General features: G+C 37.5%; 7 protein-coding genes and 1 pseudogene across 10 annotated transcripts; 2 read left to right on the plus strand and 6 right to left on the minus strand.

The window, feature by feature from the left end:
• The first annotated feature begins 6,870 nt into the window (after nt 1-6,870).
• LOC126584181 (probable pectate lyase 8) lies at nt 6,871-12,008 on the plus strand. The gene is made up of 7 exons (XM_050248646.1): nt 6,871-7,106; nt 7,198-7,251; nt 7,842-7,907; nt 10,047-10,689; nt 10,804-10,907; nt 11,078-11,216; nt 11,442-12,008. The coding sequence occupies exons 1-7, from the start codon at nt 6,973-6,975 to the stop codon at nt 11,655-11,657; spliced, it is 1,356 nt and encodes a 451-aa protein (XP_050104603.1). The 5' UTR covers nt 6,871-6,972; the 3' UTR covers nt 11,658-12,008.
• A 1,061-nt stretch (nt 12,009-13,069) lies between these two features.
• On the minus strand, nt 13,070-16,246 carry LOC126587748 (putative kinase-like protein TMKL1). Its single transcript, XM_050252824.1, has 2 exons — nt 14,731-16,246; nt 13,070-14,054 (listed from the first exon to the last, which is right to left on the minus strand). Exons 1-2 carry the CDS (start codon nt 16,115-16,117, stop codon nt 13,414-13,416), a joined length of 2,028 nt encoding a protein of 675 aa, XP_050108781.1. The 5' UTR covers nt 16,118-16,246; the 3' UTR covers nt 13,070-13,413.
• Nucleotides 16,247-23,224: 6,978 nt separating this feature from the next.
• Nucleotides 23,225-36,530, minus strand: LOC126584415 (pentatricopeptide repeat-containing protein At5g48910-like; annotated as a pseudogene).
• Nucleotides 36,531-38,943: 2,413 nt separating this feature from the next.
• LOC126588073 (uncharacterized) lies at nt 38,944-41,324 on the minus strand. 2 transcript variants are annotated; one of them, XM_050253213.1, is made up of 4 exons: nt 40,976-41,318; nt 39,973-40,034; nt 39,743-39,847; nt 38,944-39,542 (listed from the first exon to the last, which is right to left on the minus strand). In XM_050253213.1, exons 1-4 carry the CDS (start codon nt 41,205-41,207, stop codon nt 39,393-39,395), a joined length of 549 nt encoding a protein of 182 aa, XP_050109170.1. In that variant the 5' UTR covers nt 41,208-41,318; the 3' UTR covers nt 38,944-39,392. The 2 variants fall into 2 exon arrangements, with proteins under 2 accessions (XP_050109170.1, XP_050109171.1); XM_050253214.1 differs by lacking the exon at nt 39,743-39,847 and having other exon boundaries at nt 40,976-41,324.
• A 12,889-nt stretch (nt 41,325-54,213) lies between these two features.
• Nucleotides 54,214-68,863, minus strand: LOC126586559 (uncharacterized). 2 transcript variants are annotated; one of them, XR_007610842.1, is made up of 2 exons: nt 67,634-68,863; nt 54,214-54,313 (listed from the first exon to the last, which is right to left on the minus strand). XR_007610842.1 is itself a non-coding variant. In XM_050251411.1 (2 exons), exons 1-2 carry the CDS (start codon nt 68,497-68,499, stop codon nt 54,505-54,507), a joined length of 675 nt encoding a protein of 224 aa, XP_050107368.1. In that variant the 5' UTR covers nt 68,500-68,863; the 3' UTR covers nt 54,412-54,504. The 2 variants fall into 2 exon arrangements, 1 of the variants encoding a protein (XP_050107368.1); XM_050251411.1 differs by lacking the exon at nt 54,214-54,313 and adding an exon at nt 54,412-54,726 and having other exon boundaries at nt 68,047-68,863.
• A 7,157-nt stretch (nt 68,864-76,020) lies between these two features.
• Nucleotides 76,021-79,583, minus strand: LOC126584416 (probable disease resistance protein At1g58602). Its single transcript, XM_050248807.1, has 4 exons — nt 79,338-79,583; nt 78,962-79,249; nt 78,460-78,685; nt 76,021-76,412 (listed from the first exon to the last, which is right to left on the minus strand). Exons 1-4 carry the CDS (start codon nt 79,581-79,583, stop codon nt 76,021-76,023), a joined length of 1,152 nt encoding a protein of 383 aa, XP_050104764.1.
• Nucleotides 79,584-99,696: 20,113 nt separating this feature from the next.
• Nucleotides 99,697-103,859, plus strand: LOC126586557 (LRR receptor-like serine/threonine-protein kinase RGI2). Its single transcript, XM_050251408.1, has 2 exons — nt 99,697-102,832; nt 103,202-103,859. The coding sequence occupies exons 1-2, from the start codon at nt 99,856-99,858 to the stop codon at nt 103,717-103,719; spliced, it is 3,495 nt and encodes a 1,164-aa protein (XP_050107365.1). The 5' UTR covers nt 99,697-99,855; the 3' UTR covers nt 103,720-103,859.
• A 5,017-nt stretch (nt 103,860-108,876) lies between these two features.
• Nucleotides 108,877-112,819, minus strand: LOC126586558 (B3 domain-containing transcription factor ABI3-like). 2 transcript variants are annotated; one of them, XM_050251410.1, is made up of 6 exons: nt 110,704-112,819; nt 110,514-110,606; nt 110,271-110,371; nt 110,068-110,114; nt 109,773-109,849; nt 108,877-109,554 (listed from the first exon to the last, which is right to left on the minus strand). In XM_050251410.1, exons 1-6 carry the CDS (start codon nt 112,567-112,569, stop codon nt 109,393-109,395), a joined length of 2,346 nt encoding a protein of 781 aa, XP_050107367.1. In that variant the 5' UTR covers nt 112,570-112,819; the 3' UTR covers nt 108,877-109,392. The 2 variants fall into 2 exon arrangements, with proteins under 2 accessions (XP_050107367.1, XP_050107366.1); XM_050251409.1 differs by having other exon boundaries at nt 110,068-110,120.
• Between the last annotated feature and the right edge of the window lie 31,360 nt (nt 112,820-144,179).

The raw sequence follows: 144,179 nt of genomic DNA on the forward strand, positions 1-144,179 counted from the left end.
TTCGAAATGGTGGAGGTAGAGATGGATGCGAAGGCGGAGGTGGAATGGTAGCTGCTTATGATTTTAAAGAGAAAGGAGTGTATCAATGTGGGTTGATTGGGAACCAATTATGGCTTTTTAACACCCTCGCTGATGATGCTAATGTATTGACTCGCAATTGAATATTAATAAATTTCATCTATCGTTTGAAAAAAAGGGCTATGTAACCATATTCGAAATTGCACCGAAAAGTTTCAATTTTTCCATTTTCGTTCCCATAATACCCAAATGTCCATATCAAAATCTCTAGCATCTATCGAGCTAAACTATACCAACAAACCCAAATTTAACTTTTACTTAAACGGTTATAGACTATTATTTGTTGAACCTAAATACATAAGAATTCAAGTATTGCATTGAAGATGGCTTCCTGCACACAATATTGTCAAAACCTTTAGTTTTAGAGTGGTGTAAACACTACTACTCGAAGAAGAAATTGGATTTGCCAGCGGAAAAATAAACACAGGTCAGCAGAACAAATACAATCAAGTAACATGGCATGTGTTGTAAGCTGGGTGCAAGGAAAGCTATGAATATGAGATCTATCACAAATGGATAACACAACCCATGTGGGCCAATAATGACATTGAACAACAACGACTCATGCAAACTCAAAAGGACAAACTTAGTACGCGCACACATTTGATCCTGCCTCCAAATTAGGGACTAGTTGTGGTCATTTTATATGGATTTTTCAATGCCAAATATATATTTGTGTATGTACATGCATATATATATGTCATTCGGTCAAAGCATATGCTTATGCTTGAGAAATTGAAAGGGCCTGTGTAGAAAAGTTTAGATGTAAAATTTGAGTCTATTGTTTCTCTATCTTATTATGTGACTTAAAATGATTTAAGATTGAGCCTATTTTACTAGAGAAAATTTATGCACTCATGTAAATCGCAAATGTGACGAGTTTATCTTTCTCTCCTAGTATAGCAATCTTGTTCTCTTAGATTGCGTTGTTTAAGAAAATTGTTGTCACTCACTATTTGATCTTAATTCAATGGTAGATGGTCATTTTTTATTGTATTGTAATTTTTCTTCTCTTGTTAGATTAAAATCAAATGATGACCATAATTTTCTTAGACTACAAAATCTGGAGAAACGGAACTCAAGAATATAGAACGTCAACTACTATTAGATGTGCAATGCAAGATATGCGATAACATCTTGTAATAAAAGCTCTAAGAAGGTTGAGACTTTGAGGGTTAAAAGTTAGGCTTGAACGAGGGACAAAGATGGGACTTGGATCTGGTGGCAGTTTTGGCTTCTCAAGTATTAGTTATTTCCATTTTCCAGGTGTCTAGAGCAATAATGCAGGACAATATATAATGTTGATACAGAAAGACGAGGAGGGAAAGTTAAAAAAAAAATTTCGAGGGAGAGAGAGAGAGAAGAAAAAACAACAGATGGAGGAAAAGAATAGTATGATGATGAGTTTATGACATTAATGCCGCTCTCCAATCGTCCAATATATGAATCATTTAGTGGTATGAATGAATGAATGTAGGCACAAATAGGCAATTGTAAATTACATACCTCTTGGCTATAACATGTCCACAATAATTTATACGTATCAATGATTGAAGTTATCTCATGGTAAAGGCCGGACTTAAGTAAAACTGATGCGTATATAACTATACAGAGTCTCGTTTTCTAAGCCATTAGGTGATTAAATATTTATGATCACTTACTTTTGAACATTATATTAAGGATAGAGATTAAAATGCTAAAAACACAAAAAAATTATAGTATGAGTGATCATGTCACTTAGTACTATCGTCTAGTGATATTCCTATTCATTTGTAAGTTAGAGTTCTTAAGAACCAAGTCAAATTTGAACCATACACATTATTGCTAGCCTATTGTGAGGTTTAGTCTATTCCCCCACCCTTTTAGTGTAGATAATATCGTTTGTTAAAAAAAAAAAAATTTACGTATGAGTGATCATGCATTCATGACCAAGAGAACATACTTATTCTTATTATTTAGCTAAAATTAAGCAGTAAAAAGGAAAAAAGATAATATCATTAATTGATGCTAGAAAGACTATAATTTTATAGTATATGTGTGTATGTTCTTATTTGTACCTCGGGTAAACCGAAGATCTAACTCTAGTCTCCATTCATAGACGAAAATCATGGAGCAAAATGTGTACAGACGAAAATCCTGGAGCAAAATGTGTATGCTCCCAAGTACGTACCGACACGGAGATCTCGGAGAATTAGTATATCTTAAATTCTCTTAATAAATATCAAAATTACCTAGCTACTATTACTCGAATAAATTTACATATTACTCGATTAATTTCTTTAATATGTATTTAGCTTTTGGCAGATACAAAGAAGAATATTCTCGTGATTTCTTGATATAAAAAGACTTAGATTATAATCCGAAAGTAAACCATTAATCCAAGGTTCTCACTTATCAAATTTGAATTAGTTAAGCGGATATGTTTGTATATGTATTATAATAATGTAGCTGCCCATGTGAAAATAGTTAGGGTTTTGAACCAACCAATGACAAAGGCAGATTCCTTCCAAGCACATGCATGCATACCTTTAACCTGCAAGCCTACGTGCCGAGGAGGCATTTGACTTATCACACCCGAAATACGAAAAACCGGAAAAACATCAAAAGTTCATGATGTCAGCAGGCTATTGCACCTCTCGTACCACATTATCTTCCCTGAATAATAGAAAATATTGCACCGTATTATCATTGACATTTTTCAACAATCATATACGTATACATATCAATTAGAAGGCTTAGTTAGTGGGTATCAACTCATTATATGGAATCACAGATGACGGTTTGGTTGTTGTATTTGATTTTATTATATGCATTATTATTACGTACACAAAAATGTTTACATGCACTAAAACGATTAAAATCAATATCGAATACGATTGCCATGATATGGTCAAGTTAACGTGCAATTACAAGGTTGAGGATTACCCAATTCGTGAAGTGTGTAACATTTTCATCAAGAATGTAGTTCTTTTGACTTCAGATGGCCATCTTAGTTTTCTGAATTTGAGTGTAGATGATTTCAAGACTTAGAAGCGTTTCTTTGTTTATTATGGGGTCTGTCTTGCTCTCAAATCTACTAATACAATGACAACTAGTTTAACGAAATTGGATTTTTATATATATTTTTTTAAAGTCTCTTTAAATCAAGGACCTCTTGAATATTATCTAGAATCTCATCTTTAATATTTGTGTCAATTATTAAAATATATATATAATAAAACCGGCACCCTTTTTTAAAAACAAATTAGGGTGAAAGATTCTAAAACAACGTGGGATACATGTAGGCTTGCATATCATATGATAAATTTTTTGTTCCTAAGGTACAATAAATTAAGGAAGTTGAGTTAGGTACCTATGATACATGTTTATTGACAAATTAATCAGATTAGATCAATCACCATCCTCAAATTCAGCGATCTTCAATAATTAATTAGGTTATCATCTGTTTACGCATAGGTTATTCATCGTCTAATTCACCTTGGATGTTTCTATGCTTTACAGCCAAATGAAGTTATTTTTCATAATATTCCCCTTGTTTGAATGAAAATGGAAGGAGCTTCGTCTTTGTTGAATTCTTGAAATCCATAGTCATACTCTCATGCACAGACACAAAAAAAACGTCACATATGATTAATCAATCATGAGTTTTTTAGGCCGCCCAAGATGGATCCTATGTTTTGGCCTTTTGGTTGAGTGGTCAAGAATGCTTAATGAGTAATAACAGCCAAGTTTTCGGGTTGTTTAAGAAAAAACGAACACAAATTTAGAACCCAAAGCAATCTATCCTAATTTTTATTTTTTTTTCTTTCAGTTAATTTAATCCAATATTTATTAGGAACTTTGAAAAATTATCAAGAATTGGTTTTCTTTTTGAGAGGAACAGGTAAATAAAAAGTCCCTGCACTCGGAGGAACAACATCAAACCAAATACAAAGAGGGTATACGGGTAAATTTGGTAATGTTGTAGCTTTAATAAAAGTTACTTCTGCTTGTTTTGAGAATAATCTATCGTAAAGTAAAGCAGTTTAGCGTTTAGTAAAATATATTTTAAAGTATTTTGCGTGTGAAAAGCAGTGTCACAATATATACTTTTAGTAAAATTTTATGTAAAGCTGTTGTGGTGATGGTGGCGACAGTGGGGTGAAGTGGACGGGGTGATGACGACAGTGGTGGCAGATCAAGGCGGTGGTAAGGGGCGGTGATGGTGGTGGGCCAAGGGTGGTGGTGGTAGAGTTGGTGCGGCATTGATGGTGGACGCCTAACTGTTATGGATATGTGGGTAGTGCAATGGATTGGACGTCCAATCAAATGAGATTTTCTCTAAACCTGCTAACTTGACATTCTAGCTCAACAATTTTTTCCCCAAACAACATCATTTGATTCATCGCCATTAAACAGACAACATCTATCTTTCTTTATATCGGATAGAAAACACCGGAGAAGATTTTAACGAGGCCACATTTACAACATATTCTTTTATGTGCACCGTTTACATTTACAATAACGTAACATTTCTCAACACAAAACAACAAAGAACAAATATAAAAATTTAAATTTAAAATTTAAAAATTAAAAAAAAAAAAAAAAAGGCCTACGGTGTTGAAATTCACCAAATTTATAACACCATATAAAAATTATTTGAGACTATACAAATATATGGCATGCATTGATGTGTTCATCCAAATTAGAGTAATGTTGCACTTATCACATTTTTCATACGACATTTGTACCACCTCTCTAATAGAAGTAGAGCTCATCAACACATGTGAGTTCCATCTATATTAGAGATGTGATACAAATGTGATCTCTGAAAATTGTGATAGGAATAGCATTTTTGTTCAAATTAATCAACACTATATCAAATTATACAAAAGCTACCTATTTTAGGAAAAGGAATAATTTTAAGGAGTGCATATATGATGAACTTTTTGAAGCGTCAACTATTTTTTCTAACTAAGAAATAAACAAATATTAATGGTCTGTTTAGTATTTGTTTTGGGTTTCAAAACAAAAAAGAAAATATTCTTGTGCGTTTTCATCTTTATGAAAACTAAAAAATGAAAACTTGTTTAGTTCATTTTTTTTTTAAATTTGAAAGCAAAAATCAAACTAAACAAAAAAAATAGTAATCCAACGACTTTAATTTGTGTCACTTAGTGCTAAAGTCTAGTAATATTTCTCTAATTTTGAAACTCAAAAATTACGAGTTCACAATCAATTTATTCCCGCAACTATTTAGGATAATTATATCGTTATATAAAATCATTTATATTAGTATGGTGGCTGCATGGGAAGAAACGATCCTTCCTTGAAAATGCAGAGTTCAGATCCTCTTTGTGAGAATTTCGTAGATTCGTGAATCGTGTTTATTCATTGTACATCGTGGAGTCAGATATCATTTTAAATATTTTTATTTAAAAATAAACATAAACAATATTTGACAAAAATTGATCGCAGGATGTACGATGAACATATACAACTCAAGAATTCTCAGGATTCTCACCAAAAAAATCCGTAGAGGATCCTGTTGGTGAAAATGCCAACTAAAAAAGAAACTATAAATTTCCAAAATTTTTAATAACAAAAATTGATCTGAAGCGACAATGCCAACATTGCCAAGGTGAAAAACCCCTAATCGGATCTGAGTACGGACGATTACTCAAAGAACCGGTGACCTAGCAGATCTTGAAACTTTAATTGACCGCAAGTACCGTACTCTTTGGAAATTTCGAGGACACCTGTCAGTCGTCAACTCTTTTTATATTCCAGCCAGTTCATACGCCACCGGAAAATCAGGTACTCCCACGAGGCTGCGTGGCTCCAAAAGCCAGTGAGTAGACTAGATTGAAAACCACCGCGAGTACGTAGTATGAACAAATATGCTTCAGTTAAAAAAAAAAAGAATTTTAACGAAAAACACCCGGTACTGTTCATTTTAAAGAAAAATCACATTTTTACACTAAAAAGTCAATCATGTTACTATTCACTTTACCCTTTATTTTGTCCTTATCATTAAAACTCAAAGTTTTCAAGTTTTTTTCATTAGTTTTCCTAAAAAAAGGGTGCTATACTGCTATACACTCAATTTACATTACACACTTCTCTCGTTAATTTCTTTGTTATTATTTTTTTTCAATTTATTGGATTTGATAGTTGAAAATTAAGAAATTAAAAAAGGAAAGTAGGATTCTTCACCCTCCTAGTCTCTTTCTCTTTCTATTCCTTCTTATTTAAACGGTTACGATTAAGTCACGTCTTCTCTCTCCTGATAGTTTCCCTCCTATTTGAACGGTTATAGTTAAATTACGTTAACGTTGTGTGTTAGTTTTTTAATAGTCAAAAGAAAACAAAAAACAAAAAACAATATATGAGAGAATATAAGGAAAAAAAAGATGAAAATAGAGGAGAAATAATCATACTTCAATAAAAAATGCGTTGGGTGAAAAAAAAATAAAAATAAAAGATGTGTTGGTAGACCACCCTAAAAAAATTAGAAAACTATAAAAAATAAATGAAAATAAATGAGGTAACGTGGGCTTTGGGGGGTTGGAGGAAGTGTGAAGAGAGAGAGACCAGAAAGGGTGCGGCACGTGACTGACCGACACACACCTTTGACAAGTGGCGGACTTTAAAGAGAGAGTGAGAGAATCAGTTAGTGGCAGTTAAGGGTGGTGATAAAGGATGTTAAATATTGTTTACTTTTGTGATTAACTTAACCAGGGTTTAATTTAAGTGAGATTAGAAAAGTAATTAGGCCCGGCCCTTTCACTATATAAACACTGCGCCATGACATATTTTCTTCGACTCCATTTGCCTTCCATTTTTCCTCCTCTTCTTCTTCAATTTTTGACACCGGTCGAGCGCCATTATTAATATAAATACAGAAATTAGAGCATGAGAGCTTGCTCTAAACCAACAATGGCGGTCTCTTTGAACTTGTTTTTGTTACTTTTGACAATGGCGGTTCTTCTAGCTCTGGTTGCAAGCACAAATGCCTCTTCAAAGAGTGACAAGAATGTAAATTCTAGGTATGCATTTTATTTTTAATTTGAGCTGCATTTCACTGTGGAGTCTTTAAGTTTTGGGTGCCCATTGGATTAGGGTTTTTTTGTGTGGTAGGTTTGTGGGACCAAAGGAGTCATTGAGCTCCAAGAACTCATCAATGGCAGAAAGGTCAGTTTTTCAGTAGTACTTGCTATTTTTTCAACTTCTCAGCTTTAAGGTGGTTCTAGCGTTCAATTGGGGATACATCCTCCTTACTAAGCTTCTTAGTTTTTGGATAATACAATTTTTAACAAAATAGTAACGTAATGTGAGAGATAGAAAGACAAAGATATATTTTCGGGGACAACCAATGATTTCCCTGGCTGGTTTTAGATCTTTTGATCTGGATCGTCGAATTGGCTAAGAGTGCAAAATTAAGGCATTAATTGATATTGGATCTGAAAAATCTAGACTGTTTATTTGGTGATCATAGTTTTCCCCTTCTTTTAGAAATGTTAAATTTTAACGTACCAAAATTACCCTTTTCATATCATGTACAGTTATCCAATAGCAATCTTGAGTACTTGTAGTAATTAAATTAAGTCATAATTAATCATGTCATTTTTGCCATAATCCAATTCTCTCTCCACGCTTATCGGGCGGTGTGTATCTTTTGTGCTTATTTAATTAGGTGATTCACGTTAATAATAACTTTTAGTAACTCTTTCTCAATTACAAAAAGAATTCTAATTTGGTAAAAAATAATTCTGTGTTTGCAGGTCTGATGAAGCTTTGGATGAGCACGCAGTAGATAATCCAGATGAAATAGCCTCCATGGTTGACATGTAAGTTTCTCTTTTAAGATTTGCATGTTACCCTAATTAATATGTTTTAAGATATCATGGGGTCGTATAAAAGAAGTGTTACATGGCATCATGCATGATTTCATCAATTACAAGCTTGTTTTATTACATGTCATTTCCACATGACTCTTTTCTGACTAAAACTTACACGAAACGTTAACTTTTGATGTATTTACCTCTCTCTTCATGTATCATGCTATGCGAAAGAAGAGACAGATATACGAAAGAAGAGAGACGATCCAATGAAATGCATCCGGTCTCATATAAATCTCTCTTCTATTGTTTTCCGATATGTAGGTTAAATCCAGTCAAATGCCATTTCCTATTTTACCGCCAAAAACTACAGTAAAAAAGGGTCAACAGTTCTAACCCTGGTGGGCAAGAATTGGTACACTTCTATTGTTCGAAAAAGAAAATCCCAAGGACCACTTTCTTGTAAATTTAACCTAACACACAAGTCACGGTAAAAAAGTAATTGATTGAGAATCAAAACTACATCGTTTTATTATAAGCTTTTGTTCTTTCTGATGGTACAAATTCTCTACCATCTTATATTCTACAAAGACCCCTTTTTATGCGTCTTTAATGATTAAATAATATATCCTTTATATTATATTAAGTTATTAATATTATTATCTTAATCATATACTTAAATAGGAATTTGTGTTTAAACTTTATAGATTTCTGGGGAATCAACCACCCATGTTGTTGGCATGTTCTTGCGGCAGCAACCTCTCTTTCTTTTCCTCACATGCCCATGTCGCCAGATCCGCTCCTCACGCTTTCGCATTATTATTTTCTTGTCTGTTTTTCTTTCTCCTTCCCCTTATCCAAATCTCATTCTATCTCACATTAGCTTTATGTGCCAATGCATTTGTTTGTGCACCTTTTGGTTGTTTTTCTATCTCACTAAAGTCTAAAGCCCCTCCTCTTCATGTGGAAAGATTGTTAGCGTGATGGTGGAACACTATTACGTGGTGTAACCAACTCACGTATTATACGGATGAACATTGGTGCATAGTTTATCGTTTGATATCAATAGTCAACCAGACTTATACACTATCATATGTGAACTGATAATACACATTACGTGACAGTGTTAAAGTACCACACAATAATTTGTCTAACAAATATGGTGTTCATACTTTACTCAGAGCAACGAATTGAGCACTCGTAGTTTAACTTTTGATACTTTCCTTTAGAGTTTATAAAACTATGAAGTACTCAATTTGGAATACGAGAAGCTAAATTCAGAGTGATAAAATCACTACCCTTTAAATATCAATCACATACCACACTTTAGTTATATACCATACAAAACCATCTCCTAGTTTTCACTCAAACTGATCTCTTGCCTTTCCATAAGCCAATCATGGGAACCAAATTAGCATAATCAACACCTTAGAATCCAATGCCTTATATGTGATGAATATAATGCACCCAAGAGTCAAAAGCTCTCATCATTCAATCCATCTCATATGAACAATTTGTCTCATCCATATATAAAAAGTCAGAAGTTACATTATTTTCCCCTAAATTTATGTTTTAACACTCAATTAACTGTTCCTTTCACTTAAAAAGGATCATAACTCCCCAATTTAGTGGGGTCTATTCTTCTTCAATTTTGCTCCCCATCACCAGCCTGGTGAAAATCTGGTTTATGTACCAGAAGACTTTCTCTCAACAGAATTCTGCTTCATTTTTTAGCTGATACAACAGCTAACCCTACTGACAGAAACTACATCGTTCAATGGGTCCGCCGCGACCTCATTAAATACTTCCATCTAATTTTTATAAAACCCTAATTGTCCACCGACACTGCAATATGAACAAACAAATTGTGCACCTCCCCATTTATTACTTTGTATCACTAAATTTAGGAAAAACATTAAAATAATTATATAAAAAAAAAAGCCGTAATTCCGTATGGACCGTATCCTTCTTATCCCTGATGTTTATTATTGCCAAATATAGTATGTCCATACCATTTATTCACAAGGCCCTTAGGCCCCTTAAGATTATTTATGCATGTGACATTACATTATTTGCTTCACATGCCTATTTATTTATTTATATTATATAAATTTGATGATTTATTTGTTTATTTGTAATTATTTTCAGGACCATTCGTAATAGCACAGAGAGAAGAAATTTGGGATTCTTTTCATGTGCGACGGGGAATCCAATTGATGATTGTTGGAGATGTGACCCTCAGTGGCAGCTCCACCGCAAGCGCCTCGCAAACTGCGGCATAGGGTTCGGGCGCAATGCCGTGGGTGGCCGCGACGGGAGATACTACGTCGTGAACGACCCCGGCAATGATGATCCCGTCAACCCTAGACCCGGAACCCTCCGCCACGCCGTTATCCAGGACAGGCCGTTGTGGATTGTGTTCAAGCGTGACATGGTGATCACACTAAAGCAAGAGCTAATTATGAACAGCTTCAAGACAATTGATGCACGTGGAGTCAATGTGCACATTGCATATGGGGCATGCATTACGATTCAATATATTACTAATGTCATCATCCATGGGCTACATATCCATGACTGCAAATCTACCGGAAATGCCCTGGTCCGGAGCTCGCCGAGCCATTACGGGTGGAGGACGATGGCGGACGGGGATGGCATTTCCATTTTTGGATCTAGCCACATTTGGATTGACCACAATTCCCTTTCTAATTGTGCCGATGGGCTCATTGATGCTATTATGGGCTCTACTGCAATTACCATTTCCAACAACTACTTCACCCATCATAATGAGGTACATAACTAGGCTCGTCTGGGTTGCTTTCGTAAGAAGCATTTATACTCCTAAACACTTCTATTAAAAACACAATAAGAAATTAAAGAACATTTATGTTGGTGATTGGAACAGGTTATGTTACTGGGTCACAGTGACTCCTATGTAAGGGACAAGCTTATGCAAGTGACAATTGCCTACAATCATTTTGGAGAGGGACTTATTCAAAGGATGCCAAGGTAACATTTCTGAAGTGATTAGCTCTTAGTTTCTTTTATAAACTTTGCAGTTTGTGAGTCGCAGGTCGACCGGCTGTATTCTGTTGGTCTACCAGCTGATCACATTCCGCAACCATAAAGAGTCACATTCTGAATTTATTAATTGGTCCCCAACTGAATTAATTTTGCAGGTGTAGGCACGGGTATTTCCATGTGGTGAACAATGACTACACACATTGGGAAATGTATGCCATTGGTGGAAGTGCTGAACCCACAATTAACAGCCAGGGCAACAGATATCTGGCCCCTAACAATGCTTTTGCAAAGGAGGTATAAATTCGGAATACAAAACGAAGCTAATTTTGATAAAGCGATTGAAATAGGCGCAAATAAAACCTGTTACAAACTGTTACTAAAAAATGAATTGAAAGACGGAAAATAGACAATAAGCTATATATAGACCTCAATTTACTACCTTGTCTATTTAGTCTCCCTGGTAAGATGTTGAGGTTGGAATTTGACATATTTGCAATTTGTTTAATTGATAATTTGTAGGTCACACATAGAGTTGATCCAAATGACTGGACGCACTGGAACTGGAGATCAGAAGGAGACCTGATGCTCAATGGAGCCTATTTCATTGCATCAGGAACTGGTTCCGGAGCAAGCTATGCCAGGGCCTCTAGCTTGGGAGCCAAGTCATCTTCCCTGGTTGGCTCCATCACGGCCAGCGCCGGTGTCCTCAGTTGCCGGAGGGGTTACCAATGTTAATTATATTTCAATCCCAAAAAAAAAAAAAAAAAAAGAAAAAAAAAGAAAAGAAACAAGAACAGAAGGAAGAAAGAAATTATTACTCATTCTTTCTTTCCTTTGATTATTGGTGTGGAGCCATTATGTTTACGTCCCTTCCTTCCACCCTATTTGCCCCAATCAAGTATTTGAAGAAGTGTACATTTTTTTCTAGTCACATTTCTACTTGTCACATTTTCTTTTTTGTTTGTAATTTTCTATTTTCTTTGGTCCATATAATATTGTAATTGCAATTTAGGCAATGAAATATTTGATGACAAGGCCACATTGTTTTGCATGTGACCTAAAAAAACATGGGCACATTTTATCCAACTAAGCTTGTTTGAGATTTTGCATGTATAAGCTATATGCAGTTATGACCCTCTTTGTTCTTGCCATGTGGTTAGGCAAGGAGAAACCTAGGCTAGGCTAATGTTCCCAAATAGAACTATTACTGTAACGAATAGTCTCATTGAATCCATATGAAATGACTTTTTCATTCTCGTTTTCTCTTTCCACTTTCTCCTTTTGTTTCGGCTCTTTAAAGGCTGGTTTGGTATTGCTGTGCTTTGAAAAAAAACTGTTGTGAGAATAAGCGGCTGTGCTGTGAGAATAAGCGGCTGTTAAATAAATCAGTAGAGTGTTTGGTAAACTTTTTTGTAAAAGTGCTTTTGGAAAAAAAAGCAGTCTAATAGTGGGTCTTTTCATTAAAGAAGCACTGTAGCTCCATGTGCTTTGAAAAAAAGCCAGTTTTCCGAAGCTGCAAATAGCTGCTTCAGCTTTTTCCTTTGATTTCAGCTTATTCTCACAGCAGCTTCCAAAATAAGCCCTTTTTTTTCAGTTTACCAAACACCTAAAACCCTCATAGCTTTTTTTCATGGGTGCTTTTTTTTTAAGCACCTCACTCCCAAACTAGGTCTAATTCTAATCATTTCCATTTTCTCCTTGCACTGTTCTCCTTTTGTTCCAGCTCCTTAATTTTTCTTTGATTAACTTATTTGAACATCATAAACTAAAGAGTGGTGCAAAAACCATTTCCCTATATTGATATGTTGTTGATATTATCACAACATATCAATCGCAAAAGGTTGGCTAGAGATTTCTTGTAAAAACACCAACCCGCTTAGTTTATAATGAGAATATTTCAATTTTTTTATTATAGATAAATAAAGTATCATATGTTGCAGACACAACAGTAAGTTCTCCTTTAGAAGATTGCTGCAATAATAATAGTGGTATTTGAGTTTTCCAAGAAATAAAACCCATTATTCTCATGAGCTAAATTGATAATAAACAAAAATAAATAATAAATAAAAAAGAATTTAGGCATTCTTGATTAGTACAAATATGTGTGTTTATGTCTTAATGGATTGTTTTATAGTGAAACATTTGGGTTCTTCTGCATTGAAATTTGCAGCATAAACATAAATATATTTGAGATTTTGGTACACATTCCAGCACACTTGCTTGAAAAGAAAGACTAAAGGAGAAGCAATGTCATCATAAAATACACAGAGACCATGAATTGATTTTTCATCCTAAAAATATAACCACCATATGAAGAAATCCCATCACCATGAACTCCTACAATTCTCTACTGAATCAGAGATGCACAACATTTTCAATTGCGAAGACGCCGAGGCTAATCGATAAGAGAGCATGCGTTAGAGCGAGCGAGCGAAGCCTTCAATTTAGTTTAAGTCATAATTTTAGACATTTTTTTTAAGAAATGGAAGCTTCAAAATGGGGTACCAATCTCACTCCTTGTCTCTGTTGGGCTGTACAAAGTAGACCTATTCCTTGGCCTGTTCTCCTCCAACTGCCTCACAACTTCATCCATGGAGGGTCTAACCGAAGCAACCGGCGCACAGCAACCCATTGCGAGTTTCAATGCCTGAACCAGACCTTCTTCCATTGCACTCCTCACCCCCTTCAGTACCTCCACGTCGAAAACCTCCAGTGTCGTCTCCTCCAAGACTGCAACTTTCACCATCAAAGGCAAATCCACAAAATCACCACTCCTCCCGGTTTTACCAGGCTTCTTGCCTATCAAAATTTCCAACAGAAGAATTCCAAATGCATAAACATCTGTCCTTGAACTACATTTCTTCATCTTTTGAAGCTCTGGTGCCTTAATACCGTCAATTTTTGCAACCGCCACCATTTCATCAGCCACGGTAGGGATCATTAGCTTGTCAAGCCCAAATTCTGTGAGCCTAGCTACAGAAAACTCATCCACTAGCACATTCTTAGATTTTACATTCCCATGAGTGATAGGTGTTTCAAGACCAGTATGAAGATATGCTAGTCCTCGAGCTATTCCCAGTGCAATCTTGTGTCGTCGAGCCCAGTTCAACACAAGTTTCCCTGCTCTGGCTTCTGCATCCAAAAAAACAGATGAAAAAATAGTTAAATAATTCTGCAGTGAGTGTCGATAAGTAAAGAAATAGGCAGCAAATAATATGTGAACCCTTTGAGGATGTGTCCATTTTCTTCAAGATGCTTTCAGAACTCTAGGTCATTGGTTGTGGAAGATATGTTGATTCCAATTTGAGAAACAAAGGGTTAGGAAGGCACAAGAGACTTTGAAGTTGCTTAACGTGAGCCAGCCTAAATATAATCTGTTGTTTCCAAATCTTCCAAAGGGCTTTTATGAATTCTTGAAACGACTCCTACATAACAGTTGACTGCAAGATCCCTGTAACTAAGTTTCCACTCTTTCATATCCATGTAAATTGTACAAAGTAAACCTGTAATCATATGCTGGACAGTGAAACCAATCCATCTCCTGTGACATTTAATGCCAGTGAATCCTTTCAGGTATCAGAGGCCTACTAAGCCAAGGGCAGTGAACCGTTCAAACTCTCGTTCGATCGTATTTTCCGGTATTACAATTAGCTATTAATAGAAACTGATAAATATCTAGGGCGATCATCGAACATTGATGGTTTGAAATGTTTCAACAATCACAAGAGGCCAAAGACATACGATGTATCCAAAACAAAACAATGTATTTCAAAGCTAATTTTTTAATAAGCACGAAATATATACATACCATGCAAAAGATCATGAAGGCTTCTGTGAGGAAGATGGTCATATATCAGAAGCTTCTCCCCTCTCTTCCCCTGATAGAAAGCTCTCAACGGAATCAAATTCTCATGGCGAATCCTCCCCAGTTGCTTCACCACAGGAAGACAAGAGCTCCCATCCTTGCAACTACCTTCCTTCAACAGCCTCAAAGTGATGGTCCCTCCATCTGAGAGCTTTGCCTTGTACACAGTCCCATAGCTGGTCTTCTCCAAAACTTGTCCTGTTGCATTCAACACATCCTCCAACGTCAAATGCTCGCCGCCCTGAAACAAAATAAGCCTTCCTTGATCACCACCGCCACCGCCTCCGCTCCCACTTTCCTCATCTTCTTCTTCTTCCTCTATTTCATCTTCACTCTCTTCCGTGCTGTTTTTCTTTTTGTTTTGCACATACCCAATACATAATGAAGCCAAAACCACAGTTGCAGTCATCAAACCAATAACAATGCCGGCAATTGCCCCTGGACTCAACCCAGAGTTTCCACTGCAACTTTTCAAAGGTGCCCCACAAAGTCCAGGGCTGTTACCCTCAAAAGCCTCCACACCAAACTTTGATCCACCAAAAACAGGCAACACCCCACTAAAATTATTATGCGAAAGGTTCAATTTTTCAAGGTTTAACTGCCCTAAACCCCCAGGAATCGGACCCGAAAACATGTTACTTCCAAGATCAAGCTCTTTAAGCCCACCAAACTGGGTTACAAATTCTGGGAAATTCCCAGAAAACTTGTTCCCACCAAAATCAAGAAACTGCAAATTCTTGCAGCTAGAGTTTCGCACTGCAGGTTCAGGAACCGAACCGAATAGTGAATTTGCATTAACCCTAAGGGAAACCAGATTGTCACACAAGTTCCAGATCGACGGCGGTAAAACCCCATTCAACAAATTGCTTCCCAAATCGATGTCAGAGAGGGAAGAGCTGTACCCAAGCTCCAATGGGACGGACCCAGTGAGGAAATTGATGTTAAGGTACAAGCTTTGGAGCATAGAGAACTCCCCCAGCTCTCTGGGAAGAGAACCAGAGAGATTGGCAGATGGGAGCTGAAGGGAAAAAAGGTGGAGAGATGGGTCTCTGGAGAGGGACAAGTTGGTCCACTGAGGGGAGGATAGGTCGGTGCAGAGCAAAATAGAGCCGTTGGAGAAAACCCATTTGAGTCCCCTCCATTGGCAGAGAGGCACAGAGGAGTTCCAGGAAGATAAGAGCAAGTTCTGAGAGTTACCTTGCAGTGAAGCTTTGATTTTTCCCAGGAGGAGCTCGACATCTGCAGAAACAGAGTCAGTGGGTTTGCTGTTCAAGGGTAGGAGGAAGCAGAGGAGGAAAATGTAGAGAGAGAAACGTTTCGAAACCTCCATGGAAGGAGCTGAGGGTTTAGTGAGAGAGAGGGAGGGGAAAGGGGAAAGGGGAAAGGGGAAAGGGGAAAGGTGGTGGGCAGTCCAAAGAAGCTCTATTTTTTTCTTGGAAAAGCTGACAAGAGTGTTGACTACAAGTGATCTCCTAGTCTAATATGTAGAGGGGCCTTTTATTTGATTTCACATCCGTACTATGTTAATTATCTACCGTTGGATTGGAGCATAAAGTTTTAATTTTGAGCGGGTTAATCTTGTAATTGCCCCTAAATTTTTGAGGTTTTATCACTTCCCTCCTTCACATTTATTTTGGTCTCATATTGATCCTGGACTACTACGACCTAGTTTGGGAGTGAGGTGCTTAAAAAAAAAGCACCCATGAAAAAAAGCTGTGAGGGTTTTAGGTGTTTGGTAAACTGAAAAAAAAAGGCTTATTTTGGAAGCTGATGTGAGAATAAGCTGAAATCAAAGGAAAAAACTAAAGCTGCTATTTGCAGCTTTGGAAAACTGGTTTTTTTTCAAAGCACACGGAGCTACAGTGCTTCTTTAATGAAAAGACCCACTATTATACTGCTTTTTTTTCCAAAAGCACTTTTACAAAAAAGTTTACCAAACACTCTGCTGATTTATTTCACAGCCGCTTATTCTCACAGCACAGTCGCTTATTCTCACAGCAGCTTTTTTTCAAAGCACAGCAATACCAAACCAGCCCTACATCCTTTTTTCTTTGCCTTTTTTTTTTCTTTTTTTTTTATGGAAAAGAGGTCCTAGACTTTTGAATGTGTTAATAACATTTGTAACTGTATCTTAACCATTTTATTTCTTACAACGATAAATGCTAAGAAGACTCTCCTTAAGTTGTCTATTGTGTGGTTTAGCCGAACTCCTCCACCTCTTAGTGTAAAATATATTATTTTACTGAAGAAAAAAAATGCTAAGGAGACTCTCAAAATGAGACTCTTTAATAACTCTTTATCATCTTACAGTTTAACGTCAATTTCATTGCCAACATTATAAAATCTTGTGTCAAAAACATGAAGTGGCAGATAGTCTATAAAGAATCCCACTTTTGAAAAAGATTTCTTAGCATCCTCTTCTTACACCATCATAGAATCCTCTTACATTATTTTTCATAACGAATACTTCACTTTCATTGAGATTCACCTCTTTATTATAACATAAGTAATAAAGACAGAAATGACTTTTGTTATGAAAGTTTAGATAACAACATCTGATTTCTTGAATTGCATCTAGAAAATTCATTTACTTTGACAAAAATGTCCTCCATTTACTTACATTTGACCAATTATGCCCATGGGTAGTAACACAAACAAACCAAACCAAACTGATTGATGTGGTTCTTAGTTGTTTTATTAATGAGTGCTAAAACAATAATCTACACAATTGATTTTAAACGTGTCTCAATTTAATTGGGCGTTTCGATGCTACATTGATTTGATGCTGATCTAAACAGAGTTTCTTGCAAACAAATTCAATAATAATGTTTAATTTATTTAATTCAATTGTCAGAAACAAAGATATGTGTGTAGAAGGAGAAATAATATGTAGTATCATTTTATAACCAACTTGAGAAGAAAGAAAAATTGAGGGCCAAAATGAAACGAACACTCAAGTTGAGGGACCAAAAATAAGTAAAATTTTAGCAGAACACTCCTCACTTGGTTCAATAATTTATTGGGGGTTTGCTTTTGATATTATAATTTTTGCCTGCGCGGTGCACGCCCTCCTTTCGAATTGGTTTTATTTATTTGGGTACCCTATTTGTTTATTTAAAATCTCATAGGGTTGCAGCAAGGCAACGGTTGCTTTTCTTGAGAAGAAAGCTTTGTCTGAGCAGCAAGCCACCGAGTCTTGTCTTTTCCAGGGACAGTGTAGGCGCGGCTGTACTGTAGTTGTGGTGGTCCTTGATACAACCGTACACGTGTCGATTATCTTTGACTTGGAGCCGGAGATGGAGAGTGAGTGTCGGTTTTGATGGTGTTCCACACGCCGCGTCCGGTGGGTCCGCATGCTTTGTGGCTGACAGGTTGTGGGTCAGATTATACAAAAGCAAAAGAGTAGAGTGAGGGTGTTAAAGGTGGTGTTCACATGTGGTGAGTTCCACCATTCCATCATGTGGGTCACAAATTAATATCGATTAATTTAATGAAATAATGTTCAAATTGATGATTAGGGAAATAAAGATTTGATGGAGTTGGTTTCTGTTCATGCTCACGCCAGTCAATTTCAAATTAATCATTCCCTTAATTGCATGATTTTCATCATCGATCCATCTACTATTTGGAAGAATCTCCTTTTTTGTTTTGTTTAAGATAATTAATCAAGATTATCAGAAGCTGTTTTTGTTTAGTGGTCAGCAGCTAATGAAACTTAAAAGCACTTCCTTGTTCAGCATGATGGCGACACACTGATTGCTTCTTTTGGTTTTGCACCTCATACTGCAATCAAGAAAAAAAAGTTGGTTTCCAAAACTGATCACTAGGTTTTAATATTTTCATACCACACTCTGAAGTCTTGAAATTGTATTAACTTGCACCTTTTATTTCTTTGAATATTTAATCATTCATTAAATACTTAAATATTAAAATGGTCTCTGTGTTAGAGTCATTTGACCAATTTAATTTATACGTTTTCAATTTTTGGCCAATTAGTCATCTTGTTTTTCTCCGTAAGCCAATTAAAAACATTTCACCTAATCTCTGTTAAAAAATTCATAAAAATACCCCAATCCCAGCAACACACGCTTGCAACTCGACGAACGCGTCTGTAGATCCACTTCGATCCCACCTATCATCTAGTCCTAAGAAAATTAATCCCGATCACCTCGCCTCCAACTATGTAATTGAGTAGCAGACCACAATTGAGAGAGCCATTTATTTAAATTCAAATTTTCAAAAAAATGCAAATCAATGAGAAATAACACATATAAGAAATATAACTTTCAATTTGATAAAAATTGTTAAGGTTGTGACATAGAAAAGGGGAGAGTACTTTTCTTTTAATTTTTAATTTTATTTTATTTTTCAATATTTAAATTAAATAGAGAATCTTATATATATGTTTATAATAATTTATGAGTTTGTTTTTATTTAACAAAGACAGGATAAAATGGTCCTAATTGTCTAACATAGATAAAACATGATAACCATTGGCCAAATTGAAAACACAAATACTAAATTGGCTAAATGGCTATAACACAAGAACCATTTTGACATTTATGCTCACGATGTCATTAATTTAATGAAGGATCAAACAATCAATCTAGCCAAAGGCATAATAGATGCAATTTCAATACCTTATAATGTAAATGAGAAAATTAGACTTTCGTAACACTTTTAAAAATCACCCCAGATCTCAATGATGTAAAATATAATTAGCCCTGAAAAAAATTACATAAATCATGCATTCCTCCAATTTAAATTTTAAATGTTGACTATTCATAAGTAAATCCAGATTACCACCATACTATTTCTTGTTTTCCCCCAAATTGAATTGCTTAATCATCATGTTTAATAATTATGGCTTTTGTCTGGAAGCCAAAGTGCTTATGAAAAAAAGCCTTTTTGGTCTATGGCTGCATGCGACTTGCATGAAGATATTGGGATTGTGACTTTCGTGTTCTGCTAATCAAGTGTGTCTATGTCACAGCCCGTCCCGGATTTGTGTATTATTTATTTATCGCCGACGTAAAATTACCTAAATACCCTTGGACATTGAGAATTATTATGGATGTTGTGGTTTAGACTTAAGAGTGTGGACCAATTAGCTATATTCCTCTATTATTGGACCCAATTAGAACAAAGTGTTCTCTTAGTTATGATTGGTGGCTTTTGGACCACACATACCCACCTACCTTCTCTCTCTTTCCCGTGCCCTCTCTCTCATCTCTCGGACTCTCTTTTCCCTCTTTCGTACGGACAAGCTTCGAACTCCCCCTTTCAGGCACGGATCGAAGCTTTAAAGGGAATTCTAAGGACATAGGAAGCTTAAGGAGGTCCTCACGAGTCTCGGGGTACTTCGTTGGAAGGATTTGGACGTCGGAGGACTGAGATTGACGTGTTTCTAGGTAAGCCGAGCTATCGACCTTCCTTGGGGAAAATCTAGTAGAATTTGATAGGAGCATATTTATGCAACTTAGTTAGCTTGTTTCTTGCATTTACTTAGTTTAATTCTAGTTATTTTAGTACTTTAAGCTATTTTCGTGTGTTTGTAGGTTCAAATAACAAAGTTAGCAACAAATTGCTATTTGGAGCATTTTGGAGCATTTTTGGGCCAAGATTGGATAATGCAAGCATGGAGACATGAGGATGGACGTTTTTGAAGATTTGAAGGCTAGAAATCAGCATGTGTGTGTGCAAGTGCGTTGACCTATAACTACAAACATCCATCCACTACACCCATTACATCCACTCATTACCAAACATCCATCCACTACACCCATTACATCCACTCATTACCAAACACTCACCCACTACACCTATTACATCCACTCATTACCAAACATTCACCCACTACACCCATTACATCCACTCATTACCACAACATACACCACTACCACCTTAATTAGATGGTGGTCCTCTCCCTAGCCTATAAATACATCCACCTTTCACCATAACAAAGCAGAGGAAAGATCCATCCAAAGACACATTCACACGGACAATTTAGGGAGAAGGGAGGAAGATACATTCTACCGCAAGGTAGAGTATTTTCTTCTTAACAAATTCAGATATTCCCTTCCATATATCCATACGCATCCATCAAAACACACATTGTGCCGTAACAAAGAGAAGAAGGAGGACCCTTGGACGTGATTGCCAGTCAAGTTGGATTGTTGGAGCGTTTTTAGGTGTTTTCATTCTTTTGTTTTCAATGTCTAAATTTGTTTATCTTTGCTTTGTGAGTATGAGGAACTAAACCCCCCTTAGCTAGGGGGGAATTCGAAACCATGTTCATGCTTGCAATATGTTTTGATTACCTTCAGTTGTGATTTCATAAGTTGTGAATTCAATTTATTTAACTGCTTGATTAATAACTTATTCGTGTATGTTTATTAAGAGTGCACACTTAGTTTGCATGCATGAATATGATGCTAGAGTATAAGGGAGTTTCACCTAATAGTTACAAACTTATATTCACAAGTAGTGGAGGTCGCTTATAAACGATCGTGTTAAATGAATTCTTGGCAGGAGTTTCGTGCTCATCATAGTAACGAATCCCTCGTCAATACTTATAGTTTTCATAATGCTTAATGATCTTTGATTGTATCTTTATTGTGCTGTTGACGTAAAGGACTTTTGAAGAATGCTTGAATTGTTGTATGCGCTTTCCCATCCAATTCAATAACTTAAGGAGAACTTGAAGGTTAATTTAAGCAGACTTAATTAACCTGGGATGTTGAGTTTCATGATTGATTGAAAGAACAACTGAAAATTGGTTTATGTGCAAGTATGTCATGTGTGGAGAAGAACCCTCTAGCTAGCCCATCATCCATAGTTTACCCAAATTCGTCCAAAATCTGTTTTAGTTTACAATCTGTTTGTTTTGTTTTCAAATTCATCAAAATCAAATCCCCCTTTACTTTAAAGTGTTTTATTAGTCAAAATCTATTTTGATTTGTGTTTTTAAGTGTCTTGAGTCAAGTTAGAACCTAATTTCGTCCAAAACCATCCCTAGAGTCAGTTTAGAGTCTAATTCATTGTTTTAAGCAATTTTGAGTCTTTTAAACTAGTTTTGAGTCTTTTTAGTTTGTATTGCATCTTTTGAGTCTAGTTTGGTGTTTTAAGCTTAATTTTACGTTTTTAAGTCAGTTTCAAGTGTTTTAGCAATCCCTCCTAATCCCCGGCCTAGAACGATCCCTACTTACATTCTTTACTACAATTGACAACAAGAGGGTTTAATTTGTGTGTTAAGATAATTTTCGCATCAAAATACCCCAATCCTAGCAACACACGCTTGCAACTCGACGAACGCATATGTTGATCCACTTCGATCCCACCTATCATCTAGTCCTTAGAAAATTAATCCCGACCACCTCGCCTCCAACTATGTAATTGAGTAACAGACCACAATTGAGTGAGCCATTTATTTAAATTCAAATTTTCAAAAAAATGCAAATCAATGAGAAATAACACATATAAGAGATACAACTTTCAATTTGATAAAAATTGTTAAGGTTGTGACATAGAAAAGGGGAGAATATTTTCTTTTAATTTTTAATTTTATTTTATTTTTCAATATTTTAAATTAAATAGAGAATCTTATATATAAGTTTATAATAATTTATGAGTTTGTTTTTATTTAACAAAGACTTGATAAAATGGCCCTAATTGTCTAACATAGATAAAACATGATAACCATTGGCCAAATTGAAAACACAAATACTAAATTGGCTAAATGGCTATAACACAAAAACTATTTTGACATTTATGCTCACGATGTCATTAATTTAATGAAGGATCAAACAATCAATCTAGCCAAAGGCATAATAGATGCAATTTCAATACCTTATAATGTAAATGAGAAAATTAGACCTTCGTAACACTTTTAAAAATCACCCCAGATCTCAATGATGTCAAATATAATTAGCCCTGAAAAAAAATTACATAAATCATGCATTCCTCCAATTTAAATTTTAAATGTTGACTATTCATACGTAAATCCAGATTACCACCATACTATTTCTTGTTTTCCCCCAAATTGAATTGCTTAATCATCATGTTTAATAATTATGGCTTTTGTCTGGAAGCCAAAGTGCTTATGAAAAAAGCCTTTTTGGTCTATGGCTGCATGCGACCTGCATGAAGATATTGGGATTGTGACTTTCGTGTTCTGCTAATCAAGTGTGTCTAGCTCTGGAAACAAAGTGTTAAACCACTAGCAAAAGCTATCATGCCTCTTTCTCTTGTAATTTTTTTCACTCGAGAGGAGTGCATGATTACTATTTTGAAGTGTAAATAATAGCTCTCGGCAATAAGTACGCATACAAGACTTCTTAACTCTGTCAAACATCACAATATTGTACATTCATCACATAACACAATGATTAGCTTAGAAGAAGAATCAGAAAACAATTGAATTGATATGTGTAGGCATTTACCAGTAATCCTTGCAAGAGCATAAACCATTTTCGAAGTGGTGGAAGCGCTTCCGATCCCTGACAACAATCTTGCATTTATAAATTTTCGAGATCAACTTTATCGAAGAGTGACAATCTTCGCATATGCGTAGGTTCTTAAAAATTCGAAGACTGGTTCGAGGGGCTGTACTGATTAAGCCTAAGGCAGTTGCAATCTTTTCGCTATGGTAATGTAATGCACTTTGTTTTTCTTCTTCATCCATGTTGAGCAACACTTGTGTGGTGTTAGGCCTATGGCCTTCCAAGCTCAATTTTTCGGAAATTTCCTCCAACATTGAATGGATTTCTCCGGCTCTATGATGGGATTCGTCTTCCACCACAAACTTGTGAATTGCTCCATCAAGCTCAATCAAGCTACCTCCCGGTTCTTTCCTAATGTCCATATCTTTCATCCGCAATCTCACATTTGCAACTGCCTCCCAATTTCCTAAAGAGGCATACATGTTTGAGAAAGCAACGTAGGATCCGTATCATGAGGAGCGAAGTCCATCAAAATCTCTGCCACACGTTTGCCCATCTCGATGTTCCCTTGCATCTTGCAAGCACCGAGCAAGGCCTTCCATGTGACATCATTCGGCTGAATTGGCATGTTTAATATAAGCTCTTCAGCTTCTTCTAACAATCCGGCACGACCTAATAAATCAACCATACAACCATAATGCTCAACTCTAGGTTCTAAGCCAATTACATTAATCATATGGATGAAGAATGCTCTTCCCTTCTCCACCAAACCAGCATGGCTACAAGCACTCAAGATACCAATATATGTTACATCACTAGGCACCACACCAGCTCGTTCCATCTTCGAAAAATAATCCAGTGCATCATCAACTCGACTGTGCATAGCAAGCCCACTGATTATGGCATTCCAAGTAATCACATTGCTTTTAAGCAGGTGCTTAAAAACTCGAAGAGCGTCCTCAATGCTCCCACACTTACAATACATATCAACCAAAGCAGAACCGAGCACATCATCAATCCCGATTCCATTCTTATCAGCATACAAATGTATCCACTTCTCTAGTTCAAGTGCGCCAAGCCCTGATATCGCAGGCAAGACACTTGTTGATGCACAAAAACAGTGAGAACTTTGGTACAACAGAAAGTGTTAAGTTTGTGACCTTCGCTAGATTGCTCCGGTCACTAGTGTGGATAAGTATGTAAATGATAGAGACAGGGAAACAAACACAAGATGTACGTGGTTCACCCGATTGGCTACGTCCACGGAGCAGAGGAGTTCTCATTAATTGTGAAGGATTTACACAAGTACATAGGTTCAAGCTCTCCTTTAGTGAGTATTAGTGAATGATTTAGTATAAATGACATTAGGAAATATTGTGGGAGAATGATCTCCTTTTATAGAAGAGTTTCTAGCGTTGTTCTGACATTGACACGTGTCGTGTTGTGATTGGCTTCTGATGTTGACACGTGTCGCGCTGCGATTGGCTTATAATGTTGACACGTGTCACATTGTGATTGGCCTCCTGATTGGAGGGGAAACTCTTCTGGGTCCTTGACGGTATAACGTTGACCGGTGCTCAGTAGTTTCGGGATTGGTTAAGTATGGTATAAATAGTACTCCCCTAAGTTCCTGAGTGAGGGAAGCTCCTTGGTTGGGGACTTCCAAGATCCAAGCCATTTGAGTAATCATGAAACTTCTAAGTACCGAAGTGTGGTATCATTTTCACTTGCCTTATCTGTCTCATATGTAGATGTGGCATCTTCTCTGGAAGTACTTTTCCTCCATCTAGGGGTGGTATCTTTAACCGATGAAGATGCACAAGGTAATGTATCAATTTCACTTGAAGCTTACTTGTAGTTTCAGGCTTGGTCAAGTGCGATACAAACTCTATAGTAGGAGTCCCAAGTCGCCTAGCTAGGAGATTTGCCGAATGAGGTAACAGACAAGGTAAGCAATCAGACTTCCAAGCAAGCAACCTGGATCGGAGGTTCGACTTCAACTTCTGGTTGATTGTTCTCCTTCTCCTTGTGTTGTAAACAGCAACAAGGATAAGGAGAAGCAAATGGAAAAGAGATGATATGAGATACTTTTGCTTTTAAAGAAGTAACTTTCCACAGGCTTATTCTTGAACTGGGCTAGAGGGTTTTCTGGTTTCCTCCAGAGTATAAGGCCGACTCAAGAATTTGAGGGTCAAAACAAGTCCATCAAATTTAGAGTACATTCCACCTTAATGATATGGGATACTTTTGCTGTCGATAAAGTAGTGGGTGTGGTATGGCGAGGCTTTGCTCTTTGGCGATGGTGTCAGCGAAAAGTTGTTGAAGCTTCTCGAGTTATTCGGATAGGGCATCGATGCTGGGTTTGAATTTGATTTAGATTCCTCTGTCTGTGTTGTGTGGTTCTGTAGGAAGGGCATCGTGATGTAGTGATCTGTTCCAGCTCATCATTGATCTTTCTGCTTCAATCTCTTACAGCATTTGTCCCCGATGTAGAAGTGGAATGCAACCTTTGCATTTAAATGGTCATTCAGAGCACTACTTCGCAACGACTCATCCATGCGTGGCAGCTTCAGTGTAAAGCGTCAATATCGTATCAACTGTTATGAGGTATTTGCAGAAGGACTTCGTGACCTTGACAACAGTTGAGGATGAGTAATTGAGAGCAATGTTAGGCAAACAACCATGCAAAGATTTCGGGCAATCAGTTCCAGATCAAAAGTTTGATTTCAGGTTCCGACTGATTGCGTTTTTTCTCTTTGTCCTGCAGGTAAAAGCAAGGGCAAAGGAAAAGACAAGGAAAAAACATGATATGGGATACTTTTTGCTTTTAACCCTGATGATACGAGATACTCTTGCTCTGGTGTGGCTTGTTTGCAAAGGTATTATCGGGGGGAAAAAAAACTGAGTATTTCGAGAGACTTTGCTGAGAGTGCCTTCTCGGATGTGAAGAGAAGTTAAGCATTTTTTATTATTTGCAGGTCTGCTTGGCTGTGAAGGATGACGGTCGACATATATAAGAATTGTCCCAACAGCGAATGGTAACGCTTTTCCTTTACCCTTCTCAGTCATAGCAATGTAGTGGGAGCTACAAGATTCACGTGTTTTAACTTTGTCAGAGCACTTTGAAAAAGTGGTATGTGGTATCTGGAAAGCTAATGTTGCGTGTGAAGATTGCGGACAAGCTTTATCCCAGGAAATCTGGCTCTCGAAGTTCGGAGAGCGGTGCCTCTTCAATTTTTGAGAAAGCAATCCTGGTAGGAGTCTGGCTCTCGAGATTCGGAAGCGGTGCCTCTTCGATTTTTGAGAAAGTAATCCTGGTGAGAGTCTGGCTCTCGAGATTCAGGGAGCGGTGCCTCTTCGATTTTTGAGAAAGTAATCCTGTTGGGAGTGTTTTCTCGATGTGAATAAAGATTGGGCATTTTTGCCAGCCTGCCTTGCCACGGGCACGGAGGTTGACACACATAGGGACTGTCCAATTATCAAGCAGTGGTGTTGTTCCTTTACCCTTGTGGGTAATAGTAGGGTAGCTGGACCTTCAAAATTTATGTGTCTAAACTTTGTCAGAGATCTTTAGCAAAGTTATCTGTGGTACCCGAGAAGCTGATATTGTATGTGGATAGTGGTGCGTCTTCGATTTTTGAACTAACGACCATGTTGCCCTTTCTTTATAAGGGCACTAATTGTGTGCAAGAAGTACATTTAGAGAGTTATTGCTTGTAGGAGTTTTCCCCTTATTTTTGTACTTCAGAGATTTATTGGACCTTATTTCTCCTTCATTATTTCTGAAAATGTCTGGCCCATCCGACCGTCGTTTTGACTTGAACTTTGGTGAAGAGGCAGTTATGTCTCTTCAAGACAACATATGGCACCCATCATTCTTATCCCCTATTAGTCCTCTTACCGTTGGGGACTCTATGATGAAGAATGATATGACTGCTGCAGTGGTGGCCATGAACCTTCTCACTCCCAAAGATAACAGACTACTTTCCAAACGGTCTGATGAGTTGGTTGTTAAGGATTCTCTGGCTTTCAGTGTTCAGTGTGCAGGTTCTGTGTCTACTATGGTCCAACGCCTATTTGCTCGAACCCGCCAAGTTGAATCATTGGCGGCTGAAGTGATAAGTCTCAAACAAGAGATTAGAGGGCTCAAGCATGAGAATAAACAGTTGCATAGCCTCGCACATAACTATGCTACAAATATGAAGATGAAGCTTGACTAGTTGCAGGAATCTGATGGTCAGATTTTACTTGATCATCAGAGGTTTGTGGGTTTGTTCCAAAGGCATTTATTGCCTTCGTCTTATGGGGCTGTACTGCGTACTGAAGCTCCAAATGATCAACCTTCGGTCTCTCCTCCTTCTGGGGTTCTGCCCAGTACTGAGGCTCTGAATGATCACCCTCCGGTGCCTCCTCTTTCTAGGGCTCTGCCGACTGTTGAGACTTCTCCTGAGCAACCTTTGTGAATGCTCCCTCTTGTTTGTTTATTTTGATTCATGTATATGTACATATTTGTAACTTATCGGAGATATCAATAAATAAGTTTTGCTTCATTTCAACGTATTGTGTTAAATATACCAAGGCATTCTTCACTAAGTTCTTTAATTTTTTTCTTTTGTTAAAGCTTGTATGTTGAAGCTTTGTGAGTGAAGCATGTATGTTGAGGTAGTACTCCCTTAATTTCCCGAGTGAGGAAAACTTCTCGATTGGAGACTTGAAAAATCCAAGTCACTGAATGGTCGTGAGACTTCCAAGTATCAAGGTGTAGTAGCATATGGTATGGTAGGAGTCCCCCAAGTCTCTGGTCGAAGGAGTTGACGAATGAGGCATTTCCTTTCTAAGTGGTAGCCTAAAACTCCTCATTCATATATTTGTTATGAAAGTTGTTAGGCCCAAAGAAGAGGAGGCCTAGGCAATTTTTTTTTCGAATTTATTTTATTTTATTTCTTTTCTAATTTTCAAATTTTCGGATTTTCGAATTTCCGAAAATATATATATATATATATATATATATATATATATATATATATATATATATATATAAAGCTTTGGTGTTGAAGCTTTGAGGTTGAAGTTTTGTTGGGTACCATGAATTGATTTTGCTTCACACTATCTTATAGTGTGAAGCTTTTGAGAATTTGTAGTTATCGTCCATTGATGAAGCTTTGTTGAATTTCCCAATTTTTTTTTTTGGGAAAACTAGAAATTTGTTGAATTTCCCAATTTCCTTTTTTTTTTTTGGGAAACTAGAAATTTGAAAATGTGGGAGAGACAACATATAAAATTTTGCTTCCACACTGTTGAGCAAGAGATTGTGATGCAAGCCACACCTTGTAGTAGTCGAAGGTTTGGATGAACCATATAAATTGAATTTGCTTCAAACAGTCTTGATCAAGAGTGTGTGAAGCTTTCTACGAGTTGTAGTTGCCCTTCATTGATGAAGCTTTTGTTGGCACCATAAATTGGTTTTACTTCACACTGTCTTGATCAAGAGTGTGTGAAGTTTTTGAGAATTGTGGTTGAACTCCTTTGATGAAGCTCTTGTTGGCACCATAAATTGGTTTTGCTTCACACTGTCTTGATCAAGAGTGTGTGAAGCTTTTGAGAATTGTGGTTGCCCTCCATTGATGAAGCTCTTGTTGGCACCATAAATTGGTTTTGCTTCACACTGTCTTGATAAAGAGTGTGTGTGAAGCTTTTGAGAATTGTGGTTGAACTCCTTTGATGAAGCTCTTGTTGGCACCATAAATTGGTTTTGCTTCACATTGTCTTGATCAAGAGTGTGTGAAGCTTTTGAGAATTGTGGTTGCCCTCCATTGATGAAGCTCTTGTTGGCACCATAAATTGGTTTTGCTTCACACTGTCTTGATCAATAGTGTGTGAAGCTTTTGAGAATTGTGGTTAAACTCCTTTGATGAAGCTCTTGTTGGCACCATAAATTTGTTTTGCTTTACACTGTCTTGATTAAGAGTGTGTGAAGCTTTCTACGAGTTGTAGTGTTTGCATTGTTACAGATGAGAAATGTCTAAAGCAGAAGCAAGAGGGTTGAATAGTTTGATCTTCGTATGTCATGCACTGAAGTTGTTGTTGGCTTGCTATAAGACTTTGTTGGTGACTATAACTCTTGTTGGGCATAAGTGCTCCCCTAGTTGAGTTGTCAAGCTTGAAGGTTTTTTATTATTTGTGAATGCTAGGAGTTCACATGTACAAGTTGTACCACTCGTCTTCTGATAGGTGGAATGAATGGTGAGTTGCTTTCATCATTTGGTTGGTGGTACGAAAGTGAGTTCCTTCATCACATTTCATCACCTGGTTGGTGGCACGAAGATGAGTTCCTTCTTCACCTGGTTGGTGACATGAATGACAAGTTACCAAATGATATTAGAGTACGGGTTGTACATTTCATCACCTGGTTGGTGGCATGAAGGAGAGTATGGGTTGTACATTTCATCACCTGGTTAGTGGCATGAAGATAAGTTCCTTCTTCACCTGATTAGTGGCATGAGTGGCAAGTTGTCAAATGATGTTAGAGTACGGGTTGTACATTTCATCACCTGGTTGGTGGTATGAAGGAGAGTACGGGTTGTACATTTCAGCACCTGGTTGGCGGCATGAAGATGAGTTCATTCTTCACATTTCATCACCTGGTTGGTGAGAATAAGGGCAAGGTGTCGAGGCACATTGTAGCAAGTGTCGAATGACACAAAGTATGTTGAACCCTTTCGAAGCACAGTTGGCTTATGTATGAATGTATTAGAATGTATGATTGAACGAATATACTGTGAAACTGTTTGTTTATTTGTATAGTCTTGTTAACATAGACTTTGTTTCATGTTGGAAGCATTCATGTTGAAGCTTTGAACCCGAGTGTTTCATTGCTAGGAATGTAAGAGGATTAGGACCGAGTTGTCTAAATCACATCTTTATTGAATTCATGCCAAATAGTCTTTGTTACATAGGATGCCGAACGGTTGAAGCTTAACATTTGTACAATGTGAGTTTACTTGTAATAGTACTTCAAGTGATCAGCGTTCCATGGATGGCCAAGGGTCTTGCCATCGGAGCTTCTAAGCTTGTAGGAGCTAGGGCGACTGATGCCAAAAACTTCAAACGGTATATCCCAGTTTGGACTAAGTGTTCCTTCACTCGGGACTCTGTCGCAGAGTAATCTTTTCTTTAATACCCAGTCCCCCACTTTGAAAGAATGAGGTTTGACCCTTGAGTCATAGTAGTTGGAGATGCGCTGCTTGTAAGCGACATTCCTCAAGTGAGCCTGGTTTATGTGTTTCTCGACTAGATCTAAGTTGAGGGTAAGTTGTTAGCCATTTTCGCTTTGCACGTAGTTTTGGACTTGGAACGTTATTTACTCAAGCTTAACTGGGACAACTACCTATGTACCAAAGGCAAGTGAGAATGGGGTTTCTCCTGTTGATGTCCGATACGAAGTGCGGTATGACCAAAGAACTTGGGGTACAAATTCTGGCCAACAACCTTTAGCCTTGTCCAAGCTTGTTTTCAAAGTTCGCTTGATTATTTTGTTGATGGTTTCAACTTGTCCATTAAACTGGGGATGAGCTGAAGAGGCAAAACATAAGTTGATGTTGAACTTAGAGCAGAACTTCCTAAACTTACTGTTGTCGAACTGTCGCCCGTTGTCAGTGACTATCACATTGGGAATGCCGAATCTATAAAGGATGTTCTTCCATACGAAGTCTTCTATTTTTGCCTCAGTAAGGGTTGCCAAGGGTTCTACTTCAGCCTACTTTGTGAAGTAGTCAACTGCAACGATTGCATAGCGGGCCTTACCCTTCCCTGCAAGCATTGGGCCAATCAAATCAAGTCCCTATTGGGCGAAGGGCCAAGGGCTAATCATAGGATTCAAGAGTTCACACCCTGCCGTAGAGTCTATAAGTCTGTCTATGAGAGGAAGAGGAAAGCTATCATTCAGGCATCCTTTGTTTAGGTCGGTGCTATCATTCGGGCATCCTTTATTTAGGTCGATGTAATCGACACACATTCTCCATAAGACCTTTTGGAGCAGGAGACTTTCCTTGGTCGGATTCTTCTTAACAAGGACAACATTTGCTACCCACGTTGGATAATTGACTTCGCGGACGAAGCCTATGCCTTTGAGTTTTTCAACTTCTGCTTTCATTGCCTCGTACCGTTCAGCGTCATAAGATCTTCGCTTCTGTCTCACTGGCTTGGTCTTGGGGTCAATACTTAAGCGATGACAGATGATATCGGGCGAGATGCCTGGCATGTCCTCGTATGACTAGGCGAAAACCTCAGTGTTCTCTTGCAAAAAAAAAAAAATCAATGCCAACTGAATAGGTGGTGACAAGGTGGTGCCATTATTCACCATGCGATCTGGATAATCTTTTGAGATAGAAACCTTCTCCAGCTCTTCAGCGGGTTGTGCTTGCTGGGTGAAAGAGTCATCTCGAGGATCGTCGGGTTGACTGTTGCCACCATGAAGATCAAAGTTGGCTTCGTCTAGGCTAGTCTTTATGACTTGGTCATATATAGAAAAGGTTTCCTTGGGCACATGCAGGTATTGTTGCTTGACTGAAGTGTTGTAACATGACCGTGCACTAAGTTGATCTCCTCTGATGTAACTATTGCCATAGGGGGTTGGAAATTTCAACAACAACATTTGTGTGGATACCATGACCTTGAGATCATTGATGCCTGTGCGTCCAAAGATGACATTGTATGTCGTTGGGCAATCAACCACCAGGAAGTTAGTGGTAATGGTAGCTATATAAGGGCATGTACCAATGGTGAAAGGTAAGTGTATGCTCCCTAAAGGTTGCACGATATCACCGGATAAGCTTATCAGAAGAGAAATCGAGCGATCGAGCAAGTGTTCAGCTATATTAAGTGCCCTGAAAGCTTCAGCAAACATGATATTGACCGAAGCCCCCGTGTTTACCAGGATTCGTCGTACTTCAAAGTTGGCTATGTGAGCCTCCATGATCAATGGGTCATTGTGAGGGTAGATGATACCTCTTTCTTCTTCAAGGTAGAAATGTATTGGATCCCAGTTAGGCTTTTGATACTTGCCTCCCCTGATGTCTTCCACGTGAAACACTTGGTGGCCAGGCCTTAAAGCTCGTTCGTTGTTTTTCATGGCCCTATTGGAAGATTCAGATATGGGTGTGCCGTCGCTATTGGAATATATCACATTTACTTGGCGTTGGTTACGGTTATCCCTTGAAGGGTGAAGAAAGAATCGATCAATATTTCCTTCACGCGCTAAAGGTTCAATATGATCACGAAGGGTGATACACTTCTCGCCGTCATGGCTGTTATACTCGTGATAGGAGCAAAACGTCCCCGTGTTCTTCGTGGGCTTGTAACCTGACTACCTCGGCATTGGCTTCGGTATCCGGTATGCTATGCTAGGGTAAATGGTCACGCATGTGGTGTTCAAAGGTGTGTATGTCTCATACCTTGGGGTAGGGCATGTCCTGATACGTGCTTGGCCCACTGTGTTGACTACCTGGGGGTGGGCATTATCGTGGCGATACCCTTAGTTATCGCGATAGTGTCCTTTACTCCTTTTACTCAAATGAGACTGGTGAGGATGAAAATCTTTCTTTTTTCCCTGAGGTTGATATGTCTGTTGACTTGTCAAAGTATTAAGTAAGGTAGAGGGAGGCACGGCTACCGTTTGGAAGGTCAATGTCTTCTCATTTGGTTGGATCTAGCTTCCACTCCCTACTTGTTGATAAGGGGTGGCTGTGGGAGGTTTCCCTTGATATGTCATTGCCTCGGCGGAGGCATGGTTGTAAGCCTGTGCCATCACCTCAGAGTAAGTCTTCTAAGTGTTGGCATTGATCATGTACTTGAAGAAACAATCACGTAGGTTTGCCGTGAAGGCTTTGAGGGTAGTCTTGTCGTCTGCCTCGGCACAACAGGAATACTCATGGCTGAAGCGGTCAACATACATATGTAATGACTCGTCTAGCTTCTGGCGAATAATGTACAAGTCATCCGCAGAATGCAAGCGATCGGTCTGGAAAATGTGTTGAGAAACAAATAGTTTCCTCAATTCCTTAAATAAGTCTACCGTCTCAGGTGGAAGATGGCAATACCAGTTTAGAGCTCCGTCAGAGAGGGTGGATGGGAAGAGAAGACATCGCTCTTCGTCGGTGTGCATCTGTATGCCATAGTGGACTCAAAAAGGTTAAGGTGTTCAATCGGGTCCTCATTTCCAGTATAGAGTTGCAAGCCATGCTTCTGCTTTGTCTTTGCTTGGAAGGGGTGTCAAAGATCTTCATTGTAAGAGGGCCAGGCCTAGGTTGGTTCCAATCAGGTATCTCAGCTTGTCGTTCGGCCTTCAACTTGTTTACTTCCTTAATGAGCTGTAGGACAAGAGGGTCCTGAGTGGCGTCATGTACCACTGGAGCTTTCTTTCGTAAATCTCCATCTCCTCTTGGAAGTAGGAAGGTTTGATCAAGATCGTGTGATTTTTCCCTAGACTCACCGTACTAACTTCCAAGGTATGTCTATCAGAACATCTCTGAGTCCCCTATACCTTCGTGTTTCTCTAGGACTTGTTGCCCCTTCCCCAAATTGGTAGCCGGCCTGGGACATGGGAGGGGACCGAGTCTTTCAGAGACCGTTGGGTCATTGATCTTCGAGCTTACCTGGATGTGATTGTCTCGACGTTGCTTTAGGAAGTCCCGACAGTTGTGAAAAACGGCTTTCGATCCTTCAACTTCTTTTGTAAGGAAGTGTCTTCCTCAACTCCTCATACTTCAGGTCGAAGCAGCTGGGTTAAGAGAAGTCTCATGTTAGTCGCCATTTCGATGAGTAGCTCGTTCCTCAATAGGAATACCCATGTCGAGGGCAAATGACCCTCCGTGTTAGGGGCTCCCAGTTGATGGTTGACTTCCACATGGGTGATGAGCTCGTGTGTTTTAGTATATCTAGCCTCGTGGAGCATCTCGAAGACCTTCTTATACTGCTCTTGGAGTATCTCATTCGTCATCGCTATCTTGTTGTTCTGAGCCTCCAGCTCATCGACTTTAGCCTGAAGAGCAAACTTCTTTTGTTCCTTCTTTCGTTTCTTCGCACTAGGTGCAAAAATGGTGTCATTCTGTGTGTTGTGGCTTTCTTCGCTCCCTATGTTGGAAAGGGATGCCTGGTCAAAAGAGAGTGTACGAATGGTGAAAACCAGCTTAACAAAGCTGAAGAGAGTGGGAATAAGTGTCGTTCCCACAGACGGCGCCAAATGTTGATGCACAAAATCAGTGAGGACTTTGGTACAACAGAAAGTGTTAAGTTTGTGACCTTCGCTAGATTGCTCCGGTCACTACTGTGGATAAGTATGTAAATGATAGAGACAGGGAAGCAAACACAAGATGTACGTGGTTCACCCGATTGGCTACGTCCACGGAGTAGAGGAGTTCTCATTAATTTTGAAGGGTTTACACAAGTACATAGGTTCAAGCTCTCCTTTAGTGAGTACTAGTGAATGATTTAGTACAAATGACATTAGGAAATATTGTGGGAGAATGATCTCCTTTTATAGAAAAGTTTCTAGCGTTGTTCTGACATTGACACGTGTCGTGTTGTGATTGGCTTCTAATGTTGACACGTGTCGCGTTGTGATTGACTTATGATGTTGACACGTATCGCATTGTGATTGGCCTCCTGGTTGGGGGGAAACTCTTCTGGGTCCTTGACGGTATAACGTTGACCAGTGCTCAGTAGTTTCTGGATTGGTCAAGTATGGTACAAACAACATTAACCAATGTCACATAATTTGGACACACAGTCCCAATCTGTATATCCCGGAACATTTCCACAGCCTCCTTAAAAAGCCTGTGTTGCGTGTACCCAGATATCATCGCATTCCACGACACCACACTTCTTTGAGGCATTTTATGAAATAGCTCCCTGGCAGCTCTAAAATCCCCAAGTCTTACACACCCATCAACAATCACATTCCACAAAACTACATTGCCCTCTTGCTTCCTTCCATTCAAAACATCAAAATCCCCAACACTCCTATAAAACAACAAATTTGCATCCTTCATAACCTCACACATTACATACATCCTCAAAAGATTGCTCATAACAAACCCATCATTTTCCAATCTAAACTTCACAGCCATGGCATGAACACACTTACCCACCTCAAGATTCCCCATTTTTTGCACAGGCTTTGAGCACAAAGGGGAAGGTGAACTTATTGGGTCCCACAGAACCATCAGCAACCATTTGAGAAAAGAAGAAGAGGGCATCGTGCGAGTGGTCGTTAACAGAGTCCTCTGCGAGAGTCCTGATGATTGTGTTCCAAGAAAAGCAATTGGGCTTCTCCATTTGAGTGAAAACTGAACCGGTATATTGGATACTGCGGTGGGTTGAGAGGGCATAGAAGCAGAGGATTTCGGCGGCGGCGAGGGGGTCATGGATTTGGCGGGTTTTGATGAAGTGGGCGTGGACTTGGTGCAGGTCTTTGATGGTTTTGTATGATGTGATTTGTGGGAAGAGGGAAGATGGGTGAGAGGGAGACTGAGTTGTGGGGTTGCAGAAGGTGAAGGTCATGGCAGAGCTGGGAATGTTTGGTGACGGAGAAAAAGTTTGTGCTCAGCTCTGTAGAATATGGGGTATTACAGTATCTTCACGAAGCTTGCCATCTCAGATTTTTTTTTTCGATAGGGCGGATCAGATTTTATTTAGGATTCAATAATTATTAAGACAAATCTTAAATTTAAGGAATATGCTAAAGCTAGAAACTATTTAGCTGATGATGAGCCACAAGGCGTTTTTTTCAATTTTGATATCGTTTATTACGATAGTTATTTCTTTAACAACAACTTTATGTTTTTTTTGTCAATCAAAATAAATTTCATTAAAAAAGAAAACTAGTACATAGTAAGACAATTCAAAAAGAAAGTTCAGAAAAAGCCAAGCAAAAGCTCAACTCCATAAAAGAAAATTACAATAAAATAAGTCCAAAGTGAGTAGCTCGAAGCAACAAACAACCAGAAAAGCCTAGACATGAAAATGTAGGGGTGGGCACGGGCCGGGCCATGCCCAATTTTGAAGGGACCGGACTGGACCTGGGTGCAAAGGAAACGGGCTGAGCCGGGTAGGGGATAGCACATTCTTATATAGGAACTGGACCTAACCCGGCCCGGTTGAAACGGGCCAATTCGGGCCAGGTCCACGGGTCCTTGGTTTTTTTTTTTTTTTTTTGCGAAACTGCCACCGTCGCCTTCAAATCTCTGTCTCCGTCGCCTTCAAATCCGTTAGGGACTTACAGTCTGCCATGCAGCACTTCCTCATTTCCCAAACCACCAGCGCCGAGAAGTTTAAGATTCCGAGTTGGAGGATAAGTCGCAAGTCACAACCGAGTCGGTGGACCACATCTCTTAGGTCGCGATGTCTGATTTGAAATCCCACCTACATCTTCAACGCCGATAGGGTCTCCGACCGCCCCAACGTCGACTTGCGCGATGAGAGGATTTAACGGTGAGGTCGTCAAGCAGAACGAGAACGCAACGGTCGGTGGGGTGGTCCGGCGAGAAGGAGTGGGCCAGAAATTGAAGGGTTAGAGTTAAGAAGGCTAGGACGCCGACGAGCTTCGACATGGTTGGTTGGGTTTTGGGAAGGACTCTAGTGACAGAGTCGAGCTTGAGGAGACCTAAGATGGGAGGATGGGTGGTCGAAGGACGGACGACGAAGGAGAGACAACTGAGAGTTGGAGTCGAGGGACAGACGGCGTGGAGTGAGCTTTGAGAGAGACTCGATCAGATTCAGAGATACTAGGGTAAAAACCAACGGTCATTATTGGAAGGTATGTTTATTTTCAATTTGAGTCTTCTATTTCAATTACAAATGAGCCGGTCTGGGGCCCCGTTTTTCTATACATCTGGAACCGGCCTGACCCTAAAATGTCATTGCCCCAGCCCGCACCGCCCCGTTTCCCCTATTAAAAAACAGGACCTGCCCCGAACCGCTAATACCCGCCCCTACCCATGGGGCCCAGGGCCCGTTTGCCCACCCCTATGAAAATGTAAGGCAACCGCCTCTACCAAAATATCACCACCGCCACCGCAGATCTGTCACCAGCACCTGGAAGAAGGGCTGAAGAAACAAATGGATGAACGGAAAATGGGGATAGGCAAGCTACCTGCGTTGAAAGTGCTCCCATAATCCTACCAAATAGTGCAAAATGCAATTTAAATGCTACGAGCCACCAAGGTGCACCTCCGAAGGAGATCTTAGGAAGAGACACCCAATGAAATGAGCAGCAAGGGTAGATGGTTGTAATTTCACGGTGAGGAGTGATATTTGGAAAGGAGCAAGGCATAGAAGCCAGATATGAGATAAACTCAAGGACAACTGAGACCAAGCTCAGAGCAATCTCAAACACAAAATGCTCAGGGAGAAAAAAGCTGAAAGCTAAATGCATAAAAAGTAAATCCAAATCATCAACCATGGTGGTTTGGATAAGTGAAAAATGGGATGGAGTCGGGAGAAAAAAAAGGGGGGATGGGGAGGTAGGGGAAAATGGGGGAAGAGAAGGGAAGATATGGAGGTAACAGAAGGTTGAAGAAAGGGGAAGACAGAGGAGGGCGAAAAAATAGGGAGAAAAGGGAAGAAAGAGAGGAACCAGAGGGTGGGATGAGGGCAAGGAGGGATGAGCACTGGGTTGCCACCGACCCCAAGCTGGAGCAAGGAGCCGATAACAAGGAAGGTTTCAGAATTTTAGGGGTTTATAAGAGTGAAATTTAATATTTGAAACCTAAATCTAAGCGACCAAAAATGAGAAAGAGTTTGAGTTGAGTTACGTGGAAAAGGAATGCTAGCTACTTTTCCAATTTGCCTTTCCTAGCTACTTTTCCAATTTGCCTTTCCGTTCTTACCTTTTCTACTCATGCCTTACCGCTTGAACTCCACTTGTACATCAATCTAAGAAATTAATTATTTAAAAACCTGTTACTTAGTACTACAGTTTAGTGATATTTATCTTCACTTGTAAGTGAAAGGTCTTGTAGCGGCGGCTGTGTGGGAAGCCATTGATAATAGAGAATGTGGAGGTTGCTCTACACCAAGCCAATGTAGTGAGAATCAAGATCAAATATACCTCACTTTGTCACACTGATGTCCGCTTCTGGAAAGCCCGGGTCAGCGTTGCAATTCTATATGCTCTTTTTTTTTTTTGGCAACTTCTGGTCTATTACTACTTGTTACATTTTCCTCCTTTGAAACTTCAAGACCAGATGCCAATGTTCCCGCGGATATTCGATCACGAAGCAGCTGAGGTAATTTGTTGCTTACTCTTATGTTAATCCTGATTCACTAGTGAGATTTAGTGCAAATTATGGATTTGAATGCTTATTTATTGATCTTTGAAATCAACAGGTTATTGCTGAGATGATCGACGATGGGGTTGATAATAGCATAGAGCGCACCGGCAACATCAATGCCCTCATGTCTGCTTATGAATGTTTTCATGATGTATGTTTAATTGCCTCACAAGTTACATTGTCATTGTTTAATGACGGAAATATGATTGGTTCTAACATGAAATGGTTCCGAAATATAATCCAGCAATCGCGGAATGGCTAAAGGAAGAGAAGTTGTCTAGGACTAGGGTACTGGTTTGTGTATCTACTGCATATGCGTGATTTTCTATGTGATTCCCCGTGAGTAGCATTCTGAAATTTCTAATTCAACAAGAAGAAAGAGAAAATAATTCAAAGATTAAATTCTTTAGTTTTTGAGAAAATGAGGTCGTAAACCATATATCTTAACGGCTCATGAAAGGAAGTGCGATAATCACTTCGCAGCGTATACTCATTTCTCTCTGTCTCCCTCTCATCTTGTAACTTATCATCTACGCCTTTCTCTCCGTCTCATTTTATCATGCTGCCACTAATAACTATATTAAGCGCGCCAATTTCCTACCATCAATGCCAACTTCTGCAGAAAAGACCGTTTTTTTTGTGTATAATAAGATCTCCATGAGCTTTGCAAAGATTAAAACTAATTAACTTCCCGTCCACTTTCCGAAAGGGACGGCTCCTCACAGTCAGGTTCGCTATGCTAGGCCTTTCCTAACAGCTTAAACCAGCAGATGAGAGATTTTTCTTCTGTCTATGAAGATACCTTGCTCCATTCCACGGTCCACCCATGTGTCTGTTACTTGTACTTCTCCATGATTCTTCTGGCTTCTTCTAGACTGTCGTCTATCCCGTCCTCCTTTGGCGTTGAGGTGGTGCCTCCACCCCCCCGGGGCCCTTCATCCTTATTCAAAGCAATGAATATAAAGTATACAAGTCCCATCGTAGCCTGTTATCATACAATGCTTACTTCAATACAATTGCATATCATATATGTACTTTACAAATACAGGACTATCTAATATCTATATAAGAACAATCTTCTCTTATTGGCGATAAATTGTCTACGTATTATCTCATTTCTTTATGGTAAGGCAGCAAAATACGCAATTTACTGTTCTTGGAGGAGGAAAGAAATGGACAACATACCAGCGCAAAGAAAGCTGTAGACAGGAAAGATTTGAGCACAAACAGTGAAAGTGTCAATGCAACTATAGTCACAGAAACCCTTGCAACTGGTCTCGGTACTGAATTCTACCAACCCCAAAGAAAAATGAAAACAGAATATCAACAATCTCCAATTTGTACAGAAAGAAAGAAAAACACCGGGCACTGAAATGAAAATCATCGCAAGAAAGGGGAGACCCTACAGAACTTACCGGGACAAGATTGGTTCCTGCCTCAACTCCATCTCTCCCAACCTTCCATGCCGTTTGCAGAACTATTTACATAATTTACACCAGCAGTGTTAACACACATGTAAAAATAAACAGCAGTAACTATATGCTCTCTTGTATGAGCAGGACAGCAACAAAAGTAGTTCATGTGATGCTAACAACATTGAATTTGATGTGAATTTAAGTTTTAAGAACAAAATAACGTCCTCCATGTGATAATGTAACTCAACCACAAACCTAACATCTTATCCTAACACTTAAAAAATTCTGACTCAAAATGAGCCTGCATTTAAAGGTCGTAATAGAAATACCTTCTTGGACTACTTTTCATGCAATTGGAAGTGGATCCTCCATACAAGTTTTCCGTTGACGAAAACTGAAAAGAAACTAATAAGGGGACCTGTTCTTATGAACCTATAAACGGTCGTACCCAGTGCACAAGGCTCCCGCTTTACGCAGGGTCTGGGAGAGGTGAATGTCGGCTAGCCTTACCCCCATTTATGGAGAAAATGCCACAGAACCAAAATTGCCCCAAGAAAATCACACTTGCTACACATTGCACATCAGTAATCAGTTAGTCTTGCACCCGCCAAATATTAGGCTCTCATGGATTATGCATAATTAGCCAGTTCCCTCAACTATAATCTAAAATCGGATCCCCCTCTTTAATAAAGTTTTTGGACAACGCAGTGAATTGTTAAACTATATCTAACTCTTGAGACTACAAAATTCCATAATCTAACTGGAAACCAGCATGCTTTCTGCATACATATGCACATTACTTCCTACTAACCATTACCGTTCAGCTGCAATAGCATTATTTATCAAAACCCAGAAACCAAAAACCAAAAACAGAAAAAACTCAATGCAGAAAACAGAAAATTACAAGAACCCATCAAATAAAAATGTTCAGGGATGCCAATCAACAAGTACAAAATCAAAAGAGAAAGTAGAACAGCAACAAAAGCAGTGAAATGCAGCTAACCTTTGAAGAAGTTGGACTGTGAAGCGAACACAACAGGAACCACAGAGCGATGATTCTGAGTCCTCTGCCTCTTAATTCGAATAGCTGAGAGTAAAGTCTGTTTGTTTAATCTAAAAGATGAACTGGAGGAGAAGAGCTGAGAGTTGGAGAAAGCTAGGGTTTGATTCTTGTAACAATTTGGGGATTGTGGGGTTATGCAGCACAGGCTTTGCAGCATAACCGAACCGGCCATTGAGTTATCTTTCTGCAAAAATGTCACGGAAGATTAATTGGGAGAGCTTCAACCGCCATTTGAGGTTTTACACAGATAAGGAGGAGATTAGTTTAAGACTCTCTCAGCCTCACAAGCAAAGCGTTGGAAAGGGCCTACAAATGTCCAAATGTAACAGTCATTATTTTTCTGTGGGCCTTTTTCATGGGCCAATTTTAATTGTCTTTGTAGGAGGCGTTTTGATATATGTGCCTCATTTTTTAATTTTGTTGATTAAATATCTGTTTATTTTAAGAATTTGATTAAACATCAAGGGGACCGGTTGCTCCAGCAACTCAAATCGCCAGACTAAGTAGCTCCAGCACATTCGAGCTATTGGGCTGAGGGGGAGCCAAAGGGAGAGCTCAAGCACAAATCCAAGGCCTAAGCGCCTGAGGGGGGATTGGCGTCAGCTACGTTATTAAAAATTTTGCGTCAAGCGCATGCAACACAAGTGCGAGTGGGTGCGCGTCACTGACATGATTTGTAGGTGATGGGGCCCGCGTTGGACAGGCTGTCTATAGTTATTGCTGGGTGCAGCGTGGCACCCTCTCGGCCATTGGATTTCAACGACTCTTTTTTCTGGACCGTTCGATTTCCAACGGTAAAAAAAATTTCAAAACTCCCCCAACGACTAGATGACGTGGCACAATCTGAGCCTTTCGAATCCAAATCAACAGTCCAGTTTTTCGACTTTAAAACTTAAAAAAAAAATGATATGTTACCGTTATACCACGTGTCACAATCTGGAGGGTTGGATTTCAAATATTGTGTTATCCAACGGTATAAATTAATTAAGTTAATAAAAATAAAAAATAAAAAATAAAAAATAAAAATAAAAATAAAAAATCTGAAAAAAAATTTAAAAATTAAAAAATATATATTTTATTTCTATAAATACTTTATCATTATCTTCCACCTTACACCACACTTTCATATTTTCTCAAATACTTTCAACCACATTCCAATCTTTCTCTCAAAGTTTATATATACTTTCGTTTCAATAAAAAAGGGCCAATAATGCAGGTACGAATTGGACGCTTATTGAAGATGTTGCATTGTGTTCTAGATGGGTTGAAGTTACTCATGTTCCGATTACGGGTAATGAGATGTAGTTGCGAGAAATGTGGAGCAATATTCATTCCCTTTTCTTGAGAAAATTGGTGGCAAAAGAACAGAACAATCACTCTCAAGTCGTTGGAGAATACTCAGCCAATCGTTTACTCATTAGAGAAACACCTTGGCACAATCTAGTACTAATATTCGAAGTGGGGAAAATTTCACGGATCAGGTAACAATATATTATTTATTTGTTTGTACTATACCCAAATTTACATTAGCTACTTTGATTATAATTTGTTCTTCTCCCACATTTTGTAGACACTTCAAGCACAAGCTTGGTATAATGCCAAAAACAAAAACAAATCATTCAACTAGTGGGAATGTTGGAATATTGTCAAAGATGCCAAATTTAGAGTTGTGCCTGTCGGTCTAGAAGTTGTCATGAATAGCACCTATCTACACTCTATTCCAAATCACAACTCGCATGTTCATGAAAGCGACACAGAACAAGTGTCGGAAGCGACCCCTGAACAAGTGTTGGTGTCGACCTGTTATCCACTCAGGCCTCAAGGTAAGAAGGCTTCAAAGAGAAGAGGGAGTTTTTCCAAGAATGATTATGCAAAATATATGGAAGAACTTGCTCGCCAAGGTGAATTGACTTTGGCGAGGAAAATGGCTAAATTTGAGGTTGATAAGGCAAAAGCTCTAGCTGTTGAAAGATTATTTCAAGCTAATGAAAGAGAAAGAAAGCTACTTAGGCAAGACAGGGAGATACATAAAGAAGAAAGAAGGGCTCAACAAGATCGTGACATTATGAACACGCCTGTAGATGCGATGCATCCGAATTCTAAATATTTTTGGAATTCGAAAAAAGAAGATGTGGTGCGAAGGAGGCGTACAAGAGACGAAGGAGCAAGTGGAGATGGTCCTAGCACCACAAATTGGTTAGGTGATGATTTTTCATTCACGAGGAAGGTTCTAAAAAATGCTAGGCGGCTAGGAGGGATCTAGGCGGGCGCCTAGACGGATTTAGGTAAATTTATTATATATTTTATGAATTAATTAAATTTACTATATCAAATGTAAATAATTATTGACTAATATGTTATTTCTTATAGAAGAACATACATATGTGAATGTTTTATGTACATATATAATATGCTTGCCTAGGAAAAAAAACAAAATATTATCTAAATAATTTATAATTTATATAACATTTATATATATCCCAAACTTTTAAAAATATAAAAAACCTATATAGTGGTTGGTCTTCATTATTAAAGCCATGAGCACCTCACCTCTTTCACATCACCCGTCCACCACCTTGGGTCCATGGCTTCAATATAAAATATATATTTGACATTCCAGTCCATCAAAACCATCAGTGTCCATGGTTTTGATAATTAAAACCATCAACTTTTCCCTTGATTTGAGATCCCAGTCCTCGCCCTTTCATATTGAAATGTTTCAGACTTTCAGTCTCTCTCTCTCTCTTCGCACTTTCTCTTCCCTCATCTTCACAGACGAGCTACATAACAGACCACATATTGAAATGTTTAATTCTCTCTTTCTCTTTCTCTCTCTCTTTTTGCACTCTCTATTCCCTCATCTTCACAGACGAGCTACAGAATAGACCACATATTCAAATGTTTAGTTGTTTTTCTCTCTCTCTCTCTTCGCACTCTCTTCCCTCATCTTCACAGAGACGAGTTGCAGAAATTTGCCGGTAATCTCTCTATCTTTCTCTCTTCGCACTCTCTCTTCCCTCATCTTCACAGAGACAAGCTACAGAAATTCGTTGGGGCTCTGCTACTATGTACGAAATCAGAAGTTGTAGATTCGTTGCGAAAATTGCAGCAAGTTTGAGATTTCCAGCGAGATTCAAACCGCCTAGACTGTCGCCTAGCGCCGCCTAGCCTGCCTCAGGCGCTTAGCGAGCGTCTAGGCGGCTGCCTAGGCCGATTTTTAGAACACTGTTCACGAGGGACTAGGGAATTTGTTTTATAATCGGAGCCTATAATTTTCAAATCACATTGGGTTGTAATTTTGTATTTATTTAATTTGGTACTTTATGTAATTTATGTATTTATTGATCTTGATTTAATTTGGTACTTTATTTAAACTAAGAGAATCTTTATTCAAACAACATAAACACACCAAATAAAAAAAATAACACACTAAATGAACTTTAAAAACACACCAAACAAACTAAGAGCATTTTTCTTCCACCACAAGCTTGTTTTAAAGTTTCGTGAGCTTGTTTCAATGACCACAAGTGTTCTATCAAGTCTCTTTGCCAGGTTTTGTGATAGTATGAGGATTGAAGTGAAGTATATCGTTGAATGAGCCTTACATTGTATCTTCCATCCTTTTCTAATAGCTCGTGTTGCACGGGTTCTTCGGTGGCATTATGAGCACAATATTTCTGTGTTTTGGAATTATTCATCGTGTTTGGCTCAAATTCATCAACGACATCATAATCATACTTATCTTCCACAATCATGTTGTGAAGAATGATACACGTCATCATGATGGATCAAAGCGACTCTAAATCAAACAATCTGGCATCACCTATGACAATTGCCTAACAAGCTTAGAGGATACCAAAACAACGCTCCACATCCTTCCTACACCCCTCTTGACATCTTGCGAAGTGTTTTTCCTTTTCATTTCATGGACGTGACACTGTTTTGACAAATGATATCCACATTGGGTAGATGCCGTATGCTAGGTAGTATGCCCCTGAGTGTATGGTTCCATTGATCGTATATGTGACTTAAGGAGCTATTCCTTGCAGGACATCGTTAAACACTAGGGATTGAGCAAGGACATTGAAGTCATTTTGAGCTCTTAAAACACCGAAAAAGCATGCCAAATCCATGTATCAAATGATGACACCGCTTCCAAAATGATACTTTTGGCTCATTTTCTGTCCCTATAAGCTCTTTGCCATGCACTTGGATAGTTTTTCCAGGTCCAGTGCATACCGTCGATACTTCTAATCATGCCAGAAAAACCTCGCATCTCACCCTTCTTCATAAGCCCTTGCAAGTCCATTGTCGTAGGTTTCCGGAGGTACTCTCTGGTGTAGATATATTCAATTGCGGTGCAAAACCTCATCAAGGACTCCAGAATGGTTGTTTTTCCCATCCTTACTATCTTATCCACTTGGTCTGCAAATGTTCCATATACATGCATCCGCAAGGAATCATTAATTTTTTGCTCAGGAAGGAGACCCATGACACCAAAATCACCATTCTTTTGCACAAAGTAAGAATCATGGTTGCAAATTCATGATTTTGTTGAACATATGTTGTTGCATTCTAAAACGACGTCTAAAGTATTCATTAGGGAATGCACTGTTGCGGTCAAAATAATTGTCCAAGAGATCCTTACCTCGTCGTTGCCTGCTTCTATCAATATTTGTGGAACACTTGTGCCTGGAGATCTCAGCCACAACTTGATGACTCGACGGGAATGTGAGGCTGTTTAACTTCTTGCTTCATCATCTCTCTTTCTACGCTCCTCAACCTTTTCCTCTTCCATCTCATTTTCTCCCTCTTGGAGATTGAACATTTCTTTCCCTTACTTAAACAATTCTTTCTTTTGCTCATTGATTTCCCCCAACATCCTTGAAGAAGACATTGTAAGAAGGAAGGAAAAACTATGAATAAGGATAGAGATTTTGATTTTGGTGTGTGATTTCTTAGGATGGATGGTGGGTTATATGGAGAAAAAAAAGAGAAAGAATTAGGTTGTAGACAATACCACGTGGCACGCCGTGATTTGTTAAAAATCTTATTGAAATATATCCTCAAAGATTCTAAATAGACTGTGACACGTGGCGCGACGGGTTTGTTTAAAAATATTGTTGGAAATCTATCCTCAATGATTCTAAAAAGGTAACGACACGTGGTGCAATGAAATTGGATAAAATCTTATCGAAATCTATTACCATAAATTGTATTGAAATCTATCACCAAAAAGTACTCTTTCGGATAATGACACGTGGCTTGACAAGACTAGTTAAAAATTATATCCGAAATTACAAATAAAATTATTTTTTATTATTTTATAAAATAAAAAATACTAATATTTTATTACCTATTGACATGACTATTTAGTTTAGGGGTGGAGATGTAAAAGGCAATTACTGTTCATCAAAGAAAGTTACTATTCACTGGAGGGGATTCAATTGCCTATTGCCATGGGGAGCCCTTCCACACTGAAATTGCTCTCAGCCTCACAAGTAGAGCATTGGAAAGGGCCTACTAATGGCGAAATGTAATAGAGTTATTATTTTTCTACGGGCCTTTATCATGGGCCAATTTTAAATGTCTTTTCAAGAGACATTTTGATATAGGTGCCTCATTTTTTTAATTTCGTTGATTAAACATTTGTTCATTTTAAGAATTTGATTAAATATATTTTTTTCACAATTTTAATAGAGGTATGTTTAATTTAATTGGTACATTGAATATGGGTACATTTGATTTATGGTATAGGCTTTTCAGCCAAAATTGTCTATCATCAATCACTTTGGTTATTCCATGAAAAATCTTCATTAAATAAGAATAAAATGATAAAAATACCCTCAATTTTTTGTCAAATCATTTTGGCCTATTGTTTGTTAAATTGAGGGTATTTCTGTCATTTTGATCCTTATTTTATCATAATTTTTCATAGAAGGACCAAAATGATTAACGGTGGATAATCTCAGAGACTACTTCTATTGATTTCAAATATTAGAGACTAAAGTAAAGAGTTATGCAGATTTCGAGGACCATTTTGGCTAAAAAGCCTATGGTATATTTAGATGTTTGGTAGAATTTGTTTCTTGGTACATTTAGAATCTAAATGTACCAAAAGTTAGTATGTTTATGTGGAGTCCCCTAATTTCTGAAATACAAATTTGTTATAACTATATGTAAAATTTTGACAAATCAATGAAGTTTTGTTATGAAAGTATTAATGATGTAATGGAGGGATAGACTAATTAAATATAATAACAGAAACAAAAAATTCTCTCTTTTTTTTTTTTTTTTTTTTTATAGTTAAATTATTATTTTTAATAAGCCACAAATTTAAAATTTCTATATTGTAGGAAATTAGTTGGTAGCTAGATTAAGTGGATATATATAAAATAAATAGAAAATGTTGAGTTGACAATTGATTGAAGCATTTGAATCAAATTTTGCAAAGAAACACATGTTTAGTCTAAATAAATTGGAAAGAAGGTACAAGTGTCACCAGCCCCAGACAAAGGAGAAGTTAAGGCGAAGATATTTCCCAAAATGGGAGAAAGATTACTCATTTGAATTTGTTTATTTATTTTATTTGCAGATTTAAACGCAGCAAAACTAAATTAATATAACATGATGTACCAACGAAATAGATTATGATGATATTTTCAACTAAGTCATCACTAACCAATTAGCATTTCCCACTAAGATTTTATGTTTTTCGAAGTGAAGCCATAATAAAGTACTCATTTATGAAGAGTGCCACATCAATTTTTGAAAAGTAGGAGGGAGTGACATCCATTAATTTGAAAATCATTTACTTTTGTGGTATAGGTCTATCGATTCATCAACTTTACCATTTCTGCTAAAACTATTCAGAAGGTGTTTGGTAAACTTAAAAAAAAAAAAAGGATTATTTTGGAAGTTGTGGTGATTGACAACTGAAATCATTAGAAAAGCCGAAGCAGCTAAATGCTGCTTTGGAAAACTGGTTTTTTTTTTCAAAGCACGCGGAGCTACAGTGCATCTTTAATGAAACTTTCTAAAGTCCAATAACACCCTCGTCATTTTTACAAAATGACAGACCTTGTCTTTAGTACTCAAATTGGAATCTCTCACACTCGTTCACCCTTTCCCACGCATCAGAGTAGGACCGCAGCCGTCTCGCCCATTCTCGCTCAACACCGACCACCACCATTGCACCAACATTCATCCCTATTCTCCTTCCAGATCCTCCAAATACACAAATAAGAAAAAGATTCAATCTTTTTTAGAAACCATTTTTGAAAATTTGCCGATTGGATCGAATCCCAGAATCCGAGCAAGAACCAGTCCAAAATTCAAGTAAGAACCAGTCTAGAATTCGAGCAAGAAAAATATTCCTACTTGCAAAAAAAACAGTCGGAATAGATGAGAGATGACACGCCCCAACCCTGATATTCTCCCAAATTTTCATTTAATCCCAATTAAAACTTCACACAGAGGTTCAGAGATTTACCCAGTCATCGATTAAGAATGAATTGATCTTTGATTAGTTGAAATGGCACCAATGATGCTTTGTTGGTTTCTGGGCAGAAAATATAGAGCATGCATTAGCTATAGTCCTTCAAATTTAACATCAAACTTCACAAATAAAGTCAAGAGAGTTACCCAGAGTTGAGATTTGGCAATTAGTGTAGATTCAATCTCGAGTTCGCCGGAAAAATGACCATGAAGGTCACCAGATTTTTGGGCATGAACACATAGAGGGCATTGGGGTTAAATCCCAAGAATTTCATGCCAAAATTTGATATGCAGGATACAGAAGTTGTACTTAAGATTAAATGAAGGTTGAATTGAGTTTGAAGCACGCCAATTTCGTCGAGCCTCAGGTTAACTCCTAGAAGAGTTTTTCACCGAGAGGGAAGGGTTGGCTTTCTTCATTTTTGAGTACTTGATCTTCACATGCAATGCCACCATTTGAATCCATAGGTCAAACTACACCTAAAACAGGGAATATTGGTATGGATTTCACTCGGAAAGTCGATATTGAGGTAGATGAGAATCAGAAAGTCAATCTTGTCGATGATCTTGAGGTAGATGAGAAGGAACTTCTGGACGATGTGGTCCTCAGAGTAGAGAAAATCAGATGAAAAAAAAAATTAGGCAAAAAGGATAACTCTAGAATTCTAGATGGGAGAGAGAGATAAAAAGATAAGGATGAAAGAGGGAGTGGGAGGCTAACTGATTTTGTCTTGATTATTGCCGGAGAGCTCAGGGATTTGAGTTCTCAAATTTTCTTATCCCCAACACCCAAAACATGATTCCCGTAACCCAAACTTGGGGTTAAATTCGTAGGGGTGGAGATGATGATAATCTGGTGGTGAGATGGTATGAGATCAAAGGTTTGTGTGTGGGGTTGTCTCGGTGGAGGAGAGAGTGCATAGAGAGAGAGAGCGCATAGAGAGAGAGAGCTTAGAGTTTTCGAGAGAGTTCGAGAGTGTAGAGGGAAAGGAAGACACGAGGAGAAAGGAAATGGGGTGTGGGCCCCACGGCCACACAAAATCCTCACATAAAAATAGTAATATTAAATAAAATATCATAATAATAACATAGTATTATACCCTTTTTAGTCATTTCACACAGTCACAGTTGTTTTACATAAAAGTTTACCAAACACTATAATACTACTTTTTTTTTTTTCCAAAAGCACTTTTACAAAAAAGTTTACCAAACACTCTGCTGCTTTATTTCACAGTTGTTTATTGTCACAGCTCCACAATTTCTTGGAGGTTAACCAAACAAACCTTAGTTGCAACTTCTTTGAACCACGTTGAAATCCTCCCCTACATAAAGCTACTAAGAAGTGCTTTTTGTTGAGAACAGTTATGGAACACAATCGAAACACTTGTAGATTTTCTTTCGTCATTGACGTCCCTACAACGATGATGATGCAACATGTCTTGAACAACTCATTAATGAATACATCAAAGGAGACAATATCAAACACAATGCACCAAAGTTCTTTTTCTCTCATTAGCAACAAAAGCATCGGAAGATTAATGTCAAGCAAATCCGTTCTCAGGACAACTTGACGGACCTCTTCACCAGATCAATGTCGAAGACTACTTTCCAGAAGCTTGTTCAAGAATTGGCATCCGTAAACTTTTTAAGTCGTAACATTGTTAGTTTTCTTTGGAATTATGTCAAACTTAGGGGGAGTATCCTAAAGTGTACTAGCTTGATCTTAATGTACTCTTTTTTCCCTACGATGTGGAGCATTTTTCAGTTTTGAGTTTTTGCTACGTAGTGAGGTTTTAACGAGGCACCCATCTTGAACTAGTCATATCCCTGTGTATATCCCGTAGACATTTAAATTGGCTTTGCATTGTCTCACCTTTTTCCTTAGACTTGGGATTTTGTCCTATATTTGGTTTTACCATAACTGGGTTTTGTGAGACTTATTTCCATATGCAAGTTCCCTTCTTTTAAGACTAGCGTGTTCCTCAACTTTACCTACTGACAATCTACACACGAGTGTAATAGATATTCTTTAATTGTGATTTTATATATCTTAGATAGATTTGTTTTCTAGATTATCTATCACTATAGTTATTTTTCCCTATAGCATTATATTTAGTGGGAGAACAAGTTAATCATCTCCTCTTATTTTACTATAAATAAAGACACTGCTTAAGAATATATACACACAACAATCTTTAAGCATTGCACGATATCTCCACTCTCTCTATTGCTGCACCACCTCTATTTCCTCATGAGTTAATTATAAGCCACAACACAAAACTAATTTAAATATTTTTTTTGGGCCGGGACTCTTCAAATTCCTAAACAAAACTAATTAAGGGGAATAAAATTACGATCTTTCTCTCTCTTAAATTTTCATGTTCTGTGTCTCTTGTTTTTCACAGATATCTTGTCGCCTCATCTCTCTCGCTTTATCGTCCATCTTTCATTCGTGGACAATTAAGAATTTGTGCTTCCTTTCCTTCGAAAAGGTATGTCGTTTTTTCTTCCCCTTTTAATTCTCATCTTTAGTTCACGTTGCTGATGCATAAACCCACCAATTTCTCTGTAATTTTTTTACGTTTTCATTATTCTTTTTCGATTTGTTGTGTCAAAATTGAAATGGAATTTGTTGGCTTGATTTGGTATTCGCTGTATCTCCATCGGCATCCGGATGCAGTGTTAAATGAGCAAGGGGGCCGTAGAAACTTCTTTTCGAACGACTCCACTCAAAGTTGTTTGGGAGCATATGCTCCTATCAACTTTACACGGGACACACAAAAGAAGTACTTTGATCCTATTAGACAGGGGAGGGTGAAGAAGCTAGGACAGAAGGGTAGAGTTCAAGAGAGCAAAATGCGTTTAGGAACGTGGAATATAGGAACCTTAACGGGAAAATCTATGGAAGTAGTGGAAGTTATGGTGAGGAGAAGGATAAATATTATGTGCCTACAAGAAACTAAGTGGGTTGGTAGTAAGGCAAAGGATCTAGAAAACTCAGGGTTTAAACTTTGGTATTCGGGCACAAATAGAACGAGAAACGGTGTTGGCATCATCGTAGACAAGACCTTGACACAAGATGTTGTAGATGTCAAGAGGGTAGGAGATAGAATCATGGCAATCAAGATTGTAATAGGACAAGAACTTATCAATGTGATTAGTGCGTACGCACCTCAAGTAGGGTTGGATACGAGTTCGAAGGAGAAATTTTGGGAAGACCTTGGAGACTTGGTGCAAGGAATTGCTCAGACGGATAAGTTATTTATAGGAGGAGATTTAAATGGACACGTGGGCAGGGAGACAGGCAACTATGGAGGTTTTCATGGTGGCCATGGTTTTGGGGAGAGAAACGAGGATGGGGAAGCTATCTTGGATTTTGCAATGGCATATGATCTCTTCTTAGCCAACACCTTCTTTAAGAAGAGAGAAGAACATGTGATCACCTACAAGAGTGGGTCGTCAAAAACACAAATAGATTTTCTTCTAATGAGGAAAGGGGATCGTATAACTTGTAAGGATTGCAAAGTTATACCAGGAGAGAGCGTGGCTAATCAACATCGCTTGTTGGTGATGGATGTACATATCAAAAGAGTGAGACAAAAGAACAAGACTTGGAAGTGCCCAATGACTAGATGGTGGAATCTAAAAGAAGAAAAACAAGCCATTTTCAAAGAGAAGGTAATCACCCAATGTGTGTGGGATAGAGAGGGGGAAGCTAGCCAAATGTGGGATTCCATGGCTAGTTGTATCCGAAAAGTAGCAAAAGAGGTATTAGGAGAGTCCAAGGGCTTTGCCCCACACCAAAAGGAATCTTGGTGGTGGAATGAGGAGGTACAAACAAAGGTGAAGGCTAAGAAGGAATGTTGTAAAGCCTTATACAAGGAGAGGACCGATGAAAATGGTGAAAGGTATAGAAAAGCGAAGCAAGAGGCAAAGAAAGCTGTCAGAGAAGCTAAGTTAGCGGCTTACGACGATATGTATAAACGACTAGATACCAAAGAAGGAGAGTTGGATATCTATAAACTAGCTAGAGCAAGGGAAAAGAAGACAAGGGACCTAAACCAAGTGAGGTGCATCAAGGATGAGGATGGAAAGGTTCTTGCTACAGAGAACGCGGTTAAAGACAGATGGAGAGGTTATTTTCATAATCTTTTCAATGAAGGACATGAAAGGAGTGCTTCTTTAGGGGAGTTGAGTAACTCAGAAGAGTGTAGAAACTACTCTTTTTATCGTCGAATCCGGAAGAAAGAAGTGGTTGTAGCTTTGAAGAAGATGAAGCATAGAAAAGCAATAGGCCCAGACGATATACCAATCGAAGTGTGGAAAGTTTTGGGAGAGACAGGTATAACATGGCTCACTGACCTTTTCAATAGGATTTTGAAAATGAAGAAGATGCCAAATGAGTGGCGAACGAGCACTTTGGTGCCTATCTACAAGAATAAGGGCGACGTACAAAATTGCATGAACTATATGGGTATTAAGTTAATGAGTCATACAATGAAGCTCTGGGAGAGAGTCATTGAGCATAGATTGAGGCAAGAGACACGGGTTTCGGACAACCAATTCGGGTTCATGCCAGGGCGCTCAACCATGGAGGCAATCTATCTCTTACGAAGATTGATGGAAAGATATAGAGATGGGAAAAATGATTTACACATGGTCTTTATAGATTTGGAAAAAGCGTATGATAGAGTCCCAAGAGACATTCTTTGGAGGATTTTAGAGAAGAAAGGAGTACGAGTAGCATATATCCAAGCTATAAAGGATATGTATGAAGGAGCAAAGACTGCCGTAAGAACTCATGAAGGACAAACCGAAAGCTTTCCCATAACTGTAGGATTACATCAAGGCTCATCCTTAAGTCCTTACCTTTTTGCGTTGGTAATGGATGAGTTAACAGGACATATTCAAGATGATATTCCTTGGTGTATGCTTTTCGCAGACGATATAGTGTTGATAGATGAAACTCAGGAAGGGGTAAATGCAAAGCTTAACCTTTGGAGAGAAGTGTTGGAATCTAAAGGTCTTCGCCTAAGCCGATCAAAGACAGAATATATGGAGTGCAAGTTCAGTGCAAATGGAGGCCAAAACGAGTTAGGGGTGAGGATCGGAGATCAAGAAATACCAAAGAGCGACCGTTTTCGTTACCTAGGATATATCTTGCAAAAGAACGGAGAATTAGATGGAGATCTCAACCATAGAATACAAGCTGGATGGATGAAGTGGAAGAATGCATCTGGTGTGTTGTGTGACCGCCGTATGCCACTGAAGCTCAAGGGAAAATTTTATAGGACGGCAATAAGGCCGGCGATGCTGTATGGCACAGAATGTTGGGCGGTGAAACATCAACACGTACACAAAATGGGTGTAGCGGAGATAAGGATGCATCGTTGGATGTGTGGGCACACGAGAAAGGATAAGATTAGGAATGAGGATATTCGGGGTAAAGTAGGAGTAGCCGAAATTGAAGGAAAGATGAGAGAAAATCGGTTACGGTGGTTTGGACATGTGCAAAGAAGGCCTACTGACGCTCCGATTAGAAGATGCGACTATGGGACAAAGGTTCAGGGCCGAAGGGGTAGAGGAAGACCTAGGAAAACTTTGGAAGAGACTCTAAGAAAAGACTTAGAGTACTTGGATCTAACGAAGGACATGACACAGGACCGAGCACAATGGCGTTCCAAGATTCATATAGCCGATCCTACTCAGTGACTTGGATTTTCCAAGTCTCCAACCGAGAAGTTTTCCTCACTCGGAAAATTAAGGGAACACTACCCCAACCTACATGCTCCACTTAGAAAGCTTCAACATACAAGCTTCAACAAAAGAAAATTCAAAGAACTTAGCGAAGAAGGCTTTGGTGTATTTAACACAATACGTTGAAATGAAGGAAAACTTATTTATTGATATCCCCGATAAGCTACAAATATGTACATATACATGAGTCAAAATAAACAAACAAGATGGAGCCTTCACAAAGGTTGCTTAGGAGAAGTCTCAGCAGTCGGTAGAGCCCCAGAAAGAGAAGGCATTGAAGGGGGATCATTCGGAGCCTCAGTACTGGACAGAACCCTAGAAGGAGGAGGCATCAGAGGTTGATCATTTGGAGCTTCATTACGCGGTACAGCCCCAGAAGACGAAGGCAATAAATGCCTTTGGAACAAACCCACAAATCTCTGATGATCAAGTAAAACCTGACCATCAGTTTCTTCATCTGGTCAAGCTTCCTCTTCATGTTTGTAGCATAGTCATGTGCGAGCCGGTGCAACTGTTTATTCTCATGCTTGAGCCCTCTAATCTCCTGTTTGAGACTCATCACTTCGGCCGCCAATGATTCAACTTGGCGGGTTCGAGCAAATAGGCGTTGGGCCATATTAGACACAGAACCGGCACACTGAACACTGAGAGCCAGCGAATCCTTAACAGCTAACTCATCAGACCGTTTGGAAAGTAGTCTGTTATCTTTGGGAGTGAGAAGGTTCCTGGCCACCACCGCAGCGGTCATATCATTCTTCATCACGGAATCCCCAACGGTAAGAGGACCAGTAGGGGAGACGAAGGATGGGCGCCATATGTTGTCTGGAGAAGGCGGGGCTGCCTCTTCAACAAGGTTCAAGTCAAAACGACGGTCGGAGGGGCCAGACATTTTCAAAGGTGTTGAAGAGAGAAGAAGTCGGACAAATCAAGATCTTAGAAGTGCAAGAATGGAGCTTCTACTGGTGGAGATTCAAGTGTGCTTTGGAACTTAATGCCAGCCCCTATAAAAAGCTGCACTCGACGGAGCTTCAGACATCGAAGAGGCGCCTGCTCAGAAATCGAAGAGGCGTTTGCTTTCTCAAAAGCTGGGCTGCTTAGAGACCACGAGGGTGATCTCATAAATCGAAGAGGTGTTTGCTTTCTCAAAAGTTGGGCTGCTCAAAGACCATGAAAGCCGATCTCAGAAATCGAAGAGGCGCTCGCTTTCTCAAAAGCTGGGCTCCTCAGAGACCACAAGGGCCGATCTCAGAAATCGAAGAGGCACCTACTTTTCCAGCCTTGTCAGCACCTGTCACACGCACACTCAGCTTTGCGGAAATTATGGGTATTCTGTCGAAGACTTCTGGGGAAGTAGAAAACACATGAATCTTACTGTCCAATCACCCACTTCCCACACGCAACAATAGCTCATGGGTACCACATATAACTTTGCCAAAGTTCTCTGCCAAAGTTGAGCACGTGAAGCTTGCAGCTCCCACTACATCGCTCTGACCAAGAAGGGTAAAAGAATAGCAAAGAAACAGCACTAACAAAGTTTAGACCCATAAATTTTGAAGGTGTAGCTACCATATTATTACCCACAAGGGTAAAGGAACAGTACCACTGCTGGATAATTGGAAAGTCCCTGTGTGTCAACCTCTGTGCCTCGTGGCAAGGTAGACTAGCAAACATGCCCAACCTTTACTCACATTCGAGAAAACACTCCCAATAAGATTGCTTGCTCCAAAATCGAAGAGGCACCGTCTTCCGAATCTCGAGAGCCAGACTCGCAACATGATTACTTTCTCAAAAATCGAAGAGAGGGTAAAGGAATAGTACCATTGCTGGATAATTGGAAAGTCCCTGTGTGTCAACCTCTGTGCTTCGTGGCAAGGTAGACTAGCAAACATGCCCAACCTTTACTCACATTCGAGAAAACACTTCCAACAAGATTGCTTGCTCCAAAATCGAAGAGGCACCGCCCTCCGAATCTCGAGAGCCAGACTCCCAACATGATTACTTTCTCAAAAATCGAAGAGACACTGCTCCCCGAATCTCGAGAGCCAGACCCCCAGCATGATTGCTTTCTAAAAAATCGAAGAGGCATCGTTCTCCGAATCAATCGAAGAGGCGCTCGCTTTCTCAAAAGCTGGGCTGCTCAGAGATCACGAGGGCCGATCTCAGAAATCGAAGAGGCACCTACTTTTGTAGCCGTGTCAGCACATGTCACACGCACACTCAGCTTTGCGGAAATTATGGGCATTCTGTCGAAGACTTCTGGTGAAGTCGAAAGCACATGAATCTTACTGTTCAATCACCCACTTCCCACACGCAACAATAGCTCATGGGTACCACAGATAACTTTGCCAAAGTCTCTGCCAAAGTTGAGCACGTGAAGCTTGCAGCTCCCACTACATCGCTCTGACCAAGAAAGGTAAAAGAATAGCAAAGAAACAGCACTAACAAAGTTTAGACACATAAATTTTGAAGGTCTAGCTACCATATTATTACCCACAAGGGTAAAGGAACAGTACCACTGCTGGATAATTGGAAAGTCCCTGTGTGTCAACCTCTGTGCCTCGTGGCAAGGTAGACTAGCAAACATGCCCAACCTTTACTCACATCCGAGAAAACACTCCCAACAAGATTGCTTACTAAAAAATCGAAGAGGCACCGCCCTCCGAATCTCGAGAGCCAGACTCCCAACATGATTACTTTCTCAAAAATCGAAGAGACACTGCTCCCCGAATCTCGAGAGCCAGACCCCCAGCATGATTGCTTTCTCAAAAATCGAAGAAGCATCGTTCTCCGAATCTCGAGAGCCAGATACCACATACCACTTTTTCAAAGTGCTCTGACAGAGTTAAAACATGTGAAGCTGGCAGCTCCCACTACCGTGCTATGACCAAGCAGGGTAAAGGAATAGCATTACTACTTGTTGTTAGGGAGACTCCTATATATGTCGACCTCCATCCCCAACGGACAGGCAGACCTGCAAAAATGCTTAACCCTTCCTCATATCTGAGAGGGCACTCCCAACGAAGCCTTCCGAAATATTCAGCTTTCTTTCCCCCCGATAATACCTCTGCATTTTCAATAATAATATAAATCATATTTCAAATACACAATTATATCAATTATAGAAATATATCAAATATCACACATATTTCACAACGCTTAAACAAGACAAATACCCTAATAATAATAAATTTAAAAAAAAAACCCAAAAAACCCCCTACCTTAGTTCCAAAGCTAGAGCCTAACTTTGTGTTCCAACCTGAGTGCCAAGCTTCACGAACAAGCTCCTAACACCATGTCTTTCTGTCACTCTCTTTTCATTCCTAATCTCTCTCTCTAACATATAATTAATATATATATATATATATATAAAATATAATATAATACAAACCATCGTACTTTGCATGACAACTGCATGCAATGTACAAGATATAAAGACTTGGAAGAATGGTACGAATGGTACGAATAAAAATTAAAGATTGGATGCTACTTATAGTAGGCAAAGGTCGGCTAAAGGGGAATAAATAGATAGAAATGGGCTGAGAAGAAACTTTGGTGCAGCCCTTAAAAGGAACACGTGGTTGATGACTCATAGAATGCAAGGCCACGTGGCAATTCACAATAAGGTGACTGACACATCAGATGTGTCGTGCATTTCATATGGCCAGGTAGGAAACTTGATACCTAACCACGTGCAATTGATGAAACATACACCTTAGTCATTAGACGTATGTGGTGGAGTGACTTTAGGACATGGTGAGTCTGACTGCCATGCAAAAAAATAAAATGAACAATAGAAAATAAAATATAAATGGGCAAACAATATAAAGTCTCCTATTGGCTGGGCCATACTAGTATAAATTTAAGGTTTTACAATCTATCCTTCTTAAAACAAATTTCATCCTCAAAATTTACTAAATAAACTCAACTCTTTCCGTCAAGCCTAATAAAGCTTAAACTAATCTTGTGTCACAGTTCCCAAGGGTGTCTACTAGCTAGCTCTAATACCATTCTGTCACGTCCCAGACCCGAGATTGGTAGAAAAATAACCTTGTGACCATGGACGGAGGGAGGTAAGGCCCAGTGGGGCCACATGCCCCCTCTCATCCTATTTTGTTTGCATTACAAATTATTCAATTAATCATTCTTATTTTTTTTGCTTTACAAATTATTCAATTAATCATATTAAAATAATGAAAATCCTCCTTTAGTTTTTAAATGCCCCTCCCTCCTTCCTTTCTGTATATTTTTCTCATGCACTAATGTCTAAACCTTATTGAGTTGCATGTATTTGGTTAGTTAGTACAAATGAGCATTGGATTGTCAATACAACAATTAAAGACAAAATTAAACAATAGAGTAATACAATTAGGCATTTTGTAACTAATTTTTTTCAGCATTTGTAAAAGAACTAGCTTTATTTGTCCAAAAAATGAGCTCAAATTTTTTAAGGTGCCCCCTTTTAGTTAAATTTCTGACTTCGTCCCTGCTTGTGACCGGCGTGCAAATAAAAATACAAAATAAAACGAACAACTAAACTTCTCTTACAAAAATAACTCAAAAATCCTTATAGGGTGTACAAAATAAAACATAAAATAAAACCCTTAAATCTCTCGTCGAACACAACCTCAGCTCGTCTACCCTTCTTTAATCTTGTATCGAACCTGCAAGGTCTAAAATGTATAGGGTGAGCGAAACCACAGTTCAGTAGGGACATAAATCTTATCAAGGCCAAACCGAGTGTCATGCTCTACATATTATCACACATAAATTATATTCCATAAATACAGCTTAATTTCAGTTACCTCAACCCGTTAATCTATATAATAAAACACTCAGACCTGCATGTTCCATACCATGCATTTACCACTGCAACTTAACTTCAATTGCCCTAACCTGTTAATCTATATAATATTGACTATTTCTTAAACCAACACTAGTACTATCATGGATTAGTAAACTAGTACTATCACTATTTCGTAAATTAAACACTACTATTTCTTAAACCGAACAATAATGCTACCACTATTTCGTAAATAAAACACTAACTATTTCTTAAACCAAACACTAGTATTATCACTATTTCTTAAACTGAAAACTGGCTATTTCTTAAACTGAAAACTAATATTATCACTGTTTCGTAAACTAAATACTGCCTATTTCTTAAACTAAACACTAATACTATCACTATTTCGTAAACTAAATATTGCCTATTTCTTAAACTAAACACTAGTACTATCACTATTTCATTAACCATGGTAGAAAAAACAATGGACAACAGACGAAGCTCGATTGGAAAATGCACACTAGCATCTATGGTTTTGGGGCCAAGAAATTAGTAGCTAATAGTTTGAAAAATAAACTTGGAAAATGCATGGCATCAACATTAACTAGATACAAATGATTAGTTGTGTTTTCTAATTTGTTGTTATACAGATTGATGGATGAGTCGTGAACATTTTAACAATGAATAGCAAACCCAAATAATTGTTCTATACACGATAATGTCGTAAAAAGTATTATGATGGTCGAATCTCTTCAGGAAGTGTCAGCCAAAGTAATTAGTCATTGGAGTTAGAAGAGGGCATGTCTTTCTCTAATTTTAGGAAAGATGAGAGCCTATTCCATTCTCACAAAAAAGTTCAAATGGGAAATCATCTATTAAGATTATTATGGGAGATAGTTATTATATTTTCGTTGAAAATGGCAAGAGCGGGGAACATGAGGGGAGCATTGAATAAACATTACTACAATATTAGCTTTAGGTGTCGGACGATCCTGGCGGTTAATAAGCTATTTTGACGGATAAAAGATATCTGACACAAAATTTATTTACTGTCGGATTAAAGATATTTTCTGTCGGATATATCCGACATAAATTCCTGGCGGATTTTTCCTGGCGGATTTAACCGCCATAAAATTATTATAACCCTCAGTATTTTTTAATTCATTTTTTTTAATATTTTTAACATATTCTGGCGGTTTCTAAGTTAATGGTGGCGGTTATAACCGACAAAAATTGACTATTTTATTATTTTAAAATGTTACATTCATTAAAAATAAATAAATAAATAAACAGATGGTTTAAATTTTTTTTTTTCACTCACGGTCCCGTTATCTAATCTCTGATTTTTTATTTTTTTTTGCGATTTTTTACACATGCTATCTCGGAGTATATACAAACATATTTGACGGTTGGATCGTTGAAACTAGTTTCATAGAATGCATATCCTATCAAATTGATAGATTTAACAAACACTTCAGAGTTAATGTTATACTTCTATTAAGTATAAAAAATTATCCATTAGTGTAAATATTTTAAATTGAAGATCGAATTCGTTCAATGCATTCTTATAGGGTCGAGGAGTGTAGCTATATAAAATCATCAAAATCGGAGCTAAAATAACTGTTAAATTGTGATTTTTCGTTTATAACCGTCGAAAACTTTTGTTCCGTTGCATAATCTCTGAATGTTTGTTTTTTACGATTTTTTACGTATGCAATCTCAGAGTGTGTGCAAATAAGTTTGACAGTTGGATTATTGAAAAAAGTTTCATAGAATGCATATTGTATCAAAATTGTAGATTAAACAAACACTTATAGTTAATATTATACTTCTATTAAGTATAAAGTAAGATTTTGTGGTATCCACTAGTGTAAATATTTTAAATTAAAGATCGAATTTATTCATTACATTCTTATAGGGTCGAGGAGTGTAGCTGTAAAAAATCATCAAAATCGGAGCTAAAACAACCGTTAAATTGTGATTTTTCGTTTATAACCGTCGAAAACTTTTGTTCCATTACGTAATCTCTGAATGTTTATTTTTTACGATTTTTTATATATGCAATCTCGGAGTGTGTACAAATAAGTTTGACGGTTAGATCGTTGAAAAAAATTTCGTAGAATGCATATCACGTGAAAACGGTAGATTAAACAAACACTTAGAGTTAATATTATACTTCCATCAAGTATAAAGTAAGACTTGTGGTATCCACCAGTGTAAATATTTTAAATTGAAGATCAAATTCGTTCAATGCATTCTTATAGGGTCGAGGAATGTAGCTGTAAAAAATCATCAAAATTGGAGCTAAAATAATCGTTAAATTGTGATTTTTCGTTTATAACCGTCAAAAACTTTTGTTATGTTACCTAATCTCTGAATGTTTGTTTTTTTTGTGATTTTTTACGTATGCGATCTTGGAGTGTGTACAAACAAGTTTGACGGTTAGATCATTGAAAAAAGTTTTCGTAGAATGTGTATCGCGTCAAAATAGTAGATTAAATAAACAAGTTTAACAGTTCAACAGTTATCTACAAACAAGTTTGACAGTTCGATCATTGAAACTAGTTTCGTAGAATGCATATCTCCTTTAAATTTGCCTAAATTTTTAAGTGGGAAAACTAATTTGTGCTAAATTTTTATTTATGCTTTTCAAGTATTGATTAGACAATATTTAGTTTGTGTGATGACATTATCATTGCACAATTATCTTTTTGTTTATTTATTGCATATTTTACATGGATTATTATCTATTAAACCAAACAATTATTTATTTAATTTTTAAAAATGTATTCTATTTAAATACATATTATTTATTAAACCAAACAATTATTATTTTATTTTTTAAAATCGTAACAAAATTTTGGGGGGAAATTAAAATTTTGGGAGGGAATTTGAAATTTTGGGAGGGAATGTTGGGGGGAATTGTGCCGCCTTTTTTTTGCTGTCGGTTATAACCGACAGTAATGAAAATGTTTCTGTCGGTTTTATATTTTAAAAAATGTTTCTGTCGGTTTTAACCGACAGTAATGAAATTTTTCCAGAATAAAACCCATTCATTTCTTCCTTGCGCCGATGCCTTCTCCCTTCCCCCTTTTCTCCTCTCCTCATTTCCTTCTCTTTCTCAGCTCCTCTCTTGCGAGATTTAATGCACTTGTTCATGCAACTTGTTTTCCTGATGTTTCAAGGTAATTTTTAACTGAAAGTATCACAAGATTTACATATTTGTTTATATTCCCTTCCATTTTTATAACTTGAGCCTGACTATTTCATGGATGTCCCCAGTTCATAGCATATCTGAAGCTCATCCAACATCTAGCCGTTTATAAAGGATACAAAGGTTAGATAAAATGCTTGAGTACCTACCTAAAAAGAATATATTTTTTTCATAGATGCTGCCATATTAATTTTAGGGTTCGAATACTCCCTCTCATGTGTATCTGAAGCTCATCCAACATCTCCCTCTCATGTTCATCGCATAAACAAATGTTGTTCATCCTTGATGACTTGTATTTTTTTTCTCTCCTTGTTTAGAGGCTTTTGCTGCTCTTAAAATAGCTACAGAGAAGTTTTTATCCATCTCCAAATCAAGAATTTTGTTACTGAAACTTCAACTGCTCCATGAGCGTGCTTTACATAGGTAAGTTTACCATGTGCACTATTTCATGAATATCTTGATCATATACAGTAATTTTTGTGTCTATGTTGGTCATGACCTTGCCAAATATCATTTAGAGGACATTTGAAGTTTGCCCAACAAGTATGTGATGAGCTTGGAGTCCTGGCATCATCTGTCAATGGCGTGGATATGGAACTGAAGACGGAAGCAAGTCTCAGAAAAGTTCCTATTGCTTGCCACAAATCAGTTCAGTGAGGTTTGATTATTCAATTTTTTTTTATGATTAATAGATTTTCTGTCGGTTATAACCGACAGTATTTCTGTCGGATATAGCCGACATAATTTCTGTCGGTTTTATAGTATTTTCTGTCGGAAAATTCATTTCCTGACGCAGGCAATGCTGTCGCTTATTATATCCGTCACCGCATCCATTTTCTGTCGGATTTTGCTTAAAATCCGACAGTAATATATGTTTTTTGTCGGTTTTTGAACCGCCAGTTATAGTTAATTTTGTAGTAGTGAAACATGGAATAAAGAAAGGGGAAGGAGGCCCGTGGGGCTATGCGGCTAGGTTTTGAAGCTACAAAAGAAAATAATAGTAAAAGGTGTGGGCCGCTGCAATATATATAGTAAGCTTATAGAATTTGAAAGCACTTTGGTGAGGTTATTTTTTGTTTTTTATTTTTTTGTCCTTATTATTAAATAAAGTTATAAGATGTTTTTTTTTTAGTCAAAATGCAAAATTTTGAAGCTATTTTCATTAATTTTCCTATTTTTCTATACACATGGTTGTCACATGTCTGGGCTAATTTGATTATTAACCTAGGATTGGATATTATATTACATAGGAGCCTATTGTGGGTTTCGTTTTTTGGGGTGAGATGAAAAGAAACAACCATTAGAGCCTCCAAGAACTCGAAGGTCATTGATCTCTTGAAGTGATTATATTGCTACAATTGGCAAGGCTCGCTGCAGGCATATTGGGCAAAAAAAAAAAGAAAAAAACAGGAAAAGAAGCTGCAGGCATAGTATGAACTTTTTATGTTCTTTAGCACATAAATTGAATTCAATGTTCTAGCAGCAAGGCCCTCACGCACAAAGTGATAGTGAAGAGTGATATGCTTTTTGTGTAAGTGAATTTTAGGGTTCGCAGCCATATATGTGCCTGCCAGTGCCAGATTGTCACAGTTAATCAAAACTGGTAGAGTAACTGAAATATGAAGCTCACGAAGAAGTCCCAAAAGCCAAGATGAAACAATTACAAAATATGATTGAAATCATATTTAACTAAGGTCTTTAACACGACTTAGCAAACCAGCATGAAACAAATAACCCAATACATGGAAGCAAGCATGACATGCAACAACAGTTTATTATATTACAAACAAACAAATTCAGAAAAATAACACAAAAACAAATACAAAGTAGTCCAAGCAAATTTTATTGATCAGCGTCGAAAAGTAGGCGATTTGTAACCTAGGAAGGTTGCTTCCCCTGAGTTACCATTGATCAGTCCTCAAGTTCTTTAAGAATATTTTCTGGCGGTTCAGTTTCACCTTGCGAATGCGAGGACAGCATGCTGAAATTTTTGGCATTGGATCTGATGTTAACTAACTCCGCCTATGTCTTACATGGCCGGTCCCAAGCCCGGATAAAGGAGGAGGGGGAGGGCGTCAGGTAGTCGACAGCCGGCACTTCATGATCACGTCGAATCCTTATGAAAATGAATCCAGAACAAAATCGCGCTAAAGCTAGGGCGTCACCCGTAAGTGGCGCGCTGTGTGGCCCGAGCACAGTGATAAGTGAGCAAGGGTCGCTGTATCTCCATCGGCACCCGGATGCAGTGTTAAATGAGCAAGGGGGCCATAGAAACTTCTTTTCGAACGACTCCACTCAAAGTTGTTTGGGAGCATATGCTCCTATCAACTTTACCCGGGACACACAAAAGAAGTACTTTGATCCTATTAGACGGGGGAGGGTGAAGAAGCTAGGACAGAAGGGTAGAGTTCAAGAGAGCAAAATGCGTTTAGGAACGTGGAATATAGGAACCTTAACGGGAAAATCTATGGAAGTAGTGGAAGTTATGGTGAGGAGAAGGATAAATATTATGTGCCTACAAGAAACTAAGTGGGTTGGTAGTAAGGCAAAGGATCTAGAAAACTCAGGGTTTAAACTTTGGTATTCGGGCACAAATAGAACGAGAAACGGTGTTGGCATCATCGTGGACAAGACCTTGGTACAAGATGTTGTAGATGTCAAGAGGGTAGGAGATAGAATCATGGCAATCAAGATTGTAATAGGACAAGAACTTATCAATGTGATTAGTGCGTACGCACCTCAAGTAGGGTTGGATACGAGTTCGAAGGAGAAATTTTGGGAAGATCTTGGAGACTTGGTGCAAGGAATTGCTCAGACGGAGAAGTTATTTATAGGAGGAGATTTAAATGGACACGTGGGCAGGAAGACAGGCAACTATGGAGGTTTTCATGGTGGCCATGGTTTTGGGGAGAGAAACGAGGATGGGGAAGCTATCTTGGATTTTGCAATGGCATATGATCTCTTCTTAGCCAACACCTTCTTTAAGAAGAGAGAAGAACATGTGATCACCTACAAGAGTGGGTCGTCAAAAACACAAATAGATTTTCTTCTAATGAGGAAAGGGGATCGTATAACTTGTAAGGATTGCAAAGTTATACCAGGAGAGAGCGTGGCTAATCAACATCGCTTGTTGGTGATGGATGTACATATCAAAAGAGTAAGACAAAAGAACAAGACTTGGAAGTGCCCAAGGACTAGATGGTGGAATCTAAAAGAAGAAAAACAAGCCATTTTCAAAGAGAAGGTAATCACCCAATGTGTGTGGGATAGAGAGGGGGAAGCTAGCCAAATGTGGGATTCCATGGCTAGTTGTATCCGAAAAGTAGCAAAAGAGGTATTAGGAGAGTCCAAGGGCTTTGCCCCACACCAAAAGGAATCTTGGTGGTGGAATGAGGAGGTACAAACAAAGGTGAAGGCTAAGAAGGAATGTTGTAAAGCCTTATACAAGGAGAGGACCGATGAAAATGGTGAAAGGTATAGAAAAGCGAAGCAAGAGGCGAAGAAAGCTGTCAGAGAAGCTAAGTTAGCGGCTTACGACGATATGTATAAACGACTAGATACCAAAGAAGGAGAGTTGGATATCTATAAACTATCTAGAGCAAGGGAAAAGAAGACAAGGGACCTAAACCAAGTGAGGTGCATCAAGGATGAGGATGGAAAGGTTCTTGCTACAGAGAACGCGGTTAAAGACAGATGGAGAGGTTATTTTCATAATCTCTTCAATGAAGGACATGAAATGAGTGCTTCTTTAGGGGAGTTGAGTAACTCAGAAGAGTGTAGAAACTACTCTTTTTATCGTCGAATCCGGAAGGAAGAAGTGGTTGTAGCTTTGAAGAAGATGAAGCATAAAAAAGCAATAGGCCCAGACGATATACCAATCGAAGTGTGGAAACTTTTGGGAGAGACAGGTATAACATGGCTCACTGACCTTTTCAATAGGATTTTGAAAACGAAGAAGATGCCAAATGAGTGGCGAACGAGCACTTTGGTGCCTATCTACAAGAATAAGGGCGACGTACAAAATTGCATGAACTATAGGGGTATTAAGCTAATGAGTCATACAATGAAGCTCTGGGAGAGAGTCATTGAGCATAGATTGAGGCAAGAGACACGGGTTTCGGACAACCAATTCGGGTTCATGCCAGGGCGCTCAACCATGGAGGCAATCTATCTCTTACGAAGATTGATGGAAAGATATAGAGATGAGAAAAAGGATTTACACATGGTCTTTATAGATTTGGAAAAAGCGTATGATAGGGTCCCAAGAGACATTCTTTGGAGGATTTTAGAGAAGAAAGGAGTACGAGTAGCATATATCCAAGCTATAAAGGATATGTATGAAGGAGCAAAGACTGCCGTAAGAACTCATGAAGGACAAACCGAAAGCTTTCCCATAACTGTAGGATTACATCAAGGCTCATCCTTAAGTCCTTACCTTTTTGCGTTGGTAATGGATGAGTTAACAGGACATATTCAAGATGATATTCCTTGGTGTATGTTGTTCGCAGACGATATAGTGTTGATAGATGAAACTCAGGAAGGGGTAAATGCAAAGCTTAACCTTTGGAGAGAAGTGTTGGAATCTAAAGGTCTTCGCCTAAGCCGATCAAAGACAGAATATATGGAGTGCAAGTTCAGTGCAAATGGAGGCCAAAACGAGTTAGGGGTGAGGATCGGAGATCAAGAAATACCAAAGAGCGACCGTTTTCGTTACCTAGGATCTATCTTGCAAAAGAACGGAGAATTAGATGGAGATCTCAACCATAGAATACAAGCTGGATGGATGAAGTGGAAGAGTGCATCCGGCGTGTTATGTGACCGCCGTATGCCACTGAAGCTCAAGGGAAAATTTTATAGGACGGCAATAAGGCCGGCGATGCTGTATGGCACAGAATGTTGGGCGGTGAAACATCAACACGTACACAAAATGGGTGTAGCGGAGATGAGGATGCTTCGTTGGATGTGTGGGCACACGAGAAAGGATAAGATTAGGAATGAGGATATCCGGGGTAAAGTAGGAGTAGCCGAAATTGAAGGAAAGATGAGAGAAAATCGGTTACGGTGGTTTGGACATGTGCAAAGAAGGCCTACTGACGCTCCGATTAGAAGATGCGACTATGGGACAGAGGTTCAGGGCCGAAGGGGTAGAGGAAGACCTAGGAAAACTTTGGAAGAGACTCTAAGAAAAGACTTAGAGTACTTGGATCTAACGAAGGACATGACACAGGATCGAGCACAATGGCGTTCTAAGATTCATATAGCCGATCCCACTCAGTGACTTGGATTTTCCAAGTCTCCAACCGAGAAGTTTTCCTCACTCGGAAAATTAAGGGAACACTACCCCAACCTACATGCTCCACTCAGAAAGCTTCAACATACAAGCTTCAACAAAAGAAAATTCAAAGAACTTAGCGAAGAAGGCTTTGGTGTATTTAACACAATACGTTGAAATGAAGGAAAGCTTATTTATTGATATCCCCGATAAGCTACAAATATGTACATATACATGAGTCAAAATAAACACACAAGAGGGAGCCTTCACAAAGGTTGCTTAGGAGAAGTCTCAGCAGTCGGTAGAGCCCCAGAAAGAGAAGGCACCGGAGGGGGATCATTTGGAGCCTCAGTACTGGACAGAACCCTAGAAGGAGGAGGCATCAGGGGTTGATCATTTGGAGCTTCATTACGCGGTACAGCCCCAGAAGACGAAGGCAATAAATGCCTTTGGAACAAACCCACAAATCTCTGATGATCAAGTAAAACCTGACCATCAGTTTCCTTCATCTGGTCAAGCTTCCTCTTCATGTTTGTAGCATAGTCATGTGCGAGCCGGTGCAACTGTTTATTCTCATGCTTGAGCCCTCTAATCTCCTGTTTGAGACTCATCACTTCAGCCGCCAATGATTCAACTTGGCGGGTTCGAGCAAATAGGCGTTGGGCCATATTAGACACAGAACCTGCACATTGAACACTGAGAGCCAGCGAATCCTTAACAGCTAACTCATCAGACCGTTTGGAAAGTAGTCTGTTATCTTTGGGAGTGAGAAGGTTCCTGGCCACCACCGCAGCGGTCATATCATTCTTCATCACGGAATCCCCAACGGTAAGGGGACCAGTAGGGGAGACGAAGGATGGGCGCCATATGTTGTCTGGAGAAGGCGGGGCTGCCTCTTCAACAAGGTTCAAGTCAAAACGACGGTCGGAGGGGCCAGACATTTTCAAAGGTGTTGAAGAGAGAAGAGGTCGGACAAATCAAGATCTTAGAAGTGCAAGAATGAAGCTTCTACTGGTGGAGATTCAAGTGTGCTTTGGAACTTAATGCCAGCCCCTATAAAAATCTGCACTCGACGGAGCTTCAGAAATCGAAGAGGCGCCTGCTCAGAAATCGAAGAGGCGTTTGCTTTCTCAAAAGCTGGGCTGCTTAGAGATCACGAGGGTTGATCTCAGAAATCGAAGAGGCGTTTGCTTTCTCAAAAGTTGGGCTGCTCAAAGACCTCGAAGGCTGATCTCAGAAATCGAAGAGGCGCTCGCTTTCTCAAAAGCTGGGCTCCCCAGAGACCACGAGGGCCAATCTCAGAAATCGAAGAAGCACCTACTTTTCCAGCCTTGTCAGCACCTGTCACACGCACACTCAGCTTTGCGGAAATTATGGGCATTCTGTCGAAGACTTCTGGGGAAGTAGAAAACACATGAATCTTACTGTTCAATCACCCACTTCCCACACGCAACAATAGCTCATGGGTACCACAGATAACTTTGCCAAAGTTCTCTGCCAAAGTTGAGCACGTGAAGCTTGCAGCTTCCACTACATCGCTCTGACCAAGAAGGGTAAAAGAATAGCAAAGAAACAGCACTAACAACGTTTAGACCCATAAATTTTGAAGGTCTAGCTACCATATTATTACCCACAAGGGTAAAAGAATAGTACCACTGCTGGATAATTGGAAAGTCCCTGTGTGTCAACCTATGTGCTTCGTGGCAAGGTAGACTAGCAAACATGCCCAACCTTTACTCACATTCGAGAAAACACTCCCAATAAGATTGCTTGCTCCAAAATCGAAGAGGCACCGTCCTCCGAATCTCGAGAGCCAGACTCCCAACATGACTTCTTTCTTAAAAATCGAAGAGAGGGTAAAGGAACAGTACCATTGCTGGATAATTGGAAAGTCCCTGTGTGTCAACCTCTGTGCTTCGTGGCAAGGTAGACTAGCAAACATGCCCAACCTTTACTCACATTCGAGAAAATACTCCCAACAAGATTGCTTGCTCCAAAATCGAAGAGGCACCGCCCTCCGAATCTCGAGAGCCAGACTCCCAACATGATTACTTTCTCAAAAATCGAAGAGACACTGCTCCCCGAATCTTCGAGAGCCAGACCCCCAGCATGATTGCTTTCTCAAAAATCGATGAGGCATCGTTCTCCGAATCAATCGAAGAGGCGCTCGCTTTTCTCAAAAGCTGGGCTGCTTAGAGACCACGAGGGCCGATCTCAGAAATCGAAGAGGCACCTACTTTTCTAGCCTTGTCAGCACCTGTCACACGCACACTCAGCTTTGCAGAAATTATGGGCATTCTGTCGAAGACTTCTGGTGAAGTAGAAAGCACATGAATCTTACTGTTCAATCACCCACTTCCCACACTCAACAATAGCTCATGGGTACCACAGATAACTTTGCCAAAGTTCTCTGCCAAAGTTGAGCACGTGAAGCTTGCAACTCCCACTACATCGCTCTGACCAAGAAAGGTAAAAGAATAGCAAAGAAACAGCACTAACAAAGTTTAGACACATAAATTTTGAAGGTCTAGCTACCATATTATTACCCACAAGGGTAAAGGAACAGTACCACTGCTGGATAATTGGAAAGTCTCTGTTTGTCAACCTATGTGCTTCGTGGCAAGGTAGACTAGCAAACATGCCCAACCTTTACTCACATTCGAGAAAACACTCCCAACAAGATTGCTTGCTCCAAAATCGAAGAGACACCGTCCTCCGAATCTCGAGAGCCAGACTCCCAACATGACTACTTTCTCAAAATCGAAGAGAGGGTAAAGGAACAGTACCATTGCTGGATAATTGGAAAGTCCCTGTGTGTCAACCTTTGTGCTTCGTGGCAAGGTAGACTAGCAAACATGCCCAACCTTTACTCACATTCGAGACAACACTCCCAACAGATTGCTTGCTCCAAAATCGAAGAGGCACCGCCCTCCGAATCTCGAGAGCCAAACTCCCAACATGATTACTTTCTCAAAAATCGAAGACACTGCTCTCCGAATCTCGAGAGCCAGACCCCCAGCATGATTGCTTTCTCAAAAATCGAAAAGGCATCGTTCTCCGAATCTCGAGAGCCAGATAGCACAGACCACTTTTTCAAAGTGCTCTGACAGAGTTAAAACATATGAAACTGGCAGCTCCCACTACCGTGCTATGACCAAGCAGGGTAAAGGAATAGCATTACTACTTCTTAGGGAGACTCCTATATATGTCGACCTCCATCCCCAACAGACAGGCAGACCTGCAAAAATGCTCAACCCTTCATCATATCTGAGAGGGCACTCCCAACGAAGCCTTTCGAAATATTCAGCTTTCCTTCCCCCCGATAATACCTCTGCAAACAAGCTATACTAGAGCAAGAATATCTCATATCATCAGGGTTAAAAGCAAGAGTATCCCATATCATGCTTTTTCCCTGTCTTTTCCTTTGGCCTTGTTTTTACCTGCAAGACAAGGAGAAAGAGAGCAATCAGTCAGCACTTGGAATCAAGCTTCCAGCCAGGAACTGACTGCCTGGAACCCCTTACCTGATTACTTACCTGGCATTGCTCTCGAGTACTCATCTTCAACATCTTATATTTCCAGGGAAGATTCCGCATCTGCTTGAGGAACAGATAGGGCAAGTGCGAAGGATACAAGGAAGCATGTGGAGACAAGCGTAACAGCACACGTGCCGATACATCCATTACTCTGTCAAAAGCAAAAGTATCCCATATCAGCAGGGTGGAACGTACTCTAGATTTGATGGACTTGTTTTGACCCTCAAATTCTTCAGTCGGCCTTATACTCTGGAGGAAACCAGAAAACCCTCCAGCTCAGTTCAAGAATAAGCCTGTGGAAAGTTACTTCTTCAAAAGCAAAAGTATCTCATATCATCTCTTCTCATTTTTCTTCTCTTTATCCTTCATGCTGCTGCAAGATGGGGAGAAGGTGAACAATCAGTCGGAGCTCTGATTGCTTACCTTGTCTGTCACCTCTTTCAGCAGACCCCCTAGCTCGGCGACTTGGGGGACTCCTACTACATGGTTTGTATCGCGCTTGACCAAGCCTGAAACTACAAGTAAGCTTCAAGTGAAATTGATACATTACCTTGTGCATCTCCACCAGTTAAAGATACCACCCCTGGATGGAGGAAGAGTACTTCCAGAGAAGATGCCACATCTACCTATGAGACAGATAAGGCAAGTCAAGACGACACCACACTCCGATACTTAGAAGTTTCGTGATTACGAGATCATTCTCCCACAATATTTCCTAATGTCATTTGTACTAAATCATTCACTTGTACTCACTAAAGGAGAGCTTGAACCTATGTACTTGTGTAAACCCTTCACAATTAATGAGAACTCTTCTATTCCGTGGACGTAGCCAATCTGGGTGAACCACGTACATCTTGTGTTTGCTTTCCTATTTCTATCCATTTATATACTTATCCACGCTAATGACCGGAGCAATCTAGCGAAGATCACAAAAAGCGACCGTTTTCGCTACCTAGGATCTATCTTGCAAGAGAACGGAGAATTAGATGGAGATCTCAACCATAGAATACGAGCTGGATGGATGAAGTGTAAGAATGCATCCGGCGTGTTGTGTGACCGTCGTAGGCCACTGAAGCTCAAGGGAAAATTTTATAGGACGGCAATAAGGCCAGCGATGTTGTATGGCACAGAATGTTGGGCGGTGAAGCATCAACACGTACACAAAATGGGTGTAGCGGAGATGAGGATGCTTCGTGGGATGTGTGGGCACACGAGAAAGGATAAGATTGGGAATGAGGATATCCGAGGTAAAGTAGGAGTAGCCGAAATTGTAGGAAAGATGAGAGAAAATCGGCTCCGGTGATTTGGACATGTGCAAAGAAGGCCGAATGACGCTCCGGTTCGAAGATGTGACTACGGGACAGAGGTTCAGGGCCGAAGGGGTAGAGGAAGACCTAGGAAAACTTTGGAAGAGACTCTAAGAAAAGACTTAGAGTACTGGGATCTAACGGAGGACATGACACAAAACCGAGCGCAATGGCGTTCTAGGATTCATATAGCCGACCCCACTTAGTGGGAAAAGGCTTTGTTGTTGTTGTTGTTGTTGGATCTGATGTTAACTCCAGGGAATCGTCCGGATCCTTTATTGACAAGGATTCTAGGTGCTGAAATGTGGTTGGAAGTTGGAAGATTGCAAGGAACTCATCAAGCTTGCTCTGATCAGGTATTTATATTACCAATCTTCTGAGATTTGGCAGTGTGGTCAAATCCTTCACATCTGCTTTTGATGCAGGAAAGTTTTTTAGGGTCTGCAGGTCATTGAGGTTAGCAAATTTCAAACACTCGGTATCTGATCCACAGTCAGCAGGAAGATACAAATGCCTTAATTTCCTCAACTTCCAAATCACGTTCGGAATTTTTGTAGCTGAATAATATGGATCTAAGTTGAGGGACAATAAAAACTGCAAGTTGCCTATAGACGAAGAAAGCACTCCTATATAAGCAGAATTTACAGTCAAAAGCCTCAAATGGATCAAACCTCCTATTTTTTTGGGTACTGCAAAGCCTCTAATGTCTTCAAGATCTAAGACCCTAAGCAACTTAAACCTGCTGACCATGGAATCAATTAGCTCCTGACCTATTCCGCTGTTGTCATGCCGGCATCCTAATGCAGACCTAATGGGAGGACAGTCTTCGGTGCCTATAGGAATGGCACCGCTAAATTGTTTCAAATAAATGGAAACTCTGCGTATCCTATTGGCTGAAATTGGTCTGCTTACAATGGAAGAGAAGAAATCCATTTGTCTGTTGCTGTTACAAAGTTCTGTGGTGTGAAAGAAATCACTCCTTCTAGCCTTTTCCAAACATACTTCTCTGACCAGATCATGCATGCGGCAACTCTTAATCCTTCCGGTTGATGATCTTTTCTCCACTTGAACCAAATACCTGTCCGCCAACATTCTCAAGTAACCATATGCAACATCCTCTAATGTTTCCTCGTTCTCTCTTCCACTTGATGATTCAGCTGATATTATGGCTTCTGCTGTTGGTATATGTTCTAGCCCATGATGAATGTTCTAGATTATTCTAATAAGTAAGTGAGGTGGCCGGAGCATACTAGACAATTCTAGCATGTTATCAAGTTGATGGAAGAAGCTAGAGAGTACTAGCTTCCTTGGTTGCAAATGGAAAAATCCGTGCACATGCTAGAGAATTCTAGCAAAGTTCAAGTTGGTGGAAGAGTCTAGAAGAATGGTGAGGATTCCACCAACATACAAGATTAGTGTAGATAATTCTAGCTTAGGAAGGTAATGGAATTATCTAGATATCTCTAGCATGATGTTTCCATGCTTCTTTAAGGTTTCATCCATGCTTATAAAAGGAGAAGGCATCCACACCATTTGTATCAACCAACCAATCAAGAGAGTAGTGAGTAGCAAAGGATCAAGTCCAAAGCTAGAGTTCCACTCCAAGAGTGAGAGTGAGAGTGTTCCACTACATATTGTGAGTGAAGTTTAGTTCCACTCCAAGAGTGAGAGTGAGAGAGTTAGAGTGTTCTACTACATATTGTGAATGAAGTTTAGTTCCACTCCAAGAGTGAGAGTGAGAGTGTTCCACTACACATTGTGTGAGTGAAGTTTAGAAGGATAGAAAGTGTGTGTTATACTTTCATGTATCCATCAAGCCTTGTCTTTGGCTTGGTAAGACCACTCTTGTTGTATTCATCTTTTTCATATAGTGAAGATTGATCCTGGTTTAGTGGACGTAGGCATAAATTGCCGAACCATATAAAATTCTTGGTGTCCATTTTCTACTTTACGTTTTGCATTCTCTATCTTGTAGTACCGACATTCCTAACAAGTGGTATTAGAGCCCGGTTGGCTCGTACTACAAGATGGAAGCAAAGGATCTGCATGAGCCAATTGAAGAAGATGCCGCTAAGCCTGAGAGCATGTCCGATGCCGAATGGAAGAAGATGAATTGCAAGGCAATTGGCACAATTAGACAATGGGTGGACGATTGTGTTTTTCAGCATGTGTCTAATGAAACCAATGCCTGCGAGTTTTGGACGAAGCTTGAGTCCTTGTTCGAGAAGAAGACCCCAACCAAGAAAGCCTTCTTGATCAAAAAGCTCATCAATGTGAAGTATAAGGATGGTTTAAGTGTAGCAGAACACTTGAACAATTTCCAGAATATCATCAACCAGTTGGCTACTATGAACATGACGATTGAGGACGAGCTGCAAGCGCTATTGCTACTTGGATCCTTACCAGACAGTTGGGAGACCTTTGTGGTGAGTGTAAGTAACTCTACTTCTAATGGTGTTCTTACTCTTGATAATGTTAAAAATAACATGCTCAATGAAGAAACAAGGAGAAAGACTTCTGGCACAGATAGCAGCCAAGTATTTATCGCAGAGAACCACGGAAGAAGCAAGAGTAGAGGACCTAGAGGTCATGGCAGGAGTCCTAGCCAATCCAAGTCGAGGTTCAGGGGTGCTTGCCATCATTGTGGCAAATAAGGTCACATGAAGAAGCATTGTCATAAATGGAAAAAGGAACAAAGGGATGGAAACAATACTGCAGGTGTTGTGACTTACGGTGAAGAGCTTCTTTAATGCAGACAAGCAATGTTTTTCTGGCAAAGAAGTCTATAATTGCCTTTGCCAATGACGATGATAGTTCTGATCAGGGGGAGCCTGGTCAAGAGAAGTCTAATCAAGAGGGTCTTGGTTAATGAATAGTTCGATCAATGGGAGTTTGGTCAAGAGGACCAATCCTATTTTCTGGTATTCCTCCCTCATGGACTGGAGGGGGAGATTGTTGGTATATGGTCCAGCCCATGATGAATGTTCTAGATTATTCTAGTAAGCAAGTGAGGTGGCCGGAGCATGCTAGACAATTCTAGCATGTTATCAAGTTGATGGAAGAAGCTAGAGAGTACTAGCTTCCTTGGTTGCAAATGGAAAAATCCATGCACATGCTAGAGAATTCTAACAAAGTTCAAGTTGGTGGAAGAGTCTAGAAGAATGGTGAGGATTCCACCAACATACAAGATTAGTGTAGATAATTCTAGCTTAGAAAGGTAATGGAATTATCTAGATATCTCTAGCATGCTGTTTCCATGCTTCTTTAAGGTTCCATCCATGCCTATAAAAGGAGAAGGCATCCATACCATTTGTATCAACCAACCAATCAAGAGAGTAGTGAGTAGCAAAGGATCAAGTCCAAAGCTAGAGTTCCACTCCAAGAGTGAGAGTGAGAGTGTTCCACTACACATTGTGTGAGTGAAGTTTAGAAGGATAGAAAGTGTGTGTTATACTTTTTTGTATCCATCAAGCCTTGTCTTTGGCTTGGTAAGACCACTCTTGTTGTATTCAACTTTTTCATATAGTGAAGATTGATCTTGGTTTGGTGGACGTAGGCATAAATTGCCGAACCACATAAAATTCTTGGGGTCCATTTTCTACTTTACGTTGTGCATTCTCTATCTTGTAGTATCGATATTCCTAACATCTGCAACCCACATATTGATTAGTCTCCTTGTTGGCATCTCGAAATCCTCTGAGAATTGGCCTAAATGAAGGAAGCATGGTTTCAACTGATATGGCAAATCATCGTAACTTAGCGCTAACAGATCCATAGGTCCCAACGAATCTTCATTGCTGCCTATGTATTTTTTCAGCTGTGATTTGATGTTTTTATGTACTGTCTCCCATTCATCAATGTAATCTTTTGATGCCAAAACACCACCAAGAACCACAATAGCAAATGGCAGACCTTTACAATGTGGTACCATTTCATTCCCTAGCTTTTTCTTGTTTCCCACAGTTATAAAAGCGTTGTTCGAACTGCCAGGCCTCGTAGCTTGTTGATGATCTACGGTGCAACAAAGATCAAACTATAAGAGCCACAAACGGTACATAGCTCATGTGAATGCTATCATGTAAAATATATAATTATATGAGTTGTTACAATATATATATATATATATATATATATATATGAGCAATTAGAAATAATTTTGTTAATTCGTCAACGAGAAATAACAATAATCTAAAGGAGCCAGACGTAAGTAAGGCCATAGAGTAGAATACTATTATACTGAAATGTAAAGAAAGCAATAAAACTCTAGCAAGATTCAGGGGATGATTGAGAAAATGCTAGAGGAGTCCACTGAGATCATTGTGTCAGACTAGATTGAAGAGAAAACATGTGTCTCAAAAAGAACTTTTTAGGGGTGGTTGGAATTGCACGTTAACCAAATCATATCACGAGGTGGAATATTTTTATTTATTTTTAAATGGGTAGACGGGAGGGAGGGAAGTCAACGACAGGGCTTCAAGGATCACAGTTGATGGTTAGAAACATGGTCTAAAATATCCATAATATCCTGATATTTCCATCGAAATTTCCGTGTTTTTGGACTACCGATATTTTTTTGAACTACCGATATTTCTGATATCATCGATATTTTAGACCTTGCTAAGTCACTCATGTATCTTACCATGCAATGGATAAAGTGTAAAATATTGTACTAATTCATTATATATAAATGATTATGGTGTGTTTAAACTTCTTTCATTAATTACTACATATTTTCTACACTCACAATGTTTGTCAGTTTGCTATATAATCAACTTAAATCAGTTATATCTATCATGCAATGCATTTCCTTCCAATTTTTTGTGATAAACTAATAGATAATTGACTAAATAAACATCCTGCAAAGTTTCAATAAAAATTTCCAAGTTTTTCTTACAATTTCCGTGGTTTTTATTCAATTTTTATCGATATCGATAATATCCCGATATTTCCATCGAAATTTCCGTGTTTTTGAACTACCGATATTTCCGATATCATCGATATTTAATACCTTGGTTAGAAACGATGGTAGAGGTTGTGGATCTCTTAACTTTTTTTTTTTTGGTGCTTAATTTTTTTTAGAGTAGGTAAATTTGGATTTTAAAAGATAAAAATAATATTTGTTAAAAAAAAGATAAAAATAATAGGGGCATTTAGATTTCGATCCAAAAAATCAATGTGCTAGGTTAAGTTCAGTATAATTTTTTCTTCATTTTTATTTTTTTAATACTCATTTTACATTTTTAAAAATATTAGAGATATTTAAAATCTTCTAGTTTCATTCATCTTTGTTTGTATTTTTGAAATTTGAATTGTTTTTTGTCAATTGAATTTTGATTATTTGAAAATTGGTTTATTTTTAATATACCTAACATCTTCTAACAAAAAACTAATATACTAACATAAACATGCGACCTCACTCAAGGAACAAATATATAAATGGATAATATACCTATAAGCAAGATATGAAGCATAACTAAAATGTGCAAAAATATAATGTACCTCAAGCAAGATACATTAATTTGTGATACATGTTGATCTTAAAAAAAATCTCTTATATAATTAGATAAATACAATTAACTTGTAATATAGTTGATTATAAAAACTAAAAATAAAAGATATGAATGGGGTTGAGAGGAGGAAGAAGAAGAAATAACGTATATGAATGGGGTTCAAACGAGGAGGAAGGAGAAGAAATAACAAAAGCAAAAAGAAATAAGAGAAATAATTAAAGAGATAATTAGGAATGGATTTAATTCCTATACTAAATTTTAAGAGATAATTATTGATAATATAATAGTCCTAAACTCAAAGGATGGGACCTATTTTAATCAAATGGACTATTCCAAATATTGACTAAAAAAATTGAACTTATATCAAGTTTTTCCAAAAAAAAAAAAAAAAAGAGAGAATAATAGGGTGAACGGTATGTACATAGAAAAAATCATGCAAAATTAACGTAGCTATACATTAACAGAGCTTATGTACCTAAAATTAATGTAGGACAGTAATTTGTATTCCCATGCTTAATGATCATGCTAGGGTGAGAAGTTGGCGTTACCTGCATGTTCAAATACTACCTTCTGAAACAGTTCCCAGGCGGCATCTTCGCTTAGACAAGCTGGTTCGTAGAGGAAACCTTTCGGATCCGCACGATATGCTACATCTTTGTTGCGAGATGTGAGTAACATTTTTGTTTCCGCTTTAACATTGTACGCTGGAAAACCAGAACTTAGCGCTGTCAACGTATTAGCATCCCAGATGTCATCAAGAACCACCAAGCATCTCTCTTGTATAAGTAGATCATAAAGCTCTGTACTTATCTCATGATCTTTCTTCTCTCTCTTTTCTTCTTTCTTCTCTTTACTCTTTTTTTTCTTCTCTTTACTCTCTTTTTCCTTCTCTTCATTCTCTCTTTTCTTCTCTTCAATCTCTTCGTCCTTCTCTTCGTTCTCTTTTTTCTTCTCTTCGTTAATTTTGAACAGAATTTCCTCCCAAATTTCTCTTGCTTGACATTTTTGAGAGACGTACACCCAAACGAAATAACGAAAATGACCCCTAACCTTATCGTGATGGTAAACCTTCTTAGCAAGAGTGGTCTTCCCCAGACCTCCCATACCACATATCGAAACAAATCGACTGCTTCCTTGTCTTACAAGTTGAGACGACAGCCTATCCGCATCTTCCCCCAATCCCACAAAATTTCTCTGATCATCCTCGCGAGAATAAGTGCGGCGTAATGTCTTGAGGCCATTTTCGGAAGAGCTCGAGACCTCTTCTACTTGTCTCTTTATGCCAAACGTTTCTAAATTCTGCGTCAACTGAGCAATGTGAGCCTTGATGTCCTCAATCTTTGACACAACGTCCTTCAGCAGGTTTACTCTTGTGCAACAATTCAGAAATGACGAGAAATCTCGGGGGATATTCTTGGGGCTTTACTTTGTCGTAAAACGTATCGATAACATCTTCCGCATCATAAGCAGCATCTCTGACTTGAGCAAAGAACGGACGTACAGTATCATTTCCTTCTTGTCTTGAATCTGCATCTTTTAGGAAGCTCCGCATCTGCTCTAGCTCTTTCTGCAACAGCTTAACTTGTTTGGGGATCTTGATCAAGTTGTTGGCTTCTTCCCTGAGCATATCATCGAGCCTTTCCAAAAGAAAAGTGACAACGTTTTCAGCCATATTTCACTTTGCTGATCAAAGCAGTAAAAGGTTAATTACTTCCTTTTTCGCTCTTTTTCACTGAAGTATTTTGTGTCTACTTCTTTTGGCAGAAAATAAGTTGAGTTTGTCTCTATTTATACAAGTTCGGTATAGGCTGTTCGCATCAGCCAGTCACAAGTTGATGCTAACTTTGGGTTTACTTCTTCAATGTATTCTTCTCACAAAGGAGGTAAGATACATATTCCAACTTTTAACTTACAAGGCAAGAATTTGCCAAAGGCGAATTGGAACCACATTATTGCTACTTTGGGTTTAATTCTTCAATGTATTCTTCACACAAAGGAGGCAAGATACATATTCCAACTTTAACTTACACGGCAAGAATAAATAATGAAAGGAAAACAAATAAAAAGGACTTCAAATCTTTGCATTTTAATAAAAAATCGTATACTAACTTTATTTAATGATAAGGACAAAAAAAGAAAAAAAAAAAAAAAAAAAAAACATAAAAACCGAACTTGCGTTGGGTGCTCCCCCCCTCCCCCCAAATCCCCTCTTTCCACACTCCATCTTTTCTCTCATTATCAGCTATATTAATAGATCTCTTTTTTACTTTTTTTTTCTTAGAATAAGAAAAGTACTTCAAATTGAATTACATTTTCCAGTTTTATTTGTGTGGTGTTGTTTCCCAATAGTAGTCATGATGATGAAAAAAATTTCAATGTGCCCAGAACACGAGGTGGTATACCACGTGTTTCTATACAAATTGTGAGATTCTTCAGTTAAAAAATTAATAACATAAAAAGTAAAATTTTCCACCATTTACAAAATAACATGTGGTATACTATTTGTGTTACGGGCACAGGAAAAATTTCTTTAAGATGACACCCAAGCTCAAGAAACTGGATGAAGAGCTACATTTATTATTGTAGGTATGTAAAAACTGTGAGGAAATTTTAATTTGGTAATTGAAAACAACTTTTAAAATATAATTACTAAGAACATAATCTTTTCAAAGTTTTGATCTAAAGGGTCACTTCTGGGTTCATTGTTTTCGACGCAATGAGTGTTTATACAGGATAAAAAAGGATCTAAGTTTCAAACCTTATGAAACTAAACCTAGAATTAAGCACTATTTATAAAACTTGACTAATAAGTAGACTCCATTCATGAAACTAGATCAATAAGTAGACACTATTTATAAAACTTGACCAATAAGTGGACACTATTTATGAAACAAAAACAAGAATTAGGCATTATTTCCAAAACTAAACGTGGAAACTATTTATGAAACTGGACTATACACTATTTATGAAACTGGAGTAAGAACTAGACAATATTTATGAAACATGACCAAGAACTAGACACTATTTATGAAAGTGGGCAAATAACTAAACACTATTTTATGAAATTGGACCAAAAAAGAGGCACTATTTATGAAACAGGACCCAATAGCTAGGCACTATTTATGAAACATGACTGAAAACTAGATATTATTTATTAAAGTGGACAAAAAACTAGGTATTATTTATGAAATTGGACAATAAATAGTATAGTACTGTTCAATTTCATAAATAGTGCAGTTTCATAAATAGCGTTCAATTTCATAAATAATGTTTAGTTTCATAAACAGTGTACAGGACCCCACGCATCAATTTTTTTTTTATATTTTAAATTGTGTCATTTTCATTAAAATTTAAGTTCTTTTGTCATTTTTATTCAAATTTAAGGGGTTTTCATTAAACATTAATTCTTTTTCATTAAATAAAGTTATAGCATGGTTTTTGGTTAAAATAAACTTAGCTCAAGCCCTTTTCATGTAAGTTCCCAATAACAAATCCAAACCTAATTATAAGGAATCAAATAGGGAAATCTTGCTTATTACACCAAAGGTCAAGTTATGCCAACAACTCACGCCAACACTCGCCGACCCCTCAAGTTGGTACATAAATGTTGTTGATGTCCAACTTGTCAAGTGAGTTGTAGAATGCTTGACTTGCACCTACCTTTGTTAAAACATTTGTCAGTTAGTCTTCTGGTCCCACGAATGGAAATTGAATGATATTCGTGTCTAACTTCTCCTTAATAAAATACATACCCACTTCAAAATGTTTGGTTCAATCATGCTGAATTGGATTATGTGAAATATCAATGGCAGCTTTGTTATCACAAAACAAATTTGTTGCAGGCATCAGCCAGATACCCAAGTTCTATAAGCAACCACCAAAGCCACAATAACTCACACAATCCTTTTGCCATATACTCCGCTTTTGCACTTGACAGAGCTACCACTTTCTGTTGCTTACTCTGCCAAGTTATCAAATTGCCTCCCACAAACGTAAAGCACGCAGAAGTAGATCGCCTATCAATGATATTTCCTACCCAATCTACATCAGTATAACCATCCACTTTCAAGTGTCCATTCTTAGAAAACACGATACCTCTACTTGGTGTTGATTTCAAGTAATGAAGTATCCTATCAACTGCATTCAAGTAGTCTATACTAGACCTATCAGTTTCTTACACGACACGAAAATAACGGGTTTTGAGTCAACACGATAACTAATCTGGTCATTATCGGGTGACCCGTTAAGAACCCGTTTATAACAGGTTGTTAACAGGTATACAGGCGGGTAACACGTGGGTAACCCATTTTGACCCGTTAAGAAAAATAAATTATAATTTTAAAGTATAATTACTAAAAAATTTATTATAAAAATACAATAGCCATATTGTATATATTGGTATATTCTATATTAAATATATTTTTTTGTATTATTATTCTATATAAGTTTAAAAAAATTAAGTGTTATTCATTTATTTATTTTTATTATGAGAGTTTCTTATTATCATTAATAGGATAAATTTTACTTAATATGTTGTTGTCCAAAATTAAAATCAACTAGTATAGTATTAGTATAGGCAATAAGACATCCCTACAAGTATGAAAAATGTGAAAGAATATATAAACACTCATGATTCATCATTCCTCCACGAGTAGACAATGGTTACACTTACATTATCGTTTAGATTTTTAAAACCCTCCAAACCGTCATGAATAGTGTTTTTATTTCAGTGTAAAAGCATGGTCTAAAATATCCATAATATCCCGAAATTTCCATCGAAATTTCCGTGTTTTTGGACTACCGATATTTTCGATATCATTGATATTTTAGACCTTACTAAGTCACTCATGTATCTTACCATGCAATGTATAAAGTAAAAATATTGTACTAATTCATTATATATAAATGATTATGGTGTGTTTAAACTTCTTTCATTAATTACTACATATTTTCTACACTCACAATGTTTGCTAGCTCGCTATATAATCAACTTATGCAATGCATTTCATTCCAATTTTTTGTGATAAACTAATAGATAATTGACTAAATAAACATCCTGCAAAGTTTCAATAAAAATTTACAAGTTTTTCTTACAATTTCTGTGGTTTTTATTCAATTTTTATCGATATCGATAATATCCCGATATTTCCATCGAAATTTCCGTGTTTTTGGACTACCGATATTTCCGATATCATCGATATTTAATACCTTGTGTAAAAGTAATAAAATTAATAATAATTATTGTAGAAGTGTAAGAAATGTTAAAATATATATACATACACAATCACTCGTAGTGATAAGCTTTAAAACTTTCGTGAAGGGGTCAACTTCGAAATCCGACAATATAATCCATAAACCTTAAATTTGTATTTAACAATCGATTGTCTTTTAGGCTTTATTCTTTATATTGAATTTCATTTTTAAAATTTCATTTTTTGAAAACATGATCTTCTGGGGGATGTAGGAAAATGAACAGTTCGAATCTTTCATATCATGTGCCCATATTTACAGTTAATTAAAATATATTTTCCTTAATGAGTAACGAGTAAGGTCATATTACCTATTAATATTATCAGATTGATTTTGGGTTAGGTCATTTTACCTGTTTATTTTAACGGGTATTATACGATACGACCCGTTAAAATATCGGGTATGACACGAACATAGAAAACATAACACGAATGCCAAGTCTGGTTTATACTCTGAAAGTGTATAAACTGGCTAACAATACTCACCATAAATGTAATGTCTGCTCTAGTATGATACAAGTAGATTAACCATCTAACCAACCTCTAGTAACGGTCCTTGTTTGTTGGAGTCTGATCAGGATACAAGGCAAGGTGATGATTTTAGATATGGGGGTGTCGACAAGTTTGCAATCAAGCATCCTTGTTTCTGCTAACAAGTCTAAAACATATTTCATTTGAGATAGAAATATGCCCTGTCTCGATCGAGCCACTTCTATACTAAAAAAATACTTACGCCCACCAAGATCTTTTATTTCAAACTCAGTCGTTAAGTAATCTTTCAACCTTGAGATTTCTTCCTTGTTATCACCTGTGAAAATTATATCATCTACATAAATAATGAGTACTGTTAGCTTACCCATTGTGGATCATGATTTTCTAGGGCTGGAGTAAGGCTGATTGGAATACATCTACCTTAGAAATTTGATCATGAAATCAACAGCTCAGAGCAGAGCTGGTTTAACCGAGTAGTGGTGCCACCATCATCTTGTTTAGGGGTAACAGGCGAAGTCTGAGCGAATTCTTCGAAGAATGTTTTTAGGTCTAAGTCGAATTGATACTGGGAAAGAGTGGCATCAACTAGAAGACCAAATTGAGAGGTGCCGAGTATGACCGTTATGTCTAGCACAATTGGACTAATAGGGCCGAGGGGTAGTACCATGGTGTTGGTGGCCGAACACTAGAAACTCAGAGCTACCATTAGAAGTTCCCAATCCATGTTGATCTCGATGGTCGAGAACTTGATGGCGTTGAAAATGCCAAGAGTTTTCCATACCTTGTCGAAGAATTTTCCATTCGGTTGACCCAAGTAGCCTAGGTTGTAGGAGTTAAAGGTCAAGCTCCTTAGGGGTTAGTTGATTCCTACTTCGACCAATCATACTCTTGGAATAAGGGTTTTAGGCAGTGAACCTTTAACATTTCGGTGATGGTTTCTAGGACGTTGTCTTAAAAAAATGGTCCAGAATTTGATGAGAGGCGATTGAATCTCCCTCAAATTGGAGAGTCTTAATGGAATTTTGATCGATAAAGTCATAACATTTATCGCATTCTTCGATGAGCTTGGTAATGAAAGTGTTGGCGGCCATTGAAACAGAAGTTTAAATGTTTTCTAGGTTTCAAAGTTTGGTTTTTCTTTCTGGGTTGAGAGCAAAATAACAAGAGTTTCTGGAGGTTTAGAAGCGTAAGATTCAAATGAGGCTGGACAGAGTATTTATAGGCAATTGGGGAAGAAGATTAACGGTTTTGAATTCAAGAGATGATGGGTAAATTCGAACGAGAAATTTTGCAATCATGACGGATCTTTAAAATCCATGTGAAGAGGCCGAAAAGAACTTGAATCAAGGTTACACGATTGCATGTGACAACGAGGTTTATGACGAAGAGACATTTCAGCGTCTGCACGCCTTGATTGTGAGGGCAGCATCATTGAAGTTAGACAGCCGCAACGAGAGGCTGCCACATGTCAAATTTTACAACGTTCAAGGACTGACAGGCAAGGTGGGAGATTGTGCTAAATAAGTGCATCTGGGTGGATGGAATATTTGAGATTTGTATGGATTTTTGGTCGACTTAAAGGAGTATGCTAAAGTTTTATTCTTTGTTTAATAATGGATCACTTCTTCAAGATCAAAATTCGGCCAAGTACTGTAAGCTGAAGACTTCAGAAGCAAGGGGATAATGTTTGGGCTCGAAATAACATTTTGGGCTGAGCTCGATTTTTTTTTCGACCCAGTAAGAAGCATCGGGAATATTGTTATGAGTCGAGCTTAATAGGGCTTGTTTAAGTCATTTAAGGAGATGGTTCATTAAAGAGCTTGGTTCAAAGTCCTATAGGGGTTAGGATTGGTCGAGACCAAATCATATTGGGTTGAGGAGTTCTAATCCGAGTGAAATTCTACTTTGGCCATAGAGGAAATCACTACTATAAATAGAGAGGGGAATGCATTATTCTAGGCCCCCACCCAATACAACACACAAATTACCCTGTGCAAAGCTTCTCAACAACCTTGAGATTTTTACTTTTCTTTTTCCCACCAACATATCTTTAGTTTGGATAAACAGCATTGTGAAGGCAACTAGTGACATCTTTAGTTTGGACAAACAACACTGAAGTCATAGATCCAATTGACCAAGGAGCACATTTACTTTGGATAAGCAGCAGTGCTTGAGACCAATTGGTTGTTACCCAAGTCTCGATCAATAAGGAATTTCGAGTCCTTGTTGGAATAGGTCATCTCATCAGCCTTCTTTGCGAAGTGAGGCATTACCAAGCTCAGCACATTGAAAATCGAGTTTATTTTATGATTGGATATTCGCAAGTACATTTATCTTTTTTGAGTATTTGTGTCCGTACAGTTTGGTATTGGTTTGGCGTACTTATACTTTTACGAATATAATTACCGAGACCAAACCTAGTGCTGACAATTTGTGAACTTCAAAGAAACTAGTATCCCTGTCTTCAGGCTCTAGAACTCAAAAAGACCGAGATGAGTTCCTTCCTCGGTTGCAATCGCAAGACGCAAAAGTCAGCAGCACACCCAAAGCCACATCAACATATTTCACTCTCGGCTGAGCTTGGCCGACGAGTTGGCATGCCCTGCACACAACCGAAGGCTGTAGTTAGCTTATTAATTACTCGGCCTACATGTCATGTAGGTTTGATAGTTTTTAGGGTCAACACACCCAAACGAGAACAAAGTTTTGAACATCAATCTTTCAGATTTGGGACTAAAAGGTCAGTTTCCTCAAGGCTTATTTAACTGCTCAAGCTTAATTAGCCTAGATATTTCCAGCAACAAGCTCAGTGGACCTCTTCCTGAAGATGTTCGTAGAATCCTTGCACTTATTATGTCTCTTAAACTCTCATTGAACAGCTTCATGGGGAAAATCCCTTTGAGTCTTCCGAATAGTAGCTAGCTGAATGTGCTTAAGCTTGAAAACAATGAGTTCTCGGGTGAAATTCCCGCACAACTTGCCCATCTCAAAAGGCTTAAAAAATTTAGTACGGCCAACAATCGTCTATCCGGTCCAGTCCCAAATTTTGGCGGTTTTGTCTCATTCAAACCCAAATTGTGGTAAAGCCAAAGAAAATGTTGCTTCTCATACTTCACTCTCTTCAGTCGAGCTTTCCTCAGTCAGCACAGTGGACTCAACCTCTTTGAGTGCTAAATCAAGATCCCACAATCCCAGTATGATCTCAATGTCTTGTCTCCGATTCTTGTAATTTCCTCCCATGGTTCAATGGAGGAAAATTGGGCGACAGAGTGTTCACTCAACTATGCATGTTTATATCACCCTTTTGAGCAAGAGATATAAATTGCCTTTAATCATTATTGCATAGCCATACTACAATGATCTTATCATGCAATAATTTTAAGTCTTTGGATAAGAATATAGCCTGATCAACAGGATGCCATACACTGATTTAAAACTCCTAAAAATTTATACACCCTTTTCCTTAAAAAAGAATGTGAACATCTTATGAGTTTTGAACCACAATATGAGTTAATGATTAGTATTCCATTCTTTTAAAATCTTTGATGATAAACATATTGTAAATGACCAAAATACTTTTCACCTTTCTGTAAAGCAAACTATCAAATAACAACAAAAAAGATAAGGCCTTAAATGACAGGTTTATCAACATATAAGATTCATGTAATAATTAAAACATTTTATTAACATACGTCGATGCATTTATGCAGCATAAGTATGCATTTGATTTAGGGTCTGTTAATTTGGCTCTAAGACCAAATGTTGGGACTAACCTAAGAATTAACATTTAAACCTAAATTATAATGTGATATACAGAACAGGAAGGCTTACTTGTCGAAGACATCGTGGTTATCAAAAGAACTGTTCTACTCACTAAAGCCCCTTATGCTCTTATGGTGATAGAATTCTAGACTTGGAACCGATGTTTTGTAAGTACGGAATCCCTTTTATTTAGTGATTACAGGCAGCCAACTTCCATCTATCATGGGTGGGTTAGTTATCGTCCCATATCATCACAACCTATAAGTTATTGAGTAGTGGAGGAATGGTTTGTATTCAAAGCATTTGAATGTACTTCCATAATTATATTATTCCTAGTATATAACTCATTGATGAATTTAAATTTATTTTTATTAGCATATATCTTAGTCCTTATCACAATAAGTCGAGTCCACATAAGATTCTTACAGCCTTGCCAGTAGAAGCGTAGTACTATGGTCAACGATTGGAAGTCAGTCAAAAATGTAGTTATAGCAGCAGCAGCAGCTGGTTTCGGTTTTCCTTTTTGTTTTTTTCCCTCTGTTTTTCCCTCTGAGCTCTAGCAGTGTGCTTTATTTATGGTGTCTGACGAAGATTTAACTCGAAATAAATCTGATCAATATTTTGTCTCAAATCGTTCATGCAAATAACTTGAAAATTATGCACATGATTGATCTCGTAAACTTTGTACATGATTGATCTCGTAAACTTTGCAAATTTTACAAAACATAGATTGTCTATTTTTTTTTTTTTTGGTTGGAAAAAACAAGCATTGTCGGACTATTAGTTCCTTGAATTGCACAAAAAAGGGAACAATATTTATATTTTGGATCCTGACTAGCAAGAACTCTATATGCATACCCAAAGGCATAAAACACGTCCTTTTTTTTTTTTTAAGACACCAAAAGTAACCTAGTTGTGTACCTGAATACTAGTTTTGCAATGAGCTCATCGATGTTTTTATCAGAACTTCCACCTTCATCCACTACCGTTGTAGCCAACATTTTCCACTTCAAAGCGTTAATTCGAATTTCTGTTCCTCTGTCTCCTTCCAATACTTCCCTCATACAATGTGATATTTCTTCTTGTCTCATTATTCAATTCTCATCAGCTGAAGCTGTAAGCCGAATTTTCCAAACATCCATAATAAACCTGACATTGGTGCTTTGGTCAATCATTGCGGCACTACCACCATTGGAACACCCAAACTCAAAGCCTCCAAAGCAGAATTCCATGTGTCACATAGCATCCCAGGGCCTTATGTGCTAAAACCTCCAATTGGTGGCACCACAAGAACAAGGATGTTGTGTCGTCTTAATGAGGATAAAGTGAAGCCTTCGAGTACTCTTATGATTGTTCAATTGCTAGATGCTAAACGAGATCATTTCTGTCCTAAAGAGAATGAGGAAGGGATTCTGGAGCTTGAAGTTCCTTACCTAAGTGCGATCAACGCTTTATTGTACTTAGCTCAATGCACCAGGTATCTCCTTTGCTATCAATCTTTTGGCAAGATACAGCCACACGGCCTCATGTAAACACTGGACAGGTGTTAAAGACATCTTCCGCTACCTCAAAGGTATGATGGATTTGGGTTTGTTCTATCCCTATGAATCCTTGAAAAGTGCCACCGCCCCCCTCAATTCTCGGGTTGATTCCCGTCTTGTTGATTATGCTGACATAGGGTACTAATACGACCCGCACAAGGCACGTTCTCAAACGGGTTACATTTTTATCGATGGAGGCGCCACAATTTCTTGTAGGTTAACCAAACAAACCTTAGTTGCAACTTCTTTGAACCATGTTGAAATCCTCCCCAACATGAAGCTACTTGAAAGTGCTTTTGGTTGAGAACAGTTATGGAACACAATCGAAACACTTGAAGATTTTCTTTCGTCATTGACGTCCCTACAACGATGATAATGCAGCATGTCTTGAACAACTCAAGAATGAATACATCAAAGGAGACAATATCAAACACAGCGCACTGAAGTTCTTTTTCTCTCATTAGCAACAAAAGCATCGGAAGATTGAAGTGAAGCAAATTCGTTCTCAGGACAACCTGGCTGACCTCTTCACCAGATCAATGTTGAAGACTACTTTCCATAAGCTTGTTCAAGGATTGGCATCCGTAAACTTTTGTGTTGTAAAATTGTTAGTTTTCTTTGAAATTATGTCAAACTCAAGGGGACTATTCTAAGGTGTACTCTCTTGATCTTAATGTAATTTTTTTCCCTATGATTTGGAGCATTTTTCCCTTCTGAGTTTTTGCTACCTAGTGAGGTTTTAATGAGGCACCCATCTTGAGCTGGTTATATCCTTGTGTATATCCCATTGACGTTTAAATTGGCTTTGCATTGTCTCACCTTTTTCCTTAGACTTAGGATTTTGTCCTATATTTGGTTTTACCATGACCGGGTTTTGTGAGACTTATTTCCATATGCAAGTTCCCTTCTTTTAAGACTAGTGTGTTCCTTAACTTTATCTGCTGACGATCTACACACAAGTGTTATAGATATTCTTTAATTGTGATTTTATATATCTTAGATAGATTTGTTTTCTAGATTATCTATCACTATAGTTATTTTTCCCTATAAGATTATATTTAGTGGGAGAACAAGTTAATCATCTCCTTTTATTTTACTATAAACAAAGGCACTGCTTAAGAAGATATACACACAAGAATATTTAAGCATTCTACAATCTTTCCACTCTCTCTATTGCCACACCACCTCTCTTTCCCCCTGAGTTAATTATAAGCCACAACACAAAACTAATTAAAAGCTTTTTTGGGGGGGTTGGGACTCTTCAAATTCCTACACAAAACTAATTAAGGAAAAAAAATTACGATCTTTCTCTCTCTTAAACTTTCACGTTCTATGTCTCTCGTTTTTCACAGATCTCTCGTTGCCTCATCTCTCTCGCTTTGTCGTCCATATTTCGTTCGCGAACAATTCAGAATTTGTGCTTCCTTTCCTTCGAAAAGGTATGTCGTTTTTTCTTCCCCTTTTAATTCTCATCTTTAGTTTAGGTTGCTGATGCATAAACCCATCAGTTTTTGTGTAATTCTTTTACGTTTTCATTATTCTTCTTCAATTTGTTCTGTTAAAATTGAAATGGAATTTGTTGGCTTGATTTGGTATTAGGTTGCTAGTGGGTTATGTTTTTAGGGTTCTGCATCCGTCTCATTCCTTCTCCCTATCTGCTTCCCTTCTTCAATCAGGTTGGGGTGGTTTTGCAATTTAGCGTTCAATGCAATTCAATCTTTTTACTGGAATATACATACATATGTGAGTGTCTATATATATATATATATATATATATGTCTAAATTTGTTCACTTTTTCTGGGGTGCTTTAATGAAAAGGATTTCTCTAAACTTTTTATTAATAAAAAATCATCCACTAATTTTATTTAATAATGAGGACTTAAGCTTTAATAAAAATGGCTTGCCACTTAGTACTACGGTCTAGTGGTATTCCTCTTCACTTGTAAGTGAGAGGTCTTAGGTTCAATTCTCGCCAAAGACGAATTTGAATCACATTATTGCTAACTCATTGTGAGGCTGAACCCACCCCTCCCCTTTAGTGTGGATAATATTGTTTGTTAAAATTTTGTTTTTAATTAAAATAACTTAAGTTCTAATATAAAGTACAAAAGTTTAACATAATAATAAAATAAAATAAAATAAAAATAAAATCTGACGCGCAGGTCACATCATTCACACAACACACACACACTTTTCCTCCCTCCTTGTCATGCCCAGATATGAGGTCGGTGGAAAAATAACCACGCGCCCGGCGTGCGAGTAAAAGTACAAAATAAAACGAAAAACTAAACTTTTCTTATAAAAATAACTCAAAAATCCTTACAAGATGTACAAAATAAAATAAAATTCTTACATCTTTAGTCTAACGCAACCTTAGCTCGTCTACCCTTCTTTAATCTTGTACCAAACTTGTAAGGTCTAAAATGTGTAAGGTGAGCGAAACAACAGCTCATTAAGGACATAAATCTTATCAAGGATAATTATCAAGGCTAAACCGAGTGTCATGCTCACATAATCAACTATAACATATTATCACACATAAATTATATTCCATGAATGCATCTTAACTTCAATTACCCCAACCAGTTAATCTATATAATAAAACACGCGGACTTGAATGTCCCATACCATGCATTTTACCACTGCATTTGGACCAATGCATGTCCCATACCATGCAATTTACCACTGCAAAGGTGGTCCGAATGCTCTATTATACAAACTATTCCCCGTATCTCAATGATCCCCAAATTTCTCATTTGTTGGCCATCTTGTTCTCCTCTCGGTCGCTAGAGTCCCCACTACTTCACACCATTCCTATAGTTTTACTTTTGCCACCCTTGCTAGTCCCCAAGAGAGTTGAACCACACAAAAAAATATTTCCATTTGCATAACCTGATCCCCTCCAATAAGCAATGACATATGCATGTAATCAGCATCATTCACAATATCCACATTTTCAATAATAATATAAATCATATTTCAAATACACAATTATATCAATCATGTTGATGCACAAAATCAGTGAGAACTTTGGTACAACAGAAAGTGTCAAGTTTGTGACCTTCGCTAGATTGCTCCAGTCACTAGTGTGGATAAGTATGTAAATGGATAGAGACAGGGAAGCAAACACAAGATACGTGGTTCACCCAGATTGGCTACGTCCATGGAGTAGAGGAGTTCTCATTAATTGTGAAGGGTTTACACAAGTACATAGGTTCAAGCTCTCCTTTAGTGAGTACTAGTGAATGATTTAGTACAAATGACATTAGGGATTATTGTGGGAGAATGATCTCCTTTTATAGAAGAGAGTTTCTAGCATTGTTCTGACATTGACACGTGTCATGTTGTAATTGGCCTCTGATGTTGACACATGTTGCGCTGTGATTGGCTTCTGATGTCGACACGTGTCGCGCTGTGATTGGTCTCCTGGTTGGAGGGAAACTCTTCTGGATCCTTAACGGTATAACGTTGACCGGTACTCGGTAGTTTCGGAATTGGTCAAGTATGGTACAAACAAATCACATTTCACAAAGTTTAAACAAGACAAACACCACAATAGTGATAAATCTCCCAACAAACCTCCTACCTCAATTCCAAAACTAGAGCCTAACTTTATGTTCCAACCCAAGCTTTACAAACAAGCTCCTAACACCATGTCTTTCTGCCACTCTCTTTTCTTTTCTAATCTCCCTCTCTAACATATATATCTAACACATATAATATATAATATAATACAAACCAACGTACTTTGCATGAAAACTACATGCAATGTACAAGATATAAAGATTTGGAAGAATGGTACAAATAAAAATTAAAGATTGGATGCTATTTATAGTAGGCAAAGGTCGGCTATAAGGGAAGAAATAGATAGAAATGGAACACGTGGTTGATGACTCATGGAATGTAAGGCCATGTGGCAATACATGATAAGGTGACTGACACATCACAAGATGAATAAAGATGGCTTATATGTGTCAAGCTTAAAGGAATTGAGTGGGTGAAAGGCACCCAACCACATGCAATTGATGAAACATACACCTTAGTCATCAGACGTATGTGGTATAGTGACTTTAGGACATGGTGAGTCGACCGCTACGCATAAAAATAAAGTGAACAATAGAAAATAAAATATAAATGGGCAAACAATATAAAGTCTCGTCTTGGCTAGGCAATACTAGTATAAATTCATGATCTTACAATCTACCCTCTTTAAAACAAATTTCGTCCTCAAACTTTACTAATTAAACTCAACTCTTTCTGTCAAGCCTAATAAGCTTAAACTAATGTTGTGTCACAGTTCCCAAGGATGTCTACTAGCTGAGCTTTGATACCATTCTGTCACACCCGAGATCTAAGGTCGGTGCAAAAATAACCCCGCACCCAACGTGCGAGTAAAAATACGAAATAAAATGAAAAAGCAATTTTTTTCAAAGCACAGCAACACCAAACTAGCCCTCAATACCATGCACGCGCTCACACGTGTGCATGAGATATTTTTTGAATGACGACTTACACGTTTTAAATGAATAACATTGACCATAATAGAAGAAACCCCTCATAAACCAATCAAAGCAGCTGAATCCACATAATAAAATCGATCTTTCAATTTCAATCTACATTCTAATGAAGTTACATTAAAAATAGAGAAAATAATGTTTAATAAATAACTAATTGAATCACATTATTGCTAGCCCATTGTGAGACACTAATTAAAAAAAAACATTGTACAGAAAAAAGTGAAATATTAGACACATTGTTTATCAATGTATAGTAAATAGTTAAATATTAAAAACACTGTTTATGTGACGAAAATACCACTGTCATATTTGATGCATTATTTTGAGGTGTTGTTGAAGTTTTTTGTTTGAGGGACATTTCTATCCAATTTGTTTTGATGAAGCCCAAAAAACCACTGTTCAAAAGCCTTGCCGGCTTTATATATTTCTATGCACACTGTAAACAATTTAAAATAATTAACTTTTGTTACCATATTTTTCATCCGCACATACTAGACGTAGAACTTCGAGTTTTGACCAATATTACCAAACAACCAATTGACCATTTGGACTGGTCATTGTACATTTACCATCCATACGAAGCACTAATTCACCACTCTTTTCTAAACCAACTGGCTTGAGTACACGTTCAAGTGGTCGAAGCGGTAGACACTACAAAAAATATGGGAACTGCAACAATAAATTATCGGTGATCTTTGAGGTTGAAGAGCACCAACATATGTGCTCATAAACCAATAGCAACAGTGCAGCAAATATATTTCTATTTGTGCCCCCTATGGGCGTTACCTTTTATCAAAGAGCACAATAAGGTATGCTGTAAAAGTTTAAGCACAAATAAAGGTCCTTTTGTACCCAATTCTGACAAAGTTGTCAGATGACTGCTGCCACCCATGGTAGCACATTTATTGTTATTGTGCCCAATATGTCAACTATTTAAAAATAAAATAAAATTAAGAACCAAAATCACCTATAAATTAAGATTGAGGCTAAACTAAAAATTATCTTTTCATAAAATTAAAACAGCCCACAACCACAAGCAGCTTCAAGCCAAGTAACTCTTTCCTCGAGAACCTAGATAAATTAGTAAACTAACATTACAAGCAAAAAAGATGTACAAAACAATAAAAGTTTGGATAATCATTTAGGTTAAGGTCAAAAGCAGTGATAAATCTCAAAACTATGACATTAATTTCTAAGAAAGATAGCCAGTGTCGGCAAATACACAGAGAAACTACAAAGACCACTTGGAAAAAAAAAATCATAAATGTTCAGAGATGCAGCACATACACTATTCACAGATCAAGCTTTAGATCAGTGCAAGTAGATGAGTATACCTTTCTTTCCTCAGATCTATGAACTTTGAGATCTCCGCATAGAACCCAGTATTGACAGCCTCTGCTTTGATAGCCTCTGAAAAAATGACCATGAGTAAGAAATATACCGAGCAGTAAAACACATGATCATATTGGATACCGCTGAAAAGGATGGAACTATAAATTTAGACTACCAAGAAGCTCTTAAAACATTATTTACACAAAGCAACAAGAAATGAGTATGCAGTGGCTTCCAAATTTTCAAATTATGATTCTTTATCTTTATCTCATGATCTGTTTGTATATCCTTCCTCCCATAGATTAATTGGTGTAATTCTGCTATGTATACATGCACTTGTTTGTGATTGAAACATAAAGACTTTTGCCTGACACTTTAGTAACATTCTTACATGGATGGCAAGCAATCCTCACACAAATTTGGGCATAAAAATAGAATTCAAAGTCCCAACGATATAATTCTCACTCTTTCAAATGTAAAGAACTAAAGAAAGAGAGATGCAAAATATCTCAAAATATGCCATTTCCTACAACATAAAACAAACCCGAATTTAAAGAACTTAGGAGATTAGTAGTTGGTCTGGAGTTTAATTGATAGAACACATAAGTGTAAAAAAAAAAAAAAAAGATCGTACCCAGTGCACAAGGCTCCCGTTTTACGCAGGGTCTGGGAGAGGTGAATGTCGGCTAGCCTTACCCCCATTTATGGAAAAAAAAATTATACACCTTGCGATGGGCATCAAAATTAACTATAAGATATCATCAAATTTTACCGTAATCTAAAAGTGCAAAGCTTTATATAAGACCCAGGCCTGCAAAGGAAAGTAATCCCAAACCACGTAAGCACACATCAAGAAAAACCCAAACTTACAAAGCTACAAAAAGGTCTACCCAAACTTAAAAGAGATTTGGTACAACTATCAAGCCCCAAACCATTACTGTGGATGTTTACAAATTTAAAATGCAGCCCTTGTTCAATAATTAACACTCAAAATTTAATGTTTCGCATGTTCCAGATTTAATGTAGTATCGAAAAGGTAGTGCAATACCTTTAATTTGGCAACTCAACATAACAAAGTCAAATATAATTGGGGAAATAAAGATATGCAGAGATGTACTGAGAGAGCGGAACAATCCGAGACTTACACTTACAGAGTCAAATCTCCTCTTCTTAGAATTAAGATGTACTACACCCAAAAAATCAATGACCTCAAAAATGTTAAACTACATATTCAGATTATAATAAAATAAATCTGAAATCAGAATTGCAAAAACATAAACACTTAACCCATATTCCTTTCAAAGTTTCTTCAAATTTGTCTCAGATCCTATTTCCTATAACACCACAAATGACTGAATGAGTACAGATAAAGGGGTTTTGCCCATGGTGTTTGGTCTATGCTACTCATATTTGAAGAAAGTAAAATTATCAAGAAGAAATTTGACTCGGTATATATGAGCTAAAAGATTGTGCAATCATCCATGTAAATTTTCTGTATTTGGAAACTCACCCTTTAACTCCAGGTTGTAAAGTCAAACTTTCCGACATCAGAAACTCATCCATTGAAATATTCTGTCAAAAACAAATAAGGATTCTGAGTTTTATTTAAGCTACTAATGGATTCTTAAGCTTTGCAAAGTCGTCCAATGCAGCATTACCTCAACGCAATTTGCAAGTATGTACGTTTTCTCTCGTCGGGTTTGAACGGTTCAGAAACCTATACTAGAACGAGTTCAACATCATCTTTTCGTTTGTGAACGAAAGTAGAGCTTTTCGTCATACAATTCCATGACTTGCACATTGCAGTGCATTTTAGTAAAGATTTGATGGGCAACTTCAAGAAGATTTTGTGTACAATTTCTTCGGGAAGGAGGAGGACTTATGGTGACAGCCTTCTTGCGTACGAATTTGCCCTAATTTTCAATGGAAGAAAGTATATCTAGTCCAAACCCTATTCTCCTTCGACCAAAAAAACCCTATTCTCGTTTTCTCGCCGGGAATTCGGAATTCTCCTTTTTTGGCTAGGAAACTACAATAACGAGGAAATACCAACAATATTCATTCTTCTCTAGCTGATCAATAAGTGAAATTTATGACCTCGTAGTCCGCACAGATGCCAATTTTTCATTCATCCTTCGCATTATTAGACCAGACAAAAGGATTAATTTCGAACTGGACATTGTACATCGCGAGACATGGTGTAATATTGTTAACTTTAAAAATAAATTGAGATTTCTTTATTTAATTAATGGTAATGATAGGGAGACCAAAATTTTAAATTAAATTTTGTAAACCAAATGATGTGATTATTGATAATTAGGTTATTACTTAAGTATTGATTAACGTGCTTATTTTCTATTTATGACACATCATTTAGTTTGCAAATTTAGTCTCCCTTTAATTAATTAATAGATAAATGTTAAGGAGACTCTCAAAAGTGGGACTCTTCATGGAACACAGATCATCTCTGGATCTGTGCAACTGGAGCCCAGGGATCAATGGATCCAGACCATTGAAATTTGATCCAACGGCTACAAATTAGATAAATTAATTTTTGTTATACAATATATTTCGATGTACTTTGTCTTCTTCATTTAGCTACATTAAATTCATTATAACATTTCGGTGCATACATTTAGGTACACACATTTCGGTACATACATTTCAATACAAACATTTAGGTACATTAATTCAATATAATACATTTCGATACATACATTTTGGTGCATACATTCTGGTACACATATGTAGGTACATTAATTTAATATAATGCATTTTGGTGCATATATTTCAGTAGATACATTTCGGTACTAACATTTAAATACATTAGTTTAATATAATACATTTTGATACATACATTTATGTACATTAATTGAGTCTTTCAAGTTTGAACAATGTTAAATAAAATTAATAAATTAAAAAAAAAACTTTTTTATGGTCAAAAAATAAATTAAAATTTGTATATAAATAAATTTAAATATTTAATTGGAGATATTAAATAAAATGCACATTAATTATTTTAAATTAAGGACACATCAAGGGACTATAATCAATATATAATCTAACACCAGGTTTATTTTAAATTTCAATTTTCTTGAAGGATTAAAGTTAGAAAACCCTATAAATATAGGAAATCTTTAAGGGAAGGGATCCCCATTTTTATTTTTCCATAAAAATGGGGATTAGTAACTATCCGAACCGTCTATTTTTCAAGTTGCATCTCATAGATCATCCTTACAAAATATTAGCCAAATCGGAAATGTTAAAGAGGGGAAGGGCGGAGAATTCGAAAGTTTTACAATAATTTAAAGTCTGGATGAACATCATTAAGATTAAGAATCTTCCATGAATGCATGGGTAAAAACCCAACACCATATCCACTAAGATATTGGACTATATGAATTACTAAATCCTTTCCATCTGCATGATTCGAATACTGGTCTCAAACGCCTATAGGTCATAATATTGAGGGGTTTCCTACTCAAAGTAAAATAATGACTAGTATTCCCGTTGAGGGATAAGAAGAGTGGAATTATTTTCTAAAAGCATAAACTGAATTGACAAATGTCTTCAAATCTAAGTAAATTATAAAGACGGTAATCAACTTTGTAAAAACCACATAGCCACTACATAAGGTCATCATAAACTCAACTATATCACTAGATGAAGAGTTTGTATATGATCTTGTATTAGCAATACCTTAGCTATTATAACTTGTGAGTTGTGACCCACCGAAAAATAAGGGCTTGTTTGGTATCCTATTTGAATTTTTTTTTATCATTTCTCGAAACATTTCTTGAAAACAATTTTCTTTAAGACTCAAAAACTTGATTGGTTTGTGATTTAAAAATTTTAAATATTACAACTTAAACTAGACAAAGAGATCTAAAAAGAGGGGATCACAGGAGGTGGAGAAAGATGAGAGAAGATGAAAGAAAGTAAGAGATGAATGAAGGAAAGAGAAAGAAGAGGGAGGATCGGACAAGATAGAGAGTAAGAGAGTGAAAGAAAAAACCGAGAGAATGAAGAGAGCGAAAATTGGAAGAGAGACGAAAATGGTAAAAAAAAATAAAATAAAAATAAAAAAGAGGAGAGAGAAAGAAGAAAAGAGAGAGATAGATTTGGAGTAAGACTCAGAGGGGAGAAGGGAGAGAAAAGAAATGAGTGAGTTTTTTAAAAATTCTAAAAACTCACTTTTTATATTTTTAGAGAACAAACTATATTTTTTAGTTAGTCTTGAGTTCAGTTTTTAAAAATAGTCCTACCAAACAAGTTTTTAAGGCCTAAAACTTGAAAATGTTTTTGAGTTTAAAAAGTTAGATTCAAGTAGAGTACCAAACATGCCCTAAAAGATTTGAACTAGAGATTATGGATTATTAGAGCACAGGGCAAACTTTGAGAATCAATTTAGAGATTGTACTAAATTACTAAATGATAAACCTTGCATTCAGAGATGAATTTGTCTTAAAACTTAAAAGAGTAGTACTAAGTGATGCTTATATTGTTAACAGTGCCACACGAATTACTGTGTTTATATAATAATTCTGGCCATTGCTGCCTGTTTGCTCAAAGACTATTAGTTAGCCAACAGCTACATTATTGAAAATTTTGAAACCAAATCCTTTAATTTGTAGTCAAAAAGCGAGAGAATCAAAGATGAATGTGACAATGGCCTTCATAAGAGGGCTCTTTTCTCAAAACTAAGAACAGCCCATTTCACTGAGTTTTTGAGGAAAACAATGCAACACACATGGTGTAGGTGCTCATGACTAATCTAACTATGAGGCCTATTCAATTCAATTGCACTTAAAATATGTAGCCAAGAACAGAACCCCGAGGTGAAGGTGGTGGAGCTGGTCTGCCTCAATTCTTTAATCTCTCTCTCCTTCCTTTTCTTGCTTGACTGCAAAGGATGCATGCATATATTATATAGTAATGTAGACTAATTGCACTAGGCAAACTAGTAGAGTTGAAGAAAAGAATCAAGAAAAGAGAGAGACCCAATGCAAAACCAAGAGTTGTGGTTAGGGTTTTGAGGCAAACTTTGCCAATGCCAATGCTGAGTAGCATGCACTCCTCTCTCCTCTCCTACAACCACCACCAAATGCCGAGGCAATCCTTCACCACTCGCTGCTACCACCACCACCACCACCACCACTTGCTCTTTTCTCTTCTCGTCTTCCTCTTGCTATCCACACTTTTACCACTTTCAGCTACAAACATTGAGGTTGTCACACTACATTCATGGCTTCAAACCTCTACCTTGCCCCCGCCGTCATCATCGGATTTCTCCAACTGGAACCCTAAAGACCCCAACCCTTGTAGTTGGTCATACATAACCTGTTCTCCTCAAAACTTTGTCACCGAAATCAATATCCAATCCCTTGAGCTAGCCCTTCCCTTTCCTTCCAATCTCTCCTCCCTTGCCTTCCTCCAAAAGCTCATCATTTCTGGTGCTAACCTCACCGGGACACTCTCACCCGATATCGGATACTGCAATGCACTTACTGTCATTGATGTTAGCTCAAACAGTCTTGTGGCAGAAATTCCTTCAACCATTGGAAAGCTGCAAAATCTTCAGGACTTGATTTTAAATTCTAACCAACTCACTGGGCAGATACCAAAAGAGCTTGGTGATTGCACCAGCCTGAAGAATCTCCACGTATTTGACAACTATCTCTCCGGGAGTATTCCTGCCGAGCTTGGCAAACTAGTAAACTTGGAAGTTATTCGTGCCGGTGGGAACAAAGACATTTCAGGAAAAATCCCTGATGAGCTTGGAAACTGCAAGAACTTGCTGGTGCTTGGCCTTGCTGATACTAAAGTTTCCGGCTCCTTACCTACTTCATTAGGTAAACTACGCATGCTGCAAACTCTGTCTGTTTATACCACAATGATTTCGGGTGAGATTCCGCCGGAGATTGGCAACTGTTCGGAGCTTGTGAACTTGTTTTTGTACGAGAATGATCTGTCCGGTTCACTACCATCAGAGTTAGGTAAACTTCAGAAGTTGGAGAAGATGTTACTGTGGCAAAACAATCTTGATGGTACTATTCCTGAGGAAATTGGTAACTGCAGAAGCTTGATGACCATAGATCTCTCTTTGAATTCTGTCTCTGGAAGCATACCACAATCATTCGGGAACCTCTCGAATCTTCAAGAGCTTATGCTTAGCAACAATAACATTTCTGGTTCAATCCCATCGGTTCTTTCCAATGCTACAAAACTCTTGCAGCTTCAGCTCGATACTAATCAGATTTCGGGCTTAATCCCAACTCAGTTTGGAATGTTGCCAGAGCTGACAGTGTTTTTCGCTTGGCAGAACAAACTCGAAGGCAGCATTCCATCCGAATTGGCTAGCTGTAAGAGCCTTCAGGCTCTTGATCTCTCACACAATGCTCTCACCGGTAGCTTACCTCCTGGCCTATTTCAGCTCCAAAATTTAACCAAGCTTCTATTGATTTCTAATGAACTTTCCGGTTCCATACCTTCTGATATTGGAAATTGCAGCTCTCTTATCCGTCTCCGCCTTGTAAACAACAGAATCAGTGGAGAGATCCCAAAAGAAATTGGGTTTCTCGACAACCTTAGCTTCCTTGACCTGTCCGAAAACAATCTTGTTGGTCCGCTGCCTGATGAAATTGGAAAATGCAGTTCACTGCAGCTGCTGAACTTAAGTAACAATACCCTTGGAGGTACATTGCCTAGCCTTTTCTCTTCCCTCACACGGCTTGAGGTACTGGATGTCTCTGTGAATCAAATTTCGGGTCAGATTCCCGAGAGTTATGGCAAGCTTGCTTCACTTAACCGGCTCATCCTCAGCGGGAACTCCCTCTCTGGACCGATCCCCTCTTCCCTTGGTCATTGTTCAAGCCTTCAGCTACTTGATCTTAGCAGCAACAAGCTCAGTGGCGCAATCCCCGAGGACTTGTTTGAGATTGAAGCTCTTGACATTGCTCTAAACCTGAGTTTCAATGCCTTATCCGGTGTAATCCCACCACAGATTTCTGCTCTGAACAAGCTGTCCATACTAGACCTTTCACACAACAAGCTTGAAGGTGACTTGTTGGTGTTATCCGGTCTTGCAAATCTTGTTTCCTTGAACATCTCATATAACAATTTTACCGGCTATCTCCCCGATGAAAAGCTCTTTCGACAGTTGTCACCAACGGACCTGGCAGGAAACAAAGGGTTGTGCTCTAGAGGCCATGACCAATGTTTCCTCAGCAATGGGACCACAACGAGCATGACAAATAGCGGCCGTTTCAGGAGGTCATGGAGGCTTAAGTTAGCCATTGGATTGTTGATTGCCTTTACCATTGCCTTGGCAATTTTCGGGGCTGTTGCAGTGTATCGAACGCGAAAGATGATGGGAGACGAAAACGATTCTGAGATGGGAGGGGACTCGTGGCCTTGGCAGTTTACTCCCTTCCAGAAGGTAAATTTTTCGGTGGATCAAGTACTAAAATGTCTGGTGGAAACCAATGTAATAGGAAAGGGATGTTCAGGAGTTGTTTACCGGGCGGAAATGGAGAACGAGGACATTGCAGTAAAGAAGCTCTGGCCAGCAAAGATCACTACTAAATATGACTGTCAACGTGACAGGTTTGGAATCAATGCAGGTGTTCGCGATTCCTTTTCAGCTGAAGTGAAGACCCTTGGCTCAATTCGCCACAAGAACATTGTTAGGTTCTTGGGTTGCTGTTGGAATCGAAACACGAGACTGCTAATGTATGAGTACATGTCGAATGGGAGCTTGGGCGGTTTACTTCACGAAAGAAGTGGTAACTGCTTGGAATGGGAATTGAGATATCGGATTGTGCTGGGAGCGGCACAAGGCTTGGCCTACTTGCATCACGATTGCGTTCCTCCGATTGTTCACAGGGACATCAAGGCCAATAACATCCTCATTGGTCCGGACTTTGAGCCCTGCATTGCTGATTTCGGGCTTGCCAAGCTTGTTGATGAAGGAGATTTTGCTCGATCCTCCAACACAGTTGCTGGTTCTTATGGCTACATTGCTCCTGGTTAGTACAAATCATACATTATTTCATTACAATCAGAAACCTCCTTGCATATTCTCAATTTCTACATATAAACAAAGTGATTATAAACTGCATTGACTATGTCTAGAAAATCATTAACTGTATGACAGACCAAAAACCAAGCGTCCTTGTGCCACATGAGCTAAGTTAACAATTTTCTTGACTCAGTTGACGGAATGGGGTAACGTGAAACATAAAATGAAAAACATGAGCCAAAGTCACACAGTTGCAAAAGGTTATATTTTCATCAAAGCACATGGGCATATAAACTTCAAACCATCACAAAAAATGTTCATTCATGGCAAGAAACAATATTCTTAGCTAAATGTACCCTTTTCCTGTGATTTACAGAATATGGATACATGATGAAGATAACAGAGAAAAGTGACGTATACAGCTACGGTGTAGTTGTGTTAGAAGTACTAACAGGGAAACAACCGATCGATCCAACCATACCAGACGGGTTGCACATTGTAGATTGGGTTAGGCAGAAGAGAGGGGGAGTTGAAGTCCTCGATCAAAGCCTACTTGCCCGGCCAGAGTCCGAAATTGAAGAAATGCTGCAGACTCTAGGTGTGGCATTGCTCTGCATAAACTCAAACCCAGATGACAGACCAACCATGAAAGACGTAGCGGCAATGCTCAAAGAAATAAGGCAGGAGAGGGAGGAATGCATGAAAGCTAACATGCTTCGAAACGGATCTTCTGAAAATGGTGGACAAGAAAATAACATAACCTGCAGTGGAGGAAGCTCATCGGCTATGGCTGTGCAGCAACATTCGTACCCTTCGAGTACCAGCACAAGTTTCTCAGCATCCTCATTGCTATACACTTCTCCTCCTCCTAATGTCCGAAAAAGTTCCAAATAATTAATCATCAAATAAGAAGTTGTTTCAGACTTCAGCTAGGAAATTTGTTTTCTGCTTAAGTTTTGTTACAAAGCTCAGGTTTTCTCGTGTAAAAGGACCAAATTTTTTAATAACCAGAAGTAGCAAAAATTTACTTTTTAGTTTTTTTTTATAGTGATATCCTTAAAGTTGGTTGCATAATTTCAAGTGGCATGGAACCATTTAGAAAGTGAAAAGTGAAAGCAACCTTTCACCAAAGGTTATTATATACTCAACTAATTGCATGTTTGATTGCCTAAAATGAGTGTTAGAAATTTCTACTCATTCCGAATTCTGACTGTCTATGTGTTTATTAACACATAATACATTTTCATTAGGTTATTTAGCAAAAAATTAATACAAATTTTACTAATTAGTCACATATCAATAACCAATATTTAGGTTATTTAGCCAAAAATCAATAAAAACTTTACTAATTAGGTTATATAAATGACCAATTTTTATTTTGAACTTAATCAGTTAGGAATTGTATTACTTAGACACATGTCAATGAAAAATGCCATATGAACTTTAGGTCCGTACAAATAGTTAGAGAATGACTTATATACCCTTCTCTTTTTGTCTTTTTTATTTTTATTTTTATCATGTACCCGTCTCTCTCTCTTCCTTTCTTCACTTTTTTCCCTTCCCTTATTTCCTCCTGCAAGAACTTGACATCCATTAATGGCCACCTAACAAACAATTTAACAAAGAAAATTATTCTTTTTGACATTAGTTAAAAGACGGTGGGGGTTATAGACGACGAAGTTAGATCCGTCGTCGTCCCAAGAGATGATGTCGTCGATTGAGGGATCGTTAACGAGCTGACACGGAATAATTATAACTGGGAAGGTATAAAACCTCCATAGCGAGAGATTCTTTTTTATAGTCCCAAAGATTTCTCATGCTCTAAAATGAGCTATATTGGTATATTCACCACTTTTGCAGCCCCATATACATCCGCTCTTTTAGATGCTCTTATAGCGAGTCAATATGGAATCAAGTTCAGATTGAAAAACTTTCGGTGTCTAGAAGAAACTCCATCCCTAAACTTATATAGGAACTTTTGGTGTGTAGAAGAAACTCCATCCTTATAGACTATGTTTGATGAATTCATTTGAACAATTTCTTTGATCTTTTCCTAGCGCTTTGGAAATAATATCACTTTTTGGGATATGATGGACATTTCAATATCAATTAGAGTAGTTTGATCATTAAAAAAATTAATTTATTTATGTTGGTTTCTCATGGTGAAAGAAATGATTCTCACCCTCTCTTTCTCTCTGCAACCAAACCCTAAAACAAGAAAACATCCAGGTTTGAAAAGATCGAAAAAATCTCTCCTTGTGAGTTCTCTCATTCTAAGAGCTTTTCTCACTGGTGTGTGAGTGTCCTCCGTGTTGTTCTTATCGCAGCCGCTTACGCTAGCTATGGCTAGGGTTGGTGGCAGTCCTTCTCTTCTCCCTTCTCTTTTTTTCCCTTTCTTTCCTTCTCCTTCTCCTTCATCTTCCGTTTTCCCCTGCCCAGTGGCTTGTTTGCCACTTAACCCCCTGTGCATCTGCTTTCTTTAACTTCAGTCCCTTTTCCAACTTTTCCTGTTTCTTCCTTCCTTCCACTTTTCCCCTTTGTTTCCTTTCGTCTTCCTTCAACCGTTTCCGCCTTATCCACATTTTCCCCTTCTTTCCACCTTTTCCCCTTACTTCTTTCCATCTTTTCCCCCTCTTTCCCCCAACGTTCCCCAATCCGAATCAGCTTCATCCTTCTTTGACTCCATAATCTAGATCAACTCCCACTTTTTTTCAACGCAATTTATTGCGCTTCTCCTGGAAGGTGAGTAGAGCTTTAGCTTGGGCGTTCACACCACCTCCTTACTTTGGTTTCCCTTTGTTGGCACTGTTGTTAGTGGATTTTTTTCTGCTGGCCTTCCTTTGATTTGTGGCAGCTACTGCTGTGGTGCTCTGTGGAGGAGTTTGGGCCTCTGTTTTGGGGTCCTGTTGTGGCTCATTCTTCATCCAGCTTTGGAGCTCTAGTTATTTTGAATTCAAGTGGGTGCAGGGGATGTTCGTTCGACAAGCAGGTTGGTGGCGGAGGTAGGATGCTACTAGGGTTTGCTTTGGTGTTTTTTTTGTTTAGGGCTCAAAACTATGTTTTAGATTGTTGGGTTACTATAGAGGTCCATCTTTTTGTTTGTGTGTTTATTGTATTTGGACCTTTTCTTATGTAATATGTTGTGTTATAAATAAAGCAAACATTTAACCCAAAGAAAAAAGGGTTTTTATCACAAATGGTCCCTTAAATTGACCCTCACCATCAAGATAATCCTTGAAATTGAAAATCAATCAATGTAGTCCTTAAAAATAGGTGTCGCAAATCAATGTGGTCATTCCATCACAATTCTGTTAAAAATTATGTTAACTGCTGATGTGGCACATAAATGGGTCCATAAGTCATTTTTTCTCACAAATTGTCCTTGAAATTGACTCACGACATCAAAATGGTCACTGAAATTGACCCGCGACATCAAAATGGTCCCTGAAATTGAAAATTGATCAATGTAGTCCCGCAAGTCAGTGTCTCAAATCAATGTAGTCCTTCCGTCACAATTCTGTAAAAAAATTCTGTTATATACTGATGTGACACATAATGGGTCACACAAGTATAATTAAATTAAAAAAAAAATTACAAATAGGCTTAATAATTTAATAGTTAATAAAAAAATTGTCAACCCAAAAACCCAGTCCTGCAATCACCTAGATCCCATCCCACATTTATTTACCTCATTCGCTTTCTATTCTCTAAAAAGAATCTCAATACACCCATCTTTACGCACTTCAATAGCCTTCACCATTCAACTTGAATCAAGATTACATTTGGTGATGGCTTAGCCCATTGGCAATGATTACTGGGACATCATCATTAACATTTAGGCAATCAATATCCTCACAACCTTAATCTTGGAGAGCTTGTTCATCGCTTCCCTGGTGGTATGGTGATGCAAAGAACGACGAGGTCTGCCTTGAGATAATGAGGTTATAACCGAGGTGTGTCTATTGTTGGTTGAAAACTATTTCCACACCCCTTTTTAGGCCTTGGTTAAGCCTTGTGATTTTGAGGGATCTCTCTTCGGAGAAGGCCCTACTATAAGAAAAAAAATTTTCCATTGTGCAAAAAGGTATTTAGACAACTTTTTTTTAATTAATTATTACCACATCAGCACATAACAATTTTTTTTTTTACAAAATTGTGGTGGAAGAATCATATTGATTTGCGACACCTATTTTCAAGGATTACATTGATTGATTTTCAATTTCAGGGACCATATTGATGGTGTGGGTCAATTTTAGAGACCATTTGTAATAAAAACCCGTAAATCTTGTGGAGCTCATTTATGTGCCACATCAACACTTAACAGTATTGTGACGGAAAGACCACATAGATTTGAGACACCTATTTTCAAGGACTACGTTTATTGATTGATTTTTTATTCAAGGGACCATCTTGATAGTGATGATCAATATCAAGAATCATTTGTGATAAAAACCCAAAAAGAAATTATTCTCCACCATGAAGGGCTTCGTTTTTTTCCTTTTTAGCATGGCCCTAAAAATCATTTCCAAATCCCAAGCATGGCCTCTCACCGAATAAGGAAAATGTAGCAATAATTTTCCATAGCAAACATGGCCTTATCAAGCATGAGAAATGCAATCAGTTTCCCATTTTCAAACTAAAACAATTTTAATTATTTTATTGTTTTATTGTTTTAAATACAAACATGATAGACCATAAAGGTAGGATGTGCGCACTCTCATAAGAGGAACACAAGTATTATTTCTTATTTTGGCTGTTACCAACACCACTCGCCAAATATATGAGATTATAACCAACACTCGCCAATTGAATAAGAAGTGGAGAAATTAGGTTCTCATCCCTATTTTTTATACTTCATTGATTAACACCTTATTCTTTTTCAAATTTTGATCAAGGTCCTTGAGTTTTAATAAATGTCATTTATTTAGTGTTAGAAATGTTACATTTTGTATATTTATATTTATTGCTAAAATTTTTATCATATATTTTTATTTGTAGTTTGTACCCATTTTTAATTTGCAACCCTTTTTTTAAATTGTACCAATTTTCTTTTAAATTTTAATTTGTACCCATATATTAATTTCTTTTTTTCCCTTATTTTTAAAATTTTTATTTGTACTCATAAATTTTTTAACTTTTTATTTGGTACTCATAATTTATTTACAATGTACCCATTTTTCGTTACAAATGTACGACTTTACTATATGCAAAATGTATCTTTTTTTTTAAGTACCATTTTTATGTAAAATGTATCCATTTTTTAATGTAAAATCTATTTATTTTTTTAATCTAGAATGTACCATTATTTTATATATATATAAAATGTACCTATTTTGTGTAAAATGTAGCCTATATAAATGTACTCATATTTTATAAAAATATAATAAAAGCCCATTTTTTTATAACCTAGAATGCACCCATAAGCATTTTTGTTTTTTTTTGAAAACCCATAAGCAATTTTGAATAATTGAATTAGTAGTGTAAATGAAAGCAAAAAAAAAAAAAAAAAAAGGGTTGACTTATATTGATATTATTACATCTCTTTTATTATTATGTCATTTATGTGGTAAGGGAAGGACTTCAATAAAAAACTTAAAATGCATAAGGTTTGAGTCTATATCAATTAGTGACCAAGGAATTATCCATTTTTTTAACATATACCTTAATCATAACTTAAGTGAGGAAAAAAGTAGGCACTCCATGAAAGAACTCAAGAAACTCTCCATGAAATTTATGTCGCCTCTTCTAAAAGTTTTCTTGTATGATAAAATCCAATTTCCTATGAATAATCAAAATGATGACCATATATTTCTTGTTCTGAAAGAACAATTACCTTTTACATAACAGGATCCATGGATCTAGTATAACGAGATGATATTCATTAAAATACATAAAATGACAGATCACTGATAACCACCAATGAAGATTGTACATTTATACTGCAAATCAGTTTATATATTCAATATGATCAAATAGCAGACCACTTATAACAACATGCAGCAAACAGCAATGCAAACATGTTTTTTATAGTACATAACAAATGAGCGAGCATTATATCCTTCTCATATATATACATCATTTACGAGCTTTACTTCTACAAAATACATATCAATAATTAACAAGCACAACATACACTAAACTTAATTGGGTGCGTCACCCGAAACACATAATATCACATAATATTAACTACCATAATTACCCAAACCAGTATTTGGAAAATGCCTATACGTTTTAACTGATCATACCATTTTACCCAAAAACCAAAAGTGCTGCGATTCCAACTGAATGAAATCAACCTGCGTAAAAAGCTTCACTATTTTCAAACGCATTATGAACTCATCCATGAAGTAGTAGCTTTAACTTTGACCGGTGAGAAAAATTGACCAATTAAAGATAAGGAGGCTTAGCTAGCTATGATTTGCTGAGAGTTGTCGATCAACTGAGGTTCAACAAACCCTAGGCTATCTTCACCATCCATTTCGATTCGATTCATGCATTGAAGAGAGAAGAAAAAACGGAAGAGGTGGCTATGTTGCAGCTGGTCTTCTCTTTCATTTCCTCCGTCTCTTACTTTACTGTTATTTTCTTGTGTGCGGTTGTGGCTGAAGAAGGTGACGATCCATTGTTGACAGCTGGAGTGCTTGCATGCTGGTTCCTTTGTGTCTTTCCCGGCCTTTTGTTGCCCTCTGATTTTGGCCCCTCTTGCCGTACCTTCACTCCTCGTATCATCTACACGTATACATTAATAAAAACGTAATTATCAACGAAGTGTTTTCTTTTATTTATTTATTTATTTAGGGTGAAGGGTATTACACTAGCCAACTTGGTTAAACTCGGGATATACTAACTAAAAACAACATTTGAAGAATTACTAAGTGTCTAATTAGATCAATATTAGTGTAATTGATAACTAATTAAGAAGAGGATGTGAGTTCTTTGATGCTTACATATTTGTTGCATTTCACATCGGAATAGATGACTATGAAGTCTCCTTCTTGGAGTCCATTGGCTCTCACAAAATCTCCTTCAACAACATAAATCAGTGGAGATTTAAGGAAAATTCTTTCATGCAGTAAATGCTATGAGCATTGGATAACCCAGATTGGTTTGAATTATTGCTTTTAATAGGTTTCATCCAATGCTCATAGCATTTGATGCTACATAGCACCGAAGTGGAACCTGATTTAAAAAGACAATGAAAATATGCTTGATGCTTAATAAATATAAGCAATCACTGCACACCTGTGTTTTCAAGGAGATACATCCTGCTTTTGTTGTTGGGCCAGTACCTGAAACTCCACATACAAAGAAGAAAGGGGGACAACAAGATTACTTATAATTTCTGAATGTATTAAAACCAATGATCACGAACGAAATTAAAATTAATAAACCAAATATTTGTAATTGCAAAAAGGACATTAAGAGAACCAACTTTTGTAGAATACCTATAGCGCATGTTCCACACACGAGAAGTCCCAATGTCTTCCATTGCAATGGAAATTCCGTCTCTTGCATCCAATTCAGGAAGATGAGTTTCTGCTTCTTTCTGTACACCAAAAACAACACAAACAATTCCCAATCAATGCAATTTGTTTCCCATACAATCAATAAGGTTAATATTTTCAACCAATTTCAATTAATAAATGGAAAAATAAGTTCAATTATAATTGAGGAAATTAATAACTTACTTTTGGCAACACAATCCTTCCAAGACTACCCACATCACTCTGCTTCAATACCTTCTGAAGGAGAAACTTAAGATTCTTCTCAGATTTCCATCCCTGGAAAAAGGTACACAATTTCATGTAAATATTGCTTAATCAATTATGTTGTTTATATGATCCCAATCAATTAGAAATGTAGCAAAACTGCACCAACCTGGCGCCTCTCCTGTCTTTCTTGCCTTTCCTGCGCAGCACTACGGCCCTGATTGTAATTCTGTGCTTGATTACTAGCCGGCCTATCCATTTGCTGCACTGGAGGAAGTGGTGCGGCTTCCGGCATAATGCTAGGCATCATGGCCACGGCAGAAGAGGACAGGGCTGCTGTGGCGGTGGGCCAGTAAAACCAGTTGCCCGGATTTGGCTGCAGCGGCACAGCACCAGTGCAATTAAGATCAGTAGTGTTCCCAACAAACCTTGTCTGCTGAAGATAGTTATGATCTGGCATTTCATTATTAAGTTGCTGAGAATTCTGTTGATGACCGTGGTGCCTATGGTGAGACACAAGCCTTCGCTGCCTCGCCATCCGCTTCTTCCTTGCTTCTTTGGTAGCTGAAGGCCCTAACCTCATCAATTGACGCTCACCATTCCCCGGGAAATATTGATAAGGCTGGTACTGACTGCTGTACCCGGCAAAAGCCTGGGGATGGTGTTGGGGAGGGGCTAGGTGAATGTTATTATCCGGGAAGGACCCGTAAGGGGCCGTTCCCACCATACCAAACGGAGACGACTGCCATGATGGCTGACCGGAGTCAATCATGTGATGATGATACTCCGGAGATGGTTGGTATGAGCTTGGCCCATTCCCAAAAGGGTCAGCCGTCATATACCCCATCATGGAAGGATAAGCCGCCGGCGGAGGAGAAGCTGGAGGCGGAATGGGGACAAGTAGTCCCCCCGCCGCCGGATCATAGGCGGCTGCATGTGGTGGAGGCGCCATACATGGTCTCTGAGTGAAATTACAAGAAGGGTTTGATTCAAGTACTCTAGGGATAGAGTTAGGGTTAGGGTTTTGATAAGGGTCTTGGTATTGTTGTTGGGCTATTAGGTTGGAGTCTTTGGTGGTGATGCTATTGCTGCGCCTCTTTTGTAGATGGTTGGTCTGAACCCACTCAAGGACAAGTTTAAGCAACTGCTTCATGGCCTCTTTTCCTCCGCCCAAGCGCCTGGCGGCGCACTCGATCGTCGACTTCTTGATCTTCACACTTCTCAAGTCTTCGGCGGAGACCGTCTCTCTGTTGGACCTCAGCCACTCCAAGAACACCATGGCCATGTCATCCGGATCCTTTTTATCATTACTCTGATCCTTATTAGTATTCTCCTCATCCTGTCCAACTACTTGTTTTTGTTGTTGGGGATTAGACTGAATAGTAGTAGCAATTTCATGATGGTCTTGTAATTGGTGGGCCATGGCTAAATGCTGATTATCTTGATCTTGTTGAAACTGCTCCATGAAAAGGCTATCACTTTGGAAAATGGAAGAAGGGTCAAAACACTCGTTGGATTCAAACAGATCCATGTAACCAAAAGTCCCCATCTCATCCATGCAATCTATTCCGCCACTGAGATCCAACGGCTGAGAGATCTCCATCGAGACGGTGGAGGACAATGCATGCGCATCAACCGTCTGATCATCAATCTGCGAGTACTGGTGGTGGTAACTGTTGTGCTGCTGCTGCTTTCTCTCCCCATCTTCGGGCTCCGCGTCCGACTTGAGAACGGCCCAAGAGGCCGCGGAGGAGGACGAGGAAACCGAGGGCGAGGATGAGGAGCACGTGACTGTCTTGACCGGCGCAGGAGTGGAGGATGAAGAGGAGGAGGAGGACATGCATGGGAAGTCAGGGAGAGGAGGGAACTTGTCGTTGTAGAAGATGGAAGGGTCATTCACATCGAGAGTGGTTTCTTGGTCATCGTCAAGCCACATCTTTCTGGGGTCCACTCCAAGAGTATCCAGATCTCCTGCATGCAGATCTTGATGTTGGTGATGAACCGGAACTTGAACTTGAACTTGCTCGCCCTTCATTTCTCTTGAAACTTTTGATCCTCAATGAACAAAATCAACACTTTTTGGGGTTTATATTGGGTATTTTTTTCCTTTCTGTTGGTATCAGATATTTTGGTGAAAGGGAGAGTGGATTAATTTTTCTTCTTCTTCTGTGTACGGATAAGTGCAAGTGGGGAGGAAGAAAGACCGTATTGGATTAAGGAAGCAAGAGAGTGAAAGGGCCCGCTTTTGGTATCAAACCCGTACACAGAAGCAACATAAAGCATCTGGTCTATCAAGAACAACAAAGACATCTAAACCACACAAAATAATATTATTTAAAATAATATAAACCTATTTTAGTCGCAGAAAGCGACGTCACCACTCTCTAATCCGTGAATCTATTCATATTTAATCCCGTCATTATCGCAAAACTCACCAAACACTAATTCTGTGCAGATTAACAGAAAAGCAACTTCAATAAACCCTAGTTCTTCACAGGCACGGCTGGAACCCGACGGAGCCGCGGTGGACAGAGAGTAGAATAGTGGAGGTGAGAAGTGATCGATCTTCTTCAGGTGTGTAGAGAGAAAGGGCGCATGGTTAAACGGAGGGGGAACAGGAAAAGCTCTCAACAACCCCCATGTGTGTTCTGGTATGTTCTGGGGAGTTTCAATGTATTTGCACCGCCAACTTTTCTGATAATTTTTGTTTTTTGTTCTTGTTTTTTGTTTTGTTTTGCGGAGATAACGTTGAATTGGTTTTTTCCCTGGGTTCTGATCTGAATTTCATCCCACTATCCATTCACATACATATATGACGCATTAAGTAAGAGAGAGAGAGAGAGAGAGAAGAATAGGCAGTTTTAAAGAGAGAGAGAGAGAGAGAGAGAGAGAGAGAGAGAGAGAGAGAGAGAGAGAGAGAGAGAAAAGAATAGGCAGTTTTAGAGAGAGAGTAGTAAAGAGACGAAGGATTAAAGAAACAAGAAAACAAAACCTCGTGCCTCTACTTTCTCAGCCTTGACTCCGGATATTGTGACACCCGCCTTACGTTCCCACCTGAATGGTGCCACCGTGCGGTGCCTCAGCCTTTTACCATTAGAGAAAGAGAAATGCTAATTAAAGAGGTTTCTTAAATTGACATTGACATTCTTTATAGACTCTTCACTACCAACATGAAGTGACAGAGAGTTTATAGAGAGTTTCACTTTTGAAGAGTCACTTTAGTATTTCTCTTACCATTATTATTAGAGAACATTTTTACTCATCCCTATAATTATGGTATACACTCATCACACACCTAATCATCTGCTCACCCTCATCATCATTAACCCATGCCATCTTACATTAACCATTGGTACTAAGAGTTAGAAGAATGTTAGTAATCTTTGCACTAATTTTTAAAATTTTTTTACTCGGACAAATGTCATGTATTATTTTTTACTCAAAAATAAAGACATATTAAGTCAGAATTATATTTTTTATTTTCCATTTCTAATTTTAACCAACATTAAAAAGTTTGTTTTTTGGTGCAAAAAGGTGACACGTGATATTTGTTAAAATGAAAATATCTAAACACAAATGTTAATGCAAAAATTGTTAACATTCTCTAAAGAACTATTTCCATTTCTTTTCATTTTTTTTAAACGATAAATTTATTAGATTAGAAGTTAGATTAAGAGGTTAATGGATGGGGTTTGAAAATCCACGCCTTGTGCAAGGCCATTTCTTTTCAGTTCAAAGGGGTTAATTTCTCTTACATATTTATGCCATGGTTATACCAATAAATGAACAAAAATAAAGCATGCAAACAAACCCTAATTACGAACGGGATCGCATGATGCATGTAAATGCATTCAATTTGCGAAAATGCCACCGTTAAACGAGCAAAAACAGTGTAAACCGACCAAATTTACGAAATAAATGTTGGATGCAAAGGTTATTATCTTTGATTTTTTTTTCTTTCTCCAGAATTTGTAGAGAGAGAGAGAGAGAGAGAGAGAATGGACCGACTAGGTTTTTGTAATTTCTATTGGCTAGATTGTAATTAACTCAACTACAAAAAGTCCAAAATATTTTCTAAAAACAAAAGAAAATAAAATATGAAGATTCCATAATTGACCTAACAAGCCTTTGTCTGGATTCGTGGGTGAAGCGGCGGGAATCACCATTTGCTGCTACGCGTCCATGCACTTCTGACGTAACCCTCTCTCTCTCTCTTCTTGCATCTGCGTGCTCAGGAAATTTTTAATTGTGATCGGAAAACGAATAGTAAACGTATTTTTATGTAATGGATGAAAAATTTTATATTTTAAGTTATCAACATTTTAATACATATATTTCATTATATATCATCTTGTGTGTCAATTACATTAAAAAATATTTCACCGCGCTCGTCCGTTTCAACTCACTCTGTCTTTTCCCGATGGTGACGCCACTCTACAAGCGACAGTTAGATTCACACGTACACAGCTATTCCTGACGGCCGAATCATTTCCTGCCACGTATCTCCAATAAATCGTCGTGGTGCGGGACCCTTTTCAGTTTCGTAGCTGGCTACTTGTTATTGGCCGTTGGGATGTGTAAGGTGATGCCATTCGTCACCGCTTCTATTAGGCTTTCTTGTTTCCGTACATCACAGTCACTTCGGATTTGTTCTATGCGACTTAGGGTTTGTGGAGTCTCACGTGGATCTGGGTGATGTAACCCAATAACGAACAGCCACCTCGGATTAATTGAAATTTGTCTCTCTTGATTTTTCCTAAATATACACGGAGAAAGAATTTGTGTGGATGAAGCTCGTCCCCTTGACTTAATTCTTATGTTTTATAGCTGGTTACTTTTGAGTTTTGGATTCACTAAACTCATATTTTTAATGATCATAAAGCAAAGAATATATTTTTGTCCACCAAACCCTATCGTATTTGTTACTAATACATGAGAAATAACTAACGCTACTATTTACGGTCTATTAATATTTATTTTTACTTATATTAGGAGATTTTAGATTCAATTTTTGCGCATGATGGACATTTTAAAATACACTACCTAGATGATAAATGGTAGTCATATTACATTGATTATAATATCACTTTTCACTAAATTTACTATAATCTAATCAAACATTAATTTTGGGAAATTTAAACTCTTCATCTTTCACTTTAATAGTGATTCCAAATGACTAACATGCCTAAAGGCCTTACCATGTTCTTGGCATGGTGAGCATGTACTTTAAATCACACTATTTTTATATGACTATTGTTAATCATGTCGTAACTTGGCTACGCATTGATTATAATCAAAGATTGTCGCATTGGTCTTTCACTTTTATTTAATGACGATACCAAAACCTAATGATCCATAAATTTTGTTAAAATTTGAATTGGATTTCATCTTCTACTTTTCTAGTGATAACAAATGACTACCGATGGTCTTTCACATTTCCGTGTTCTTGGCTTGGACACAGTGGGCATTTTAAAATCACACTGCTCAACTCAAATGACAAACGATAGTTATGTCATAACTTAACCATGCCACTAATAAAGCTTGTGATGTCATTAATTATTTCACTTTTCACTTAATGAGGATACCATAAAGTAGTAACACATTGGGTTTGTTGAAATTTAAATTGAATTTCATCTTTTACTTTGATAACAAATGACAAACATACATGACACACCTTATTATATTCCTTTTTAAATCGCACTGCCTATATGACAAATAGTAGTCATGCCGTAAACTTAACCATGCATGCATTGACTATAATCAAGGCTTATGGTCTCAATTTTTCACTTTCAACTTAACTAGGTTAACATAATGACATGTTGATTTTGTTGAAAATTAAGCTGGGTTTCATCTCTTACTTGTTTAGTGATAGCAAATGACTAACATGCCGAAATGATTTTCCTTGTGCATTGTTCTTGACTTACATGCCTAAAAGACCTTACCGTGTTCTTGGCATGGTGAACATTTTAAATCGCCCTGCCAATATGATAAATGGTAGTCATGCCATAACTTGACCAGGCATTGATTATAATCAAAGATTGTGCATTGTTCTTTCACCTTTTCACTTAATGAGGATACCATAATAAAGTAGTACAATATTGGGTTTGTTGAAATTTAAACTGTATTTCATCTTTTACTTTGATAACAAATGACTGTAAACGTAAGTTAATATTAGAATGGGTATGCAAATATATTGTGAATATTAGGAGTCCTTTATTAGGAAGGATATATGTTTGTGTCCTTTATTGATTATTGTTTCCTTATGGAACAAGAATTGTATTTTGTATATATTTTAGTTATGTAATACAATGAGAATTAAGCCGTAAAATTCTATTTGGCATCCGAGCCTAGGTTTACCGTAACCCTAGAACATGTACACCATTGTTTCCGTTGCTGTGCTTGGTCGACTGACTTATTTATGCGTCTTTTTGCAGCAACAAGTCAGGTTACACCGTGCGTGTGATCGTGATGTGTCATGCACTTTGCTATGCCGAGTGGACTGTTGCATCAAGAGCCGTGCGCCATAAGTCAGAATGACTTCCGTGGGAGATGACTAAATGCTGAAATTGGAGGGTGGTTCTCATACAGCAACCAACAATCCAGTGTTGAATCCTATCATTATTCATAATGATGCATCTTCTGTACCGAACACCGTGAAGCTGAATGGATCAAATTATCCTCTTTGGTCCAAGGTATTGGAGGTGCACATGACTAGACGTGGTAGAAAGGGTTTTGTGATAGGGAGTACCGAGGATAGTGTTGAGTTTGAGACATGGGAGACAGGGAATGCAATAGTGAAAGGGTGGCTAATCAATTCCATGGAACCTGTTATCGTGGGATTTTTTATTCACATACGTATTGCAAAAGAAGTTTGGGAAGAGGTGGCTCGAACGTATTACAATGGTTCGGATATTTCTCAAATTTATGAATTGAAAGTAAAATCGTTCTGACTTCGTCAAGAAGGTCGTCTTGTTATCATTCAAACCTCAAATATGTTTGGCAAGAGTTAGATCAACGGAGACCAATCAAGATGGAATGTGTTACGGATCTCAAGATACTTCGTGAAGAAATTCAAGTTGATCGTGTGTATGCTTTTTTGGTGGGTTGGATGACATCTTTGATAAAGTGCATAGTGATCTTTTACGTATTTAACCCTTACCATCTATCGAGGTGGTTTTTTTCGTTGTTAGGTAGGAAGCATAATGACATACCACTATGATGGGTGAAAGTAACAATCAAGGAGGGATGTCGTCCATGGCTATGGTCTCTTGGCCATCTACACCCCCCATCCTAATATTGCTTCAAATCAATCTTTGAATTCTTCTCCCTTTACCTGAGAAAATAAAGATGATTTGAAGTGTACTTTCTGTGGTTAAACCTGTCATACTGAAGATACATGTTATGCTAAGCATGGAGTGCCTGATTGGTTTCCAAAATTGAAGAAAACGATGTGTGCCAAGGAGCGTGGGAATGCTGGAAATAATGGAGTCGCACCTCCCTTGTTGTTGTTCCACCAAAAGTTAAGGAGGCTGAGCCTACCTCCAATGACCTGAGTCAAACTCTGTTGACTCGTACTACTCAGGTTAACTCATCCACCAACACAGGTACTGTGGGGCATGTTCTTTTGACCTCTGATACTAAGCATCATACAGGTTAGATTATGGACTCTGGTGCAACATATCATATGACATATGATAAGAATGTGTTTCAATATATGACAACGTCTCATAGGGAATATATTGCTACTGCCAATGGTACCCGTGCATTTTTTGTTGGTGCTGGCACCGTGTATCTCACAGGATCTCTCCCTTTACACCAATGTTTACTTGTTCCGTCTTTATCACATCATTTACTATCAATACCACAGGTTAATGAACAATTGGATTGTGTTGTTCTAATGTATCCGTCCTTTTGTCTACTTCAGGATATTCAGACCAAGGAGATAATTGGGCATGGCACTAAGAGATAGGGGTTATACTATGTGGATAACGTCGTTCCTGGCAGAGCTAATCCAGTTTGAGTGTTCCGTGATAGTAATTTACAAGAAGTATGGTTATTGTATCGCCGATTAGGTCATGCATCTTTTGGATATTTAAGGCGTATGTTGCCTAGTTTATTTAGTGGAATAAATGAATCAGACTTACATTGTGAAATATATATTCTTGCTAAAAACCATCGTGCTTCGTTTCCTTCTAGTATGAATAAAATGCCTTTTCTGTTTGATCTTGTGCATTCAGATGTTTGCGGGGCGTTCTCTAGTTGTTACCACTTCTAGAATTAAATGTTTTGTTACGTTTGTTGACAATTGCACTTGTATGACATGGCTCCATGTGTTGAAAAATAAAAGTGATGTTGGTGCAATATTTCGGTCCTTTGCAATGATGATTTCGATGCAATATTCTTCGATTATTAAAGTTCTATGTTCTGATAATGGAGGGGAATATATTAATTTTGAGTTGTCGGAGTTTCTTCGTGATCAAGGATTTCTCCATGAAACAACGTGTCCGCATACCCTATAACAAAATAGGGTTGTTGAACATAAAAATCACCATTTTTTGGAAACAGCCATTGCTTGGCTCATTGGTGCCTCTGTTCCCAAGCGTTGTTGGCCTAAAGTTGTTACTTATGTTGTGTATGTAATTAATCGTATGCCTTCTCGACTTGTCGGGTTTCAAACACCTCCTTCAAGTCCCCACTTAACATGCTCCAGTGGTGTCTAGTAATACTCTCACCCTTCGAGTATTTGGATGGGTGGCTTATGTTCATATTCAGCAAATTCATCATAGTAAATTGGATCCGTGTGCACTACGGTGTGTCTTTGTGGGCTTCTCATCTCACCAAAAAAGGTATAAGTGTTATCATCCTGAGACCCCGCATATGTATGTAACCATGGATGTGACCTTCTCTGAAACGAAATATTTATGTACTCCAGTAACTTCAACTTCATATTACCAGAGGGAGAACATTGTTGGTAATTTGAGTTAGTTGGATTTAGAGGGAGATGTAACTGTCGAAAATCATGTGGAACCTGGAACTGTTGGTGTCGAGTGTATAGAAAATTCGGTTGGAGGTGCCGTAGTAGATGTTCGACTGGTTCTGACAAAAACCGTAGAAGATTCTCGACCAGCTGTTGTCGAGGAAAGCTCTGTTGTCCAGCAACAACTTGCTGAGCCCAGTACACATTCTCTTGCTGAGCATGCCAGTATGTCACCCTCTCTGGCCCCAAAATGCCACCGAATACATCTTCTTTAAATATACCTAAGGTAAGTATCATAGATGATTGTGTAACTAATCCAAGTAATAAATGTGAGTACATATAAATTGCCACCAAGACAAAATCGAGGTGTGTCTCCTGATAGGTTTTCTCCTGAAGGGAAGGTGTGTTGGAAATGTGCCCTGAAAGCCAATCATATGATGATACTTTACGAACATTTCACATGTTAAACTAATCTAGTTTAATATAAAGGGCAATGATTATTGTTTAAAGCTGTCTCATATAAACATTATATGCTTAAATGATAAGTCCAAGGAATATGTAATTGGGAGAATGTGATCTAAAGAAGTTAGATACATGAGACCATTCTCTTTCGTGTACATATCCTAAATGTTCCTAATCATAAGATTGTCAATTGGGCATTTACAGTCCGTTAAGATCAGTACGTGCTATGTCTTCTCTTAGAGAGAGTGATTAGTCTCGAGTCATTGGTGTGACTGACACCAAGACAAGCATGTAGGTGCTCAATAGAGAATGAGTCCACTGAACATGATCAACAAAGAGTTCTCATGCTCATGTCACATGAGAACTCATAGTTAGGATAATGCAAAGTAGTCCTTAAACCTAAGGCATCAAAGTTGTCTTGTGGTTAGGTCATTGATCTTTGACTATGTCAAAGTCACTCCGTCAAAGGGTGTCCACGACATAGTTGGGGTTAAGCCACTTAGCCATGGAGGCAAGTGAATGCACAACAAGGGATCTCCAACATTCAAATCGTTTGAGGGAGAATACTCTATGATATGATTAAGAATATTTGGTAAGAGTATGAATGAGATTTAGGAAGTCGTTCCAAATCACATTCAATGTAATCATATAAGTAAAAGAATCACATTAGATAATAGATATGAACAAACTATCAAACCAAACAATGTGGTCAAGAGTATTGTATTAGAGAATTGCTGTATTGCATTGTAATCCTAAACTGAATAGGTTCTCCATCTCTTCTCATTAGCTTGGGTAACCATGATATACTGCTAGGTGTCACATAGTTTGCGGAAGCCCTAAAGGTGTATAATCACTAAAGGGAGAATTGAAAGTATGTTTCAATTCACAATCAATTTGAAGAGTTCTAATCGCCCACTGCCTCGCTAAAAGGAACCTAATGGATCATACACCGTGTAATGTAGAGATTGAAGAAACAATGGAGATGAGTAAGGATAATTAAATGGTTTAATTATTTATCGCTAGGATTAATTAATATGTTAATTAATCAAACGAATAAGTTCGTATTAGACCTCGGGTTAGTTTTGGGTCTTAAGGTCCAATGAGATTTGATTGTCAAGACCAATAACTCAAATTTTATAACAACTTGAAAGCACAAAGGGCTTGAAAGCCCAATAAACCCATCAAGGCCGGCCATAAAAGTGAGGGGTAGTAAGTTTGCCACTCAAATGTGAGGTCGTATAAATGCATCTTTATAGCCATTTCATCATTAGGGTTTTCTTTGAGGAAATTGGAAAGAACACAAGCCTTCATTTTCTCTCTAAGAGGCCGGCCACCCTAGAGGAAAATAGCTAGCAATCTTTCTTTCTCTAGGTCACTCATCTCTTCCTCAATGCTCTTCTTCATGTGGAGACTTAGAGATTCCCTATTTTGGGAAATTTGAGAATCCATTCCTTCATCCATCCAAGAAGTCATGTAGCCAAAAAGCAAAGTTCCTCCATCCACATCCATGGAGTCAATGAGCAAGGAGACTAAGGAAAGAAGGCCCTCGCATGGGTGAATATCCTTAGCTAAGCAAAGAGGTGCTTCAAAGGTATAAAAGTTTCTCAACTCCTTTCTTTAAGATTTGAGTTGAGTTTTGGTTCACCACAACTACTATGCCTTGAATTTCATAGGTATAGTTTTGTTTTTGAGTGCATACAAGTATGATTCCACCATTTAATTGTTAATTGCATGCATAGATGTTGCTCAAATGAACTTGTTTCACAAATAATTTCCTTCAAGTGGTATCAGAGCCTAGGTCTAGTAGTTGGTGAATCCTTTTGGGTTTTATAGTTCATAGTCTATGACTTGAATGTTTTAATTGTTACAAGCTTTATTCTTGTTTCTTTGAATGTAAATTTTGCTTGAAAATTTGACATCTCAAATGTTGTAGATGTAGTTCATATGAGCATGAATTTTGGAGCTAAAATTTGGTGCCATGTTTATGGGAAATTCGGCCAAATCCAAAGGGTGGATTTTTGGGTTCATGTTTGTCTTGTTAAAAGTGTTTTCAAGTGACTTTTAGAGCCACTAAGTACCTTAGGATGTTAACCCTCTTTTGAGTAGTGAAAATTTGAGTTTTATTGAGTGAAAACATTCATGGAGCTCTTTTGGGTTTTCATGGATGTTTTTCAATGTTCTTGCTTTGTTCTTGTTGTTCATACCAAGAACAAAAAGTTTGTTGTTTTGATTCAAAAAATGTGTTTGGTTGTTTATTTGTTTTTGTTAGTGATGGATGGTGTGATTTTTCAAACAACATCCATACTCTTTTTACTATTTACACCATACCAATCACTTACAACTTTCAATCACCTTTCAAACAAACAAATCAACTCACACACACCATCACTCACACTACCTTGACTGGTCACCCAATAATGGGGATACTTTTGGGACTTTTATGCAATTACATAAATTTTTGGAACTTTTGTGTAAAAGTTTGTGTTTTGCAATATAGCCCAATGGTTGAGGTTATTGCATTTTGGCCCAAATTAGTAGAGATCAAAATAGTTTTGTATCTTTAAATGAGAATTGGATTTTCATTTCATTTAGCTCCATCTAAATCAATTCTATGGATACAAAAAACCAAATGACAATGTTGCATTCAAGTTTAATTAGTTAAAGCGTTAACTAATTAAAGAAAGAATGATTATGAACCTAAGTCTACGATAATTGAGCTATGTGAAAAGCTGTCTCTCAAATTTTTTTGAACCATGGGAATGTGTAGATTAGATTTTGGTTGTAATTTGATATGATCAAGTGTTGTAAAAGAGCATAAGCTCGTCTTTACTTTAAAGCAATTTGTTTTGATCAAATGTTGTAAAAGAGCATAAGTTCTTCTTTACTTTGAAGTACTATTTTCTTGTTTTATTTGATATGCATGAAATTGGAGTAGTAGGGTCCAATGCCCAATAAGAAAACACGTCTTAATGTGATTAAATGCGTAACTAAAATCAATTACCATCCCTAGACTGAGATCTAACACTAGGCTCGTGTTGGATCGAATCAAAGGTTCATAGTCATCCTAAGGCCCTAAGTCAATCACCATCCCTACTCTTGCTTTAAAAACCGTTTTACAAGTATAGTGGGAGTATCATATACTACTAAATCAATCACATGGACCAATAGTTATAATAGGACCAAATTGTTTTAATAAGATTAAAATGCATGCTTATATGTGATGAGATCTAAAACCCTCAACCAAACCGTTATTAAGTTGACAAGCGTGAGAGTGCTTTGAATGCTCTTTCGTGGCCTTCCACCGTAGTAGGCTCTGATTGTTTGTGACTCATACACCGACTTCACTCTATCATGGAGGAGTATAAAATATGTGCTTACACTCAAGAGGAGTTCTATATGCATACATGATGTTGTGAAGGTAGACAACGAGAAGAATCAACATCATATCATTGTGAGGTTGTTCTTGAACCCTTACCCGAACTTGCATGGTGGGAATGACTTAACTAAGTGCAATGGAGCCAACATCATATCATTGTGAGGCATCATTCTCTAGAGGCCAAATAAGATGGGCACTTACATGAGATGTAAATGAGTAAGCGTACTTTCTCATTATTATTTATACTAGCCAACATCATATCATTGTGAGGTGGGCTTGGTAATAGTGAGTCTCCCATACCCTACTAAGAGTTTCCTCCAAGACTCTCGAATTCCAATGAAGGATATGGAATTTATAAAAAATAGTGGGTTGTGCTATTGGATTTAAAGACCCAGATCAAATAGCTTAAAATCAATCAATTATATTTATTATGTATTTATTTATCGATATACTTGCAAACGCTATCCAAAACTTGACAAAGAAAAGCCGAAGGCTTTAGTTTCTAGACTTGGTACAACAATCCCATAGATTGTCTTGAATAGATTGTATATGTACCTAAGTAGTCTCATCCTCACAATTTTCCTATTGATAATGTATCATTAGAAGAACATGTTAGATAAGTCTATCATAAAGAGGACACACTACTACAAAAGGGACTTATAGTGTCAGTGGGTGGTGTCGGTTTAATATAATGTAATGGCGCATAAGACAGTTGCGACACTAATTAAACATGATGTCGAATTTACTGTCGCTTATAACCGACTTTTATTTTAATAATTTTAAATACTGGCATTGCTTTAAACAAAACAGCGTCGCTTTTAAGCGACATAAAGTATTGGTGTCGCTTCTAGGCGACACTACTTATTGTTTTTAAATATTTTAAACCCTAAAAAAATACTATAATAATTATATATATTAATTTAACAATTTTATACCCATAAAAACTATAATAATTATATATATATATATATATATATGTATGTATTAAATTAAATATTAACAATTGGTGACCATTGGATCCGCTTAAATATACATACCATTCAATTTCTTAAGTGTTATATGTACAAAATCAATAAATTTAAATCTACTTAATAAATATATATATATATATACACACAAACACCATTGAACTTGATGGGATATGAATTCTACGAAACTAATTTCAACAATCCAATCGTCAAACTTGTTTGTATATGCTTCGAGATCGCATCAGCAAAAAATCGCAAAAAACAAACATTCCGATATCAAGTAACGGGACAAAACTTTTCGACGGTTATCAACGAAAAATCACGATTTAACGGTTATTTTAACGCCGATTTTGATGATTTTTTACAGCTACACTCCTTGACCCTATATGAATACAATGAATGAACTTGATCTTCAATTTCAAATATTTACACTAGTGGATACCAATAAATCTGATGTTATACTTAATGAAAGTACGAATAAACTCTTAAGTGTCAGTGAATATATTGTTTTGATGGGATACACATTCTACGAAACTAGTTTCAACGATCCAACCGTCAAACATGTTTGTATATGCTTCGAGATCGCATATGCCAAAAATTGCAAAAAACAAACATTCAGAGATCGAGTAATGGGATAAAAAATTTCGACGGTTATAAACGAAAAATCACGATTTAACGGTTATTTTAACTCTGATTTTGATGATTTTTTACAGCTACATTCCTTGACCCTATATGAATACAATGAATGAATTCGATCTTCAATTTAAAATATTTACGCTAGTAGATACCACAAAATCTTATGTTATACTTAATGAAAGTACTGATGTGAAAATTAACTTGACACACAAATTAAACCCTATGGATGACAATTGTAGTATATGAGCAAATAGGGATCGTTCTAGACCGGGGATTAACTAGGGATGCTAATCAATGTGAAACTGACTCAAAACGTAAAAACATAATGTAGAACACTAAACTAGACTCAAAGTATGCAAAACTAAACTCTAAAACACTAAAACAAACCAAAAGACTCAAACAGCACTCAAAACACTCAAAACTGCCTTAAAAACACTTTCTGGGCAGTTTTGAGCACCTAACACTAATTTGGACGAAATTGGACTATAACTTGACTCAAGACACTTAAAAACACAAACTAAATTAATTTCTAACTGATCTAACACTTTAAAATAAATGGGGGATTAATTTTTACGAAATTGAAATTAAAACAGAGACTTGTAAACAAACTTCAAACAAAACAGATTGTGATGAAATAGAATGATGAGAAACTTAGTTAGAGGGTTCCTTATCCACACATGAACATATGCATATAATTTGATTCCCAGTTATGACTTCAACAAACAATGAATGACAATGCTCCAAGTTAATTAAGTTCGCTTAAATTAACTTTCAGATTTCCCTAGATTCATTGGATTGAATGGGATACGCATTACAACCAAATTATTCCTCAACAAAGTCCCTAACTATGGAATACGCATGATAGAGACATTCAACAAAGATCATTAAGTTCAACGGAAATCATAAACATCGACTAGGCATTCATAACTATGGAATACACATGTTAATCCAGTCTAGGGTTTACTTAACACAATCGTGACTAGCGACTTTTACTACTTATGAATATAAGTTAATAACGATTAGGTGAAATTCCCTTATATCCTAGCATCAAGTTTAGGCATGCAAATTAATTGTCGACCCTCAACCCACATACATAAACATGTTATCAATCAAAACAGAAAAGTAAACCACATCTAAAGTTCATGAATTCATAACTAGAGTAAATCAAATCATAACCAACATATGTCCATGGCTTCAAATTCGCCTCTAACTAAAAAGAAATTAGTTCCACATGTTTAACATAATTGAACAGCAAGTTAAATTAAACATGAAAACAGAAACAAGAGAAGAAAGAACTCCAAACACTCCACTAGTTGCAGATTGCATGTGCAAGGTCTCTTCCTTCCTTTGGTTTGCACGGCACTACTCCTCTCCTCCTTTAATGGTGGCTGCACAAGGTGGTTATGGTGATGGAAAGGTGCGGCTATGGTGGATGAATGGTTACTTGGATAGAAGGTTGCGGCAAAGGTTGAATTTGGGCAGAAAGTTGGGAGTTTGGGGGTGGAAGGCTGCGGCAAAGTCTTGGTATGAATTTCTGGCGTGAATGGTTGATATGGGAGGTGGTGGTCGGCCAAAGGATGTAAAAACACATATATATAGGCACCACAAACCCTAAAGAAATCAGGTTAGACAATGGGCTAGGGTTTAGGTGCGGCTAGGGTTGAAAATCCACAAGGAATTAGGTTGAACAATCAGATTTTTGCATGGGAAAAGGCCTAGGGTGCGGCTGCTTAAGTGGGCTAGGGTTAGGGCCTCTAGAATGCCTTGCAAGGCAAGGAAATAGGTGTTCTAGAAGGGGAAAAGTGCGGCTGATTAGTGGCTAGGGTTAGGGTTTGTAGATAGGGCTTCTAGAAAGCCCAAAACCAAGAAGAAATAGGCCCAACCCACGGCAAGGATGAGAAAATGTTCTAGAACCACTCTTCGTGTCTTTCAACGCTTAGGAACCTTCTAATGTTGCTAAAACGCAAGGCCATTTAGGTTTAGGAAAGATCAACCCAAAATGGAAACTTTTAGGCTTAGCTTTCCTACTTCAAGTAGGAAACCTCGTTTGAGTAGGAATCTTCGTTCTTCTTGGAATCCATCTTCAACTAGGAATCCCTCGTTGATTAGGAATCATTCTTCAGTTAGGACTCCTCATCGGACTAGGAATCCTTCTTGTACTAGGAATCCTCAAATCTTCAAATCTTCAATTTCATCCCAACCCTGTGTTCCAAGCATGTACTTTTCAATCCAAGCTCACTTTTTGCTCCAAAAAGCTCCAAATTGCATCATTTCATGTAATATGTCCTTTAAATCTGAAAACACATGAAAGTAGCTTAAAAGACTACTTTAACGAAGAAAACATAACGAAAATGCATAAGAACTAGCTAACTAAGGCGCATAAATATGCTCCTATCAAGTACAAATAAATTCTAAGTGTTAGTGAATCTATCGTTTTGATGGGATACGCATTCTACGAAACTAATTTCAACGATCCAACCGTCAAACTTGTTTGTATATGCTTCAAGATCGCATACGCCAAAAATCGGAAAAAAAAAACATTCAGATATCAAATAACGAGACAAAAATTTTCAACGGTTATCAACGAAAAATCACGATTTAACGGTTGTTTTAACTCCGATTTTGATAACTTTTTACAGCTACACTCCTTGACCCCATATGAATATAATGAATGAACTCGATCTTCAATTTAAAATATTTACACTAGTGCATACTACAAAATCTTATGTTATACTTAATGAAAGTATGAATAAACTTGTAAGTGTTAATAAATCTATTGTTTTAATGTGATATGTGTTGATGCACAAAATCAGTGAGGGCTTTGGTACAACAAAAAGTATTAAGTTTGTAACCTTCGCTAGATTGTTTCAGTCACTAGTGTTGATAAGTATGTAAATGGATAAGGACAGGGAAGAAAACACAAGATGTATGTGGTTCACCCAGATTGGTTACGTTCACGGAGTAGAGGAGTTCTCATTAATTGTGAAGGGTTTACACAAGTACATAGGTTCAAGCTCTCCTTTAGTGAGTACTAGTAAATGATTTAGTACAAATGACATTAGGAAATATTGTGAGAGAATGATCTCTATTTATAGAAGAGAGTTTCTAGTTTCATTCTGACATTGACACGTGTCGTGTTGTGATTGGCTTCTGATGTTGACACGTGTCACGCTATGATTGACTTCTGATGTCGACACGTGTCACGCTGTGATTGGCCTCTTGGTTGGAGGGAAACTCTTCTGGGTCCTTGACGGTATAACGTTGACCGGTGCTCAGTAGTTTCGGGATTGGTCAAGTATGGTACAAACAATATGCATTCTACGAAACTAGTTTCAACAATCCAACCGTCAAACTTGTTTGTATATTCTTCGAAATCTCATACGACAAAAATCGGAAAAAAAAAATTCAGAGATCAAGTAATGGAACAAAACTTTTCGACGGTTATAAATGAAAAATCACGATTTAACAGTTATTTTAACTTCGATTTTGATGATTTTTTACAGCTACACTCCTTGACCTTATATGAATACAATGAATGAACTCGATCTTCAATTTAAAATATTGACACTAGTGGATACCACAAAATCTTATGTTATACTTAATGAAAGTATGAATAAACTCTTAAGTGTTAGTGAATCTATTGTTTTGATGGGATACGCATTCAACGAAATTAGTTTCAACGATCCAACCGTCAAACATGTTTGTATATACTTCGAGATCGCATACGCCAAAAATTGTAAAAAACAAACATTCAAAGATCAAGTAACGGGACAAAGTTTTTCGACGGTTATAAAACAAAAAATCATGATTTAATGGTTATTTTAACTCCGATTTTGATTATTTTTTAAAGCTACACTCCTTGACCCTATATGAATACAATGAATGAACTCGATCTTCAATTTTAAATATTTACACTAGTGGATACCACAAAATCTTATGTTATACTTAATGAAAGTATAAATAAACTCCAAGTGTTAGTCAATCTATCGTTTTGATGGGATACGCATTATATGAAACTAGTTTCAACGATCCAACCGTCAAACATGTTTGTATATACTTCGAGATTGCATACGCCAAAAATTGTAAAAAAAAACCATTCAAATATCACGTAACGGGACAAAGCTTTTCGACGGTTATAAAACAAAAAATCATGATTTAACGGTTATTTTAACTCTGATTTTGATTATTTTTATAGCTACACTCCTTGACCCTATATGAATACAATGAATGAACTCGATCTTCAATTTAAAATATTTACACTAGTGGATAACACAAGATCTTATGTTATACTTAATGAAAGTATGAATAAACTCTTAAGTGTTAGTGAATCTATTGTTTTGATGGGATACGCATTTTACGAAATTAGTTTCAACGATCCAACTGTCAAACATGTTTATATATACTTCGAGATCGCACACGCCAAAAATTGCAAAAAACAAACATTCAAAGATCAAGTAACGGGACAAAGTTTTTCGACGGTTATAAAACAAAAAATCACAATTTAACGGTTATTTTAACTCCGATTTTGATTATTTTTTAGAGCTACACTCCTTGACCCTATATGAATACAATGAATGAATTCGATCTTCAATTTAAAATATTTACACTAGTGGATACCACAAAATCTTATGTTATACTTAATGAAAGTATAAATAAACTCTAAGTGTTAGTGAATCTATCGTTTTGATGGGATACGCATTATACGAAACTAGTTTCAACGATCAAACCGTCAAACATGTTTGTATATACTTCGAGATCGCATACGCCAAAAATTGTAAAAAACAAACATTCAAATATCAAGTAACGGAACAAAGCTTTTCGACGGTTATAAAACAAAGAATCATGATTTAACGATTATTTTAACTCTGATTTTGATTATTTTTATAGCTACACTCATTGACCCTATATGAATACAATGAATGAATTCAATTTTCAATTTAAAATATTTACACTAGTGGATACCACAAAATCTTATGTTATACTTAATGAAAGTATAAATAAACTCCAAGTGTTAGTCAATCTATTGTTTTGATGGGATACACATTTTATGAAACTAATTTCAATGATCCAACCGTCAAAATTGTTTGTATATGCTTCGAGATCGCATACATAAAAAATCGCAAAAAACAAACATTCAGAGATCAAGTAACAGGACAAAACTTTTCGACGGTTATAAAAGAAAAATCACGATTTAACGGTTATTTTAACTCCAATTTTGATGAGTTTTTACAACTACACTCCTTAAATCTATATGAATACAATGAATGAATTTGATCTTCAATTTAAAATATTTAAACTAGTGAATCTTATGTTATACTTAATGAAAGTATAAATAAACTCTAAGTGTTAGTAAATCTTATTGTTTTGATTATTTGGAATAAATAAATTAATTATTTTAATTATTTTAAGTGTTAATTAGACTATGTTTCGATTAGTATGTGATGATATTTTATAATAAAATTATATTTTTTTTATTACGTATTTTATTCAAGTTAAACGGTTGGATCTCAAAGTATATACAAAAAAGTTTGACGGTTGGATCGTTGAAATTAGTTTCGTAGGATTCATATCCCATCAAAACGATAGATTCATTAACACTTAGAATTTATTTATACTTTCATTAATTAGACTAAATATATTAATTATTTTATGTATTAATTAGACTATGGTTCAATTCGTATGTGATGATATTTTATTCTAAAATTATATTTTTATTACGTATTTTATTTATTAAAATTTTAAAATATTATATGAGATAACATAAAGTATTTTATTCATTACCGTTGCCTACCCAGTTCGCTAGTTATGCCAATGCCGACAACGACGACATAACGAATGATGACATGGAACATCCATAACCTTTGTTTTATGCTTTTAAGTAGTAATTAGACAATTTTTTTATTATGTATTTTATTAATTAAAATCTTAAAATGTTATATGAGATACCAAAAAAGAAAAAAAAAACTCGTTTTTTTTTAAAACTATTTTACTGTCGTTATATTTTTTTTAAACTAATTTGAAGTGCACTAGGCGGGAACTTTCCCGCTTGTTTTGCAAGAGTCAGAATATGGTGTCGCTTAAAAGCGACACCAAGGTTAACTAAAGCGACGCCACATGCATTTCAGTAAAGCTTGTCAGAAGATGGTGTCGCTTTTAAGCGACACCAAAGTTAACCAAAGCGACGCCACGTGCTTCTCAAGAAACTATGTCAGAAATAAGTTGTTTGATTTAATGGGATGTGCATATTAGTATAGTGTGTCAGAATTTTGTGTCGGTTCAAACCGACACCAAATTTAACTAAAGTGACGCGACGTTTAGTTCAATAAATTTGGTCAGAAAGTAGTTGGATTCAATTCAAAGTAATGTGGGGCAGAAGTTGGTGTCGGTTTTAATAGACATCAATCCTTACTTATTTCGACGTCAGTAGGTTTTAATACGACGTCCTTTACTTAATGTCGTTTTTAACCGACACGAACTTCGTATCCATATTTAAACCCCTTCTTTCCCCATTTCATTTGTGCTTTCGTTTGTTGCCTAATTTCAGTCTCTCCTTCCCAATATCGTTTGTACCTTTCATTTCTTATCCCTTTTGAATTTTTGTACTTCTCATTCCAGAAGCTTTTGCTATGGATCATCATTTTGAAGATGAACATGCTAACGAACTCCAATTCGAAGAGGAAAATGGTCCATTTTTTATTTACTATAGTTTGTGTTGCAAGTAAGGTTAGATAATGATAATTTCTTTGGAAATAACTACATTTATGATGCAGGTTTGCGCACAACTGGCAGCGCTTGGTGCACCAATAGTTGGCGATTCCATGTACATGTCAACTGCAGTTGGAGAAATGGTAAGTCCTGGGCGTAACCCCTTTGGAAATCTAAGAAGCATTATACTCATGTAACTGATAAAGAAGTAGCGATCGAAGAGTGAAGTGAACAGCATGGAAATGAACCTGGTGTTGCTATTGGTTTTCAAGCATGTCAGATATCATGGGATGATGGGAAACACACTTTTGAGGCTGGAGCTCCTTGGTGGAGGTGCCAATAAAATTAGAAGAGGTGGATGTGGATCGATTGCATGGTACGGTATTCTCAATTCGGTGGAGTTAGGGTGTCTGCCTGGATCATATGCTTGATTTCTATAATTACAAGGCACAATGTAGACATACTTTTGCTTATAAGTTCATATTTGGATATGTCTGCGACCTGCCTTTGTATTTTGGTAATCTCTCTCTCTCTCTCTCTAATCATCTGCATTCAAAATGGGTGTGGCCTCAATTATTGATTGACACTTGTTTATAAACTCATTTTAGGTGCAAAAGATTTGATCTTGCAGCAGGACGAGGACAATACTCTCTCCAAACATATATAACATTGCATTGCTCCTTCCAAATCACCAAACAACAAATGTCCATGAGCCTAAGGAATTGAGCTTCATGAGTGGTGGAAAACTCCCTTAAAACCCTAGCTAATCGCAAAATGATTAAAACATGGTATTACGTCGGAATGAAAATGGACTATCGGGTTACTGAATCCGATTATTGGCAGATCATATTTTCTATAAAAGAGACCAGATTTGAATCATTAACGAACTGTCAGAAGTCTCAAATCTATATCCTATTAATTACATTGGATTCGCTTATGGACGAATTTTTTTTTAATTTTTTAATATATCTGGTGTCGCTTATGGACGACACCAGCCTAATTATTTTATTTATCAAAATGTTAGGTAATGTCGGTTACAACCGATAGTAGCTTTACTATTTTATTATTAAAATTACTTGATATCGGTTTTGACGACAATAAGTGTGATATTTTAATTGTTAATTGTTTACTTAACGTCGGTTTAGACCGCCATCATGTCAGATTTCCAAGTCGCTTATAAGCGACGTAAGCACCGATGTCACTTTTAAGTGACGTTGTTATTCTTTTTATTTTATATTACTTTGCTTCTTGGTGGCGGATTAAGGGGCTAAGCGACGTTAATACCCTTTTGTGACGGTAGTATTGGTGTCAGTTCCTCTATGCGACATTGCACGATTTAATGTCGGATTTTTATCAAAAATCCGACAATAAGTGGTGTTTCTTGTTGGTTTTAAACCGCCAGTGATATCCCCTTTTGTAGTAGTGACACTTTTAGTGTTATAATTCTTCCATTACAAATCGTTGTATGAAGAAATAAGAGTTGCTTTGAATAACCCTTAGTTAACGCAAACACTAGTGCTTGTTTCTTTGTTAAATGAATAAGGAACTTGAGAAGTAAGCATAAAGGCATGGACACTTTATGTGCCATGATTTTTCACTTACAAATTGTTGTATGAAGAAACGAGAGTTGCCTTGAACAACTCTTGAAAGTTTGTAATCATGTTTAGAACATAATGGTTGATTGACAAAAATAGTTCATCAACATGGACTTACTATGATTTTGAATCATTGAGTGTTGAAATGTTAAACCACTTCAAGAGACAGAAACTAGGCAAGGACTTCACCTTTGAGTCCCTATCCATGGTTCACTAAGTTTATTGTAAACTATATAGTGAAGAATAACCGCACGGTCTCCAAATCGTTTGATGTGTATAACACAATTGAAATAAGTTTCAAGAGAGATAGTGGGAGTTTAGGGACCATGAGTATTGTAGTCAAGGGAGAAGTCAAATAAAGAAAGCGAAATAACTCCAAGGGAACAAACTTTCTTTATGAAAGGATGGACATTGGAAGGGGTATTTGCAAGAAATGTCTTGCAAGTGTCAAGAACACACCTTTCGAAGGTGTTGTAAATTGTTCTTGAATAAGTTCAATACAGTTGGTTCTTCTACTTGAATGCTTGATTTCGTATTAGTAACTATGTTTTACAATCCTTGTAAAAGTGTGGCTAATAAGAAGTAGAAGATTAATGAGAGAAGAAAAAGTAATCCACATTTGGAATGTGAATAAAATATAGATCTCTGCAAAAGCAGATACCTATTTCCTCATATGAACTACCAAATGAAATTGGAAAAAGAAAGATTGTCTTTACATTCTAATTTGAATAAGGAACTTAATTCCGTCACTATAATTTTAGAGATGGATGAATGTTTTGTTTGACAAAACATTGTTCTTTATTAATGAATGATTGGATTATTGTAATTTGATTGATTATCTCTATAGTAGAGATGATATGGTAGTGTTAACTGTTTAGAATATAATGATGCTTAAAACCCAAAAGGTTGTAAGGTAGTGACTAATCCCATTGAGTTTTGACACCTCTAAAACATAAATCACAAGTTGGTCATAGATGGATGCTATGGATCGTTAGATCCGGATCCAATGCCTTCTTGTTAAAATTGTATAGAGGCAAAATGTTTGAATCTTTATTCTTTTGAAAAGAAGAAAGAATCACAAAGTTGTTGAGGTTAATTCACTTAGATGTTAGTGGCACTTGTCCACAACATAATACTACTCATGTATGACATTCACCGAAGATCGCTCTCGGTTGAACTATTGTTTATTTTGAATAAACACAAGTCCGAATACTTTGCAAAATGTTTCAAAGAATTCAAGAATGTAAGTTGATGATGAGTAAGACGTCTAAAGTATTTACCACCTTAGATTTGATCCAAGGAAAAATAACACTTTAGAAGAGTTTCCTTGAAAGATATCAAGGAAAGTAGCATCAAATACCCATATATAGGATATATACTTGTAAGACAGTATGACTATCAATTAGAAGATCTTCCAAAATTTTCATGACTCCATTGGATGTAGTTGGAAAGAAAGACAAGTCTTAAGCGTGTTAAGATTTGGGGTTGTGTGCTAATAAGCAATATTTGTTCGAGAACAATCTTGTGGGATGTCCTTAAATTAACCTTTGGAAATCACTTCTATAAACCAACTAACAAATGTTATTTGTTGGGTAGTTCATTGTAATCCTACAATAGGATATGCCTAAGATAGAGCAAATAAAAGAGAGATAGAACTCAAAGAATGGGTTCTTTGAGAGACAAAATGATAATCAACAAATATAAACAACCTAGTTCCTACACCACAAGCTCCAAGGTAGTCAAGAAGGATTTATAAACTGTCTCAGTTGAATAGTTTGAACTTTATGACTATGTCATAGAGTTACACCTCGTAATTCGAAAGAAATGTGAATGAAAATCCTTATGACTACATTGAGTTTATATACGACATATACTCAAGGAAATTGTATAGTACCATTTGACCCGAAATAGTGAAACCTTCATGGCTAATTGGTAGCTTAAGGTGACTACAATCAACGAGATTGGTTGACTTAGAAGAAACCATCTTTGACGTAGTCTTGGTTTCTGTTAATTCGAAGATTGCTAGCTACAACTAAACAGTGATTCAATGTTTGGGCATAATATGGGTTTTCGAAACCGTTATCAAGATAGTCTTGATAATATATGTCTAAGACTAGGAATCACAAGACTTGTAAGTTGTAGAGATTCATCCATCATGAATCTTAGAAAGCTAGTGGGAGCTATAAGCGTCTTATGAGATAAAGATCAAATCGTTTGATTTCTCATAAAGATGTAAATGAGTATATTGTTTACTAGGTTTACAAAAGATTAGTGGGAGTCAATCATATTCCTAAATTTGAACATATATATATGTTAATTTTGGAAATGAGAGGAATTCTTCTTCGTTAAAAGTTATGACTTTAAACATTCTATAACGATAGACTATATATGGGAGACATAGTCTATATACATGGAATGGAAATCTATAATGATAAATTTCAAGATATAATTGGATTATCTCAATCCCTATTGATAGATCATAGATGTAGGAAGTTTCTTGAATGATAAACTTCAAATGAAAGAACAATTCCAGTCAGACTGGGAGTTGCTCTTCTACAAGGGAATGTACCCTTTTGACTCCCAAAGAAGCATACAGCGTAAATAGTATCCTTTATGTATACGCAGAAAGGTGATTTACGTATTTCATATTGTATGAAAAACATTGATATAAGTTGTGCCAAGATCGGTACAAGGCTCTGATTAGTTGAATAATTGTTGTGAAACTAATCTAGGCAAGGCTCTAATTAGTTGAATAATATTGGTTAGTTAGGTTTGGTTCTTACAACTGCACTTTATATCACTAACTAACTTGTTACTAGTTGACTAGCTCATTTGACTAATTTACTGTGCAAAGTTAGTTTTTATTTGCAAGATATTCCACCTAGTACCCAATTTCAGAAATTGTTGGCCCTAGAAATCACAAAGACTATGTGGCACGCAAGCTGAATAACTATGAGCTAATCACATCTTTCTTGTGAATGCGGGCATGCAAACTCACAATCGAGCTTGGTTAAGTGAGTATAATATATATGGTGGTGGTGGTGTCGAATGCACTGCTGACTCTTGTACTCGTGCGATTACGGTTGAGGAAGGAACATGTCTCAGCTTAGGTTCTAGAACTGAAGACAAGGTTACTAGATCACTGTAAAGTTCAGTAACTGGTTCAGCTTTGTTGTACCAAACAAAGGGTAACTAGGTAACATCTCACTTTGCCGAAGCTAATGAGATGACCTATTTAGGCGAAAGAATTAAGAATTCTTCACTCTTCAAGACTTGGATAGATAACCAACCAACCAGTAGCATTGTTATTCACTAATCTAAACTAGAGGTGCTCTTGAATAGATTGGTTCTACAGCTCCAGTGCTGTTAATCCAAACTGAAAATGTCACTGATTGTTAACATAATACTATTTACTTGTCCGAACTGAAGATGTATTGATCAGGGGGAGGGGGAGGTTAGGATAGTTTTTTTTTTTTCCTTAGGGATATTAGAAGGATTTTGCATAGAACGTTCTAAGTTGTTTGTTGAGTTGAAGACTTTTTTCGTTGCAGAGATTGCTCTTTTTATAAGCAAGGCATATATGATAACACAAGCATGCCGAAGCAGAGTCCTAATGAGACTGTATTTGCTTGAATATTGTTTTATCCTTTTGTGGCCAAAACTTCATCTCCAACCAGTGTCAACATCTTTGATTCCAACTAGGACTCTGAACCTTGTCTCATTATGAGGCTAATTCGTCTGTATCTAATCACGTAGATACTCTGAACCTTAGGATAATTTGTTTTTATCCAAGGCTCATTTTGATCTCTGGCAATTTCAATTTGTATAAGACTCAATCAAGCCTTCCACACTTGATCTCTTCACAGTCCTACCTTCACAAAGATTCGATCAAACTGATCCTATTCATTGGCCAAAAGCCCATTGGCCTGAAGAATTTTTATTGGGCCGAGGTTTGTGGTTCTCGAATCAACCCTTCTTGGCCCAAAATGTTATTTCAGGCCTAAAGAAACGCAATTATCAAAGAGTACTATTAGAACTTATGGTAGTACTAACAGCTTGACCAGTTGATGAAGGTCCCAAAAGTTTATTAATTTCAAATATTCCAAGTTACAATCACAACTTAAAATTGTAAAGTTGCTGCACTAGGGTAAAGTTGGGAACCCAAATTATTATCAGTTAGTTAGGAAGCGACATTGCAGCAGCAAGCCGGAGTACGCTTCACAGGTCCCATGCAGATGCCTCCATTCGGATGGTTCCTGGCTTTGCAAGCCGCATTGCAATCTGGGAATTGGTCACATGAACCTATGCAAGTTATTGTTGGTCGTAGCGCCCCCGCTGGCCTTGCCACTGTTAATCCACCATTAAAAATTGAACAATATTTGACTACTCAAAGATAAGTAGGAACTCCTACTCAAAATTTCTCAAAATTGTTTGTTATCAATTTATAGAACTTCGTGTTTATAATCAGAACCGTTCATATTATAAATCACCCTATAAAGATCACCTCTATAAAAAATCAATTGAAACTAAGACCATTTAGTCATCAAACTATTTTAAAACAGATGAATGAGATTTGTAAAAGTATTACGAACCGTCTATGTATTTGTTATAATAGATTGACTAAACAACCTAGTTTTAATTTATTTTTTGCAGAGATAATCTTTACAGTGTGATTCATAATATAAATGGTTCTTATCATAAGCGCAAAGCTTTGTGATTAAAACACTAAGAGTTTTGAGTAGGAATTCTTACTCATCTTTAAGTAGCCAAGTATTATTCTTTAAAATTTATCAAATTAATTAGTTAATTGCAACATTGATCTTAGTTTTGTGACTACTTCTAGAAGAGTTAATAAAAGTTTTTAACAACTAAAAACACTTATGTACTAAAAAAATAAAAAATAAAAAATAAAAAATAAATCTCTTCTAACAGTTAATTAATGAGTTGGACATAAGCCATAACTAAATTGCATAAAATCTTTTGTTATAAAATGCTAAGGATAATATTAGTGTAATTGGTAGTGGGTCGTTGATTTGTCTATGTGAAATATTGATGCTAATTGCATTTAGAAGAAAATATTAAAACTGGTTATGGATCATGGAAGTACTTTATGTAGGGGGATTTGGATCCCATCCAAATCCAAGTTGTGGGGATCCTAGGGATCCTTACATTCTAGTTGTTTATCATACATCATGCAGTCAGAAATCATTTTGAATTTATTTATTTAAAATTAAACACAAATAACACCTAACGAAAACTGATTGTAGGATGTACAATGAAATGCCATGATATATGACAATGAACATCCATATAAAAGCACCCACTAATTTGAAGCACGTGGATTTATAATAAGATATTTCAACGTGTTCATTATAAAAACACTTTTAGGAAAAGAAAAAAAAATGCCTAAAAATATACTTCCTACAAAAACTCAGCCAAATGCAACACGAAATGCATGGTTTTGTGGGATATATAATATGTGCCATGATACTAAGAAATTGAGGATCCTAATTACCTGAAGTGAAAAGCAAAATAATGCAGAGAAACCCAACCAAGTGCAGTTGAACCGTTGGATAAACCTTGCCAGTAGCCATCATAAAATATCCCTTTTGCGAAGATTTATTACTCTTTAATTTCTTTAGTTGATGAATATTTCTTTTAGTTCATGAATTGTAATGGACATATATATATACACACACACACACACACTAAGGCTTTTAATTTCTTTGATTCTCATACGGTTCTCGCCTTCTTTTAGGTAGTGGTTTCTCTCCTAAAGAACAAATCATAATTGAATTTGATCTTCTTTTTATTCTCAATGCATTGACATTTGATATTTTTGCTTTTTTGCACCTTCATTTTCTTTTTACCCTCTTCCCTGCCTAATTCGAATACCATGGTAGATTTCTCAAAATTATGGGTGTATTCATTTGGATTTTAAGGAATTTTAATGAATATGTAAATTCATAGATTTTGATAGAGTTTATTGTTTGTAGTATTTTTATGTAAAATTTTGAGTGTAAATCTCAAGGATTTTAATTCATGAAGTCTTTTTTATTCAAAAGGTAAATTGATAATATTCGTCAAAATCTTATAGAGTTTTTATTGATTTTTAGAGATTCTTTGTCAAATTTGAGTGGACCTCTCAAAATCTTAAGAAGGAGATGATATATTTGTGAATGCTTCAGTTTTTAAATCTTTTAAATCAAATCATAATTAAATTGCACTTGAATTTTATAAATTACTTTAGTCCAAATTTTCTAGTCCCTGTGGAGTTTTGACAGAAATTTCGGATTGGACTATGATTAGTAACAAACTTAACCATAGATTTATGATTAACAACTTTTTAACCACATGGATCAACTTAAAATCTAAGTCTCACCACAAGGACCACCGAAATACTTTCGCCATTATTTTAAAATATTAATTGAGTACCCTTGAATTTTTAGAGACTCCCTTAAAATCATAATTGGTATGAATATTATTTAATATGTGATTATGTAAATCCTATTTAGATTTGGGTTCTAGATTATCCATTATTTTAGTTATTCTCTCCTATTATGATTGTATGTACTTGGAGGACATGTTACATTTTTTTATTGAAAGAAATCAGAAAGTAAGTATATAGAAGTGAGTGTTTAAATATATCATCCTTAAAGCATATCGAGCTAATTCATGAGCTGACAACGTTTGAATTTTGTTGCTGCCAAGAACAAACAAACTTTCTAAAACCAGACGCATGAGACTAAAAGGTTAGTTTTGCCCCTCTTCATATAGTTAAGTTTTTTTGTTGATTTAAGACTTACATGTAATTGCAATGGGCTTGTAGTGTTTTTTAGGACAAGCGATTGTGGCAGCAAGCGTCATGTTTCTTCCCACATACTAAACACATGCCCTCATTTTATGCCAGAAGTTGCAAGCTGCATTGCAATGGTAATTTTCAGATATACCCAGGCATGCATTTAAGTGTTTTTCCTCGGATTTGGATCCCATCCAGATCTAAATGGTGGGGATCCTAGGGATCCTCATATCTTAACCATTCATCGTATATCATGCGTCAGAAATCATTTGACTTTCTTTATTTAAAATTAAACATAAATAGTATATGACGAAAATTAGTCGCATGATGTACGATAAACGACTAGAATGTGATGATTCCTAAAATCCCCACAAAAAGAATCCGAAAAGGATCCTCATCCGTTTTTCCTCCTCCTAGTGCCCCTGATGGACCTGCCACTATAAATATCAAAATTAATCAAATTAATTACTTAATTGCAACACTAACCGAAGTAACAAACACATGAATTTGTCTCGTTTGATATATTATCTGCTGTTATGATGACATATTGAGAGGCCTTTTTCATTTGACCTGAAGTGAAAAGAAATTAATGGAGAAAAGCCCAACCAAGTACAGTCGAATTGTAGGGGAAACCTTACCAGCAGCCATCATAAAATATCTTTTTGTGAAGATCTCTCACTTTTTCTAGTTCCTCTGTTGATTTGTATGTATAATGTCTCTCTTGAGATTAACATGAATTTTTTCTTCTTTCTTTTTTTTATAGGAAAAGTACGATATTCATTAAGGATTGAGTAGAATACGTACATATGAGAATAGGGTGCATATATGAACCTCGATAGAAGAGAAAAAGAGTGTCCCGCATAGTTAACTATCCTCAAGGCGAATGAAAAGAGTGCCTCATATTAGTTTTTACAATTTTTTTTTATTTTTTAGCATTTCCAGCTTCCTATATACATTTGGTGTGTTTTTAATCAAACATACTTGTGAGTGATTTGGGTATTGGAAACCGATTTTGTAATGAATGACAAAAATGATGTTTGCCAGAATGAGAATTTCTTTCATTGAGTTGAAATATATATACAACTGTGATCCTATAATCAAGGAATACAATCAAGTAAATTATTATATACAAAGTCAACTATAATCAATTACAATCAAAGCATATTCTTGGCTGCTAATCTATCCCTAACTTCGTGGGATAGAATTGACATTCCAACACTCCCCAACATAGCTGAGAAATCATCCTTGCCCAACTCCTTTGTGAACACATCTGCAAGTTGTTGTGATGAAGGGACATGTTTTGTTATGACAAGACCATCTTGGACTTTGTCTTTGATAAAATGGCAATCAATCTCTATGTGTCTAGTCCGTTCATGGAAGACTGGGTTAGTAGCCATATGTAAAGCTGCTTGGTTGTCGCAATGTAGGGTTGCAACCCCTAGATGTGATAAATTTAGGTCTCTAAGAAGGTATCGAAGCCAAGACATCTAACAATAAGCACCTATCATATCTCTATACTCGGCTTCAGCTAAAGATAATGATATTGTCTTCTATCTCTTTGATCTCCAAGAAATTAAAAAGGATCCCAAAAATATGCAATAACCTGTAGTAGACCTTCAAGTAATCGGGCAACCTGCCTATTCCGAGTCACAGTAAGCCCTCAAAGCTAATTTGTTTTGTGAGAAAAAGGAAAGATCTTGACCTGGTGTACCTTTGAGGTACCTTAGAACACGGAGCGCTGCTTCCATATGTGGTTTGCGTGGCTCATGCATGAAATGGCTCAAAACATGTACTGAATAAATGATGTTAGGACGAGTTATTGTCAAGTAAATCAACCACCCCACAATCCTTCTATATTGTGATAGGTCTTTGAGTAGTTCCCCTTTATCTGAAAGTTTCAAGTTTTGTTCCATTAGAAAGTCAACTGGCTGTGCTCCCAAGAGGCCAACATCTTTCAAAATCTCCAAAGTGTATTTCCATTTTGAAATGGAAATACCTTTATGTGAACGTGACACTTCGATTCCCAGAAAATATTTCAAGTCTCCGAGATTCTTGATTCAAAAATGGTTGTGCAAAAAAGCTTTAAGGGAAGAAATGGTAGCCAAATTATTTCCAATGATAACGATGTTGCCTACGTAAATCAAAAGTGCGGTGAAAGAGTTCCTTTTCGATGCGTGAAGAGTGAGTAATCTGCTTTGGATTGTACAAAACCAGCAGCTCTAATAGCAACAGAGAACTTAGCAAACCATTAACGAGAAGCTTGCTTTAAACCATACAACGACTTGTGGAGGTGACATACTAAACTCTCCCCCTGTTGCAAAAGACTGGGAGGTGGTGACATATAGATTTCCTCATGAAGATCGGTATGTAAGAAGACGTTATTAACATCGAGCTAATGAAGGGACCAATTAAGGGTAAATGCAATGGACAGTAAGCAACGGACGGTGGTTATCTTAGCAGTGGGTGAGAAAGTGTCATGGTAATCGACACCCTCCATTTGAGCGTAACCTTTGGCGACCAAATGAGTTTTGTAGCGCTCAATTATCCTATCAGAACATCATTTGACTTTGTAAACCCATTTGCAACCAATGGGAAACTTGCCGTGAGGAAGAAGAGTGAGAGTCCAACTGCGATTCTCAACTAATGCTTGCAACTCAGATTGCATAGCAACCTGCCAGTAAGGGTGAGAAGCAGCCTCGGCATGGGTACGAGGTTCCACATCATGGCTAACATGGTTAATATAAGCAAAATGTTTGGGTAAGTAACGATGATATGAAAGAAAATGGCTCAAGGGATACCATGTACCTGGAATGGAGCTTGACAACGAAGAGAGCGAAGGTTTGGGTACGAGCAACATCACCTGCGAGCAGATATAATCACTGAGGTAGGCAGGTGCAGTAAGGTGGCGCAGATCACGCCCAATAGGGATGAAAGATGGGCTGATGGCAGGTGGGGTGGGGTTGGAATTGACGGTTTGGTTAGGAGAGACATCTGTAAGGAACGTGGGTGGAGAGGGAAGTAGGGTACGAATAGGAAATGGAGAAGGTGGCAAGGAAGGTGAGGATGAGTGGGACTCTTCTAGGGTTGGTAAGGGATGAGTAAGTGTGAGAGGTAGAGGTTGACTAGAAGTGTGAAGGGGTACCGAGTCTAAAGGAGTAATGATAGGCAAGGTTTGAAAATGATAGGTATTTTCATGAAAAATGATGTCCCGGCTTGTGAAAATTTGTTTGGTGTCTAAATCATAGAATTTGTAGGCTTTTTTACCAACGGGGTAACCCCAAAAAACACAACTCCTTGCACGGGAATCAAACTTATAAGAAACATGTGTATTTGTTGCATAGACAAGACAACCAAAAACCTGTAGATGAGAAAAGGTGGGACACTTACCATGAAGGATTTCGTATGGTGTTTTGTAGTGGAAAATGGGGGTTAGAAATCTTTTGATAAGGTGGATGGGGGTGAGAACACAATCCCCCCATAAATGTAATGGAAGGTGAGCTTGAAAACGTAAGGCACGCGCCATTTCAAGAATGTGGCGATGTTTGTGCTCGACAACGCCATTTTGTTGGGGTGTATAGACACATGAATGTTGGAAAACAATGCCAAGATCTCTGAAGAAAAAAAAATGGAAAGAAAGGAACTCCCCACCATCATCGGTTCGAACGGTTTTCACTTGTGTGTGGAATTGTTTTTGCACAAAGGAAAGGAATTGTTTAAGTAAATGTTGTGTTTCACTTTTATGGTGCATAAGGAAAACCCATGTAAACCTAGAATAATCATCCACCAGAGTTCCGGAAAGAGATTTGATTTTGTAAGGACCCCAAATGTCGCAATGAATAAGTTCAAAAGATTGCTTAGTATTAATCGAACTAATGCCAAAAGGAAGACGATGTTGCTTGGCCAAAGGGCATACATTACAAGCATTATTCAAATGAAAAGGAAAATGTAACAAATTTTGTGCCATAAACTTCAATCTAAAGGGTGATAGGTGACCTAAACGTTGGTGCCATAAATCGGTGGATGAGGTGACAAGGTTACAGGAAGGTTGGGCAGAGGGTTGCGATTTTGCTGAAACTAAGGCCACCAAATAATAGAGTCCACCACGCCATTTACCCAAACCAATCGTT

The sequence above is a fragment of the Malus sylvestris genome, chromosome 10 (assembly GCF_916048215.2).
Source record: "Malus sylvestris chromosome 10, drMalSylv7.2, whole genome shotgun sequence".
NCBI lineage: Eukaryota > Viridiplantae > Streptophyta > Magnoliopsida > Rosales > Rosaceae > Malus > Malus sylvestris.

Coding starts and splice junctions, on each gene's coding strand:
- LOC126584181 (XM_050248646.1), top strand. CDS start 6,973: ATGAGAGCTTGCTCTAAACCAACAATGGCGGTCTCTTTGAACTTGTTT. Junction 10,690..10,803: donor ACTTCACCCATCATAATGAG/GTACATAACTAG, acceptor TGATTGGAACAG/GTTATGTTACTGGGTCACAG. Junction 10,908..11,077: donor CTTATTCAAAGGATGCCAAG/GTAACATTTCTG, acceptor TTAATTTTGCAG/GTGTAGGCACGGGTATTTCC.
- LOC126587748 (XM_050252824.1), bottom strand. CDS start 16,117: ATGGAGGTTTCGAAACGTTTCTCTCTCTACATTTTCCTCCTCTGCTTC. Junction 14,055..14,730: donor CCTTCATGATCTTTTGCATG/GTATGTATATAT, acceptor TTTTGGATGCAG/AAGCCAGAGCAGGGAAACTT.
- LOC126588073 (XM_050253213.1), bottom strand. CDS start 41,207: ATGGCCGGTTCGGTTATGCTGCAAAGCCTGTGCTGCATAACCCCACAA. Junction 39,848..39,972: donor CAGGAACCAATCTTGTCCCG/GTAAGTTCTGTA, acceptor TGGGGTTGGTAG/AATTCAGTACCGAGACCAGT. Junction 39,543..39,742: donor CTACAGCTTTCTTTGCGCTG/GTATGTTGTCCA, acceptor GTATGATAACAG/GCTACGATGGGACTTGTATA.
- LOC126586559 (XM_050251411.1), bottom strand. CDS start 68,499: ATGTCTGGCCCCTCCGACCGTCGTTTTGACTTGAACCTTGTTGAAGAG. Junction 54,727..68,046: donor TGAAGGAAACTGATGGTCAG/GTTTTACTTGAT, acceptor ACTGATGGTCAG/GTTTTACTTGATCATCAGAG.
- LOC126584416 (XM_050248807.1), bottom strand. CDS start 79,583: ATGGCTGAAAACGTTGTCACTTTTCTTTTGGAAAGGCTCGATGATATG. Junction 79,250..79,337: donor TCGATACGTTTTACGACAAA/GTAAAGCCCCAA, acceptor GTTGTGTCAAAG/ATTGAGGACATCAAGGCTCA. Junction 78,686..78,961: donor AGGTTTACCATCACGATAAG/GTTAGGGGTCAT, acceptor CTTATACAAGAG/AGATGCTTGGTGGTTCTTGA.
- LOC126586557 (XM_050251408.1), top strand. CDS start 99,856: ATGCCAATGCTGAGTAGCATGCACTCCTCTCTCCTCTCCTACAACCAC. Junction 102,833..103,201: donor TTATGGCTACATTGCTCCTG/GTTAGTACAAAT, acceptor TGTGATTTACAG/AATATGGATACATGATGAAG.
- LOC126586558 (XM_050251409.1), bottom strand. CDS start 112,569: ATGAAGGGCGAGCAAGTTCAAGTTCAAGTTCCGGTTCATCACCAACAT. Junction 110,607..110,703: donor AAAGACAGGAGAGGCGCCAG/GTTGGTGCAGTT, acceptor ACCTTTTTCCAG/GGATGGAAATCTGAGAAGAA. Junction 109,850..110,067: donor GTATCTCCTTGAAAACACAG/GTGTGCAGTGAT, acceptor ATGTTGTTGAAG/GAGATTTTGTGAGAGCCAAT.